This window comes from Anopheles merus, chromosome 2L, assembly GCF_017562075.2.
Source record: "Anopheles merus strain MAF chromosome 2L, AmerM5.1, whole genome shotgun sequence".
NCBI lineage: Eukaryota > Metazoa > Arthropoda > Insecta > Diptera > Culicidae > Anopheles > Anopheles merus.
In genome coordinates, this window is record NC_054083.1 from 2,049,204 (window position 1) to 2,193,382 (window position 144,179).

General features: G+C 41.9%; 1 protein-coding gene and 2 long non-coding RNA genes across 3 annotated transcripts; 2 read left to right on the forward strand and 1 right to left on the reverse strand.

The window, feature by feature from the left end:
* The first annotated feature begins 12,204 nt into the window (after positions 1-12,204).
* Positions 12,205-12,925, forward strand: LOC121593516. Its single transcript, XR_006004790.1, has 3 exons — positions 12,205-12,289; positions 12,356-12,442; positions 12,524-12,925. It is a non-coding gene; the product is annotated as an uncharacterized LOC121593516 (long non-coding RNA).
* A 9,745-nt stretch (positions 12,926-22,670) lies between these two features.
* On the forward strand, positions 22,671-107,242 carry LOC121594890. The gene is made up of 3 exons (XM_041918676.1): positions 22,671-26,841; positions 27,622-28,103; positions 107,177-107,242. Exons 1-3 carry the CDS (start codon positions 22,671-22,673, stop codon positions 107,240-107,242), a joined length of 4,719 nt encoding a protein of 1,572 aa, XP_041774610.1.
* Positions 107,243-108,779: 1,537 nt separating this feature from the next.
* Positions 108,780-109,341, reverse strand: LOC121593515. Its single transcript, XR_006004789.1, has 3 exons — positions 109,186-109,341; positions 108,988-109,078; positions 108,780-108,922 (listed from the first exon to the last, which is right to left on the reverse strand). It is a non-coding gene; the product is annotated as an uncharacterized LOC121593515 (long non-coding RNA).
* Between the last annotated feature and the right edge of the window lie 34,838 nt (positions 109,342-144,179).

A 144,179-nucleotide genomic window follows, 5' to 3' on the forward strand; every position in this document is an offset into this window, starting at 1 on the left:
CGGTTCCTCTGAGAGTTTTCCGAAGCCACCACTTGCTCGTTTTTTTATTTCATAACAACTATTATAGTAGAATTATCTTATAGATACTTCCGTCCTTCTCAAACCTGTGTTGGGGTAAGAGGTGGGACTTATCATCATCATCATCATCAAATGTGGATAATTGGTTTCGGTACGATGACTGGATTTTTGAACAATACTTGGTTCTGTCAATCTAGAAGCCAGCTGTTCCACAATTTTAGTTCCCGATTTGACGCATGGTTTTACGAATCGCATATTGTTCTCAAAATCATATGCGGAAAAATAATATAACGGCCCTAAATCCTCAACATCATCAGCAACATGTTTGAGGTTATGGACGTTGCTTGTTACATTGGATGCACCATAAAAGTGCCTAAACTGTCTGACAAACTTATCAAGCATTCTTTTCGCCACAGGCCAAAGTTGTTTGTATTCTACAGTACTAAGTATAGTTATGCTACAAAAATATAAAAGATAATGATTATATGCCTCACTTCGCATAAAATCTTTGAACACTACAATACTTATATATTTGTTTATTTGTTTATTTGTAAATGTTAAGTGATTGCGATTGTTAAGAGAGTGCCATCATTGGCCTTATTACTGATCTTATAAACTTAACTTATAATAACGTAAAGCATCACGGTACAATGTAACATCAGCACAAAATAAATAACGCAGAGTATCACAACAAGAAAAAATGGTTAACTTAGGGAATTCCAGTCAAAAGAGTCATAATGTGCATTAAATCTGATAGCCATCGCAGTTAAAGGTTCATTATCGCTATATGCACGTCTAGTTTGTTCAACTCTTAGTAGCCTAAAGTTTCTTAAAATACGAGCAGGTACGTGGAAATTAACTCTAGCTAAAAGGTCCGGTGAATCTATCTCTCCTAGGATGATTTTTTTCATGAACAAGATTTGCGCCGTTTCGCGACGAGTAGCGAGAGACTCGAGTCCAAAAATTAAACACCGGGCATGATAACTAGGTCTCGCTGCTACGTTACGCCAGGGTGTGAACCGTAAGACCAAACGGGTGAATTTTTTCTGCACTGACTCAATCTTATTCGACCATAACGACGACGATGGGCACCAAACTACTGAGGAGTATTCTAAGATGGATCTGACTAGTGATTTGTAGAGTGCGACAAGACAATGTGGGTCGGAGAATTCTCTCGACTGCCTGCGTATAAATCCTAGCATTCTGTTCGCTCTATCAATAATTTCGTTATGGTGCACATGAAAGTCAAGTTTACGGTCAAGAGTAACTCCTAAATCTTTTACTGCACTGTGTCGTTGTAATTGTGTACCGGAGATGCAATAGTTAAACACTATTGGACAATTAGAACGGTGAAACGACATGGACAAACATTTCTTCTTCTTCTTCTTTGGCTCAACAACCGATGCCGGTCAAGGCCTGCCAACACACTTGTGGGGTTGGCTTTCAGTGACTTATTGATTTCCCCCCATAGCAGGATAGTCAGTCCTACGTATGGCGGCACGGTCTATTTGGGGTTTGAACCCATGACGGGCATGTTGTTAAGTCGTACGAGTTGACGACTGTACCATGAGACCGGCTTTAAACATTTATCAACAGAAATTTGTAGGTCGTTGTTCAGACACCAGTCGGAAAAAGAGTCGATTGATGCTTGCAGGACAAGACAATCACCAAAACACCTCACAGGAAAAAAAGTCTAAGATCGTCCGCATACAATAAACATTCAGATTCCCTTACTACAGTAGTAACGTCATTGAAAAATAGAGAAAACAGCAAGGGTCCAAGGTTACTACCCTGTGGCACGCCTGAACAACTCACGAATTCCCTAGATGTCATACATTCAACTTTGACGCGATATCGACGATTGGTGAGGTAAGATTCGAACCACTCCACTAAAGGGGTAGAGAATCCAACACGAGCAAGCTTCGCCAACAGTAAGCGATGATTCACCCGATCAAAGGCAGCCTTAAGGTCGGTATAGATGACACCCATCTGGGCTCCCGAAGCGAATGCAGCATGGCAGTGAGATACAAACTCCACCAAATTGGTGGTCACACTGCGGCGAGGGAAGAACCCGTGTTGGCGTGTTGATATCAGCGAACGGCAACAGTTCAAGAGCGAGTTCTGGACGACAACTTCAAAAACCTTAGCACCTGCAGGCAAAGTAGTAATGCCACGGTAGTTTTCCACTAAGCTCTTATCCCCCTTTTTATGCACAGGAAAAATGTAGGACGATTTCCATGCTGCTGGAAACATACGCTGATTGAGCGAGAGTGTGAAGATACGAGCCAGAGGTCCGGCCAAAACTTCGCTGCATTTGGCAAGAACTGCGGTTGGAATACCATCAGGTCCAGGGTTGTAGGATGGTTTGACCTGCTTGAGCGCCTTTAGCACAGAGTCTCTGGAGATGTTTATGTCACGCACATTAACATCGACAGCGTCGGAGGGCACGTTGTTGAGCAGCATCCAATGAGAAGTCAGGAGCTTCAGTGGCAAACGAACTCATGAAACGATCGGCAAATTAATTGCAGGTTTCCTCTTTGGAACCCGAAGTTTTTCCATTAAAGGAAACTATAGCTGGCAGGGAGCTGTTTTTCCGTGTTGTGTCGACACACCTCCAAAATTTTTTCGGTTTTCTTCTTAAGCTGAACTGTATACGGATCAAATAACGAGAGTGAAGTTGTCGATTATAGCTTCGATATACATTGTGTGCAGCGATGAACCGCAATCTCGATTGTTGTGTTCCACTGTTTTGATAAAACCGATAACAGGAAGATTTGTTTCGTTTTAAGCGGCGTAATTGAGCATTACCCCACGGTGGACCCTGTCGTGGACGTTTTATAGGGCAACAGGCAGATAAAGGTTCCGTAAATTTGCGATTGAACATATCGAGTGCATGGTTTACGTCCGGGTTTCCATCAAGGAATGACCAGTCAGAGGATTGCAGTAGATCATTTAGAATCGAAAAGTTAATGCGACTGTAGTCGAGCATGCCTGATTCTTGATGTGATGTTGTATGATGTTCTGTTATGGCTAAGCCGTTCGGAAGGCAAAGCTCTATAGGCGGATGATAGCAATCAATAGCAATTATGGGGAAGGGTGTAATTTCCGGTGGAGAGCATTGTTGTAGGATATCGTCGCATACAAAGATCAAATCGAGGAAGTTAATCGACGCATTATGAATTTTGTTAATCTGGTACAGTCCGTGGCTATTCATACAATCAAGAAGAAGGCGACAGTTGTCCGTGATCCTCGAGCTTTCGTAGTCAACTTGGAGCATAAGTGGATTTGTTTCATCGGGTATCCAATTCAGGTTTGACAAATTGAAGTCCCCAAATAACAAACACATTTCATTAGCTTTACATGCTACGTCGTCAATAGTTGAACAGATTGTATGAATAATCGACGTGTTATTTGCCATGTCAGGAGGAACATACATTGCGCCGATAACATACGTTTTCTTAATGCTGTGAATCTTTAACCAAAGTTGCTCGACAGTATCTGTTGTAGAACATAAGAGTACTCGCAAATGTGAGGCGACAGCTATGAGAACCCCACCACCTTTGGTTTTCCTACTATTTCTGTCATTACGGTCCTTTCTGAAGACGATATAATGGTCTGGAAACAACTGTGACGAGGTAATAGAGGAGTCCAACCATGTTTCAGTCAGGATACAGAGTTTCGAATCATATAAGGGAATAGTTCAATCACTTAGGGGAATGTTGCAAATCGGTAGGGGAATGTTGCAAGCAAGCTGTGGATGTTTGCAATCACTTAGGGGAGTGTTGCAATCGATTTGGGGAATTTTGCAAGCATACTGTGGAGCTGTCGTCAGACGGTGGGTGCCGGTGTAAAAAGCTTCGAATTGATACCGATGATGTTTTCTTAAAAACATCATTTGGAGTTGTTTTCGTGTGGGATTCTGCTGTACACATGATAAACTAAAGAAATCCTGCTACGGAGCCAAAATTAAACATTATAAGTTAGTAAGATCAACGAAAATATTTTGAGGTATTTACAGCGGCACCCATAATTTGATGTCAGCTCCACAGTACGCTTGCAAAATTCCCCTAATCGATTGCAACACTCCCCTTAGTGATTACAAACATCCACAGTTTGCATGCAATATTCTCCTACCGATTTGCAACATTCCCCTAAGTGATTGAACTATTCCCTTATATGATTCGAAACCCTGTAATGACGTCGTAATGAGTAGTAGAAACATAATCGAATACCTCATGACATTTAGTTTTTAGTCCTCTTACATTTTGATATAAAAATAACAAATCGTCAGTATTATTTAATGAGGCAACCCCTGCAGGAATGACATGACCGTCGTGCGTTTGTATGAGTGTAGGATCTGTACTGTAGCAATAGTGCTGCTGATGTTGCGTAGTGTTGGGTTCACGTTCGTTAAGTGGCCTGCACGAGATGCCGTTACTACAGACTGCTTCAGTGGTGGTAAAGTTGTTTGTTGTTGGAGGAACAATCATCAGGTGAGTGCGTAAATTATCAACAAAAGTTGTTTCGGCGTTATTTGGCTCATATGCGGTGTACAGCTGATTAGCGAGCGTGCGAGTGTGCGTGATGTGTGTGAATTGTTTATCGGTGTTGATAATTAGTGGGTTTGCGGTGTGGGTGAAGTGCGTGGAGTGTGTGCTGAAAGTATTGTGTGATCCAACAGCTGTGGTGATCGAATATCCTGCGCTGTAGATAGGGTTGTGGGTGTTGAAAGTCTCATTGGCGGTAGACGAAAATTTGCACCTGGTTGTTGAGCTCGGTAGTCGACAAATTCACGCACCGATAGACCAAGCGGCCAAGTATCGGGGGAAAGAGCCCTTTCACGTTGAGTAAGAGGCACTAACACCTTAAATGATAGAAATGAGAGTGTTGCTGTGTTTGTACCTTGTCGTATAAGGCAATATGCAGTGACATCCTCAATTGACAAAGCTTGCCAGTGATCATGGGTGGTGCTCGATTTTTGCGATACATATCATCGATCGGCTAATTATGTTGGTTCTGGTTGTTATTGTTTTGGGTGTTGATGGGTCTGGCGCCAAATGTAAACAACGTACGGTTGTCAGTAGCGACTTCCGAGAACAAACGTTTTGAACGATTTATGCGACGAATTTTAGCAGGGGGGTGACTATTTCGTGGAGTTTTAAGATCGAGCTGGCTCATCCGTGCAAACCCAGTTTTAATTTCATTAGTCAATGGCTCCATAACGGTCTTGATGCTTTCGGCGACTGTTGTTATAGCCGCCTGGAAGCCAGATTGCATGGCTGCGTCTTTTACGAACTTGGTGCGCGGATTCATAAATACGTTGTTGCAGCCAATACAGCACCAGTGTAATTGTTTATATTCCGCAATGCGCAGGAACAGATCAGCAGGAACCGAAGTGCAGCGCTGGTGAAATGGAGAGTCGCACAGGCAGCAGCTGATAGATGCCTCCACAATTTCCATAGTGCAGGCGTTGCAAATACGGGTCATTATACGGGAGCGGTGCAGGTTTTCGTTGCAGCAATAAGAGCGATGGCGGTTAGAACGCGCGAACTCAGATGCGATCCGAAAAACGAAATTTACGCGAATTTTATTGTCAGCAGAGATAAACGCACTATTGAACGATAATGGAACGGTGTTCTATAATACTGTGATTATACAGAAACCGGAAAATAGTGTGATAAACAGCGCGATTTTCAAGAAAATATACGGAGCGAAACGCGAATGCGACTTTTACGTTACAAGGTTTTCGAGGATTATATAGACATGTTCAGCGAGTTGTAGATTCGTTCAGGCATATAATAGACTCTTTCAGCGAGATATAGAATTGTTCGGAAGTAGGTGTAGACATGTTCGGTTATACTGTAGAGCTGTCACTTTCGTACCCCTTGGACTGCAAGTTGGATCATTCTCATCAGAAGGTAAACAACCGATTTTCGAAAAAATATGCTTTTTTCAACTAATTTATGTATTACGCAGCTTGGAGAATGATTATTAGCTACTTTTAAGACTTTTAAGAAAGAAAAATTGAACCCTGCGGCACAGTGTGTAAACAAAACAAATGACAGCTCTACAGAATCGCTGAACATGTCAACGCCTACTTCCGAACAATTCTATATCTCGCTGAAAGAGTCAATTATATGCCTGAACGAATATACAACTCCAAAGTCCATATAATACAGAGGTCGATGCATAGCTCGAGTTTGGTCCACCATTTTGAAAGCTTATTTTTGACAGCTAGATGAAAAAGCGTGTCCTAGCAACCACGCGTGATTCTATTGAAGAAGTTTTTTTTTTTGCGTACGGCATGGCTTCGAATCGAGGAAAAGTTTCTGTCCGCATTTGGTACTTTACTGCTATATATATGAAGGTAAATAAATGAAATACGAAATTTTAAATCATTAATTTTAGAGTAAAAACAAGAGTTAAGAGAAACTGAACCGCAAAGCTTTTTTATACAACTAATTTACAATTTTTCTAAGTTTTTTTACATGTTTTGAATGAGGGTCTGAATATTTTCGTTTGCTTTTTCGAAGATTTTCGGTTTTCATTTTCATATTTAAAAATCTCATTCGCACAATTACACGCGTTTTGCTAAAACATTAAATAATTTCACTGGGAAGGTCTGGCAATTGATTTTTTATTTCGTGTGAAATGCTAGCTACTATGCCACTTTTCTTGCTCAGGTTTCCTTCTGGATTCAGCTTGAGAAAAAAAATTTCCATCTTGTTTCCTTGTTTTATAAAGTTTTCTGACGGCTCGAATAGACCTCCCAGAGACAAATGTCTTATAAACGACGACGGTTGGCCGTAGGTATGGTCATCAGTGATTTGGTAGGTATGCTTGCCTAAACATAAATTTGGATACTTAGCACTGAATTTATATGCAAGATATCCCATTACGTAATGCAGCCCATCACTTTCTTGTTCTGATATTTCTAAATTGCTGCTACTAACGCAGCCAACAATTTCATTTTCAGCGTTATTACTTCTTGTCAGGTTGTTATCTTCTTCCATCAATGAAATTTCTGGCAGTGTTTGAGGAATATCTACAATGGAAAATACCGTGGCAGACAGATATTCCTCATTGTGATCTCCTTCGTTGTTTGGTGTGTTGCTATTATTTGAATTATTTTTTTCTTCATATGATGTGTGATTTTTCAAAATAGTATTCGTCTTTCCCAAAATCATCATTCGAATTCGGTATAAACAACTTAACGGTGAAGGATGATCGTATACTCCACCTTGTTGACGAATTTGTGAAAAAAAATTCTCAAGAACATCTTGGTTGAGCTGAGAATGAGATGAATAAAATCATTATAAAGGGGATTCATGAGATAATTGAAATCAAATGATGTTAAATAACATTTACCTTATGCGTTGATATGAATGTTATTTTATGTTTTTCTTTCATGTCTTCAAACAGCATTCTTAGTGATGTAATATGCATCAATGTTGATTTTTGAAACAATTGCATATTATTTTTACCAATTGGTATTGCTTTAGCCATGAGATCAAACATATCGTTTAACGCTTGATTTTGATTTTCATTTGCATTAAACGATTTTTTATTGTGGATTTTTGCTACCGGTGAGTACGAATTTGCAATATTGAACCAAAGATCAATTTTATCAATAAAATCGGCTAATTGTTTGGCTTCTGTACGGGTCGGAAAATATATCCTTAAAGCAGTAGCAGTGGTTCGCGATAATAGCTCAGCTGCTTTGTGTACATTTTGCCGCTCTTGTGGGGACATATCTAAGTGATTTTGGGTGAGCTTGAACAATGGAGTTGTCTCGGATTTAGTTCTTTCGAGGACTAACTCACGAAGAATATGAGCACTTATATGATTGTCTTCAAATATAAACCCGGTATCAAGCAACCAATTTCTAATTAATTTTAGTAAGTGAGGTGCATCCGGAAAAACATAAACATTTTTTTTGGTCACCGGATGAGGAAAGTGTGGACTTAGGTAGTTATGTGCACCTAAGTCTTTCCAGCATCCAACATTCGCCTGACAATTATCACTAACTATCGCCACAACATTGATGCCCTTTTCGAAAAGCCTTTCTACAATTTCAAGGATGATTTGTTTCTTCATCTGTTGGTCAAAGCCAATAAAAATTGGTTGCTTCCAATTTCTGAAGAGACTCCGAGCCATTACTACTTGCAAATAGCTATAAGGCCCAACAATTTCATCCGCTGCTGGATCATATTCGAAATTCTTACATACTTTCATCTCGTCAAAGCTCAAAACGCATTCTCGATCACTCTCAGAAAATTCGCAAGCAAGATTTTCGATAAAAATTAATATGTCATTAAGAATTCCTTGCTTAAGATCTAGTTTTCTTGCGTAGCGTTGCAATGTTGATATGGATGGCATCGGTATATTTAAATCAATTATTATATATTTGTAAGATCGTTTACTGAAATACCTAAGTGTAAACGCCTTACTTATTTCAGCTTTTGTCCATCTTACTCGATTTTTTTGTCCAATAATCAAATCAATTTGATTAGATGAAAGTGTTTGTTTTAAGGCATCTTTCATCTTTGCCAAAAATTGGAATGATGGAATGGTTGAAATTTTAAAATCGCTAAATTCTTTTTTTAATTGGTCTGCTTCATTTTTCAAAGCGGCCATCTGCTTTAAAGCGTCTTCTAATTGATTTGCAATGAATCGATTAGCTTCTAGCAAATGTTCGACTTTTTTCATAAGGTTGTCATTGGCCTCAAGCAACTCTTTTACCTCTGATTTATTTTTGATACATTCTCTGCAAATTTTAGTATCATTAGTATGTTCCATTAGTTCATAAAATTTTGGTTGTTTTTGTGTTGGTTCTATTGTTTCTGAATCATCTAGCATGTTTTTTTTTTCACAACAGGTTCAATTAAAATCAATGGTTCTGCTGTCTGCACAGTTTCAGGTTTTTGATGGAAAATATTTGCTTTTATGTTTGGCAATGCTGTAAAAATAATATTTCAAAAAGTGAAAATATTACAACTATGATTTGAATGCGATATGCGACCATGCGATAAAGATAACTTTAGAATATTAATACAATGGATCCCCTCATAACGTGTTCCCTCTTACAACGAGTTTTTCGCATACCCGTCTTAACGACTAAAATCTCGCATAACAAGTTTTTTTGTATAACGAGTGAGTCATTGGAACGGATTAAACTCGTTATGAGGGGTTCCACTGTATATTGTATTAGGTTTTTATATTATATTATATTATATTATATTATATTATATAATATAATATTATATTATATTATATTATATTATATTATTTTAACCCTCTATGCACTAGATAAGGCTAAAAATACGGGAAGAACAAAATCGGTCGATACATAATTTGTTGAAAATACGGTCAAAGCCGTAATAATATGATTTTTTTTTCTTTTGGCTCAGCTCAACAACCGATGTCGGTCAAGGCCTGCCTGTGCCACTTGTGGGGTTGGCTTTCAGTGACTTGATTACCCCCCCATTGCAGGATAGTCAGTCCCACGTATGGCGGCACGGTCTAGTTGGGGCTTGAACCCATGACGGGAACAATGAGACCAGCTAAATTTGAATGTAAATAAATTAATAAAATAAAAATATTATTTTATATCCTATTATATAATATAATATTGAATTATATGGTGTTTGTTTAAAAACTTTAAATGTTAAAAATACATTTTCAACACACCAGTTGGTTTAAGTTTTTTCAACACTCTTCTATCTTCATTTATAGTTGCATGTACCATTTGATAATCTTCTTTAACGAAATGTAATGAACAAATAACGTGGTCTTTTGATGGTGTCCAAGACTCATCCCTTTTGCAAAATTTAATCCATTCACTACGTAACGATGTGTCAACTGGAAACTTGTGGAATACTACATCCATTTGGAGCTTTTTTACTTTATATCGTGTATTTCGACAAAATGAAGCTGAACAAGCATTGCTTGAAGCCATTTCAACAGCTAAAAATGAAAATTAGAAAAATCAGAAAGACACATAACATACACACCGGATAAGGTAATATGCCAAAAAAAGTATTTTTATTTAGGCTACAACTACCTTTGGTAGTGTATACTGGTGTTTATCTACATATCTCAATTTGAATGAAATTTTAACCAGCCTTACCTTATGAGTTTTTTTAAATCGAATGATGTAGATTCGATGATACAATTATTATTTTAATCGCAGATTCAATTCTTCTTTTCACAAATTTGCAACCACATGAAACAAACGACCTAACTCTCGCAGGAATACATTCAACACATTCAAGGCATCCTACGATTGAAAATGGAAGCTTTTTCATCCAGCTGTCAAAACTTTCCCACGCTTTTTAATCAAATGTTCTGGACGACTCGACCTCTGTATTATATAGACTTTGATACAACTCGCTGAACATGTCTATATAATCCTCGAAAACCCTGTAAACGTCAAACGTCAAACGTTATTTGTTTTGTTTACGCCCTGTGCCGCAGCATTCAATTTTTCATTCTTAAATACCATAAAAGTAGCAAATAATCATTCCCCAAGCTGTCTAATACATGAATCATTTGAAAAAAGCATATTTTTTTGAAAACTGTTTGTTTACCTCCTGATGAGGATGATGCAAGTTGCAGTCCAAGGGGTACGAAAGTGACAGCTCTATAGTATAACCGAACATGTCAACGCCTACTTCCGAACAATTCTATATCTCGCTGAAAGAGTCTATTATATGCCTGAACGAATCTACAACTCGCTGAACATGTCTATATAATCCTCGAAAACCCTGTATCTTGAAGAAATGGTGGTTATCCGGACAACAAATGAATTCCGCAACCCCATGTGCATTAAAGCTGTGTACAACTGTATCGTTCGTTCGGTTCTGGAATATTCGTGCGTAGTCTGGAGCCCAACTACCGCTTCTTCAATTGCTCGACTTGAGGCGATTCAACGTAAGCTCACGCGATATGCCCTACGCCTACTTCCCTGGCAGGATCGCAATAATCTTCGTCCGTATGCTGCGCGGAGCCGTCTTCTAGGCCTTGAACCTCTTTCGGTTAGAAGACGCAATGCACAGTGCTCTTTCATCGCTGGATTGCTAAATGGCTCTATCGACTCATTGCCTTTGTTGCATCGAGTCGATATCTATGCACCATCCCGAACACTTAGGTCTAGAGAAACTCTACGGTTCGCTCAACCCCGTTCCAGTGCTGGTCGGTCTGACCCTATGTTCCGCATGTCGGCTGTCTTCAACACTGTCTCGGATTGCTTCGACTTCGACATCTCAACTCAGTGCTTCAAGGAACGTCTCCGGCTTTTGCCGTGGCCGCAGTGAATTGCGATGCAAATCTTATTTTTGCTATGTATTTTGTTTTTCAATTGAAGTGTTTCATCTTAATTAGGCCATACGGCCCGTTGAAGATTAAATAAATAATAATAATAATAATAATAAAATGAGAAAGGAACAGAGTAAATTGGCTGTTTTACTTAATGACACTCATATGGGGATCACAAAACATGTTTGAATTAATTACTCACGTGCATGTACATGCTTACTAGTTAAGTTATCGTTGTACTTAAATGTAATAAAATACATTTTAATCATTATTAAGTTTATAATTATCTTTCTGATTCTTAAAAAACACTGATATTTGTTTTATTTTAAACCGCTTTGATAATAGCAATATATATAATACAATTATAATACAATAGCAATATATATAATACAGCCGGTCTCATGGTACAGTCGTCAACTCGTACGACTTAACAACATGCCCGTCATGGGTTCAAGCCCCGAATAGACCGTGCCGCCATACGTAGGACTGACTATCCTGCTATGGGGGGAAATCAATAAGTCACTGAAAGCCAACCCCACAAGTGGGTTGGCAGGCCTTGACCGTCATCGGTTGTTGAGCCAAAGAAGAAGAAGAAGATAATACAATTAGAACTCGCTAATTGCATTTATATCATATGTCTACAAAAAAAGATAGATTTTGTTTAGTAGAAAGACATTTTGTATGCAACACGACTAATGTCTGCGTATTTTTCATGTTTATTATGTTATACAATGTAGATTGACTGACTTTTTCTCGTATTTATATGAACAACTCGGATTTTTTTGAATTCAATCGAGAAAGCAGACTTGCAATTGGCGAGGTTTGAATGTAATTGACTTCGTCACATGACAACTCGCATATCTGTCAAGTCAGAAACGTAAACAAACACGGACAACCGACGGCAAAGATTGTGTGCAGAATAATCGTGAAGTTTTATGTGAAAACTCGAGAAAAGGTAAGCGTTCTGTGCATATTTCAGTGAATAAACTATCTTTTAATGCTTGAACACATTATTCCACAGGAAAACCATCATTTCATTCCGAAATTTGGCAACATTCGTCCGAATATTGTTGAGCAGCTGTATGTATGCCGACGAAATACGACGCCGGTAAGATGAAATGTTTTATTTTTTAAATCACAATGAATTGTAAAAATAATGCAGATATAATTATGTTGATCTTTGTTACAGTTTCCACAATAATCACCAAAGCCGGCTGTGAACAAAATCGGAACATCCTCAGATGGACCAAACCACCGGTCGTTGTGTATCTTCAAGCAAACCAACGTTGCCACACACCACAAAATAGCAGGGAAAGAAATGTGTTGTACGGTGTATTATGTGTTTTATGTTATTTGTATCGCTTTGAAAGTGATACATTTAGAGCGATTAATCGTTGTGCTACAGCTAACTAAAATACGACCCGAGCGGTAGAAGCGGCAACAATAAATGTGCCTGACGCAGAGACAACAACGCCGTCGGCATCCGTTGATACCATCCATAGTGATTGAAATCAAATTTAAACGTGTAAAACCATTATTGGGGCATGTAAGTATTGATTACTAGTTAAATAAAATATATTTTCTCGTTGTACTGGACCATTTGCATCGATATTAAAAAAAAAAGTGTGTGTGTTTTCGTTTACATCCGAACACAGAACCCATAGCGTTATACTTTTGTTTGAAAACTCGCTAAGTAACGCTTGAGCTTTGAGCTTTCATCGAGCTTACATAGAATGTTACACGTTTACTGCTCACTAAGGACTGCTATCGAGCAGTAACGCCTCCATACAAAAATCGCGAAACGTAATGCTCCAATGCTATTTGGGTCGCTCCTGTGTGCAGCGCTCCGTGAGGTGCGAAACTTCGCTCCTGGGAGCGCATCGCACACTTCAGAGAGCGAGAGCGGTGCGCTCCACTCTTGAAAAAGAGCTACTTGACCCAACACTAGTTATGGGAACATTAATGTTAATTTAGAAAAATATAGCGACACAATGATTGTTCTTCTCTGGAAAATTGAATACACTTCGACAAATAGCAATAACAGATTTTAGTTTTGCAGTTCTTTCAGCACTTCTCAAAACATTCTCGCGGGCCGCATTCATTATCGACGCTGGCCGCCAGTTTGACATACCTGGTGTAGGTGATCGAAGATGCAAGGGGTACAAGTCGTATAAACTTAGAAAAGATGTAAAAAAATAAAGTTGTATTTTTAGAAAAATTGTACAAAACATGAATATTTTCCACGGCATTCTTTCATTTTTAAGTTAGTGTGACTTCATTATCAAAAGATATTAGGGAAAACAATACACAACTCACCCAGGAGACGATAAGTAACACGAGGGTTAAGTTCCAATTTTTAAGAATAAGCTCGATTTTCGTACTCGAAAATGTTATCTGAAATGTTTTTTTCTATGAATCAGCTTTAAATCACTTGTGTGCATGTAGTTCGAAAGAACTAATGTAGCCTCACGGTTAAGGCGCATGCGTTTTAGTACATATTCTAGCCCATACCCAAGTGACAATTGTGGATTTATGTGTGTGATTTATCTTGTAGAAAAAGCCAAGGTTACGTGTGTACAAGTGTGTTCTATCGGTGGACCATGACGTAAGTTTCAGTTTGTATTATTTGAATTATTTTTTTTCCTTCATTACGGTAATTACTGATAGGAGTGAATTTGTAAGGAAATTATTGGTTTTTATTATGATAATAGCTACACGATCAAAACTAAGAGTCGGGAACATGACTAATCGGGCGAAAAAAGTTATAACCAGAAAAATCCACACCACCCTCGATTCTAAACGTCTTGTTCTAAATTTCCCTTAAAACGAGAAATTTTGTGGCAACTTTCAGGCACCTTAATCAGGTTGAAATTTTGATTTCGCATTCGGAAATGTCACCTGGGTTACCAGGACGTGCTATGACGATTTGTTATTATTCTTAGTGAAAAACTTTTAATGAATCTGCGTGATTTGTTTTTGGTGGCCGTGTTTAATATCAGACTATTTTATAGAATAGGCATAGGACTCAAGTAATAACGTTTTTAGTTTGAGTTGATTGAGAATGATATAGAGTGATGTAATTGATAAAATAATTTATTGAGAGCTGATATTTTAGTTATATGTTGATTTAACCATGAGTACTTCTTCAAACATCATTGGATCTACCCAAGGGGAAGGAGAAATATTCTTTTCTACTTATGAACCAACCAATGAAGGTAGGAGCATTTTATATACACGATAGGGATGCTAGCTAAAAAAATTAGGTAGTTTTGAATTGCTTTGTAATTTTTTTCAAATAAAAAATAGCGTATTGTTGTAAATATTCTAAAATGTATTGTTTCTTTATTTCCATATCCTTTCCGATGTCTGTCTCGGTATGGCGTACAAATTAAAATGACAGAAATAATTGAATATGCTGTAAAAATCGGCATAGACCCAGAAAAAGAGTCTAGCATAATATATCTTGCACGTCAAGGATTACTTCATCCACTACCAGATAACTGGAAGCCATGGTATGTAAAAAAAAAACTGTTATTTACTCTATGGTCATAATTTGCTTTCATACGACATAGTGGCTTTATTGTTCGACCAATTTAGAATTCTAGAATCATTAGAAGTTTTTATTTTTTCTGTTGGAGCAATGTAAACTAATGTGATACTGTTATCTGTGTTGAAAGAGTTTAGGACTTTATGAGAAACGGGTCAGTACTAAGATATGTTCGTATGGCTCTACCTTTTGATTCATTTGATTTACTGTTATCGATAAAATAATGTTTATCTAGGGATGAATTACAAAACTGACTTGGTGTAGGTTCCATGCCTGAACTAATGTGTCGCAATTCTTGTGGATCTGCTCCAGCTGTACCCAGTGGCGGGATTAACGGTGGGCGGACTGGGCGGTCACCAGAGGCCCCGGCGATTTAGGGGGCCCCGTGGATTGTAAATTTTCGACTTCTTCTAGATTCTGCTAAAATCCAATGCACAGAACGCAGCGTTACAACAGCCTTAAGCGCATATCATAGGCCACGGGGCCATGGGGTGTCTCAACGCTCATTTTCTCAAGCACACATGAGTGCTTTTGAGAAACCTACGTTCTCAACGTTTGTCGAATCGGCACCAAATCGGTTTGAGAATCTTTAAGAAAGTTGACGATGCAGCGATCGGCTTACTGAAATATAAGCAATTGTACTATTCGTTTTTCGATTATCACTTTGCATGTAACATGTATTCAATGGTTATAATTGAAAAGCTTTAAATACATGCAATCTAAAGATATTTTATATTTAAAGCTCCTGTAGCTTTCAACGGCCTACACCTTTACTTTACTTTTACTTATTTTTATAGAGACTTTGAGGTCTAGCTCATTCGCCTCTTCGGCCTACACCGCTTCGTTTATTGGTAATTTCTGGGGTGTCCTTATCAGGAGCCTACGTGCTTCGTTAGCGATACATACACTTTCTTAATTGATTCTTATTGAGTAGGCACTATTTCAACTGGATTCTTGGGTTTGAATGGGATTTCTATTTAATGCGAAAATACATGTAATGCGTGTTGCCTATGCATGGGCGTTATTACTTCATTGCCTAACTTAAGGGTGTGTTCTGCCTATCTCAAAATCCAACAGCTCCAAATAAAGCTTGAGTGGCTTTATCAGTTTCTCAGAGTGAGAAAAATTGACGACAGCCACGAACTCGCGTCTGAGAAGATCAATCAATGTATGCGCTCTTTGATTTGGTTGAGATAAAAATTTCTGTTCTTGTATGCGGGGCCCCTGCAACCGCCTTGCGATTGTGTGCCAAAAGCAAACAGCTGTTTTTACCCGGAAAATGGTATTCATATTACAGGCCTGGGATAGTGAAGCATGTGTGTCTTTTAACGCAAAAATTTTCACTCGAGGTCCTATTCAACTTTTCTCTTTCAGATCAATTTTGTAGACCGAAAAGAAGGGGTAATGGGAAAGGGAGGGGGGAGGCATGAAAATGCGCAAGGGCCCTATGGACCATTTTAATTTGTGTATGGTTTTTATCGACAATTTAAATTTTTGCGAATACAACAAGACCAAACACCGTTATAGCTGCATCTACATACAGCCATAATACGAAGAAAAATCTCCATTGCCTCGGCGATTTGGGGACCCGTTGATTAGATGACCCCTTCGATTGAGGGGCCCCTGCCATTTGGTGTCATCAACCAAATATACACATTTTATCCCTCAGGGGCCCAAACATTCATTTATATTATACTATCAGAAGCAGAACACATTTGCCGTTTTCACATGAGCAATCCCCCTGTGCAATTTCTTCCGTAATCATTCCCTTTCGCGCATTTTCTCATGCCTTCTTTTTCTCTCCAACGGCAAATTTGTCGAGCAGCGTTTCGAGCTACCCGTCCCTGGCTCTGCCTCATACCCCTCGCCTGAGGGGGCTGTCGAAGGTATAGTTGTGTTGGTGCGTCAGACGGCCAATCGCTGTCAGCCGTCGTCCGTGCTTTTTCCCTCCATAGCGCTATCTCTTTCACGCGTGTGGTCAATGCTCGCGAACTGTTGTGGCGCTTAAAAAAACCGTTAACAAACATTGCGGCGTTGCATTTGATTTTGATTACATGTAATGCGTGTTGCCTATGCATGGGCGTTATTACTTCATTGCCTAACTTAAGGGTGTGTTCTGCCTATCTCAAAATCCAACAGCTCCAAATAAAGCTTGAGTGGCTTTATCAGTTTCTCAGAGTGAGAAAAATTGACGACAGCCACGAACTCGCGTCTGAGAAGATCAATCAATGTATGCGCTCTTTGATTTGGTTGAGATAAAAATTTCTGTTCTTGTATGCGGGGCCCCTGCAACCGCCTTGCGATTGTGTGCCAAAAGCAAACAGCTGTTTTTACCCGGAAAATGGTATTCATATTACAGGCCTGGGATAGTGAAGCATGTGTGTCTTTTAACGCAAAAATTTTCACTCGAGGCCCTATTCAACTTTTCTCTTTCAGATCAATTTTGTAGACCGAAAAGAAGGGGTAATGGGAAAGGGAGGGGGGAGGCATGAAAATGCGCAAGGGCCCTATGGACCATTTTAATTTGTGTATGGTTTTTATCGACAATTTAAATTTTTGCGAATACAACAAGACCAAACACCGTTATAGCTGCATCTACATACAGCCATAATACGAAGAAAAATCTCCATTGCCTCGGCGATTTGGGGACCCGTTGATTAGATGACCCCTTCGATTGAGGGGCCCCTGCCATTTGGTGTCATCAACCAAATATACACATTTTATCCCTCAGGGGCCCAAACATTCATTTATATTATACTATCAGAAGCAGAACACATTTGCCGTTTTCACATGAGCAATCCCCCTGTGCAATTTCTTCCGTAATCATTCCCTTTCGCGCATTTTCTCATGCCTTCTTTTTCTCTCCAACGGCAAATTTGTCGAGCAGCGTTTCGAGCTACCCGTCCCTGGCTCTGCCTCATACCCCTCGCCTGAGGGGGCTGTCGAAGGTATAGTTGTGTTGGTGCGTCAGACGGCCAATCGCTGTCAGCCGTCGTCCGTGCTTTTTCCCTCCATAGCGCTATCTCTTTCACGCGTGTGGTCAATGCTCGCGAACTGTTGTGGCGCTTAAAAAAACCATTAACAAACATTGCGGCGTTGCATTTGATTTTGATTACATGTAATGCGTGTTGCCTATGCATGGGCGTTATTACTTCATTGCCTAACTTAAGGGTGTGTTCTGCCTATCTCAAAATCCAACAGCTCCAAATAAAGCTTGAGTGGCTTTATCAGTTTCTCAGAGTGAGAAAAATTGACGACAGCCACGAACTCGCGTCTGAGAAGATCAATCAATGTATGCGCTCTTTGATTTGGTTGAGATAAAAATTTCTGTTCTTGTATGCGGGGCCCCTGCAACCGCCTTGCGATTGTGTGCCAAAAGCAAACAGCTGTTTTTACCCGGAAAATGGTATTCATATTACAGGCCTGGGATAGTGAAGCATGTGTGTCTTTTAACGCAAAAATTTTCACTCGAGGTCCTATTCATCTTTTCTCTTTCAGATCAATTTTGTAGACCGAAAAGAAGGGGTAATGGGAAAGGGAGGGGGGAGGCATGAAAATGCGCAAGGGCCCTATGGACCATTTTAATTTGTGTATGGTTTTTATCGACAATTTAAATTTTTGCGAATACAACAAGACCAAACACCGTTATAGCTGCATCTACATACAGCCATAATACGAAGAAAAATCTCCATTGCCTCGGCGATTTGGGGACCCGTTGATTAGATGACCCCTTCGATTGAGGGGCCCCTGCCATTTGGTGTCATCAACCAAATATACACATTTTATCCCTCAGGGGCCCAAACATTCATTTATATTATACTATCAGAAGCAGAACACATTTGCCGTTTTCACATGAGCAATCCCCCTGTGCAATTTCTTCCGTAATCATTCCCTTTCGCGCATTTTCTCATGCCTTCTTTTTCTCTCCAACGGCAAATTTGTCGAGCAGCGTTTCGAGCTACCCGTCCCTGGCTCTGCCTCATACCCCTCGCCTGAGGGGGCTGTCGAAGGTATAGTTGTGTTGGTGCGTCAGACGGCCAATCGCTGTCAGCCGTCGTCCGTGCTTTTTCCCTCCATAGCGCTATCTCTTTCACGCGTGTGGTCAATGCTCGCGAACTGTTGTGGCGCTTAAAAAAACCGTTAACAAACATTGCGGCGTTGCATTTGATTTTGATTACATGTAATGCGTGTTGCCTATGCATGGGCGTTATTACTTCATTGCCTAACTTAAGGGTGTGTTCTGCCTATCTCAAAATCCAACAGCTCCAAATAAAGCTTGAGTGGCTTTATCAGTTTCTCAGAGTGAGAAAAATTGACGACAGCCACGAACTCGCGTCTGAGAAGATCAATCAATGTATGCGCTCTTTGATTTGGTTGAGATAAAAATTTCTGTTCTTGTATGCGGGGCCCCTGCAACCGCCTTGCGATTGTGTGCCAAAAGCAAACAGCTGTTTTTACCCGGAAAATGGTGTTCATATTACAGGCCTGGGATAGTGAAGCATGTGTGTCTTTTAACGCAAAAATTTTCACTCGAGGCCCTATTCAACTTTTCTCTTTCAGATCAATTTTGTAGACCGAAAAGAAGGGGTAATGGGAAAGGGAGGGGGGAGGCATGAAAATGCGCAAGGGCCCTATGGACCATTTTAATTTGTGTATGGTTTTTATCGACAATTTAAATTTTTGCGAATACAACAAGACCAAACACCGTTATAGCTGCATCTACATACAGCCATAATACGAAGAAAAATCTCCATTGCCTCGGCGATTTGGGGACCCGTTGATTAGATGACCCCTTCGATTGAGGGGCCCCTGCCATTTGGTGTCATCAACCAAATATACACATTTTATCCCTCAGGGGCCCAAACATTCATTTATATTATACTATCAGAAGCAGAACACATTTGCCGTTTTCACATGAGCAATCCCCCTGTGCAATTTCTTCCGTAATCATTCCCTTTCGCGCATTTTCTCATGCCTTCTTTTTCTCTCCAACGGCAAATTTGTCGAGCAGCGTTTCGAGCTACCCGTCCCTGGCTCTGCCTCATACCCCTCGCCTGAGGGGGCTGTCGAAGGTATAGTTGTGTTGGTGCGTCAGACGGCCAATCGCTGTCAGCCGTCGTCCGTGCTTTTTCCCTCCATAGCGCTATCTCTTTCACGCGTGTGGTCAATGCTCGCGAACTGTTGTGGCGCTTAAAAAACCGTTAACAAACATTGCGGCGTTGCATTTGATTTTTCATAAATCAAACCAAAAAAGCGCAATGAGTTCAATCGCTGCAATGTAAAAATAACTAACGAATCGCTAGCTCACGCTGGAGGGTTTGCTGTGCAACGCGCTGAACCCTAATTCGCATTAACACGTACATCCCGGTGCTAATTTTCATCATTTTCCGTTCCGCCGGCATCTAGAACGCAAGCTGATTGTGAAACCGGTATACTGGAAAGTTCACTGGCAGTCCCTGGGGCCTGCCATCGAACTCAACGTGTTAAGCATTGAGCATAACTTTGTTACCCAAAGCTTTTGCTTTCGTATGGTATAGATTACACAGATATGCTGAGCCGTCTGCGTACCGGTGTGAGCGTGCGTGTGTGTGCAACACTTTTGCCCAATGTGTTTTCTTCCAGAATGCACAATGGGCATTTGCCGGGATGAAATTCAAAAAATCAACTTTGTAATAGCGCAATTTAAAATAATAGGTTTTAATACTAAGGGTTAAACTAAGAAAAACACCAAATATGAGCTCTTTATCTTTTCTGGCTCTCTAGAAAAGACTTTTCAATGTCGAGATTTGTTTAAAAAAACGCAGAAATTTTTTCACTTTTTTGGAAAACTTTGAACCTTTGTAACTTTTTCAAATATAAACCGATTTTGATAAGTTTAGACATTTTAAAAAGGATATTTAGTCAGCTTTAAAAATACATTGAAGATTTTGAGTTAAGTTAATTTTATGCAAAAATAAACGATAATAACTGAAGAAACTTCCTAAAAAATTTCATCATTTTAATTTTTGACATGATGCCATTATTGAAGTGGCGTAGAGTGGCGTTGTCTCATATATGTCACATGATAGTGTAATATATATACTATCAATCTGTGAAGAAATATTTTGCGAAAGTTTGCGAACGCGAATTTTATTGAAGTTTTTCCACATCAACTTTTTTTAAAAACAGACACATGCGCAACTAGGCGGCTCCATAGGAGCCTAGTGTAGCGTATTTAGTGTATTCTACAAAACTATATTCTACGTGATTTTAATTTCCATTACGAAGCTGTGTATCTTAGTTTCAGCTCATGTACTTACCTAATATGTAAATTTCTATTCTAACCTAACTTTATTATTAAATATAATGAAGCAAAATAGAATCAAATAACTTTTGGTCCTACTCCAGACGGATAGACGGATGTAAGGAAAATAATTCTGAAATTATACGCATAACAGGAAAACGTTATGAATGCACCAGCATCTATTGGCGCTTTGGGAGAAGAAACTCCCAAAAGTCATGACAAACTAAATATAAGGATATAGGGGAGTATGCTACAAAGAATATTTTGCAAGAAAGAAAATGCATCCAGAAGGACATTTTGTATAATGAGCTGTATTCCTCTGATTCGTTAACCAATTCAATATCAGTAGCTACACGCACTAAAACAAAGACAGAGTTTAACTTTACTAATGAAGTAAATACTTTGTTGGTAGCTATCGTTGAACTCTGATTTTTTCGGATAGATGTAAAACCAAGAACATACAATGTTTAGTTTTATTACCCCTTCTGAAGGCAGTACAGGACTTGGAAAAGTATAGGATGAATATTCAAAGACTAACAATATGAGCTTCTTTTCATGACGAATTTGGGAACTACTTTATTTCAATGTACCTGCTTTACCGAATTATTAAAATGCCTTTATTCATGTCTCTAGAAATGTGAACAAGACGTCAGAAGCTTGTAATAGTATCCACCTAAGTTGTGTATGTAAAATTTTAATATTTGTACTACCTGTGAGTAAAAGTGATGAAAATTAGCTACAATTGTCCTATACAAAACAGAAAATATTATCTTATTCAAAATTATTATGTTTTGTTCATATATTATAAAACATTACAGTATATTTTAATATGGTTTATACTATTAGAAACAACAAATACAAGAACAAAAAACACACAAAATTAATAAAATTAAGCAAAGGTCCCTTAAAACACTATTTTATGTAGCGCCACCTGGTGGTATGGATGAGAACTACATATAAAATGTTATTTACTATCATAACTCTTTACTACAAACGATAAAAACAAACAATTTCTGCAAAAATAATTTCAAAAGCAAAGAAAACAGTCTGTTACGAAAAGAACTTAGGCGAGCCCTGCAACTATCTACCAAACCGGGCGAAATGTGCAGCGAGAGTAGAAATGATCGGGCGAATCCGATCGTGGCCGGAACGCGATGAACACCCACACGTGTGTGTGGGTGAGTGCTCGAGAGGCCGAAAGGGAAGAGGTTCAGGTTCGGGACATGCCATGGCATTCGGCAAGTGTGCGAGCAGGGAACGAGTAGGCAGAGAGCGATAGGCGAACCTTTTTTGTAGTTTCTTATCTTTTATCCTTTTTCCTTACTTTGGTTGACTGAAGAGATTTGCTTACGTACTTGAACTTCAACATTCGTTAATCTTTGGGTGAGAATAAAGACATTGTGAAAGCTAAAACTCACAAACACCTACTACGCGCCTCCTTGTGCTTACACTCTTTCGCCTACAAAAAAGGGTTCTTCAGTGCGTTAAGTGTAACAGTGAAGAACAATGGGACCGAAGAAAGCACGTGGTTGCAAGGCTTGCGGTAATCAGGTCGACGACACTTTGTACGTGCAGTGCGATGAATGTGATGCGTGGTGGCATTTCTCGTGTGCCGGTATAACGGCATCAGTAGAAGCCGTGGAGAAATGTGCGTGGTTGTGCGAGGAGTGTGCCAGGAAGACGCTGAGAGAGCAATCATCGCCACGCGAGGGCAATAAGGAGCCCAAGGAAGGAACCTCGAAACACGTGGATGGGGATCTCGTTCGTAACCTTAGTTTGGAAGCAGCGACGGATGGCGGGGCACGCCCGGTTACAAACCCACAGAGGCGGCCGCTTTTATCGCTCGATGAGGCCAACGACGAGATAGCGCCAGGAACATCGACCCACGTGGCAGGGGGACCCGTACATGACCTCAACCAGGATGCTGCGACGGAAGGCGGGGTGCGCCCAGTCATGACACCAAAGAGGCGGCCGCTTTCATCGCTCGATGAGACCGACGGAGGTAAAACGTCTGTCTCTTCGAACCTCGTGCACAGGGGATCGTGTCCTAACCTCAACCTGGATGCGGCAAGTGATGACGTGGCACGTCAACTCGCCGTGCTGAAGCGGCGACAGGAGGTGGAGAAACGGCGCATGGAACTTGAATTGCAGCTGAAGTTCGTGCAGGAGGAAGAGGCACTTCTCGGGTTTGGGGAAAATAAGTCTTCTTCAATTTCACCACAACTTAACTCTTTTCAGACTGAAAAGAGAATAGTGAAACGCAGCGAAGAAGAAGAAGAGGAACCAGACCTAACTCTACGACAAGAGGCGGCGCGGCACATGGTTTCTAAAGAGCTCCCAGTTTTCTCCGGTGATCTCGCTGAGTGGCCGATTTTTATATCGCACTACGAGTATACTACCCGGCGATGTGGATACTCGAATTGGGAGAATATGCTGCGCCTGCAAAAGTGCCTGAAAGGACCTGCCCTCGAAGCTGTTCGGAGTCGATTGGTGTTACCGGACGTAGTTCCGCAGGTTATCGAGAAGCTACGTTCCAAATATGGGCGGCCGGTGCACTTAATTAAAACATTAATCGAGAAGGTGCGGAAGATTCCGGCGCCCCAAACTGACAAGCTGGACAGTTTAGTCGAGTATGGGGAAGCAGTGCAGTGTATGGTGGACCATATGGTTGCGGCTGGTGAACGTGCGCATATCACCAACCCGCTCTTGCTGCAAGAGGTGGTCGGCAAGTTACCGACGGATCAACAGTTGCGTTGGTCGCATCACATCCGCGGAATGACATCGGTGGATCTGTCCACATTCAGCGACTACATGGAGGAGTTGGCCGAAGACGCTGCGAGGCTGACGACGATTGACTCTCCTTCAGTGCGCGGTACCAGCAAGGGAAGGCCTACGAAGGGCTACGTCCACGCACACGTGGATCCAGATGGAGCGACAACGTCCAGCGCGGCTGAAAGGCGGTGTGTATCCTGTAACGCCGCGGGGCATGTATTGTCAACATGCACTAATTTTCGAGGACTGCCGGTAAAGGATCGATGGAGGCGAGCGCGTGAGCTATCGGTGTGCTTTAGCTGCCTGGAGAAGCACAATTGGCGATCGTGCAAAAATCGCTCTCGTTGTGGAATCAACGATTGTGCATTCCGACATCAAGCGCTTCTACACGACCCGGATGCATCAATAGAGTCGCCTTCTACTGCAGATCGAGAACGGCGGCACTTCCCGAGAACCAGTGGAAGTCAGACGCACCAGGTAATAAATAATTATCATCAGTCGAATCCGATGTCGGCGCTTTTTAGAATCGTTCCAGTAACAGCGTATGGACCCGGAGTGATGATAAAAACCTTCGCGTTCCTGGACGAAGGTTCGTCAATGACGCTGATGGACGAAGACCTGGCAAAGCAGTTAGGGGTGAAGGGAGATAGACGACCTCTATGTATCAAGTGGACAGGTGATACGACTAGGGTCGAGCCGGCGTCGATGATGATCGATTTACAGATCGGACCTGTGACGTCGACAAAAAGGTTCACCCTGAAAGCTGTGCGGACTGTCACCAGCCTTAGCCTCCCACAGCAAACTTTCACGATGGATGACGAGAGATGGGACCATCTTAAGCAGCTGCCATTACCGGAGTACCGTGATGCTCGCCCACAGTTGTTGATCGGGCTGGACAACCTTCGATTGGCGGTGCCGCTGAAGACGCGTGAAGGCCTTGCAGGGGAACCGGTTGCCGTAAAGACTCGGCTTAGATGGTGCGTGTACGGAAAGACGGCCGGAAGCCAAATCGGAAGGGTGCTGCATATGTGCGAGTGTGGAGCATCGGACGAAAACTCCACCATCCAGGGGGCCTTACGCAAGTTTTATGAGTTGGAACAACTCGGGACAGTCTCCAGTGACGTGCCTGATCCAGATGAACGAAGAGCACTGACGATCCTGGAAACAACGACGGTGCGGATTGGTAATCGGTTTGAAAGCGGTCTGTTGTGGAAGACAGACAACGTGGAGCTTCCTTCGAGCTTGGGTATGGCGCGTCGCAGGCTGGAATGCCTGGAAAGAAGAATGGAACGTGACCCTAAGCTGAAAACCGTGGTGGACCATCACATAGCCGATATGATGGAAAAGGGTTACATCCACAAGGCGACGTCTGCTGAGCTTGCAGAGTGTAATTCGAAGCGAATTTGGTACCTGCCGTTGGGAGTGGTTACCAATCCGAAGAAGCCAGGGAAGGTGCGCATCATCTGGGACGCCGCTGCTAAGGTACAAGGTACGTCCCTAAATGACATGTTGCTGAAGGGGCCGGACGAGTTAATTTCTTTGCCAGGGGTGCTGTTCCGGTTTCGAATGTACGGGATAGCGGTGTGCGCTGATGTCAAGGAAATGTTCCTGCAAATACGCATGCGCGACGAAGACAAGCATGCACAGCGGTTCCTGTGGCGGGAGGATCCTGCTGACGATGTTGCAACGTATTTCGTGGACGTCGTTACCTTTGGGTCAGCCTGCTCCCCAGCCACCGCACAATACGTGAAAAACCGGAACGCCAGGGAACATGCCGAAAAATACCCTCGTGCCGTACGTGGCATCTTGACCAGCACGTATGTCGACGACTATTTGGATAGTTTCGGAACACTCGAAGAAGCCAGTCGAGTATCCAGAGAAGTCAGGGGAATCTTCTCGAACGGCGGGTTCGTACTCCGGAACTGGGTTTCCAACAATCCGGTTGTTTTGGAACGGCTGGGCGGCGAAAGCTCCAGTCCCGGTATGAAGAGTTTGACCTCTACGGCGGATGATGGAGAACGGGTGCTCGGATTGCTGTGGAACCCGAGCTCGGACCAATTGTCCTTTTACACGCAGGCGTGTGTGGGAATGGCGGAGATATTTGAGACGGAGTGTACCCCTACCAAGCGAGAAGTGCTCAAATGCGTGATGTCACTCTTTGATCCGCTTGGACTGTTGGCAAATTTTACCATCCATGGAAGGATCTTGATTCAAGACCTTTGGCGAGCTGGTACCGGTTGGGATGAGGCCATCAGTCCCGGTCAAATGCGAGATTGGCGTAGATGGGTGGATGTTTTTCCTCTGATAGCCCAGCTTAGGATTCCGAGGTGCTACTTCCCGGAGGCACGAGAGAAAGTGTACGAGAATGCGGAGCTACACTTGTTTGTGGATGCCAGCCAGCTAGCGTACGCATGCGTTCTGTATTTACGGGTCGTCGATTCCGAAGGAGAACCGCATTGTACCTTGCTATGCGGAAAGGCAAAGGTTGCCCCTCTGAAGCCTTTGACGATACCAAAGATGGAGTTACAAGCCTGCTTGTTAGGTGCACGGCTTCTGAAGTCCACGGAACAGCATCACCCGATTCCTGTTAAAAAACGGGTGCTCTGGACGGACAGCACGGTGGCGCTATCATGGATACATGCCGACCCTAGGAATTACAGGCCATTTGTCGCGAATAGAGTGGCGGAGATTCAGGAGAACACCAACGTGAATGAGTGGCGATGGGTGCCCACTCAGGACAATCCAGCAGACGAAGCTACCAAATGCAAAGGTCGTGCGAACTTCATCTGGGATGGCGTTTGGTTCCAGGGACCATCATTTCTGCTGCAGGATGAAGAGTCTTGGCCGACGAGAAGACTCGTTTCAACTACTCCGGAGGAAGAAATACGGCGGGTCAACCTTCACCGTGAGAAGTTGAATCCTGGATTTCTCCCTCTAAAAGCTGAACGCTTCAGCCGCCTGGAAAGGATGATCAGGACGTTGGCGTGGATTGTCAGGTACGTGGACAATTTGATGAGAAAGGTGGGAGGAGCCCCTCTACACTTTGGAATCCTCTCTCAAGACGAATTGGAGAGAGCGGAGACGATTGCGTGGAAGCAAGCGCAAGGGGAATATTTTCAGGATGAAGTACGAGTCCTGAGTGTCGGTGAGGGAACAGGAAGGAGTACCGTGCCTAAGGATAGTTCTATATATGGCCTCTTACCCTACGTTGATGAGCGTGGTATTTTGCGCATGCGAGGACGGATTGGAGCAGCTCCGGAACTGCCATATGCTGCCAGGTACCCAATCGTATTACCACGTGACGCATGGATAACCCACCTGCTGGTGGACAAATTTCATCGCCGGTTTCGACACGCCAATAACGAAACCGTGGTGAACGAACTGAGGCAGTATTTCCAGATCCCGAAGATGAGACGGTTGGTTTCCAAAGTGGTTCGGCAATGCGTGTTCTGCCATATTCGACGAACATTGCCACAGATCCCCCCGATGGCTCCATTACCGAAACAGCGGCTCACTGCATTCGTGAGGCCGTTCACATTTGTGGGACTGGACTACTTTGGACCGCTGTTGGTGAGGAGAGGAAGAGCACAGGAGAAACGATGGGTGGCGCTTTTCACATGCCTAACCATAAGAGCAATTCATTTAGAAGTTGTGAGTAGTCTTTCCACAGATTCCTGTATTCTAGCAGTGAGACGCTTTGTGGCCAGGAGAGGCGCTCCCGCCGAGGTGTTCAGCGACAACGGGACGAATTTCGTGGGAGCCAGCCAGCAGCTAAGGAAGGAAATCGACGAGCGCAACGATGCCTTAGCTGCGACCTTTACCAACGCAAACACCCGATGGACATTCAACCCCCCTGGCGCACCCCATATGGGAGGGGTATGGGAACGTATGGTGCGATCGGTGAAGGCTGCTATGAGTACGATGACGGAACTACAGCGTACACCCGATGATGAGACGCTGCTTACGGTGATAGTGGAAGCGGAGGGAATGATCAACACCCGCCCTCTGACGTACATCCCGCTGGAATCGGCGGATCAGGAGTCTCTTACTCCTAACCACTTCTTGCTGGGCAGTTCATCGGGAGTGAAGCAGAGACCGGTGGCACCGACTAGCCTTCAGACGGGGTTACGGAGCAACTGGAAAATGGTGCAACATATCCTGGACGGGGTTTGGAGACGGTGGATAAAAGAGTATCTTCCGGTGTTGGCACGGCAAAGCAAATGGTTTGAGGCTGTGAGAGAGATTGAGGTCGGAGACATTGTTCTGATAGTCGACGGTGGCGCTAGGAATCAGTGGAAGAGAGGGATAGTAGAACGAGTGGTTTCGGGAGCCGACGGGCGGATACGACAAGCTTGGGTGCGAACAAACACAGGGACCCTCAGAAGGCCGGTGGCTAAACTTGCCTTATTAGAGATGAGAAAGGGTGACCAATAGCGTATTGGTCACGAGCTGGGGGATGTTACGAAAAGAACTTAGGCGAGCCCTGCAACTATCTACCAAACCGGGCGAAATGTGCAGCGAGAGTAGAAATGATCGGGCGAACCCGATCGTGGCCGGAACGCGATGAACACCCACACGTGTGTGTGGGTGAGTGCTCGAGAGGCCGAAAGGGAAGAGGTTCGGGTTCGGGACATGCCATGGCATTCGGCAAGTGTGCGAGCAGGGAACGAGTTGGCAGAGAGCGATAGGCGAACCTTTTTTGTAGTTTCTTATCTTATATCCTTTTTCCTTACTTTGGTTGACTGAAGAGATTTGCTTACGTACTTGAACTTCAACATTCGTTAATCTTTGGGTGAGAATAAAGACATTGTGAAAGCTAAAACTCACAAACGCCTACTACGCGCCTCCTTGTGCTTACACAGTCAAAAAATTAAAAATATTGGCGCCCATTCTTCATCCTGTTCCTCGCGCTCCCGAATATAAAATATTTTTTTTAATGTGCCAAAATCTGTCTCGAGTTTTCGGGTCTCGACACACACACGGACATACACACAGCGCGGGGAAAATGACCGTCCACTCTATCATGTCGCGATCCCCCACCCCGCCCGGCGCTTTGGATGAGGATGCGCTACAAGTTATTCCAGCAATTCTACCGATAAGGTAGCGGAAATCGATCGTGCGTGTGCGCGCGTTTGGGGGATGCGTTCTCGCGTGCGCGCGTGCATGCGTGCGTGCGTGTGTGTGTGTGCGTGCGGGAACCCCAAAACTGTTTGATTCTGATGCGTGCATTGTCACCGGCTGCGTCTACACACTCCATGCATTCTCAGAAAACGCACTGTACGCCGCCCGATCGATTACCGCTACCTGCGAGACAATACTATTGTAATGGGTTAGGCGATAGCTACGGTCGCCATATGATGAGCGTACAGCTGTACCTCAAGTACCGTCGCGGTAGGTCAGTTATTACTGACATGAGCCGAGGTGGAATAACACTTTTGCTCGAAGCGGACTTTTTTAACACTTGATCGTCCAGGCGATCATAGAAACCTTTAGGAGGTTTCTCTTACTGGAAACGTTGGAGTTTAGAAGCCTTACCTTGGGTAGGGGGACATATCTAAACTCTTGAAATAAGTTGGAAGGCGAAGTATTAGGAAGCGTAACGTCCTATCTTGGCAGTCCGAACGAATCTGACCTGCCAGGGCCGGAATTGGTTTTATTTATACTCAATGGGTTTCGTACATTTGGTTTTGGAATGTGTTTTTGTCCTAATTAAAGGTTATTGATATGAAGTACAATTAATACATTTTATTGGAGTGAGGTGTCTATCATTATGTACCTATGCTGCGTTTTTAGTGATTTTACGACATTATTACTGACATTATTACTGACATGAGCCGAGGTGGAATAACACTTTTGCTCGAAGCGGACTTTTTTAACACTTGATCGTCCAGGCGATCATAGAAACCTTTAGGAGGTTTCTCTTACTGGAAACGTTGGAGTTTAGAAGCCTTACCTTGGGTAGGGGGACATATCTAAACTCTTGAAATAAGTTGGAAGGCGAAGTATTAGGAAGCGTAACGTCCTATCTTGGCAGTCCGAACGAATCTGACCTGCCAGGGCCGGAATTGGTTTTATTTATACTCAATGGGTTTCGTACATTTGGTTTTGGAATGTGTTTTTGTCCTAATTAAAGGTTATTGATATGAAGTACAATTAATACATTTTATTGGAGTGAGGTGTCTATCATTATGTGCCTATGCTGCGTTTTTAGTGATTTTACGAAGGTTCTGGAAAGTTTCAACTGTTCTAGCCAAAGAACGAGTGCGTTCGTCGATCTTTGCCTACACTGCGCTTTTAGCAATAAGTTGCTATGCGTTCTCTGTTTGTCCACTTTGCCGCAGTAACGCTTGAATTGCTTATGTTGCGCGTCTCGGTTGTTTTCGACAAATGTGTCTCAATTGTGTTTTTTTCTATGAACGGTATGGTCTGGGTGTGTTGCTAAGGTGTGGATTGATTTGCTGATGTGTTATAATGAACGTGTCGCAATGGTGTGATTTGGCTTTCCGAAGTGTGTTACAATGTGTCTATAGCTGATAGTGTGTATTATAATAAGTTCTGTATAGCAGATATGCTACACTATCATTTAATTGGCACCACCATCTTTGCGACCGGCTCTGCTGTTGGGGGTATTAAAAAGACAAACGATCGAAGCAAACGTGCGTGTGTTATGTTGCACATTCCTTTCCAATTCTACTAGCGGATGCAAGTAGAATCAAAACTTGAGTTGAATCCAAACAAAAGAGGATTCTGGATTTGTTTATTACGGTGCGCGTATGCTGCTGCACCTGTCTGTCCAGAATATGGCGGCTTGTTGACTTGGAATCGGTATCATGACGCCGAGCGACCGGCACTGCCTTGGAATGGGTTCGGCTCGTACCGTAGTGGTAGCCCGGCAGCAACAAAATCAAGACAAACTCTTCCGCGGCTGTGGACTGTTATGCTAAGTTCTTCTTCTTATTATTATTACTATTGACGTAATATCCTACGCGATCATGCCGGCCTTTTCAGGTCTTGAGTACCACGTAGCCGGATAGTCAGCTCTTGCTACGGAGAACGGTTCATTCGCGGGTAGAACCCACGACGGGCATGCTGTTAAGATGTGCGGAATGATGGCGGTGCCGCGGGACCGCTCGTATCCAGCGGTCAACTTGCATACTGCCACACTGTCTCCTGCCCGATGCATACGCTGCATGCAGGGGGAAGGATGCACTTTCACATTAAAAAAACACCGTCAACACCGTACAAGTGGACAGAGTATTAACGACAAGGACCCCGGAAAAATGGTCGTTGTGGCCCCGTGGCTGGAGAATCATTTGCCCCCCCCCCTCCCCCCCTTCCCCCTCATGTCGGCAATAATTGTAGGGCCTGTGACCGATGATCGTAGGGGTCCCATGGTCGAAGCTCCCCCACCCCCCGCCATTAATTTAAGTATACTGTTCAATCTCCCAACAGCTGTGTGCCAGTACCCCCTCCTCCCGGTCATCAGTTACCATCTACAGGGGCCTCAACTCAGCTTTCCGCTTAGGGCCCCCGATTCCCCTGATCCGCCTCTGTCATGAACACCTTCCTTTCTTTGACCGATGGATCATAACATTCTGGAAGAAAACACATTGGGCAAAAGTGTTGCACACACCCGCACGCTCACACCGGTACGCAGACGGCTCAGCATATCTGTGTAATCTACACCATACGAAAGCAAAAGCTTAGGGTAACAAAGTTATGCTCAATGCTTAACACGTTGAGTTCGATGGCAGGCCCCAGGGACTGCCAGTGAACTTTCCAGTATACCGGTTTCACAATCAGCTTGCGTTCTAGATGCCGGCGGAACGGAAAATGATGAAAATTAGCACCGGGATGTACGTGTTAATGCGAATTAGGGTTCAGCGCGTTGCACAGCAAACCCTCCAGCGTGCGCTAGCGATTCCTTTGTCATTTTTACTTGGCAGCGTTTGAACTCATTGCGTTTTTTTGGTTTGATTTGTGAAAATTAAACTTCATCGCCGCAATGTTTGTTAACGGCTTTTTTAAGCGCCACAGCAACTGATGAGCATTGACCCAGACACGCGAGAAAGAGATAGCGCTATGGAGGGAAAAAGCACGGACGACGGCTGACAGCGATTGGCCGTCTGACGCACCAACACAACTATACCTTCGACAGCCCCCTCAGGCGAGGGGTATGAGGCAGAGCCAGGGACGGGTAGCTCGAAACGCTGCTCGACAAATTTGCCGTTGGAGAGAAAAAGAAGGCATGAGAAAATGCGCGAAAGGGAATGATTTCTTCCGTCGCTTTGCACAGGGGGGTAGTAAGATACAAACTCCACCAAATTGGTGGTCACACTGCGGCGAGGGAAGAACCCGTGTTGGCGTGTTGATATCAGCGAGCGGCAACAGTTCAAGAGCGAGTTCTGGACGACGACTTCAACAACCTTAGCACCTGCAAGCAAAGTAGTAATACCACGGTAGTTTTCCACTAAGCTCTTATCCCCCTTTTTATGAACAGGAACCATGTAGGACGATTTACGATTTCGCTGCATTTGGCAAGAACTGCGGTTGGAATACCATCAGGTCCAGGGTTGTAGGATGGTTTGACCTGCCTGAGCGCTTTTAACACATAATCTCTGCAGATGTGTATGTCACGCACATCAGCATCAACAACGTCGGAGGGCACGTTGTTGAGAAAAACATCCAATGTGAAACCAGGAACTTCAGTGGCAAACGAACTCATGAAACGATCGGCAAATAAATTGCAGGTTTCCTCTTTGGTACACGAAGTTGTTTCTTTAAAGGAAACTATAGCTGGCAGGGAGTTGTTTTTCCGTTTTGTGTCGACATACCTCCAAAATTTTGTTGGTTTTCTTCTTAAACTGAACTGTATACGAATCAAAAAACGAGAGTGAAGTTGTCTATTATAGCTTCTTTATACATTGTGTGCAGCGATGAACCGCAATCTCGATTGTTGTGTTCCACTGTTTTGGTAAAACCGATAGCAAGAAGATTTGTTTCGTTTAAAACGGCGTAATTGAGCATTCCTCCTTAGTGGACCCTGTTGTGGATAATTTATAGGGCAACAGGCGGATGATGGCAATCAATAGCAGCTATGGGGAAGGGTGTTATTGCCGGTGAACAGCATTGTTGCAGGATATCGTCGCATACAAAGATCAAATCGAGGTAGTTAATCGACGCATTATGAATCTTGTTAATCTGGTACAGTCCGTTGCTGTTAAAAAATCAAGAAGAAGGCGACGGTTGTCCGTGAACCTCGAGGTTTCGTAATCGACTTAGAGCATAAGTGAATTTGTTTCATCGGATATCCAATTCACGTTTCACAAATTGAAGTCCCCAAGTAATAAACACATTTCGTTAGCTTTGAATTTTCTGTTCGTGGTGCAAGCGTAATGGACTGACTATCTGCATCGAGAAATGCTACTGTGTGTCTTTTAGTCGATGCAGGAGCCCAGTGACTGGGACCTACTTCATGGAAGGCACTGCAGTTAATCGACAGAATCATGCCAAAGACCTGGGCGTTCTGCTTGACTCTAGTTTGAACTTTAAACAGCATATCGATGACGTTGTAGCCAGAGGAAATCAATTACTTGGCGTGGTTATCCGGACAACCAATGAATTCCGCAACCCCATGTGCATCAAAGCTGTGTACAACTGCATCGTTCGTTCGGTTCTGGAATATTCGTGCGTAGTCTGGAGCCCAACTACCGCTTCTTCAATTGCTCGACTTGAGGCGATTCAACGTAAGCTCACGCGATATGCCCTACGCCTACTTCCCTGGCAGGATCGCAATAATCTTCGTCCGTATGCTGCGCGGTGCCGTCTTCTAGGCCTTGAACCTCTTTCGGTTAGAAGACGCAATGCACTGTGCTCTTTCATCGCTGGATTGCTAAATGGCTCTATCGACTCATCGCCTTTGTTGCATCGAGTCGATATCTATGCACCATCCCGAACACTTAGGTCTAGAGAAACTCTACGGCTCGCTCAACCCCGTTCCAGTGCTGGTCGGTCTGACCCTATGTTCCGCATGTCGGCTGTCTTCAACACTGTCTCGGATTGCTTCGACTTCGACATCTCAACTCAGTGCTTCAAGGAACGTCTCCGGCTTTTGCCGTGGCCGCAGTGAATGGCGATGCAAATCTTGTTTTTGCTATGTATTTATTTTTAATTGAAGTGTTACATCTTAATTAGGCCATACGGCCCGTTGAAGATTAAATAAATAATAATACTAATAAGAAACGTTTGACGTTTAACGTAAAAGTCGCATTCGCATTTCGCTCTGTATATTTTCTTGAAAATCGCGCTGTTTATCACACTATTTTCCGGTTTCTGTATAATCACAGTATTTTAGAACACCGTTCCATTATCGTTCAATAGTGCGTTTATCTCTGCTGACCAAAAAATTCGCGTAAATTTCGTTTTTCGGATCGCATCTGAGTTCGCGCGTCCTAACCGCCATCGCTCTTGTTGCTGCAACGAAAACCTGCACCGCTCCCGTATAATGGCCCGTATTTGCAACGCCTGCACTATGGAAATTGTGGAGGCATCTATCAGCTGCTGCCTGTGCGACTCTCCATTTCACCAGCGCTGCACTTCGGTTCCTGCTGATCTGTTCCTGCGCATTGCGGAATATAAACAATTACACTGGTGCTGTATTGGCTGCAACAACGTATTTATGAATCCGCGCACCAAGTTCGTAAAAGACGCAGCCATGCAATCTGGCTTCCAGGCGGCAATTACAACAGTAGCCGAAAGCATCAAGACCGTTATGGAGCCATTGACTAACGAAATCAAAACTGGGTTTGCACGGATGAGCCAACTTGATCTAAAAACTCGACGTAGCAGTCATCCTCCCGCAAAAATTCGTCGCATAAATCGGTCAAAACGTTTGTTCTCGGAAGTCGCTACTGACAACCGTACTTTGTTTACATTTGGCGCCAGACCCATCAACACCCAAAACAATAACAACCAGAACCAAAATAATAAGCCGATCGATGATATGTATCGCAAAAATCGAGCTCCACCCATGATCACAGGCACAAACAAAGATACAACTACATTTCCGATCAAAATAGTCCCCGCTCAGTCTACGGTGCAGAAGTGCGCATTGTATATTTCCCGGCTCGCTCCAGATACATCCAGTGACCAAATAGTGCAAATGGTCAAACATGCTTTGTCCATTGAGGATGTCACTGCATATTGCCTTATACGACAAGGCACAAACACAGCAACACTCTCATTTCTATCATTTAAGGTGTTAGTGCCTCTTACTCAACGTGAAAGGGCTCTTTCCCCCGATACTTGGCCGCTTGGTCTATCGGTGCGTGAATTTGTCGACTACCGAGCTCAACAACCAGGTGCAAATTTTCGTCTACCGCCAATGAGACTTTCAACACCCACAACCCTATCTACAGCGCAGGATATTCGATCACCACAGCTGTTGGATCACACAATACTTTCAGCACACACTCCACGCACTTCACCCACACCGCAAACCCACTAATTATCAACACCGATAAACAATTCACACACATCACGCACACTCGCACGCTCGCTAATCAGCTGTACACCGCATATGAGCCAAATAACGCCGAAACAACTTTTGTTGATAATTTACGCACTCACCTGATGATTGTTCCTCCAACAACAAACAACTTTACCACCACTGAAGCAGTCTGTAGTAACGGCATCTCGTGCAGGCTACTTAACGATCGTGAACCCAACACTACGCAACTTCAGCAGCACTATTGCTACAGTACAGATCCTACACTCACACAAACGCACGACGGTCATGTCATTCCTGCAGGGGTTGCCTCATTAAATAATACTGACGATTTGTTATTTTTATATCAAAATGTAAGAGGACTAAAAACTAAATGTCATGAGGTATTCGATTATGTTTCTACTACTCATTACGACGTCATTATCCTGACTGAAACATGGTTGAACTCCTCTATTAACTCGTCACAGTTGTTTCCGGACCATTATATCGTCTTCAGAAAGGACCGTAATGACAGAAATAGTAGGAAAACCAAAGGTGGTGGGGTTCTCATAGCTGTCGCCTCACATTTGCGAGTACTCTTATGTTCTACATCAGACACTGTCGAGCAACTTTGGTTAAAGATTTACAGCATTAAGAAAACGTATGTTATCGGCGCAATGTATGTTCCTCCTGACATGACAAATAACACGTCGGTTATTCACACAATCTGTTCAACTATTGACGACGTAGCGTGTAAAGCTAATGAAATGTGTTTGTTATTCGGGGACTTCAATTTGTCAAACCTGAATTGGATACCCGATGAAACAAATCCACTTATGCTCCAAGTTGACTACGAATGCTCGAGGATCACGGACAACTGTCGCCTTCTTCTTGATTGTATGAATAGCAACGGACTATACCAGATTAACAAAATTCATAATGCGTCGATTAACTACCTCGATTTGATCTTTGTATGCGACGATACCCTGCAACAATGCTCTTCACCGGCAATAACACCCTTCCCCATAGTTGCTATTGATGGCTATCATTCGCCTATAGAGCTATGCTTGCCGAACGGCTTAGCCAAAGCAGAACATCACACAACATCACATCAAGAATCAGGCATGCTCGACTACAGTCGCACAAACTTCTTGATTCTAAATGATCTACTGCAATCCTCTGACTGGTCATTCCTTGATGGAAACCCGGACGTAAACCATGCACTCGATATGTTCAATCGGAAATTTACGGTACATTTATCTGCCTGTTGCCCTATAAAACGCCCACGACAGGGTCCACCGTGGGGTAATGCTCAATTACGCCGCTTAAAACGAAACAAATCTTCCTGCTATCGGTTTTACCAAAACAGTGGAACACAACAATCGAGATTGCGGTTCATCGCAGCACACAATGTATAAAGAAGCTATAATAGACAACTACACTCTCGTTTTTTGATTCGTATACAGTTCAGCTTAAGAAGAAAACCGAAAAAATTTTGGAGGTATGTCGACACAAAACGGAAAAACAGCTCCTTGCCAGCTATAGTTTCCTTTAATGGAACAACTTCGTGTACCAAAGAGGAAACCTGCAATTTATTTGCCGATCGTTTCATGAGTTCGTTTGCCACTGAAGCTCCTGGCTTCTCATTGGATGCTGCTCTCAACAACGTGCCCTCCGACGCTGTCGATGTTAATGTGCGTGACATAAACATCTCCAGAGATTCTGTGCTAAAGGCGATCAAGCAGGTCAAACCATCCTACAACCCTGGACCTGATGGTTTTCCGACCGCAGTTCTTGCCAAATGTAGCGAAGTTTTGGCCGGACCTCTGGCTCGTATCTTCACACTCTCGCTCAATCAGCGTATGTTTCCAGGAGCATGGAAATCGTCCTACATGTTTCCTGTGCATAAAAGGGGGATAAGAGCTTAGTGGAAAACTACCGTGGTATTACTACTTTGCCTGCAGGTGCTAAGGTTTTTGAAGTCGTCGTCCAGAACTCGCTCTTGAACTGTTGCCGCTCGCTGATATCAACACGCCAACACGGGTTCTTCCCTCGCCGCAGTGTGACCACTAATTTGGTGGAGTTTGTATCTCACTGCCATGCTGCATTCGCTTCGGGAGCCCAGATGGATGTCATCTATACCGACCTTAAGGCTGCCTTTGATCGGGTGAATCATCGCTTGCTGTTGGCGAAGCTTGCTCGTCTTGGATTCTCTACCCCTTTAGTTGAGTGGTTCGAATCTTATCTCACCAATCGTCGATATCGCGTGAAAGTTGAATGTATGACATCTAGGGAATTCGTGAGTTGTTCAGGCGTGCCACAGGGTAGTAACCTTGGACCCTTGCTGTTTTCTCTATTTTTCAATGACGTTACTACTGTAGTAAGGGAATCTGAATGTTTATTGTATGCGGACGATCTTAGACTTTTTTTTCCTGTGAGGTGTTTTGGTGATTGTCTTGTCCTGCAAGCATCGATCGACTCTTTTTCTGACTGGTGTCTGAACAACGACCTACAAATTTCTGTTGATAAATGTTTGTCCATGTCGTTTCACCGTTCTAATTGTCCAATAGTGTTTAACTACTGCATCTCCGGTACACAATTACAACGACACAGTGCAGTAAAAGACTTAGGAGTTACCCTTGACCGTAAACTTGACTTTCATGTGCACCATAACGAAATTATTGATAGAGCGAACAGAATGCTAGGATTTATACGCAGGCAGTCGAGAGAATTCTCCGACCCACATTGTCTTGTCGCACTCTACAAATCACTAGTCAGATCCATCTTAGAATACTCCTCAGTAGTTTGGTGCCCATCGTCGTCGTTATGGTCGAATAAGATTGAGTCAGTGCAGAAAAAATTCACCCGTTTGGTCTTACGGTTCACACCCTGGCGTAACGTAGCAGCAAGACCTAGTTATCATGCCCGGTGTTTAATTTTTGGACTCGAGTCTCTCGCTACTCGTCGCGAAACGGCGCAAATCTTGTTCATGAAAAAAATCATCCTAGGAGAGATAGATTCACCGGACCTTTTAGCTAGAGTTAATTTCCACGTACCTGCTCGTATTTTAAGAAACTTTAGGCTACTAAGAGTTGACCAAACTAGACGTGCATATAGCGATAATGAACCTTTGACTGCGATGGCTTTTAGATTTAATGCACATTATGACTCTTTTGACTGGAATTCCCTAAGTTAACCTGTTTTTCTTGCTGTGATACTCTGTGTTATTTATTTTGTGCTGATGTTACATTGTACCGTGATGCTTTATGTTATTATAAGTTTAGTTTATAAGATCAGTGATAAGGCCAATGATGGCCAATCACTTAACATTTACAAATAAACAAATAAACAAATAATAATAATTTAGTTAGTTTACACGCTATGTCGTCAATAGTTGAACAGATTGTGTGAATAGCCGACGTGTTATTTGCCTTTGCGCCAATAACATACGTTTTCTTAATGCTGTAAATGTTTAACCATAGTTGCTCGACAGTGTCCGGTTTAGAACATAGGAGTACTTGCCAATGTGAGACGACAGCCATGAGAACCCCACCACCTTTGGTTTTTCTACTATTTCTGTCATTACGGTCCTTTCTGAAGACGATATAATGGTCCGGAAACAATTGTGACGAGTTCATAAAGGAGTCCAACCATTTTTCAGTGAGGATAATGACGTCGTAATGAGTAGTAGAAACATATTGGAATACCGCATTACATTTAGTTTTTAGTCCTCTTACATTTTGATATAAAAATAACAAATCAGTATTGTTTATGTTTATGTTTATGTTTATATTTATTTGACTATCGATGGACAGTAATGCCCTCTCGAACCATTTTAGCAATGTTTTACAATGAGTGTTTTACAATGGATTACAATAACATAAAACATAAAGATGTGCACTATGGAACCAAATTTAACACAGAAACACGTTCATTAAACTCAGTTGGCGAAATCCTCGGCTCAAAAGCGTCGCTGACGGCGTTGAAATCACGGCCATGAGTAGGAACGGGTCAGAGGAGCCAAATTGCGTTCTACGGTCGTCGAGGGCCAGAGCGGCCTGGCCGGTACGTACAGGTTGATGGCAGCCAGTAGTGACGGAGAGTCGAGAAGTCCCGTGATGAACGACAACCTGGCTTTTCGTATTCGCTCACTTAGGGTGGCTAACCCGAGTAGTAAACACCTAGTCCGGTAATCGAGCCTTTGGTTCCATGAGCGAAGTGCAAATCGTGTAATTTTGCGCTGGATTGATTCCAATCGAGCTAACGGACGCGGTGCAGTTGGCCACCATACGATATTTGCATATTCCATCAGCGACCGGATAAGTGAGCAATTGAGCGCCTTGGTGCAAGGTATATCATTAAGCTCGCGAGTCCTATTGATAACTAGTCCTAGCATTCTATTGCTGCTGGCTACTACGTGATCCATCTGATCCTTAAATGATAGTTTTGTATCGAGCAAAACACCTAGATCCTTAACACATTGTTTTCGCGCCAAGGACTGTCCATCAAGCGCATATTCATACAATGATGGGCAGCGAGAACGACTGAAAGTGATGGCTTCACATTTATCTGTGCATAGGGATAAAGCATTACGGTTGCACCAACACTGAAACTCATGCAAGGAAATTTGCAGTCGGGCGTGGTCTTCTGGTTCACGAATAACACGAAAAATTTTCGCGTCATCTGCGTACAGTAGGTGATTATCAGCCGGAAGGATCAACGTCGCGTCGTTGATGAAAAGAAGGAACAGCAAAGGACCCAGGTTGCTGCCCTGCGGGACTCCAGAAGATGCATGCACTGGACTTGACATGTACGGGCCTAACTACACAGAATATTGACGATCTGTAAGGTACGATCCAAGCCACATTATCATCGGGTTTGGGAGACCAAGTAAGTCGAGTTTCGTAAGCAAGATGGAGTGCGATACACTGTCGAATGCTGCCTTGATATCCGTATAAATAGCATCTAGTTGTAAACCGGTATCGATAGATTTATGGCATTTGCTAACAAATTCTAGTAGGTTAGTCGTTGTAGATCGCCTGGGTACAAAACCATGTTGATTCACACTAATATAGTTGCAGGTCGAGGTCAACAATGGCTCGTAGATTAGCATTTCGAACACCTTTGCACACACGCTGAGTGAGGTTATGCCACGATAGTTTACAGCATCATTCTTACAGCCCTTCTTGTAGATGGGTGTCATCCAGGAAGATTTCCAAGTGGCAGGAAAGGTTCCACATCTCAGGGACTCCTTAAAAATCTTCATCAGCGTGGGAGCAAGCGCAGAAGCACACCACTTTAAGATAACGGCCGGTATACCATCTGGGCCAGGGGTATATGAGGATTTAACACGTTTGATGGCAGAGGTGATCGTATCATCAGTGATGACTGGTAGTATAGGGAGCAGTGCACCAACAGGTGTGTTAGAGAGAGCATCGGTCACATCTTCTGGACCAGTACTTTGCGAAGCGAAGTTGTCCTTGAAGCGCAAGGCAAAGAATTCACACATTTCTGGCAGGGAACAGGCACTGTCACCGTCATAACGTATAATGCTTGGTAGCCCAGTAGATTTTCGTTTTTTGTTCATATAACTCCAAAAGCGCCTAGGGTACTTGCAGAGGGAATGTGCAGTTTGTTTCAAATAACTTCGGTGACAGGATCTATTATATCGGCGATAGAGAGAATGAACTCTGTTGTAGTAAAGACGTGACATGCTGTTTCGTTCTGCTCGTTGATCAGAATAGACGCATATAGAAGATCTCATGAACTCACAAAAAGTTTCTGTGGCATCGTCAATGGTTGAATAGTCCGAACAGTTAAAAGAATTGTCAAAAGATAAAATCAGTCACTCCAATTTTGGAAGCTCAACACGAGCATAATTCAGCCTTTTATCAGCATCAATGGCTGTAGCGATCGTAACTGGAACTACGTTGTCCAAATCAAAGTCAAGCGGAGGGTGGTGTTCGTCGATAGTAGTAAGGGGATATTCACAGACACGTATTGAAGAACATGTAGATGCAGCTGGCCAATTTGCGTAAATTAGGTCAAGTATTCGCCCCGATGAGTTAGTATTGAAGTTAAGCTGGTATAGTCCATTCCGATGCAAACCATCAACGAACTGGACACGGCGCGCAGAGCGTGCATGAGGCTCATAGAAATCAAAGGCAGCTCCATTTTCCTCCAGGATAGCGTAGACTGGTTGAAATCACCAATAAGCATGAATCTATCCCTCGGACCAAGAGTTGTGCAGATATTAGCAACGAAGTCGATCACTTATCGAGTCGAACACTTATTTTCTCCTCATTCATGCTATGGTTAGGAGGCAGGTAGGCAGCGGCAATAAACAAACGGTGGTCGCATAACTGAATACAAACGCAAGTGAGTTCTAGCAGTTGCAGCCTCGTAGGAAGCACAAAAGAGAGAAGAGAAACGTTGCATGCAATTAAGACACCACCCCCACGAGAGTGAGAGCTGTTAGTGGCATCCCGGTCGCATCGGTAAACACGATATCATCTTCTAGCAGGAGAGCGGTGGGAATACAGGGATCGAGCCAAGTTTCAGTGAGTACCAATACATCGTATTCCGTCTCAAGAACCGACAAACGGAACTCATCGGCTTTAGAACGCAGGCCACGCACATTCTGATAGTACACAGTGATACAAGCCGCTCGATCAGTGGGTGCTTGTTGCATAGAAGTGTTAGTAGGCGCTGGGATGTTGCAATTGAGCGAGCTTATCGTAGAAGGTGAGTGTATTGTGTTTGTCGTCGAAGGATTTGCTCGAGCCGTATGCGCAACATATGGCTGCGCTGCTGTAGTGAGGTTACTTCGGAAAAAATTGAACCAGTGTAGTTTGAAGTGTTTTTAAACGTGACGTGGACGGGTGAAGGGAGAGTGCAGTTCATATCGGTTGGTGATTGTTCGGTTTGTGTTGGTGCGGGTTCATGGATAAGTTAGTAGTTTGAAGAGGCAACCCCTGCAGGAATGACATAACCGTCATGCGTTTGTGTGGGTGTAGGATCCGTACTGTAGCGATAGTGCTGCTGATGTTGCGTAGTGTTGGGTTCACGATCGTTAAGTTCACGATAGCGTGCACGAGATGCCGTCACTAAAGACTGCTTGAGTGGAAGTAAAGTTGTTTGTTGTTGGAGAAAAAATCACCAGGTGAGTGCGTAAATTATCAACGAAAGTTGTTTCGGCGTTATTTGGCTCATATGCGATGTTCAGCTGATTAGCGAGCGTGCGAGGGTGCGTGGTGTGTGTGAATTGTTTATCGGTGTTAATAATTAGCGGGTTAGCGGTGTGGTAGAAGTACGTGGAGTGTGTGCTGAAAGAATTGTGTGATCCAACAGCTGTGGTGATCCAATATCCTGCGCTGTAGATAGGGTTGTAGATGTTGAAAGTCTCATTGTCGGTAGACGAAAATTTACACCTGGCTGTTGAGCTCGGTAGTCGACAAATTCACGCACCGATAAACCAAGCGGCCAAGTATCGGAGGAAAGAGCCCTTTCACGTTGAGTAAGAGGCACTATCACCTTAAACGACAGAAATGAGAGTGTTGCTGTGTTTGTACCTTGTCGTATAAGGCAATATGCAGTGACATCCTCAATTGACAAAGCTTGCCAGTGATCATGGGTGGTGCTCGATTTTTGCGATACATATCATACTTCGGCTTATTATTTTGGTTCTGGTTGTTATTGTTTTGGGTGTTGATGGGTTCGGCGCCAAATGTAAACAACGTAAGGTTGTCAGTAGCGACATCCGTGAACAAACGTTTTGACCTATTTTTGCGACGAATTATATCAGGGGAGGGGGGGGCTGCTTCGTGGAGTTTTAAGATCATGCTGGCTCATCCGTGCAAACCCAGTTTCAATTTCGTTAGTCAATGGCTCCATTACGGTCAATGGCTTGATGCTTTCAGCGACTGTTGTTATTGCCGCCTGGAAGCCAGATTGCATTGCTGCGTCCTTTACGAACTTGGTACGCGGATTCATAAATACGTTGTATTGCAGCCAATACAGCACCAGTTTAATTTTTTATATTCAGAAATGCGCAGCAATAAATCAGCAGGGGTTATTAAGGGTAAGTGTACCAATTATGGCTATAATATGTCATCAAGATACCGATTTTACGCTTGTAAAAATAAGTATTGGGTAAAATTTCAAACTTTTTATGTTTTTATGTAGCCTACAATGTGTAGAACACGAGGGTATTTTTTAACTTTCACTCAGTGTTTGTCAAAATATTAGAAAATTTCAATTCAAAATTGCATCTTAAGGTACCAGCAATTCGCCATAGCTGTACCAATTGTGGCTGTCTGCTAGAACTTGTGGATATTTCCACCAAAACAACAGCTCAGTAGGCTACAACCGATGCCACAGCACTCGAACATGAGGCGGCGGTAGAGGGTGGTAGCGGGGTCAATCCATAAAGTGGCGGAAGGTAATACACACGGTGAATCGGAGGCGATGACAACACGGCATGCGGTGCACATGCAGTAACCGAAGTGATGCGCGAAGCTTTTCCTGCATTCCAAGTATGAGCGATGATTAAAGAATAGCCAGCGGCCGTATTCATAATAAATGGCGGTGTCGCATTGCCATGCAAGATGAACAAGATGGCGGCCACACTTAATGCAAGTGCTAGATGGCTGGTGTCTTTGGGGTTGCAGGGATCGAGATCGTTGTGCCTGGTGAATCTGGCGTGATCTGGCCTAGCCATGAGGCAAATCGTTGCCTAAACATCGAATTAGCTGCCTATACCGGCAAGCACACACAGAAGCTTCTCGTTTTCGCGCATCGTGATGGCAGATGGTAGCGTCATCTCACACACAAACAGAAAATTCCTTCGATTCACAATGTTGTACCGTGGTGGTTTCGACAGCAAAGCAGGTGCAGGCAATAAGACGTATCTCACTTCTGAGATGTAAAACCTCGAGTTTTATCAATTTGAATTTAACGAAGTTATAACAAAGGCACAAAATCGCAAGGCAGAAGAATAAACAGAAAGCTGAAGGTGTTGTCAGTGCAACGATCCGCAGACGAATGATCTTTATTTTGACATGTCAGATTATCGCACAGTTGTCATGGTGATGGTCATATTCCGATCCGGCATATTGGGCACTATGGTCAAATCTCCACGATATTACATTTGTGACCTTGTTTAACTGAAATCAAGTAATAATTAGTTCAATGCACCAATATAAGTATGTAATCACCATTTAATACGTAAAATTAACATTTTAAAATATCCGTTTTCTATCACTGGTTGTATTGATATCCACGCTCAATTAATCGTACAATTGATGAGGCTAATCCTAAGAAAATACTTTTGTACACCTTTTGATGACACCGTGCTTGAACACACACCTGACAATCCTTCATATCACGTGGAAGCTATACCGAAGCCAGCTACCGAATCAGCGAGATACGAAGAGGAGCACCAATAAGGGTGGTCTGTTTGAATTTGTTTAAATGAAGAATCGTAGCCATAGTTCAACTATCTTCTGACCAAGATACTTCCAGCCAAGACTAGCTCTAACTATGGATCAGGGAAGAACAAGAGCGCATTTGGCAATAAGGCGACACGAGCGGCTTAAGAATTCGCTTTCTTCGTATGAAAGTCATGCAAGGCTGTATTATTTTGGTGAAACTGATTCGATTTCGTTCTACTGACTATTTCACTGATTACTGATTCGAACACTTTACAAATAAATGATGCTTAAAACACTTATTAACACTTTAGATTGCGAAAATAACAACGAGAAGCCCGATTTGTTCACTTGTAAACTATGTACTACAAGCAAAACGACAGTGTCAACAAAGCATCAATAGTATACTGCGATATTTGGTGCACCAAACGTTAGTTGTACCAATTATGGACTTACGGAAAAATGGCATATTTTCGATGAAAGGAAGGTAAATTTTGATATGAACTCGTCAAATAACTAGTATTTTGCACCAAAATGATAATTTTAACATATAATAATAATGGTTAGGTGCTAGGTTATTACCTACGATTTTTACCAAATTTATCAAACGAATTACACCCTTTGTACATGTTATTAAGGAAAGAGTCAGAGTTTGTATGTGAGGCGAAGAGTCAGAAAGCTGGCGTGGCGTGGAAAAAATCCAGAAATATATCTTTGGTTATCATTTCAAGCTATTAACGGACAGTAGGGTAGTAAAGGAAATGTTTATTCCTTGTCGTGGGACGTCGTCTAGTAGAAGATGGGCATTAAAATTAACTATTTATGATTACGAAATAGAAAATAGACCGGGAAAAATGATGGCCCATGTAGATGCTATATCGAAATTACCCCTTACATCCGAGCATCCAAAAATAGACAGTCTGAGTTTAGGTGTCAATATGATAAAAGATAACCATACATTCGCAACCCTGAATCAAAAACTGATACGTAACGAGCAACAATCGAATGGCATAATATAACAGGATAGACCGAGTGCTGAAAGACCATATTGAAAAGGGATATATTAGAAAATTATCAAATGAAGATCATAAACTTAAGCATCCTAGAAAGTGGTAACTACCAATCTTTCTTGTATTTAACCCAAATAAACCAAATAAGGTTCGAGTAGTACGGGATGCAGCTGCAACAGTGAACGGAATTCCGCTTAATTCCATGTTATTGACTGGACCAGACCTTCTTTCACCACTGCCGACTGTCCTAAGTCAGTTTAGAGAATATTGTGTTGCTATTGCCACTATCATTCAAGAAATGTACCATCAGGTCATGATTAAAGAAGAGGTCTGATCAGATTCCTATGGCGAACTGACCGGTCGCAAGTTGAGTCTGATGAATATGTGATGCTGAGGATGACCTTTGGGTCACCCTGTTCACCAACTTCCGCCCAATATATAAAGAAATAGATCACTATGTTGACGATATGCTTGCCAGTATAAAGAGTGTAACCGAGGCCACGAAGCTAGCACAAGATGTGAAATTTATTCACTCACAAGGAGGATTCAAGCTTCACAATTGGATGTAGAACTATGGCCAAGTACTAGATGGCGTTGGTAGTAGCAACAGTCGGGAGAATGATATGAACCTTGATCGAACAGCTTGTACCCAGAAGGTCTTGGGAATGTGATGGAACTCAAACGAAGATACGTTCCCATTCAAAGTACCGTTAAAGGGTGTAGATGTTCTACAAGGAATCGTTATACCAACCAAACGGCAATTATTGAGCACTCTTATGACAATCTACGACCCGTTAGGCTCGATAGCAGGCTTTCTACTGTTCCTCAAAGTCTTATTGCAACAAATTTGGTGTTCTGGAATCGGGTGTCACGATCAAATACTCAATTTCCTGCAAGACAAATTAAAGGAGTGGTAAACTTGCGTACCTCATCTATTAAAATTCCGCGATTTTAACGCACATCCATCAGCTTAGAGACCTACACGACACAGCTTCATATTTTTGTGGACGCCGGGAAAGACGGAAGAAAGAGGTACATCAATAATTATCGTCTTCCAAAAATATCTCGATATTTTGGACCCCTTACGCACCTCGAGCTATAACAGGCTGAGCAATCGATCGTCAAGGAAGCGCAACGACTAGAGTTTCCAGAAGAATATCAGGTGCTTCTGCATGAAAAATCAGGTACGAACAGATCTAAAATGATTAACAAGAAAAGTTCTCTTTATACACGTAGTGCGTACAAGGACGATGAAGGTATCTTGCGAGTACGAGGAAGAATCGATGCTTGTCGTTACGCAAGCCAAAATGAAGAGGCCAATTATTCTTCCCAATCCTGGCTGAACGATGTGATTGTAACTGGGTACCATTGGAAGTATAAACATCAAAATCGTCAAACCGTAATGAATGAAGTGCAGCAATTCAATATTCCTGGTCTACAAAGCGCGTGCCACAGAGTGCGAAACAATTGCTTTAGATTAGTGATGGGGAAAATGAAGATTTCGTCGGAATCGATTACGGCTAGCTCCGAAATTTTCTGGAATCGATTCCGGATAGTAGGTCCGTAATCAGTTTCGGAATCGGCTCCGGAACTAACTCCGGAGTTGGCTCCGGAGTTGGTTCCGGAATCGGCTCCGAAATTGGTTCCGGAATTTGAAATTGGCTCCGGAATCAAAATCGTTTCCGACATCGAAATTGACTCCGAAATCAGAATTGGCTTCGAAACGGAGTCGGTTTGGGCATCTTCATAGGAATAGGCGTTTGGGTCCAATGATGCTATGCGTTGATAGCGACAAAGAATCAAAATTTATTTGTAAATGATCTATTCACATGGAGATTCGCGGACTCTTTTCACTTCGCACACTTCTTATTTGAATTCAAACCATTCCATTTCTGAAGTCAAGTTCTGATTCCGGAGCCGATTCCGATCCTGGTATCGATTCCGGAGTCGACTTTGGAATCGATTCCGGTGTTAGCTCCGGAATCGGCTCCGGATTCAACTCCGGAATCGGCTCCGAAACCAACTCCGGAATCGGAATCGATTCCAGCATCGGAATCGGCTCGGGAATTGATTCCGAACACGGAATCGGAATCGGGTAGGTCCGATTCCGAGCTCCCACCACTACTTTAGATGCAGCCTTCGTAAAGCTTACCCTAAACCACCAGTGATGAATGAGCTGATGAGTTAGCTCGAGTGTCGCCGTACGCCAGATCGTTCTCCTACACAGGGATACCATGGGAGAGATAAATCCAATCAGTAAAACGCACCCTCTCCGGCATGCAATTTACCAAAACACCAACAGATACCGTTTTCGACAATTGGTTAATTGAATGTGGAAAACATTATCAACTCTCGCCCACTAACACATATATCGGTTTATAGTGATGAAGAAACACGGGCAAAATAGCGAGAGTAGGAATGGTTCATCCCGAGGGAGCTTCGCGTGCAACGGATGAACCTGCGTAAGTTAAGTTAAATGACCGCAATTGGGTTTGCGCGAGGTTTTAAAACCATCGCGCCTAGAGAAGCAAGTTCAGTGATTTTTTTATACAGTTGAAATGAATTAAGAAAACTGAAGTTTCAATCTTTTACTACGCGAAAGAAAAAGCTTTGTTGCTGGACGCAAAAGAAATGGTTACTGATAATAGACCCTCATTTAACTCCGTGGCATTTATAAACTTCCTCAAGATTCAAAGAATCAAAGTATCAAAAACACCCCCGTACCACCAACTATCTAACGGGATGGCAGAGCGTGCAGTTAGAACGGTGAAAGACGTATTAAAAAGTTTAGAGTAGACGGAAAGTAAAACCATTATCGTTGACAAAGAAGATAAGCCTATTTCTTTTGCAATATAGGAATGAACCATGTACCGTTACCAGGACTACACCCTCATGATGCATATTTAAGTTTACTCCAATTATCTTGTCAACGGCCGTAAATCCATTTAAAACTACTTGTGATAATACATTGCAGAATAGAAGAATAAAAAAAATCACAACGAGGAATAAAACACCATCATCGAAATCACCAATAAATATGCACCCTCCTTCTTCATAAAAAAATTGAGATCCCATCTGTTATAGAAACCATTTTGAGGGACTAGTTAGGTGGATTCCGGCCTTGGTAGTAAAACAATTGAGCACATTAAGGTATTTGATGGAATTAGGAGGAAATGTTCGCATGGTACATATCAATCAAATAAGACGAAGGGTACACCCATAGTTTATGAATCACTAGAAAAAAACAGGAGAGCAATCAAACGATAACATTACGATTCAAGTGCCCACATGCAAACGACCTAGAAGCGAAACTACATTACCTCCGGTTAGGCATTCCAATAGGGTAAAAGGACACCCACCTTTTGAGTATCCAAAATGAACGAAAACGAAACTTTAATTATTGCGGGGAAAATGTAGTATACTCATGTATTAGTGTAACCGACTGATCAGGTGTATATAAGGCTCTCCCTTCACCCACTCTTCCGTCCACGTTACGTTCAAAAACACTTCAAACTACACTGGTTCAATTTTTTCCGAAGTAACCTCACTACAGCAGCGCAGCCATATGTTGCGCATACGGCTCGAGCAAATCCTTCGACGACAAACACAATACACTCACCTTCTACGATAAGCTCGCTCAATTGCAACATCCCAGCGCCTACTAACACTTCTATGCAACAAGCACCCACTGATCGAGCGGCTTGTATCACTGTGTACTATCAGAATGTGCGTGGCCTGCGTTCTAAAGCCGATGAGTTCCGTTTGTCGGTTCTTGAGACGGAATACGATGTATTGGTACTCACTGAAACTTGGCTCGATCCCTGTATTCCCACCGCTCTCCTGCTAGAAGATGATATCGTGTTTACCGATGCGACCGGGATGCCACTAACAGCTCTCACTCTCGTGGGGGTGGTGTCTTAATTGCATGCAACGTTTCTCTTCTCTCTTTTGTGCTTCCTACGTGGCTGCAACTGCTAGAACTCACTTGCGTTTGTATTCAGTTATGCGACCACCGTTTGTTTATTGCCGCTGCCTACCTGCCTCCTAACCATAGCATGAATGAGGAGAAAATAAGTGTTCGACTCGATAAGTGATCGACTTCGTTGCTAATATCTGCACAACTCTTGGTCCGAGGGACAGATTCATGCTTATTGGTGATTTCAACCAGTCTACGCTATCCTGGAGGAAAATGGAGCTGCCTTTGATTTCTATGAGCCTCATGCACGCTCTGCGCGCCGTGTCCAGTTCGTTGATGGTTTGCATCGGAATGGACTATACCAGCTTAACTTCAATACTAACTCATCGGGGCGAATACTTGACCTAATTTACGCAAATTGGCCAGCTGCATCTACATGTTCTTCAATACGTGTCTGTGAATATCCCCTTACTACTATCGACGAACACCACCCTCCGCTTGACTTTGATTTGGACAACGTAGTTCCAGTTACGATCGCTACAGCCATTGATGCTGATAAAAGGCTGAATTATGCTCGTGTTGAGCTTCCAAAATTGGAGTGACTGATTTTATCTTTTGACAATTCTTTTAACTGTTCGGACTATTCAACCATTGACGATGCCACAGAAACTTTTTGTGAGTTCATGAGATCTTCTATATGCGTCTATTCTGATCAACGAGCAGAACGAAACAGCATGTCACGTCTTTACTACAACAGAGTTCATTCTCTCTATCGCCGATATAATAGATCCTGTCACCGAAGTTATTTGAAACAAACTGCACGTTCCCTCTGCAAGTACCCTAGGCGCTTTTGGAGTTATATGAACAAAAAACGAAAATCTACTGGGCTACCAAGCATTATACGTTATGACGGTGACAGTGCCTGTTCCCTGCCAGAAATGTGTGAATTCTTTGCCTTGCGCTTCAAGGACAACTTCGCTTCGCAAAGTACTGGTCCAGAAGATGTGACCGATGCTCTCTCTAACACACCTGTTGGTGCACTGCTCCCTATACTACCAGTCATCACTGATGATACGATCACCTCTGCCATCAAACGTGTTAAATCCTCATATACCCCTGGCCCAGATGGTATACCGGCCGTTATCTTAAAGTGGTGTGCTTCTGCGCTTGCTCCCACGCTGATGAAGATTTTTAAGGAGTCCCTGAGATGTGGAACCTTTCCTGCCACTTGGAAATCTTCCTGGATGACACCCATCTACAAGAAGGGCTGTAAGAATGATGCTGTAAACTATCGTGGCATAACCTCACTCAGCGTGTGTGCAAAGGTGTTCGAAATGCTAATCTACGAGCCATTGTTGGCCTCGACCTGCAACTATATTAGTGTGAATCAACATGGTTTTGTACCCAGGCGATCTACAACGACTAACCTACTAGAATTTGTTAGCAAATGCCATAAATCTATCGATACCGGTTTACAACTAGATGCTATTTATACAGATGCTATTCAATATTCTGTGAAGTTAGGCCCGTACATGTCAAGCCCAGTGCATGCATCTTCTGGAGTCCCGCAGGGCAGCAACCTGGTTCCTTTGCTGTTCCTTCTTTTCATCAACGACGTGCGTTGATCCTTCCGGCTGATAATCATCTACTGTACGCAGATGACGCGAAAATTTTTCGTGTTATTCGTGAACCAGAAGACCACGCCCGACTGCAAACTTCCTTGCATGAGTTCCAGTGTTGGTGCAACCGTAATGCTTTATCCCTATGCACAGATAAATGTGAAGCCATCACTTTCAGTCGTTCTCGCTGCCCATCATTGTATGAATATGCGCTTGATGGACAGTCCTTGGCGCGAAAACAATGTGTTAAGGATCTAGGTGTTTTGCTCGATACAAAACTATCATTTAAGGATCAGATGGATCACGTAGTAGCCAGCAGCAATAGAATGCTAGGACTAGTTATCAATAGGACTCGCAAGCTTAATGATATACCTTGCACCAAGGCGCTCAATTGCTCACTTATCCGGTCGCTGATGGAATATGCAAATATCGTATGGTGGCCAACTGCAGCGCGTCCGTTAGCTCGATTGGAATCAATCCAGCGCAAAATTACACGATTTGCACTTCGCTCATGGAACCAAAGGCTCGATTACCGGACTAGGTGTTTACTACTCGAGTTAGCCACCCTAAGTGAGCGAATACGAAAAGCCAGGTTGTCGTTCATCACGGGACTTCTTGACGGCCGTATTGACTTTCCGTCACTACTGGCTGCCATCAACTTGTACGTACCGGCCAGGCCGCCCCTGACTCGGGCAATGTTGGCCCTCGACGACCGTAGAACGCAATTTGGCTCCTCTGACCCGTTCCTACTCATGGCCGTGATTTCAACGCCGTCAGCGACGCTTTTGAGCCGAGGATTTCGCCAACTAAGTTTAATGAACGTGTTTCTGTGTTAAATTTGGTTCCATAGTGCACATTTGTATGTTTTATGTTATTGTAATCCATTGTAAAACACTCATTGTAAAACATTGCTAAAATGGTTCGAGAGGGCATTATTAACATAAACATAAACATAAACATAAACATAAACATAAACATAAACATAAACATAAACATAAACATAAACATAAACATAAACATAAACATAAACATAAACATAAACATAAACATAAACATAAACATAAACATAAACATAAACATAAACATAAACATAAACATAAACATAAACATAAACATAAACATAAACATAAACATAAACATAAACATAAACATAAACATACATAAACATAAACATAAACATAAACATAAACATAAACATAAACATAAACATAAACATAAACATAAACATAAACATAAACATAAACATAAACATAAACATAAACATAAACATAAACATAAACATAAACATAAACATAAACATAAACATAAACATAAACATAAACATAAACATAAACAAACATAAACATAAACATAAATAAACATAAACATAAACATAAACATAAACATAAACATAACATAAACATAAACATAAACATAAACATAAACATAAACATAAACATAAACATAAACATAAACATAAACATAAACATAAACATAAACATAAACATAAACATAAACATAAACATAAACATAAACATAAACATAAACATAAACATAAACATAAACATAACATAAACATAAACATAAACATAAACATAAACATAAACATAAACATAAACATAAACATAAACATAAACATAAACATAAACATAAACATAAACATAAACATAAACATAAACATAAACATAAACATAAACATAAACATAAACATAAACATAAACATAAACATAAACATAAACATAAACATAAACATAAACATAAACATAAACATAAACATAAACATAAACATAAACATAAACATAAACATAAACATAAACATAAACATAAACATAAACATAAACATAAACATAAACATAAACATAAACATAAACATAAACATAAACATAAACATAAACATAAACATAAACATAAACATAAACATAAACATAAACATAAACATAAACATAAACATAAACATAAACATAAACATAAACATAAACATAAACATAAACATAAACATAAACATAAACATAAACATAAACATAAACATAAACATAAACATAAACATAAACATAAACATAAACATAAACATAAACATAAACATAAACATAAACATAAACATAAACATAAACATAAACATAAACATAAACATAAACATAAACATAAACATAAACATAAACATAAACATAAACATAACATAAACATAAACATAAACATAAACATAAACATAAACATAAACATAAACATAAACATAAACATAAACATAAACATAAACATAAACATAAACATAAACATAAACATAAACATAAACATAAACATAAACATAAACATAAACATAAACATAAACATAAACATAAACATAAACATAAACATAAACATAAACATAAACATAAACATAAACATAAACATAAACATAAACATAAACATAAACATAAACATAAACATAAACATAAACATAAACATAAACATAAACATAAACATAAACATAAACATAAACATAAACATAAACATAAACATAAACATAAACATAAACATAAACATAAACATAAACATAAACATAAACATAAACATAAACATAAACATAAACATAAACATAAACATAAACATAAACATAAACATAAACATAAACATAAACATAACATAAACATAAACATAAACATAAACATAAACATAAACATAAACATAAACATAAACATAAACATAAACATAAACATAAACATAAACATAAACATAAACATAAACATAAACATAAACATAAACATAAACATAAACATAAACATAAACATAAACATAAACATAAACATAAACATAAACATAAACATAAACATAAACATAAACATAAACATAAACATAAACATAAACATAAACATAAACATAAACATAAACATAAACATAAACATAAACAAACATAAACATAAACATAAACATAAACATAAACATAAACATAAACATAAACATAAACATAAACATAAACATAAACATAAACATAAACATAAACATAAACATAAACATAAACATAAACATAAACATAAACATAAACATAAACATAAACATAAACATAAACATAAACATAAACATAAACATAAACATAAACATAAACATAACATAAACATAAACATAAACATAAACATAAACATAAACATAAACATAAACATAAACATAAACATAAACATAAACATAAACATAAACATAAACATAAACAAACATAAACATAAACATAAACATAAACATAAACATAAACATAAACATAAACATAAACATAAACATAAACATAAACATAAACATAAACATAAACATAAACATAAACATAAACATAAACATAAACATAAACATAAACATAAACATAAACATAAACATAAACATAAACATAAACATAAACATAAACATAAACATAAACATAAACATAAACATAAACATAAACATAAACATAAACATAAACATAAACATAAACATAAACATAAACATAAACATAAACATAAACATAAACATAAACATAAACATAAACATAAACATAAACATAAACATAAACATAAACATAAACATAAACATAAACATAAACATAAACATAAACATAAACATAAACATAAACATAAACATAAACATAAACATAAACATAAACATAAACATAAACATAAACATAAACATAAACATAAACATAAACATAAACATAAACATAAACATAAACATAAACATAAACATAAACATAAACATAAACATAAACATAAACATAAACATAAACATAAACATAAACATAAACATAAACATAAACATAAACATAAACATAAACATAAACATAAACATAAACATAAACATAAACATAAACATAAACATAAACATAACATAAACATAAACATAAACATAAACATAAACATAAACATAAACATAAACATAAACATAAACATAAACATAAACATAAACATAAACATAAACATAAACATAAACATAAACATAAACATAAACATAAACATAAACATAAACATAAACATAAACATAAACATAAACATAAACATAAACATAAACATAAACATAAACATAAACATAAACATAAACATAAACATAAACATAAACATAAACATAAACATAAACATAAACATAAACATAAACATAAACATAAACATAAACATAAACATAACATAAACATAAACATAAACATAAACATAAACATAAACATAAACATAAACATAAACATAAACATAAACATAAACATAAACATAAACATAAACATAAACATAAACATAAACATAAACATAAACATAAACATAAACATAAACATAAACATAAACATAAACATAAACATAAACATAAACATAAACATAAACATAAACATAAACATAAACATAAACATAAACATAAACATAAACATAAACATAAACATAAACATAAACATAAACATAAACATAAGGGCTAGTGTTAGTAGCAATAGTATTTATTGTGGTCCAATCTGAATAGGCAGTTCTGTCCACCGGGGCGCGCCACTTACCGACAGCAGTCGACGGCTGTCGTATGATGTGTGCGTGAAAGGATGTGCGTGAGTTCCCGGGTCGCTGACCAGAGGAGCGGAAGGGAGAATAAGGGAGCTAAGAGAGAAAGCATTCACATTCGAGCGGTAGAGCTAGGCTCGGATAAACGGGCCCGGATAATTTTTGTGTCGATGCATATAAGTCTTGGTTGTTGTTTGAATTTTTTAAATCCCCGTGCATCCGACACAAAAGTATTAGTAATAGCTTAGCTTAAAGTTAGGATTGAATATGGGTTGAGTGAATAAAGCAGAATAAAATTGGAAGTCAACGGTGTCGTATCTCTATACAATACAGGATTTTCCAAGTTACTTTCGAATCGAAACATTATTTTCCAGCGCGTGTAAGAAGTTATTCCATTTCGCACTGATATTTAATTTACATCATAATAATTTTTAATTTCTTCAGTATGATTTTCTTCACTTCTCCTGTCAATGGGTGGTGAGATCCGGCTTCAAACCCAGGCAAAAAACAATGGCAGCAGCCCATTAAAGTGTCGAAAATCAAAATGAAAAAATGAATGGAAAAATATTATTGATGTTAATGTTAATTACTATTAACGACCGATTCGCTCGGAAGGTGTTGTTCCCAGTAATTATCGATAGAGGGCGACACGGCCCGCGTTTAGTGTGGTCAACTTCCAACACTGATCGGGCCGAGTATTCCCGAAGGCTCACGATCGGGGCTACGGGAGAGAAGAAAGTTCACTCTTTCGCCTTAGCCCGAGACAAGTGACGGATTTTTTAGCGTCTCATAATAAAATTATAACTCAAAGGCAGCTTAAAAAACGCTTGTTTTAATTGATAATAATTTACTGCGGGCGAAAGAAAGAGTGCTGTTGATAACGTCTCAACAGTTAATGTTTATTAAAGACAAAAATCATCTCCGCCATGCTGGTTAACAAGTGTCTGTAGTATAATGTTACAAATTATAAATTAGCAACTGCTGGAGTCGAGCAGTTTGGAGCGGAGCGGAACAAATCCGTTCATTTTTTGAACTTGTTTACGCTGACATCACTAGCGGTTTAGATTTAATAAATAGATGGCGAAAAGGATTTTTCGTCCTCTTCTTCTCTGGCACATCGTCGTTACAAGATTGGTAATTATTGGTAGCTTAGAAAACAGAAAGAAACGCGCAAGACTTTATCCGAAATTCTCCTCCGAGTTAACAGTTAGTAAAATGAGGCATAATATACAAAAGAACCTTAATTAACGAATCTAAAACCTTATCTAAATATATTAACACTAGTATTTAAATCAAAATGGACGAAAAGGTTATATGGTTTTCCTAGCCAGTTTCTAACGTAAACATTGTTATTTACCACATGCAAAATTTCATTTTGAAACAAATAAACCATTTGACAGCTGTTGGAAAACATCTTGGATGCGGTGAATAACAATGTTTACATTCGAAACTGTCTTGGAAAACTCTGTATAAAATACGCGAGACATTTCAGTTATGGGGTCGATTGATGCATACTATGTAAAGCTAAATTCCAGCCCTAAAAATGCCTGTTCCAAAAAGTTTGTATGTGTAAGCTAAAATAAAGTTTTTCCAGTATCTGGGGTGCATCTATTTTGCTGCAGATCACGCCAGAAATGAAGAGTGCTTGAGCATTTCTCCGCCTAATTTTGAGACGTAAATGAGATGAAGGCAGTGCATCATGGTCCCTCCATGGAAGACAACGTATTGCGTAACGTGTAAATTTCCTTTGTATTTGCTCAATCCGCTGCATCCATGTTGCAACATATTGTGGTAGGTTCGGCCGCGCTTCTCAAACCGTTTCGGTGAGTCAACGCGCGGAGCGCAGTGAAAGGAGTGTGGAACGAGGAAGGGGATCGTACGGAACGCGACACCAAAATGTATATACATTCGTCGCGTATCAGTTACGTCAACCCGTTCACACTTACGCTAAGTTCGAAAGAAGCACTTGCTAAGTCGGCGGAATCGCGGACTGGATCGACCTTGCGTGTCGAGTTGATGACCGAGGCGGAATCGGACACCGTGGGAGAAGTTGGGAGGAACTAGTGCAAACATCCACTTTACTTTCGATGAGGGTAAGGCTGATCAGTCAACTGACTGAACAGCTGATAACCAAAAGTGGTTATCAAATTGGGCAGAGCCTTCGGTGGAATCTGCAAATTGGTGAGATGCACCAGAACACGAGTGATCTACGTGTCTGTGGAAGGTGTCTGACTTCGCCATCAATTCGAGCTTTATTTATAAGAAAGATGGTGTGAAAGTTGTGACACATTTGGCAACCAGATGTTTGTCAAATGTGAGCTTTCGTTTGGTTTTCCGGGTTTGGGTTTTTTTTACAGGTGTTTCTTAAATTATACCTAGTGTGCTTGTGTGCTATCAACTATCCGTGCATTGTGGATGTAGCGAACGTTTTCCTGTTTATGCCTGGGTTTTACAGAAGTTTAATTGCTTATCTGTGGCGCGTTTTCCTTATTTATGTTCTGGGGTAAAACACTAGACCGATAACGCTTCTGGTGTTTAATGTTTCTTTACCTGGCTGCTGGCTATGCGCTTGCGCTTCTGGTGGTTAACGTCTTTTTACCTGGCTTTTGGCAATGCTATGTTAGATGTGACCTACTGTTAGCAGTAAATCTGCTACAATATGGACAAAACACGATTACTCTAAAAATGGTCTAACTAGACTAAAATATTGCGATTTGAGGCAGTTAGGATCATCAAAGTCCCTAGCAACTTTTAATCTAAGCCCAAGTGTTCTATATACTCGTCGAATAGTCTCCTCGTGGTATACTGTAAAGTTGAGCCTACTACCTAGAATCACGCCTAAGTCGCGTGCCTCTGTATTCCGTAGCAAAATTTGGTTGTATAATTTGTTAAACTAGGAAGACGCGCACGAGTGAAGGACATAACAAAACAATTTTCGACATAATCATAGTTTGTTACGATCACAGTGTATCTCAAGACCGCGGGACCCCTTCCCGAATCCGCCTTAACACGTTGTCTGCCACGTCAGCCACTATGTGGCTGACGGGTTTTTTTCCGATCGGGCCACGTCAGCCACATAGTGGCTGACACATTACACATTGTAAAAGACGTGCTACAAGAGATAAACTTGAACGTATTTGATCGGTTCTTTCACAATGCTTTTCTTTCACGGTTATTATTTCTTAAAAAAATGATTAAAATATCAAAATGAGTTTCTATTATGTTTTCATAAATAAATGAGAATGAGAATGAACAATAATTATAAGATCTTGGAGTTTATTTATTCATCCTTTACTTTTGATGCACAATCTTAAAACACTTATCACAAAGTTGAGGTTGATCGGGACAGCTTGGACGATACGTAAACGATCTCTTCACAGTTTCATGTGCCTTTGATCGGCCCATGTCTTGCCTGTCATTGTTGCAGCATCGTTTGCATGCGCGTCGCATTTTTTTCCCATTGGAATCTTGACGGATGGCTAAAACATGATTTTCTTGTTGCGGACTGAATTTGGTTGTGTTTTTGACGGGTGCTTCTCTTATTCCGATGTTTCTCTTTGTTGCAGTTTTAAAAACCACTAAGGCGTTTACTACACAGGTTCCCAATAAAAGTTCGATTCCTAGCTTGCGGTTCCATTTGACGCCTTTCCTCATTGTTGTGGCATATAAGACCATTTGGTCCGAATAATCAATTCCACATTTTCCTTTGTTATAGTCTACTACAGCTAGTGGTTTTAGTTTTGTAGCAGGCTGATTCGAGTAAATTTTTTTTGTAGTTTGTACCATGTATGGAGCATGCTTCGTTGATAACATTCTTACGTCGCGAGAGTCTTTCCATTTCAGAACCACAATTCCGTTTTCGTCCTCTTTTGCAATCATTTCACCTTTTTTTTTATCTACAGTCCAAAACATCTCTTGGCATGGATTTTTTGTTATGCCGTAAGGTTCCTACAAGATGAGTTTTCCGATCTAAGCATGTTAAAGCTAGCTCATAGCTTGTGTAGAAATTGTCAACATATAATGTTCGTCCTTTTTCGAAAAGTTTTTCAGCAAGTTTTATACAAACATTATGAGCCAATCCAGTTTCTCTGATACCCTCCGAAGACTTTCCAGAGTAAATTTTAGAAGCCCATGTGAATCCTTCGCTTGAACATAACTTAAACATTTTAATTCCGTATTTGTGCGCTTTACTTGGAATGTATTGTCTAAAGATGAGTCTGCCACGCCATGGAATCAATGTTTCGTCAATAACGATGTTTTCTCCTGGTGTGTACACTTTCTGATACTTTTCTTGTAGTTTATCCATCAAATTTATTATTTTTCCTTGCCGATCTTTAGGGGATATGGATGTGTTATCGGTGAAATGGAGATTACTGAGTAATATCTCGAACATGTTCCGCGACATAACGGTAGATGGAAGCTTAAAATTGTATAATGTATTTTTGGACCAATAATTTGCCGCTGGGTTTACTTTTACCAATCCCATCCATAGCAATAATCCAAGGAACTTTTTCATTTCTACCAAATTAGTTGATTTCCATTTGCTCATTCGTGCTCCTTGTGATAATGTAGCATTATCCAACTTTTGTAAAGCATATTTGTTTGTTTGGGTTACAATCATTTCAATGATTTCCTCGTCGACGAATAATTGAAACACGATATAAGGTGTCATATCCAAAGGCGGCAATCTTAACTGATTTTTTCCACAAAAGCAAATGATTTTTGTCGACCGGTAAATTCACTCCATGCAGTTGATTGGATTGTGCTTTTTTGTTGCGGTGAGCCCTCCAATTCTCTAAAAACATCTGGAAGTGCAGATTCGTCACAACCACTACCATCGTAATTATCAGACTCAGAATCAGAGGATACTATTCTGTTTCTAGTATTCTTTTTTGGTATTCTGATGTCTTCCTCATCGCTGCTCTGTGCTTCGATTAACTTTGGCATGTTTGCTTCAAACATTTCTTGGGGTGATCAGTGAACCTTGCGCTTAAAAATCCGAAGTGCAACGAAGTGGTGATGATTTTTTTCGCTGGGTCGAGCACCTGCTGTTTTGATCACTTTAAACAGCAGGTGTTCAACCCAGCGAAAAAAATCATCACCTCGTAGGAAAGCGCACAGTTGAACAATTGATTATAGGTAAAAAGGAGGAATTCATAGAAGTGATTTTGTCAGAATCTGATACATCCGATTCCCTTGCAAGCAGTAGTTGGAGTCGGAATGTCACCGACTTTTGCGAGAGGTAAAGAAAGGGAAGGGAAGGGAGGGGAGGGGGGGGGGTTCGAAGAATGAAATTCCATGGAATTATCCCAACAAACGACATTGAGGAGCGACTGAGACAACAAAGAGAATTGGTGAATTTGATTTAAAAGAGAATAAATGCAAAAGCAAATGCAATCGTTTCAAAGAGTGATTCCGTGGCCTGACGGGGCAGTTCAGTGGGCATGTATGGTGGCAGACAACGTGTTAACCAATGCCAAGACTGCGGTATGATGCTTGAAAACGTTGATGATACCTGAATTCATCGGATGCAATGCTGAATCTGCGGCACATTTCTCGAACACACTGTTCCGCGCCAGATTCGGGAAGGGGTCCCGCGGTCTTGAGATAAAGTGTAAAACCCTGTAATTGGTATTCGTAGCAGTCACAGCTTCAACAGAATACCCCTCCCTACACCCGAGATAATCCAATACGTCGCGATCCAGGCAAAGCTAGGGGATCTTGACGTTTCTATTGCCTCAAAATATATTCCACCGAGAGCCAATATGGATCCAAAATAAGATCATCAAGTATCTTGAGACGTAGTAACGGTACTACCAAAACCATTTTTTATCCTGGGCGACTATAACGCCCATTTATCGATTGGGGTTGCACGCATGACGATAATTGTGCACCAATCATTAGGGATATCTGCGACACACACAGTTTGACAATTCTAAACTCTGGTGAAGCAACTAGGGTGTCCTCATCTATGGCACGATCCAGCGCAATAGACCTATCTCTTTGTACGTCGTCTTGAGGGCTAGATTCTATGTGGAAGGTAATCCAAGCCCCGCTTGGCAGCGATCATCTGCCAATAAAGATCTCGATTATCAAGAGGAGTCGTATAGTCGATTAAGCTCCTGTTAACTGTGACTTAACGAGAAACATAGACTGGACGAAATACGGCAACCAAACGACTGCTTTACTTAGTCGCGTAGAACCTGTCTTGTAGTTCGCGTAGTCCTGCAGTTCCATTTTAAGTGTAGATACCTCATTGAAGGAGGAAATTGAAGGTATCTCCGACAACCTTCGCCGGATGACAATTCCCAGCAAATTTGTGGAGAAACATGGCCATGCTAATAGTAACCATTTTTATACTGACGGATCCTCCACAGAGCAGGGCATTGGATGTGGTGTATGCTACACGTGCTCCGAAGCATTCTTTAAATTACGTCCACCATGCTCAGTATATGTAGCGGAGCTCACCGCAATCTTTTATGCCTTATTATTGATAAGTGCATGCCCTGCGGATCAATATGTAATTTTTTCAGACATTCTAAGCGCTATTGAAGCATTAAAATCCGTGAAGGCTGTTAAGAGCTCAGACCATTTTGTGAAAGAAATTGTAAAGGTTTTAAGCTCACTGTTAGAAAAGTCGTTTCGCATATCTCTGGTATGGTTTCCTGCTCATTGTGGTATACCAGGAAATGAACAGGCAGACCATTGGCCAAAAGAGGGAACGTAAACGTGAAAAAGGGTCCTTCTTTGATAGGCCTATCCTTCCTCATGAGTTATTGCAGGCCTCACAGGCGTTTTGCATAGCACGTTGGCTGTGGGACTCGGATGAACTCGGTTTCTATATTCAATCACTCTTCGTGTATGCTAGAAGCCCTGGTTCCATAACATCCCTGGCGATAGTGCGTTCATTCGAATGGTGTCTATACTTAGGTCTAATCATTTCACATTGGGTGCACATCTCCAGCGTATAGGACTGGTCGACTCCAAGGTATGTGGCTGCGGGTTTGGATTCCACGACATGGATCATCTTTTGTGGTCCTGCGTGGAATACGAGTCTGCTCGACGCGGTCGAAAGACTGGGAAAATGTACTGATTTTCCGATTCGAGATTCATTAGCGGCATCGGACTGGGATTTCCTGAAGGCCATATTAATTTTTTGTAGGGAAACGGCTTAACTGTGTGTCTTTCCTTAAGCAAAATGTCTGTGAACCAACCAACATTCGTCCAACCAAAAGGTCGTTAGTAGTAAAAATGCTACTGTTGTTTGCAAGGTTTGGGATATTTTTTCCTTATGATGTATATCTTGGTAAAACATGAATAACTGTGTACTTTCAATGTTTAAACCAGATGCTATAATGCATGCTACAGTTGTATCTAGCTTACTATCACTTACTAATTAATGCATAATAATTCCTGTTTCTTTCTCTTCATTTCTTCTCTTCTTATACAGTTACAGCAAGCAGGTTAAAGCATATTATTACTATGATCGGATTACAAAAAAATCACAGTGGGAACATCCTATTGATGTATTATATCGTGCAAAGGTGATCGATGCTAGAAAAGGACTGGTTTGCGATCAATCTGATTCCACATCATTTGGCGATTCGGGATTTCGAAGTTTGAAATCGAATAACAATCATGAAACCTTAAATCAACTTTGTGTAAAAGATCCTCCAGGTAATGTTACAGACTACAAATCAAAAGAAGTAAAGAATGTGAAGAGTGCAAATGGTGATCTTGTGTTGAAAACTGTGCATTCAAATTTTGATATGATGATTACGACACATATACACGAAGAAAGTGTTTCCAATAAAGAAAATAATAGTCAATATAAGAAGGTAGATGTTGTTAAAAACAACAACGGTTTTGAGTCAGACATGGATTTTTCGAAAAAGATATCATTTAATCTAGGACATGATACGAAAAATGAACCTCATGAACCTGTTGAAAATGTAAATGACAGTAAGACAGTTGCTCATCATTCTTTTACGATTACTGGAACTGGGACACAATTTTTAAAATCAAACAAAAAGCTTGACATTGAAACTCAAGATTCAGTGCGGAAGCGTGAGTCAGAAATGAAGGGTATACTACGTGACACTAGTTTAACCTATGTGCGTTCGAAAGGATCTGCTAATGATGATTCTGGAAATGAGGAAAGAAAAAGTGTTCGCTTTCATATTGATACTAATGAAGCAAAATCAATAAACGAACCGAGCATTTATAAAGATGCGATCGGTGTTATTGAGTTAGCATTCGACTCGAAAAATGCTGCTCGAACTGATGATGATAATGATGATAATGATAAAAGTGATAATGATGAAGATGATGATCACAATGATAAAAATGATAGTAAAGTTGAAATCGTCGATTGGCATGGTCATGTTGAAGAGCGTTTCAAACATCAGGAACTTCCCGTGCCCGATCAAGACTTGATTGCTATTAGAGTAACCCCATCATCTTCCTCAGAAACATCTGAACAAAATTCCGAAATCTTAACAGGAGTTGGTTTGACCAACAATAATAGAGAAGTAAAACTATGTTCAGCGGTAGTTTCCATCACTATTCCGGAAAGTAATGATTTACTTGCCGAATGTGACTTAGATTCACTGCAAAGTCTCAATCAAGTAATTAATCAAGAGCGCGAGCGTTATTCAGCTAAATTAGAGGAGGAGTTACGATCCCTGGCCGAACGAGAAGAAATTAAAATGCAAAACGAACTACTAAAAACCTGTAATCGCTACAATACATTACTTATCAAAGAGAAACAACGCCTGAAAGATCTGCACCAGCAAAATATCAATGAAATAAAAGAATTTTACCAAGTGAAATTGAACGAAATGAAATCTGATTATGAGGCGGAAAATACCAAAGAATACGCTGTGTTCCAAGAGACATTGCAGGAAGAGTTTGATCGGCTCGTTAAAGAGGTAACCGATAGACACAGAACAACGATGGCAACATTACAAAAAAATCATGATGAAATTGTTGAAGAGCTAGAACGTGATTTGAAAATGGAAGAAGACTTACTTAAAAAGGAGCACAGCACCAAACTATCAGAGATTAAAATTAAATTAGGCTATGAGCTGGAGATGGAACGACAGCGTATGCGGGAGACGGGAGAGAATAGATTGTACGAGAAAGTGCGCTGTGAAAAACGATTACTTGAGGACAAGTATAAATGCTTAAAAGAAAAGTATACGCGTTTGAAGACAGATGTACGCATTTCACTAGACCGACGTAAAAAAAGACGCGAACAACAACAACAACAACAACAACAAAAACAACAACAACATCAACATAGTTTGCTAAGCAACAGCTACGAAACAGACGATCGTACAAACTCGAAACCGTTATCATCGCACTCCTATGAAATAGAGAAAAGAGAATCGGGATCGTCATCGAATGCACTAGTAAAATCAGAAAAATTGACACCTAGCAATTTGCATTATCCGATTGCGGCACAAAAACGATGTTTTGCTTTAGATGAAAATTGTACAACAAATTCTAAGCACAGTATGCCAAACATAAGTGATAATGGATCGGTCGATACCATTAAATCACCTTGTGTACTGTATCATTTCAGTAATTACAACAATAATAGAAACAACAACAATAATAATAATGATAATCATAAACTTCATATGAAAGGTTTGAAATTGAGCAAGACAAAGTATCTTCAGCACAACTTCCTAGTAAATAATATATTTACCAGTATCCAGCACGAGGACAATTTTAGTTCAGATTCTGAATTCCATCCGGTGAATTGCGATAGTAAAGAAGTAGATAATTCATGTAGTAGTACCCAGGCTGGCGCTGCACTAAGCCGTCCTAAACGTAAATTTTTTACCAAAACCAAATCATCATCTACGTCTAAGCTGAACTCAACTAAGCACGAGCGTGGAATAACTGCTAGACCTTGCACACCGGTAGAAAATCTTCGCATACAGCTCAAAAAGTTGGAGGAGCTGGAAGACCAAATTCCTGATTGTAATATCGATGCAACTTACCATTTAAGATATCCGTTCATCAATAACATTAATAATGGTGAAAACAGTGACACTAATGCTTGCATTCATGGTGAAATAAGCCGAAAAGCTACTGGCACAGACACAGACAGAAGTGAACTAGAGTTCTTTAAACACCGTATCTTACTTGAACGAGATTCTGTCATGAGAGCAAAGGAATCTCTACGTACACAAAAAAAAATATTCAAATCTAAACAACACGATGTTGCAGTAAAGCATGCAATGCAAAATAAGCAAACGATGGATCAAATATGTCAAGTAAGTTTAAAATATTTGTTTTGCAATGCATCGAAGAACCATCATATGTTTTTCATTTTCAGGAAGAGAAGGAATTAACCGAAATGGAAGTATCACTTCACCGTACTAGAGCATTACTCGGCGAGAAAGTAATTAGATTGAAGCATCTTGAGAATTCATTAAACAAACTGTCCGAGAAAGATCATCCCATGCGACATTCTCCAAGAGATATTAATTCAAAGCCTAAAGCAACTCTTAGTGATTTATCGTCATATTCGAGTTCTGGTTTTAGCAGCACTGATGTACCAACTACTGAACACCATTACGGACACTTGCAAGTGAAAAAGACATCATCAAATGTTGACGCGACAGATACACTATTATATCTAAAGCATCTACATACAGAGATACGGGAAATCTGGAGTTTATTGAGTAAGTTATAAGATAAAAATCTGTTCTCCATTTTGTTAGTTTTTTTCAGTAAATCGTGAATAGGGTAAACGTACCTATAGTGGTGCTAGTACCAATAGTGGTGGTTTTGCACTAAAATGCGTCTCATACGATAAATTAACAATAGTTAAGTTATCTACGATAGTGTGAAATGTTTTCTAGCCTTTTACAAAGGATTTAAAAATGAAATGGGGCCATTCCGTTTCTTAGTGACCTAAAATCCATTATTTTGTAAAAGGTATCAACATTTTTCCAAAATCCTTAGGATTTCATAACGATGCTCATATTTTTGTTAACGTTCTAAATGAGCACATAACCACGCAATTATTAGTTTTTTAACAAAATTGTTATCAAATGATTTTGTTTTATTTTAATTCATTGACTTTTGACCATATTTACGAATTGTTGAGTGTTTTTTTACGATAGTGACATTATAGGTACACCAAACAGGCATGTTCTTAAAGTGGTCCTAGTTCTAAAATTAATAAAAACAGGTAATGGAGTCCTTTCCGTTTTAAGTTCGTAGGCTAAAATTTCAGTCTGTCAGCTGTTTGCATTGTATAGCAGTTTTCGAGAAGCTATCTAAGTAGGTATAATATACCGGAGGGCTTATCCCACGGAGTATGAATGTAGAAAGCAGATTTTTATCGCTTCTGTTTCTGAATGAAGATCTTAAGAGTGTTTTGAGTATTCGTCAAGCCTTCAGAAAGCTAGTTTGAACAAAAGTTTTCACCCAGCCTGTCAAAAAGAGATATATAACATGTTTATAAATTTGGTTATAAAAACATGTTATGAGACCACCTGGACTACATACACTTTGATTCTAGATTCCACCACATGATCTCTTTAATGCACCTTGGGGTAAATGTAAAAACCACCTTGTTTTACCATTTTTCGAGCAGGTACTCGAATCTAATTCTTGCTTTGAGGCTAGAATAATCTAGACTGAAAATTGTAGGCTAGTTTTGTGTGAGGTTTTGTATGGAGTTACATGATTTCAGCCTCCAACTGTCAAACTCCATACAAAAAACTAACTAGAATCGTGAAGGCCCCCATTTCTGACTTTTAAGCGGTTTCAATTTGTTAGCAAAAATGCAATGTTTACCGAACTTGAAGCAAATTGTACTGATTTGACATGTGATCTGGTAAATTTACAAAACCGCGTATCTCCGAATCCGCGTAAGTCGAGAACCGCGTAACTCGGGAACAGACTGTACATGATTTCAGACTCCAACTGTCAAACTCCATACAAAAAACTGTCCAGAATCGTGAAGGAATAATTAGATTTATTGAATATCGAACCTACATAGAATACAAAAAACACAACAATAATCACTGCACTTAATTCTTAATTAACGCACATAATTTAAAAAAAAAACACTGACACAGTGAAAACAAAACAAATTCAGCACAGCACTTTGTGCTCCTGATCGCTGTTGCTCCTGGTTTTTCTCGCTGCACTATACGGGCCATCTGCACTACGACACAGCCGCAGATTTTGTTGTCTCCGTTCGCCGTGAAACACACATGAAATGGAAGAAAAATTATATATATATTACGAGGGGAGATGTTGGATGATAATTTTAATCACTTTTACTTACCTCAAATTAGAATCATATTACTTTAAATTAAAATCACATTAATTTATTTAACTTATCAAATTAATTAATCCACCTCAAATTAGAAACACCACACAAGCACCAACCTCAATGGACTGAAAATGAAGCCCCCAAGCCCCCGGTTTTCGCTGGTCTTTTGGTGATTAATTCGTTAACGAATTATCCCCGAATACATCAACGAAATACAGACCATTTTCGAGGATAGTGAACACACGTGAAGGATGAGCCCATGCAAAAAAGAGCTAAAAATAGAAATGTACATTCAGATTCACTTCTTCCCCTCATGTTCCAATTCATGCTCATGTTTCAGCCTCCATGCTACCAATCACATCGCTAGTTCTAATTCGAATCACTTTGCAAGTTGCGACACTATATTATTATTCATGATCATGCTATTTCCTGGTTTTGTTGTATGCAGGGGTACTGATAGTAAACTAATTTAAACTAATATATAAAACTAAAAAAAAAACAGATTGACTATAACACACGCATTTCTAACAATGAGTAAAGGGGTCTCTAGTTAGTGGAGCAGGATGTTTTAAAAATAAAAGAAAACTTTAAATCATCAATGAAAACAATAAAAATGGAATTAAACTCATGTTCACCGTGATGCAAATATTACACCATTACCATTTGACCATAACTAGTTCATGAAAATGAATCGTTATCTATCAGTTTTAATTTCTTCAAATATAGCACAATGAGCAAAGAGATGTGTAAAAGTTCATCGATGCATGTGAGAGAGTAGGGCTGATGAATAGAAAGTGATGGCATGAGTTTGTGTTCATTATCCCCGAAAAATTTCGTCTGAGCCTACTGCGTGAATGTGTGTGTAGGGAAAGTGGGGTAAAATGGGCATGTGGGGCATTTTGGCACCCTCTATTTAGGCATTATTTCACTACAAAGATACTTTCCAATGCTAAAAGTGTATTCATCAGAGTGTTCTATGAACATCATGTAAGTTTCATAACCCTTACATAACAAATAACCAAGAAAAATACAAGATTTCGTAGCATATTGATGTAATTTTTGCCACTTCGAAAATAAGCTTAAACCAGTGTCACAGGGATGCGTTAAAGTTTTACATTATATGTTTTTACAGGGTTTAAAAATCCGAACGAATCTGACCTGTCAAGATCGGAGTTGGTTTTATTTATACTCAAAAGAAATTAAGGGTTTCTCACTTTTGGTTCCGGGTTGTATGTTGGAAAGTTATTGTTTTCATTCAGCTAGTTACGTTTGTCCTTTGTTGACAAAACCAATGATTTTTGTCACTTAGTTCCTGTTTTGGGTTTAATCACTTTTTTTTAATCACTGCTCCTGCTTTGGGTTATAATGTATAAACTGTTCCTGCTTATGTTGTACGTTTCGCTTGGTCCGAAAAGTGTGTCACAATTGTTTTTATATGAACGGTGTGGCCTGAATTCTTTTGGTTGCGTTGTTATGGTATGATCTGATTTGCTAAGTGTGTTATAATGAATGTGTTGCAATGGTGTGATTTGGATTTACAATGTGTCTATAGCTGATAGTGTGTATTATAATAAGTTCTGTATAGCAGATATGCTACAGCATACTCTAAGTAATATTCAGTAAACTGCTTAATATGCCCATTTTACCCCGCTTTCCCCTATTAGAAGAAGTAATAAAAAATAGTATAGTTCAACTCATTGATTTTGCTGTAGTAAATAATAACAATTATCAAAATTGGTACACCGCGCATTTACAGTGTAAAAATCAGCGCCTGGACAAAAGCTACTTCATATTTTTTTAAACCAATTCAGAGTTAGAGATAGGTTATCTTTTAAAATCAGTAGAAATTGCTACCTACGTGAGCTCCGAATGATGAAAAGAAATTATTTTGAGCGAAAAATAAATGAATCGAAAAATGATAGCACACAATTTTGGAAGTTGTAAAAAACTTGGTTGCAAACAGTTTCCAATGAAACAGGTAGGGTGCAATTTAATGACAAGATAATCGAAGATGAATCAGAAATTGCTCGGTTGTTTAATGTACACTTTGTGAATAGTGTTATGGACATACATAAAAGCATTCTTCAATGCAATTAACCAGAGCAAATAAAAATATGGAGCAAACAAGAAAAAGATTTCACTTTCTGCCGATTGATATTCAAACACTCCAAAGAATCTGTTTCAAATTGAAAGGGGCTTCTGGACCTGATTATATAAATGGTAAAGTGATACGAGATTGTCTCAGTGTCACAGGGGACGCGTTACTTAACATTATTAACGATTTTTTGGTAACGGGACAATTTTAAAATATTTGGAAGGAATCAATAGTGATTCCCATCTTTAGAATAATGGTAAAATCATTGCAGAAGAGTTCAGACCGATAAATATGCTAAACATCCTAGAAAAATTTTTAGAACTAGTGGTGAAGGAGCAACTGGTTCAATACTTAAAGCAAAATACATTATTAGTGCCAGAACAATCAGGATAAAGAGAATCTCATTCCTGTGAAACAGCTCTGAATCTTGTACTTGAGAAGTAGAAAACCAATTTAAACAAAAGACGTATAATATTAGCTGTCTTTTTAGATTTGAAAAGAGCCTTTGAACCAATATCGAGACCTTTCTTAATTAATGCATTAGAAAACTTCAGTATTGTAAGATTAACATAATTTACAAGGAAGAATTCGCTTTAAAACCTCAACATTGGAATCTCTTGAAAACTCATTGGGAGTCCCCCAAGGAAGTGTGCTTGGTCCTATTTTGTTTATTATGTATATACATGACATGAAAAATGTATTAAAATTTTGTGATATTAATCTCTGCTGACGACACGGTGGTCTTTCTCTCGCGTAGCTCTGTAAAAGAAGCAACAACGAAGCTAAATGAGGATCTGGCCTCGCTAAATCAATGGTTGAAGTACAAAAAATTGCAAAAAAACTAAAATGTTAGTGCTGTCCCGTACCAAGACTCACTTTGACTTACAGATCAATATCGATGATGAGGCCATGGAGAGAGTTAAGTAAATAAAATACATTGGAGTCATAATAGATGGAGACATGAAATTTAAAAACCACATTAATAATATCGTTAAGAAAATGGATTATTTGTCGACTAAAAAAAGACTTAAGTGTTTTTGAAAAGATACAGCTTTACAAGTCTCTTATGGCTCCACATCTGGATTTTTGTCCGTCAATTCTTTGTATAGCTAATGCAGGACAAATGACAAGAATGCAAAAACTGCAAAACAGAGCAATGCGAGCTATTCTAGTATGTGGATACGTCGTCATTGATTATGCTGGATACCCTAAAATGGATGTCGGTGAAACAGTGGGTAATCTACCAAACAATGATTTTTGTTTATAAACTCCTGAACAGTCACTTGCCTCAATATCTATGTGATCGGGTTGTTCGAGGATCAAATGTGCATGACTACAACACAAGAAGAGCAGCAGACCCGAGAGTTCCTAAGGTTGAGACAGCATCAGCAATGGACTCTTTGTTTTTCAAAGGCATACAAACTTTTAATATGGTGCTCAGAACGGTTTGTAATGCAAAGACTAAACCTCAATTTAAGAGACTGTGTGCAACTTACATCAATGCCACTATCGTATGAAGTATGACGGTTGTGACAATTGTAAGTAATTATATTAATTTAGAAAAGACAAAATCCGCGAAAGCGTGAATGAAACATACATTGAAACAAAAATGTTTTAGTCACTTGTTGTGTAAACTAGACATGGGCTAGAAGAGCGGAATTCATAAGGTTCGCTCGCTCCCATTATTGAGCGGGCGCTCGCCGCTTTTCATTCCAGAAAAATAAGATTCGCCCACTCGCATAAATTAAAAGTTCGTTTGAAACTAGTTGAAACTGCTAAAAAAAAATCAGAATCTATAATACTGCCGGGCTTATACGGAATGTAAATAGCTGCATGTAAAAATAGCAATAATTTTTACTATGGTTAAGTAAAACTAAAACTCAAATTAACGTCTTTAAAAAAACATCACAAGCTAATGTCGTCGACCCACATTGCCTATCCGAAACACACGTCAAAAACATCATGAAGTGCGAGCGCATCGTATGTGCAAAACACACAGAGAAAAAGAGCCTGGCTTGCAAGCGCACTGCTTGTCCAAAATACGCGAGCGACCTGTTGGTCCAAAAATCCATTCATAGAAAAAAACAGCCTAGCTCGCGAGCGCCAACATGCATAGTGAGAAGAATAACCTAGCTCGCGAGCACGCTGCCCATCCAAAATACGTACCGAGAAGAACAAGGTAACTCGCGAGCACCCCTTTTATTCTCAATACGTATTTTGTCCAGGCAGCGCGCTCGCAAGCTAGCTTGATCCTCTCTCTATTACAGGGTTTTCCAATTAAGTTTAGACTAGCAGCATACTTTTTTTGAATAGTCGCAATAGATTCTTGACTAGCATCCTCTATTTTTAATTACGAGCAATGGATTCCATACGGACAAAGAGCGGGTAATTTTTATCATGGTGTGCATAAAAACCTAGAGTTAAGCCGATGGAAGATTTCCTAGGCTGAAAAAAGGTGGCGGGAACGGGTACCACGGTTCTCTCCCGCTCTCATATAAAATACACGGTGCGCTCTCTCAATGCTCGCGCTCATGCGCGAGCATCCTTTCGGGTGCTTGTATTTGCTTCTTTCGCATTGCGCTGTGTGCGTTTCTTTCGTTCAGCGATCGCTCACACTCGCTGCGTAATTTTTGTTATCTAAAGCAAAATAAAAACACAAACACGCGTAGATTTTTTTTTCATCACTTTATTGAAACATTTACATTTTAACTTTACACGATTTCACACATTTACGTAAGTTGATACACAATATTTGACTAAAATAAAATTGATCGCTTCATCGATGCAAACGTTGAAATGGCCGAATATCTGCGTAGATCCTTTTGTACACGTTGATTACTGTAAAAAAGGTACGAAATGAAGCTGCGCAATGTACATAACATGCATTACGAATCATTCGCACAGATTCATTTCAATTCGCACAACACTTGAACACTTGAACACTTTACAAAATCATAACACAAATCGTCCAGGACTTAGGCTGACGCACATGCGGCTGCTCGCTGCCGATCCTTGAGCTGTACTGACGATTTCGTGTGGTAGCAAGAACGAGATCACACAGAGGAACTTTCGGTGCAGCAGTGCAAGCGAGACACCGATATCAGCACAGCGCTGCGAGCAGATCAAACTGAGCGAGCTGGCCGAAAATGAACGCACACATTTCCACATGTGTAACTGTGTTAGTGCCAAAACTGTATCGAAACCAAAACGCGCTCTCGCCTCCGTGTATTTCTCACCGATTCTCCGCTTAACTCTAGGTTTTTACACACACCATAATAAAATATCCCGCTCGTTGTTTGTAGGGTAATTGACTAGGAGCAATTGATTTCAGCAGGCCGGTTGCTGGCGCGGAGTGACCAGATTGTTTTTAGAGGTTATCGGTAGGAACTCTAAAGCAAATACGGTATTTTTCTATAAGAACAACTTTTTATTCACTCATAAAATTCATTGAATTCCAATTTTGTGGTTGAATGGTCAATACTTATAAATTTTTTTGATTTTGAGTTAGAAAAATTTGAGTTTGAGTGGGCTCAATTGTAAATCGATATTCGGTCAAAATTTGATAGAACTACATATGGTCACTCTGAAAAACTTGCTCAATCTAGCTTATGGTAAGGTTATGCCTGTCGGTCTACTACTGCATATTTCAATTCAGCCGTTAAATGCTTTTGTGTTATATTGTGCATTCATAAAATACAAACAATAGTACCGAAAACCTATCAGATAAAATATCTGTTATTTTATATTGTTTAATTGTTTAATTGTTAATTGTTTAATTGTTTATTACTCGTTCAATGGATAACAAAGGATCCGTGTGAATGTTCTTAAGTCTAATATTAGTTTATGATAAGTAGAAAGATCATCTTAACAATTCGTTTCTAAGGCTGTTTTTAAAGGATTGCTTTGAGGTTCCAAAATCAAACAAATGACGAACTTTATTAAATACCCTAATCATGGAGTTGAGGGGGTCTCTAGATCCATATCCAAATCCAAATTTTGTTGATGATACATAGCAGTAAAACAAATGCTTTAAACTAGTGGACGGATGAAATTAAATATTATCCACTGATTATTAATCAAGTCGATCTGTCACACCGGGTTTAATAAACGCGACGCTCTTAGACTGTGTTATGTTTGACTACTTTTACTTTTATTAAAACACTTATAGCGTACATAATAAATAAAAGCCACAATTAATAATCACAACGAACACTTTAAAATGATATGTGCGGTGGCCGCGCACCAGCCGCACCGAGCGCCCCTGCCGAGAGTTCCTGCTCGATCGGCTCGCAAACGCACTCTGCTCGGCGCTCGGCACACACTAAGCCTTGCGCGAGTTAAAGTTTCGGACGTGGAATAACGATGTGAACTATTGCCAAATGCCAATTGCTGAATGATTTAATTTATTGTTTCATCGACAAGTGTTAGGTAGATGGTGGGGAAGGGAATGAATGGGGGGAAGTTTATCAGATTGCACCGTCGTCCGAATTGTCTCATGGTGTAAATTTTGTTCACTTGCGATTTTGTTGCTAACCGGTTTATTGCTAACGGTGCGTATCGATGGTAGCTAAGCGATCTTGACCATCGATGTTGTTGCCACGATCATCGATACTGCTGACTCTTAACTTGCCCCTTTTAAGCATTGAGGCTCCGTACGAAAAATGTCTTGGATTGTGGGTGGATTAAAGTTGTGGTTTTGTACGATGTTTTCAGAGGGGGTTGGGTTGAGTTCTGTTGGGTTGTTGACTCGAATTTCGATGGGTGTGGAATTCTTTCTCAGCTGTAGAATGATGAGGTAGACGAAGAAAATGATGAATGGTGATCCAATGAGGAAGTGGAGTGACCACTTCTATGTCCATGTAAAACTGTTTGACTCCAGTTTGATGTAGTTCATTTCCTTACGAAGTTCTGTATGCAAAGAATGAAGATGTTCGAGGCTCAAATTTATTCTTTTGCTGTGTTGTTCCACTGCAAGTCCATAAATGGGAAGATGTATTGGTGTTCCGGAGACATCTAGTTTAGCGTTAGGTACCAGTCTATTATCGATAAAGACATCACATGACGAATATTCAATTAAAACAGATCCAGTTATCACTCTCGGCTTTGTTTCGCATGTAGATTCTAGTGTGAAGTTGCCTGTCGAAGTGATGAGTATGTGATTCATGTCCAGGTTGTATATCTCCTCGGCTGCTGGATTGGTGAGATAGTCGCATTTCGCTAGTTTTTCACGGATGAGCTTTGCTATACATTCATCATCAGCTAATTGTAGATCGAGGATGTGGTAGAAATGCTTTTCCAAAGAGGTGACGGAGTAGGTTTGGGATTTATGGGAGAGGTAGGAAGGATTTGGAACATAGATTTTCTTATCTCTATTTATAATTGAGTAGACGTGTATCTTCCTAAATATTTCCCTTTTCAGAATTGGGGATGATATGAGTAGTAATAATTCGTCGTTTTTAACTGTTGCTTTTGTTTTAGTCAGAGATAATGCTTCTATGGGTGTATGTATGGTAATATTATTCTCCTTCAGGTCAACTATAATCAAATCGATTTCCTTTTGACTTAATAATCGTACATTTGTTGTTCCTAGATTCGCAAGGGTGATACTTTCTATAATTATTGATAATTTTTCTGATAGGTATTTGACGTTCATAAAAATATTAATGGAATACAGCTCCATGGAAGAAGAGTTAAAAATTGTAATCGCTTCCTTTTCTTTTGCTAAACTGTTATTTAAATTTTTTGATAAATCATCATTGATCGTGATTTGGGCATTGTTATATGATATCAATTGGTTTATAGACGAATTGATTAATTTGAGATCGTTTTCACGAAGGCTAGTGCAGTGTCAGTTATTTCGTTTTCTACTTTATGTTTGTTGAAGAAGTGCAAATCTTTTTCCTGTTTCAGATGCAAGTTTGTTTGTACTTGTATGATAATTTCAGAACTTTTGTCTGAAGGACAAACTATTTCAAAGTGAGTAAATTTTGTTACCGAATGAATTGAATTATTATATTTATGAATGGTAAGATCAACGAGATCAAATTGATCCTTTAATGGATGGTCTGATTTTGTTATACGATACATTTCCAGAAATGTGGAATGAAACCTTTCTACGATTCCGTTAACTTCGCTGCGGCCAGTAGGAGTAATATAGGGGGTGATATTATACGTGTTAAAGAAATTCATTATTTCCCCTGAGCTAAATGATTTTTCTCCGTCCATGACGATGCAGTCGGGAGGCTTATGTTTGAGCAACATTTCCTTCAATACAGGTAACACATCAACTGTTGCCCTTGATTCAATTTTCTTAAACTGGGCAAATTTGGAGAATTTATCGACGCAGGTCAAGAAATAGTTTTTTTCTAGGAATAAGATGTCAATATGAACAATTTGAAACGGCCGTGTTGGTAAGGGCGTTTCTTTCATTGGTTTTTTTTTATCGGTTTCATGTTGTATTTGCATTCGTTGCATATTAAGCATGTTTTAATAAAGTTCCTAATCATAGCAGTCATCTTCGGAAAATAATATTTCCGGATGATTTGCTGCTTATTTTCCTCGACACCTCTGTGTGCCCTATTATGTTCTTGACACACTACATCCATTCGTTCTGAATGCGATTCAACGTCTTCTAATTTTTTCTGGGTAAAACGGATTTTTAAGATATTTTGTATACCAAAGTTATTTCTATAGACTTCCTGAATTTTACCCATAATAGATTCAGTAGTGTATAATCCATTCAGTTTTGATGAATCGAAATGATTTTTAAGTATTTTAAGAAGATTCTCTTCACTAGTATCATCCATTGTGATACTTATCCTTTTAAAGTTATTAAAAATAATTGTTTCCTCTATTTTATTTTTCCCTTCTTGTATTATTACTTGATGGCGGAAGGTATTTAGGGGTCCTTCAGCGGAGGGTATAAAAAGCAAATTACAGTCGGGAGCTGAGTGTTGGGTTGCTGTCATAGAGCAGCAAATTCGACTTAAAACGTCGGCTACCACATTTGTTTTCCCTAGTTTGTATACGATATTGTAATCATGTTGTTCTAGGTATGCTTTCCATCTTTTAAGTTTTGCATTTGTATTCTTATCTGATAATGTAAACGTAAGAGGTTGATGGTCAGTAAGAACAGTGAATCTTGCACCGTATAAATAATTTCTAAATGTTTTAAGGGCCCATACAATAGCTAGCATTTCTTTCTCTGGAACCGAATAAGATTCTTCAGTTCTTGACAGAGAACGAGAAGCAAAATGGATTGGCTTATCTTTCCTTATTTCGCCTTGGGACAGAACTGCTCCAATTGCATAGTTGGACGCATCTGGTGTTAAAATGAAGGACTTATTGTAATCTGGGTATATTAATAAATCTGAAGAAGATAAAATGGCTTTTAACTTATCAAAGCATTCAACTTGTTCAACTGACAAAGTTATCTTTTTGTTCGACGTGGGATTATTTTCACCACGTAGAGCATTAGTCAGAGGTTTTGCAATTTTTGCAAAATCTTTAATGAATCTTCGATAATAATTCATTAAACCTAAAAATGATCGTAGGGTTTTTACTGTTGTTGGAGCGGGGAACCTCTTAATGGCTTCTATTTTTTGGGGGTTTGGTTTGATTCCACTACTCGCTATTATATGTCCTAAAAATTCAACTTCTTCGTGAAGGAATTCTGACTTTTCCAATTGTACCTTTAAATTAGCAGCATTTAATGCTTTGAGAATGACATTCAAATTTTCCAAATGCTCTTCAATTTTTCCCCAAATACTATTACATCGTCCATGTAAATGTAGCACATCTTTCGAATGAACTCTCTTAAAATGTCTCGATCTCGATCTTAAAATGTCTATAGCTCTTTGAAAGATGGCCGGTGCGTTTTTTTAACCCAAACGGCATTCGTGTAAATTCATATTTTCCATTATTGGGGCCTTTCACGATTCTAATCAGTTTTTTGTATGGAGTTTGACAGTTGGAGGCTGAAATCATGTAAACAATCCATACAAAACCACACAAAAAACTAGCCTGCAATTTTCAGGCTAGATTAGTCTAGTCTCAAAGCTAGAATTAGATTCGAGTACATGCTCGAAAACACGGTGTTGTTTACATTTACCCCAAAGTGCATTAAAGAGATCAGGTGGTAAAATCTAGAATCAAAGTGTATGTAGTCCAGGTGGTCTCATAGGATGTTTTTAAAACCAAATTTGAATATCTCTTTTTAAAAGGATGGGTGACAACTTTTGTTCAAACAAGCTTTCTTGTAGCTTGACGAATACTTAAAACACTCTTAAAATCTTTATCCAGAAGCAGAAGCGATAAAAATCAGCCTTCTAAATTCATACACCTTGGGATAAGCCCACCTGATAGCTCGAAAATTGCTATACAATGCAAACAGCTGACAGGCTGAAATTTCAGCCTACGAACTTACAACGGAAAGGGCCCCATTAATGGAAAATGCCGTTTTTTCAATGTCGGACGGTTTCATCTTGATTTGATGAAATCCAGAAGCTAAATCAAGAGTAAAAGATTTTTTGTCCTCTTAATTGATCCAATACATATGCTATCTCAGGCATGGGATACCTTTCGCTTACTGTCTTTTCATTTAATTTCCTGTAGTCTACTACCATACGGAACTTCTTTTTTCCTGATGCGTCATCTTTTTTCGGTACGATCCAAACCGGGGATGTCCAGGCGGATCGAGACGGTCTAATGATTACGTTGTTGAGAAGGATTTTAATTTGATCTGCCACTTCTTCTTTATATGCAGCGGAGTATGGGTATACCTTTTGATGAACAGGTATGTCGTCCGATGTGTTAATTGCTCATTCTACATTTGTAGCACAGGTTAACTTGACATTAGGTTCATGGAAAGTAGCTCGATTTTCATTCAAAATTTTAATCAGCTTGCATTGATTTTCAGTATTGAAATGATCGGTACGGAATTCTACTAAAGCACTGTTCTCTTTGGATGAATATCTCTGGTATGGTATTGTGAATATAGCACCATTATCTGCTGTAAGCTGGAGTGTAGATTTTTTAAATGATAGATCGGCTTCGAGTGTGTCCAAAATTGTTGTTCCAGTTATTCCAGCAAAAAAAAGGGTGGAAATCATGTACTATGAATTGAAATGATTTCATTGTTTTTGGTGCGAAAAATTGTATGTCTATTGCAGAAGATGTATTAAACATTCCGCTCGTCGACGTTATACTATTTGCTGAAAAGGTGTATGGTTTACTCAATTTGTACGAGTTGGGTAATTTGGATGAAATTAAATTTATATTTGATCCAGTATCTATTAAGAATGGAAATTCTCCCATAGCGGTACGCAGATTGATAAAGAGGAGAAAAGGCTTAAACAATTCGCGTTCCACTCTAAAAAAATAGTTTCCCCGTGAGAATCAAGTTGCTCAGGTACGGAGGGTTTTATTTGATAACGATCTTGTTCAGGTGTATTAAATGTAGTTTTTACTTCACGACTTATGTCATTCAATTGTCTTGAACCATAAATATAATCTAGAGAGGATCCCACAGAACTGCTTGATGGCATTTCGTTGTTTCCTGCATGGAAAGCATCGATTCCATAAGCTTGTCTATGATTTGATGACGAAGGTCGGTGTCGTTTTGCATTGCCGTCGGCTCGGTTGACCATGTTACTTTGCTCATAACGATCAACTTCCATAGGTACTGAAGTGTTGTATCTTATAGGTCTATTGTGAGGTTGAAAACGGTTAACTTTTCGGTACATATTTGCTGCATGAATTGGATTTGTTTGCTGCTGCGGATATCCTTGGTTTGTAAAATGCCTATTATTTGTGGAGGTTTGAGGGTGAGCGTTATTCATCGGTGTCGTCCTCCTTTGATAAGAGTGATTCTGGTATGGATTATGGCTCTCTAAGCCAATTGGTTTTGGAATCTTTATGTTTCTATTGTCGTTAAATGGTGCAGACCGCATATCCATATTATACTATTCTAAACAATATTGGAAAGCACTGCTTAAAGAATTTGTATTATAATTTTTCAGAAGTAAGCTTAATGTTTTATCAAAGCCTCGGATTAAACAATCTAACGCTTTTTCCTTAAAGAAGTGTATATGAACAGTGTTGTTAGCTGCATATTTGGGGTCGGATTGGATTTGTGTCACAATAGCAGTTTGCAGGTCATTAACCTTGCTAAAGTAGCTACTGATGGATTCAGATGGCCTTTTTTGTATCATCGTCAGTTCATGATCGAGTGTTTTAAGATCTCTCTTGTCCTTATAATAAAGTAGGAGAGTCCGTTTGATCGTATTCCAACCTGCAGCAAGGCAGTTGGAATTTAAAACGTCAGCAGCTTCTCCTTGGACCTTCCTCCGAATATTACCTTCAATTATGTGGTACTCAGAGGAGTCTTTAGGAAGCCGTTGATACAAACTCAGGGCGTTTTCCACTTCCATTATCCAACTAGGTAAAGTAGAAGGCTTTCCCGAAAACACGGGTAAATCCCTAACGTACTGGGGTACCTTTCCTATGTTAACGTACTCCTCGCGGCTCATACTATTAGCGATGACGGTTTGGTCTAACATTCTGAGTCTGATGCATTTTGTAACGTTGAAATTTACGAAAAATTTTGAACAAGGCACTTCTTCAATTATAAAGTATTTTAAATAAAATTGCGTTCGTGGTGTATCGCGTTTTGTTAAAAATCAGAAAAAAAGTTTTTATTTCACTTTTCCTACACTTTTTTAAGATTTTTTAGCTAGTTTTATTTTTTTTGTTATGCACTGTAATTCACTTGATTTATATTAAATATTTATATTTAAAGCTAGTCACTTAACTTACAGATTCAGAATCAGCATAGAGTTTGTCAACGTCATCATCCTGTCCAGATGAACTCCGATCGCGTGGTGTGCAGCAATTCCTCTTCGGGGCGGAAACGTCCAATCGTCAGGTGATCCTTTTTGGGCGGTGCCTTACTGGGGGCCTTCAGGTTGATTCGAGAGAAATCTCACGAACTCGTTCCAGTACACAGATGTAGGGTTGATATTCTACACTCTTTGAAGTTTTCCACGACACTAATAACTGCTTTTTGCTACCGAGCGTTGTGCAGGTTTTATATATTTTGTGATGCGTCACTTTTATCGGGTCCCTATTCGGGCGCCAGTTAAAGTTTCGGACGTGGAATAACGATGTGAACTATTCAAATGCCAATTGCTGAATGATTTAATTTATTGTTTCATCGACAAGTGTTGGGTAGATGGTGGGGAAGGGAAGGTGTGCGGGTAAGTTTATCAGATTGCACCGTCGTCCGAATTGTCTCATGGTGTAAATTTTGTCCACTTGCGATTTTGTTGCTAGCCGGTTTATTGCTAACGGTGCGTATCGATAGTAGCTAAGCGATCGGGACCATCGATGTTGTTGCCACGATCATCGATACTGCTGATTCTTAACTCGCGCTTAGTGTGTGCGACAGTGTGCGTGTACACGATGTCGTCCCCCTGGACGTTGACCGGTGGTAGCGCAACTGCCACGGCAAGTCCAGGGGTCGGCACGGTTGCCCACAACATCTCCCCCTTTTAGTACCGAAGGGCTCGAACCGACGCGGGGGTATTCCACCAAGGGAATACCGGCGTGGTGAACCCTTCCGGCCGATGCTGCCAAGATGTGGGGACCCCGATGTTGCCGCGCTGAGCAGCGCTTGCTGCTGCTCTCGGCCCACACCGCGATGGCGATAACGCGGCGGTAATGCTGCTGCTGTGCCGTTCCCTGGGAAAGCGGCGATGGTGTGACGGCGATGATGATGACGATGATGATAACGATGATGATGATGATGCCGCGATGATGAATTGCTGCCTCGCCGATGATGTGCTGAGCTCGAGCCGGGGCGGTATTGCTCGTCGCCGATGGATCCTTGCCGTGCTGCTGCTGCAGCTGGGCGGAATGCGTCCTCGCCCGATAAAACTGGGGGCTGCAGCATGGGTGTATGTGACGCCCATCCGAAGATCCAGCAGCAAGGCGGAAAGCTGCCTCGCCTGTGGTGCTGCTGACGTTGCTGGGGCTGCAGCCAGACGACCTTTCTTGTCGCCGAGAGTGTGTGTTCGGCTGCCCCTGTGGTCGCCAATGATGGGACGTTAGCCGGGGGCCTCGGTGTTGGCGGCGGTGGCGACCCAAGCCGTTCGCGGTGTCCCGCAAGCACGGGTCCGCGGGTTCTTGTTGGGATCCCCCTTACGCAGGAGGATCCCATCCTCGTCGCCACTGTTATGTTTGACTACTTTTACTTTTATTAAAACACTTATAACGTACATAATAAATAAAAGACACATTTAATAATCAAAATGAACACTTTAAAATGAAATGTGCGGTGGCCGCGCACCAGCCGCACCGAGCGCCCCTGCCGAGAGCTCCTGTTCAATAGGATCACAAACACACTCTGCTCGGCGCTCGGCACACACTAAGCCTTGTGCGCTTAGTGTGTGCGGCAGTGTGCGTTTACACGATGTCGTCCCTCTGGACGTTGACCGGTGGCAGCGCAACTGCCACGGCAAGTCCAGGGGTCGGCACGGCTGCCCACAATAGACTGTCATGCAGGGACCTGCTGAAATCAATTGCTCCTAGTCAATTATCCATTGCTCGTAATCAAAAATAGAGGATGCTAGTCAAGAATCTATTGCGACTATTCAAAAAAAGTATGCTGCTAGTCTAAACTTAATTGGAAAACCCTGTAATAGAGAGAGGATCAAGCTAGCTCGCGAGCGCGCTGCCTGGACAAAATACGTATTGAGAATAAAAGGGGTGCTCGCGAGCTACCTTGTTCTTCTCGGTACGTATTTTGGATGGGCAGCGTGCTCGCGAGCTAGGTTATTCTTCTCACTATGCATGTTGGCGCTCGCGAGCTAGGCTGTTTTTTCTATGAATGGATTTTTGGACCAACAGGTCGCTCGCGTATTTTGGACAAGCAGTGCGCTTGCAAGCCAGGCTCTTTTTCTCTGTGTGTTTTGCACATACGATGCGCTCGCACTTCATGATGTTTTTGACGTGTGTTTCAGATAGGCAATGTGGGTCGACGACATTAGCTTGTGATGTTTTTTTAAAGACGTTAATTTGAGTTTTAGTTTTACTTAACCATAGTAAAAATATTTGCTGTTTTTACATGCAGCTATTTACATTCCGTATAAGCCCGGCAGTATTATAGATTCTGATTTTTTTTAGCAGTTTCAACTAGTTTCAAACGAACTTTTAATTTATGCGAGTGGGCGAATCTTATTTTTCTGGAATGAAAAGCGGCGAGCGCCCGCTCAATAATGGGAGCGAGCGAACCTTATGAATTCCGCTCTTCTAGCCCATGTCTAGTTTACACAACAAGTGACTAAAACATTTTTGTTTCAATGTATGTTTCATTCACGCTTTCGCGGATTTTGTCTTTTCTAAATTAATATAATTACTTACAATTGTCACAACCGTCATACTTCATACGATAGTGGCATTGATGTAAGTTGCACACAGTCTCTTAAATTGAGGTTTAGTCTTTGCATTACAAACCGTTCTGAGCACCATATTAAAAGTTTGTATGCCTTTGAAAAACAAAGAGTCCATTGCTGATGCTGTCTCAACCTTAGGAACTCTCGGGTCTGCTGCTCTTCTTGTGTTGTAGTCATGCACATTTGATCCTCGAACAACCCGATCACATAGATATTGAGGCAAGTGACTGTTCAGGAGTTTATAAACAAAAATCATTGTTTGGTAGATTACCCACTGTTTCACCGACATCCATTTTAGGGTATCCAGCATAATCAATGACGACGTATCCACATACTAGAATAGCTCGCATTGCTCTGTTTTGCAGTTTTTGCATTCTTGTCATTTGTCCTGCATTAGCCATACAAAGAATTGACGGACAAAAATCCAGATGTGGAGCCATAAGAGACTTGTAAAGCTGTATCTTTTCAAAAACACTTAAGTCTTTTTTTAGTCGACAAATAATCCATTTTCTTAATGATATTATCAATGTGGTTTTTAAATTTCATGTCTCCATCTATTATGACTCCAATGTATTTTATTTAATTAACTCTCTCCATGGCCTCATCATCGATATTGATCTGTAAGTCAAAGTGGGTCTTGGTACGGGACAGCACTAACATTTTAGTTTTTTTGCAATTTTTTGTACTTCAACCATTGATTTAGCGAGGCCAGATCCTCATTTAGCTTCGTTGTTGCTTCTTTTACAGAGCTACGCGAGAGAAAGACCACCGTGTCGTCAGCAGAGATTAATATCACAAAATTTTAATACATTTTTCATGTCATGTATATACATAATAAACAAAATAGGACCAAGCACACTTCCTTGGGGGACTCCCAATGAGTTTTCAAGAGATTTCGATATTGAGGTTTTAAAGCGAATTCAAACTAGTGGACGGATGAAATTAAATATTATCCACAGATTATTAATCAAGTCGATCTGTCACAGAAGGTTTTATAAACGCGACGCTCTTAGACTGTCATGCAGAGACCTGCTGAAATCAATTGCTCCTAGTCAATTATCCATTGCTCGTAATAAAAAATAGAGGATGCTAGTCAAGAATCTATTGCGACTATTCAAAAAAAGTATGCTGCTAGTCTAAACTCAATTGGAAGACCCTGTAATAGTGAGAGGATCAAGCTAGCTCGCGAGCGCGCTGCCTGGACAAAATATGTAATGAGAATAAAAGGGGTGCTCGCGAGCTACCTTGTTCTTCTCGGTACGTATTTTAGATGGGCAGCGTGCTTGCGATTCTTCTCACTATGCTTGTCGGCGCTCGCGAGCTAGGCTGTTTTTTCTATAAATGGATTTTGGACCAATAGGTCGCTCGCGAGCTACCCTCGCTACCCTGATCTTCTCGCTACGTATTTATTATCATTAGGGCCCTTTCCGTTTGAAATTCGTAGGCTGAAATTTCAGCCTGTCAGCTCCCGCTGCGCAAAGCGACGGAAGGCGTTATGGCGTTCTGAGAATTTTATCATGCCTTCCTTTTCAAATGGTTCTCCCGCCACAGGGCCCCAACGACCATCTTTCCGCGGGCCCTTGTCGCTAATACTCTGTACACTTGTAAACATACGCCATACTACATACTAGAGATCTTCGGCGACCGCCTAGTCCGTCTACCGTTAGATCCGCCGCTGGTTCATGACGGGTTTTTTTTTTAATGTGGATGTGCATCCTTCCCCCTACCTGCTGCGTATGCACCGGGCAGGAGACAGTGTGGCAGTATGCAGGTTGCCCGCGGCACCGCCATCATTCCGCACATCTTAACAGCATGCCAGTCGTGAGTTCTAACCGCGTATGAACCGTCCGCCGTAGCAAAGGGTGACTATCCGGCTACGTGGTACTCAAGTCCTGAAAAGGCCGGCATGATCGCGTAGGCCGTAATGACAATAATAATAATAAGAAGCAGAGGAATAACATACCATAACAGCCCACACCCGGAGAAAAGATTGGCTTATCTTTGTTGCTGCCGTGCTACCGCTGTGACGCGACAAATGCACGGATTGCACTCGACCAAAACATGAACCTACCGATCCGAACCCATTCCAAGGCAGTGCCGGTCGCACGGCGTCATGATACCGACTCAAAACCAACAAGCCACCAGATTCTGGACGGACAGATGCAGTATCATACGCGCACCGTAATAAACCAAACCAGAATTCTCTTTTGTATGGATTCAATTCAAAATGTTGTTTCCACTGCGGCCGCTAGCTGAATTGGAAAGAAATGTGCTACATATCACACGCACGTTTGCTTCGATCGTTTGTCTTTTTAATACCCCCAACAGCAGAGCCGGTCGTAAAGATGGTGGTGCCAATCAAATGGTTGTTTTATCTCCTAGGTAGCGGTAATCGATCGGGCGGCGTACAGTGCGTTTTCTGAGAATGCATGGAGTGTGTAGACGCAGCCGGTGACAATGCACGCATCAGAATCAAACAGTTTTGGGGTAGCTAGCTAGCCCGCTGCGCAAATTCGAGTAGTTTTCTGCGTAGTTTTTTGCGTCGTTTTGCGTCAAAAAATACGCAAAAAAATACGCTAGACTTCAGCCAAAACTACGATAGCCAGCGTATTTATTGCAGTTTTTAGGAGCGGAACGAGCGCCATCTGTTGAAAAAATGGATGAACTATTTCAAACGGTGGAGCAAAAAAACGGTCAAAAAATTAAAAAATCTTGGCGCCCATTCTTCCTCCTCTTCCTCTCGCTCCCGCTTCCCTTCCTGCCTTGCCTTACTTGCGCTTTAGCCCGTGCCTTTCGCCGTCAGCTGATTGTGTATATCCGTTGGTATATATGTACATTGCGGTTGTGTATTGTAATTGGTGGGTGTAAGCATTTATTTTAATTTGTATGTGACCTTGAGACGGTGCGGGAGAAGCTGGATTGGGATTCAAAGTGTTATCGGTGTATTGATGGTTTATTTTATTTCGTGCCATTGCTGATGAGACCATTCGATGCCCGTGCTATTCGGGAGTGAAGAAGCCTATTTGAAACAAGCGTGGGACAACGTCTAACACTGATCTAATATTTTTTTTAATTTGAACATGTTTGATGCTTCAACGACCTTCTAAGCATTATGTAGCACGGTGTATAGTGGCAATGAAAAATATTTTGCCGCAGTGGAAACAACATTTTGAATTGAATCCATACAAAAGAGAATTCTGGTTTGGTTTATTACGGTGCGCGTATGATACTGCATCTGTCCGTCCAGAATCTGGTGGCTTGTTGGTTTTGAGTCGGTATCATGACGTCGTGCGACCGGCACTGCCTTGGAATGGGTTCGGATCGGTAGGTTCATGTTTTGGTCGAGTGCATTCCGTGCCGGAATTTGTCTCGAGTTTTCGGGTCTCGACACACACACGGACACACACACAATGCGGGAAAGTGACCGTTCACTCTATCATGCCGCGATCCCCCTCCCCTCCCGATGCTTTGGATGAGGATGCGCTACAAGTTAAGCCAGCAATTCTACCGATAGGGTAGCGGAAATCGATCGAGCGTGTTCGCGCGTTCGGGAGTGCGTTCTCGCGTACGCGCGTGCATGCGTGCGTGCATGCGTGCGTGCGCGTGTGTGTGTGCGTGCGGGAACCCCAAAACTGTTTGATTCTGATGCGTGCATTGTCACCGGCTGCGTCTACACACTCCATGCATTCTCAGAAAACGCACTGTACGCCGCCCGATCGATTACCGCTACCTGCGAGACAATACTATCATTTAATTGGCACCACCATCTTTGCGACCGGCTCTGCTGTTGGGGGTATTAAAAAGACAAACGATCGAAGCAAACGTGCTTGTGTTATGTTGCACATTCCTTTCCAATTCTTCTAGCGGATGCAAGTAGAATCAAAACTTGAATAGAATCCAAACAAAAGAGGATTCTGGATTTGTTTATTACGGTGCGCGTATGCTGCTGCACCTGTCTGTCCAGAATATGGCGGCTTGTTGACTTGGAGTCGGTATCATGACGCCGAGCGACCGGCACTGCCTTGGAATGGGTTCGGCTCGCGCCGTAGTGGTAGCCCGGCAGCAACAAAGTCAAGACAAACTCTTCCGCGGCTGTGGACTGTTATGCAAAGTTCTTCTTCTTATTAATATTATTATTGACGTAATATCCTACGCGATCATGCCGGCCTTTTCAGGTCTTGAGTACCACGTAGCCGGATAGTCAGCTCTTGCTACGGAGAACGGTTCATTCGCGGTTAGAACCCACGGCGGGCATGCTGTTAAGATGTGCGGAATGATGGCGGTGCTGCGGGACCGCTCGTATCCAGCAGTCAACTTGCATACTGCCACACTGTCTCCTGCCCGATGCATACGCTGCATGCAGGGGGAAGGATGCACTTTCACATTAAAAAAACACCGTCAACACCGTACAAGTGGACAGAGTATTAGCGACAAGGACACCGGAAAAATGGTCGTTGTGGCCCCGTGGCTGGAGAATCATTTGCCCCCCCCCTCCCCCCCTTCCCCCTCATGCCGGCAATAATTGTAGGGCCTGTGACCGATGATCGTAGGGGTCCCATGGTCGAAGCCCCCCCACCCCCCGCCATTAATTTAAGTATACTGTTCAATCTCCCAACAGCTGTGTGCCAGTACCCCCTCCTCCCGGTCATCAGTTACCATCTACAGGAGCCTCAACTCAGCTTTCCGCTTAGGGCCCCCGATTCCCCTAATCCGCCTCTGTCATGAACACCTTCCTTTCTTTGACCGATGGATCATAACATTCTGGAAGAAAACACATTGGGCAAAAGTGTTGCACACACACGCACGCTCACACCGGTACGCAGACGGCTCAGCATATCTGTGTAATCTACACCATACGAAAGCAAAAGCTTAGGGTAACAAAGTTATGCTCAATGCTTAACACGTTGAGTTCGATGGCAGGCCCCAGGGACTGCCAGTGAACTTTCCAGTATACCGGTTTCACAATCAGCTTGCGTTCTAGATGCCGGCGGAACGGAAAATGATGAAAATCAGCACCGGGATGTACGTGTTAATGCGAATTAGGGTTGAGCGCGTTGCACAGCAAACCTTCCAGCGTGCGCTAGCGATTCCTTTGTCATTTTTACTTGGCAGCGTTGACACGCGAGAAAGAGATAGCGCCATGGAGGGAAAAAGCACGGACGACGGCTGACAGCGATTGGAAGAGCCAGGGACGGGTAACTCGAAACGCTGCTCGACAAATTTGCCGTTGGAGAGAAAAAGAAGGCATGAGAAAATGCGCGAAAGGGAATGATTTCTTCCGTCGCTTTGCACAGGGGGTTTTAGGCTAAAATTTTCTAGACTGAAAATCGCAGTCAAGTTTTTTGTGTGGTTTTGTATGGCGTGTTTACATGATTTCAGCCTCCAACTGTCAAACTCTAACAAAAAACTAACTAGAATCGTGAAGGCCCCCATTATTTATAATTATTTATTTAATCTTCAACGGGCCGTATGGCCTAATTAAGATGTAACAGTTCAATTAAAAATAAAAACAATACAAAAACAAGATTTGCATCGCAATTCACTGCGGCCACGGCAAAAGCCGGAGACGTTCCTTGAAGCACTGAGTTGAGATGTCGAAGTCGAAGCAATCCGAGACAGTGTTGAAGACAGCCGACATGCGGAACATAGGGTCAGACCGACCAGCACTGGAACGGGGTTGAGCGAGCCGTAGAGTTTCTCTAGACCTAAGTGTTCGGGATGGTGCATAGATATCGACTCGATGCAACAAAGGCGATGAGTCGATAGAGCCATTTAGCAATCCAGCGATGAAAGAGCACAGTGCATTGCGTCTTCTAACCGAAAGAGGTTCAAGGCCTAGAAGACGGCACCGCGCAGCATACGGACGAAGATTATTGCGATCCTGCCAGGGAAGTAGGCGTAGGGCATATCTCGTGAGCTTACGTTGAATCGCCTCAAGTCGAGCAATTGAAGAAGCGGTAGTTGGGCTCCAGACTACGCACGAATATTCCAGAACTGAACGAACGATACAGTTGTAGACAGCTTTGATGCACATGGGGTTGCGGAATTCATTAGTTGTCCGGATAACCACGCCAAGTAATTGATTTCCTCTGGCTACAACATCATCGACATGCTGTTTAAAGTTCAAACTAGAGTCAAGCAGAACGCCCAGGTCTTTGGCATGATTCTGTCGATTAACTGCAGTGCCGTCCATGAAGTAGGTCCCAGTCACTGGGCTCCTGCATCGACTAAAAGACACACAGTAGCATTTCTCGATGCAGATAGTCAGTCCATTACGCTTGCACCACGAACAGAAAATTTCGATGCAGTCTTGCAGGAATATACAATCACCTGTGTTGTGAACAGGCGCAAAAATTTTTGCGTCGTCGGCAAACAGACTGATACTGTCGGGAGGTAAAGCGAGGGTAACATCGTTGATAAACAATATGAAGAGAAACGGGCCAATATTGCTTCCTTGTGGCACACCCGAGCTGTTGACTATTTCTTTGGACATGTGCTTATCAATTTTCACGATGTATGTGCGATTAATTAGGTAAGACTTAAGCCACTGTACGAGCGAGCTAAGAACTCCTAGCTTATCGAGTTTAGCGAGAAGAATTGCGTGCGGAAGAGAGTCGAATGCTGTTTTCAGATCTGTATAAATTGCATCGACTTGAGCTCCGGCATCAATTTGACTAGTGCAATAGGTTACAAATTCAACCAGGTTCGTGGTAGTCGACTTTTTTGGCACGAATCCATGTTGATACGGGCTTAGGTAGCTGCGGCATGCATGTAGCAGATTTTTGTATATCACTAGTTCGAACACCTTGGCAATGGCACACAAAGATGTAATACCCCGGTAGTTGATGGCATCTGTCCTGTCGCCCTTTTTGTAAATAGGAACCATGTTTTGGGAAAGTAGCCATTGGCTAGCGATGCATTGAACAATTTTGCAAGGATAGGTGCTACTGTCGTTTGACAGCGTTTCAGCACGGTAGAAGGAATTCCGTCGGGTCCAGGAGCGAAGGAAGGCTTTAGTTGCGCTAGGGCAGATAAAACGATCTCACTGTCGATGAAAGGAGTGCTCATGTTAATTGCGCCAGCTGGAGTGTTGACGAGAGCAGCATCAATGGTATCGGTATCATTCATGACCGGTGAAAAGCAATCTGCGAAGCGATCCGCGAAGAGATTGTACATTTCATTAGTGTTGGCACTTGTTGCTCCTTTGTACGTAATGGATTTCGGTGTATGCGTGGATTTTGTTTTGCTGTGGTAGAAGCGCCAAAACGAGTCAGGCCACCTGCAGAGGTTACGTTGGATTTTACTCAAATATCTGCGATATCGAAACCTGTTATAGCTGCAGTATAAAGAGTGCGTGTCAAAGTAGATCGAGCGAGATCTTTGGCAGCGGCGCGTTTGGTAGTGACGATAAGCAGCTCTTTTTACACGTTTGAGTCGTTTGAGTGTGCGGTCCACCCAGGGGGGGTTAGGTTTAGGACGCTGAACTGGGACGCATACAACAAAGGCTTGCAGCATGAAGGACGAGAATGAACATACTGCTTCGTCAAGTGAAACAAAATTGGAACAATGAAAGCTATTGTTAAACATTGAAATCATGTCGTTCAGTTTCACATAGTCAGCTTTAGCAAAGTTATAACGATAAAATGCGGTTGTCGTCGAGTTTTGTTGAGTCGTAGAATTGTGTCGGGTCGACGAGTTAATACGTATATTGAAGTCAAACGCCGGGTGATAGGAGTCAAGAGGTACAAGCGGAACAACACTTGGAAAGACAGGTGAACACAATTTAGCTGCAGCATTGTTAGCGTAGAGCAGGTCAAGCATGCGTCCGTGCGAATTATTGATTTGATTAAGCTGCACGAATCCGCTAAATTTAAATCCATCCACAAAGGTGTTGTTGGCCAGTGAGCGCGCAGTTGGTTCATAGTGCGTGATTGATGCTGACGAGGACGAAGGATCAGCTGTGGACCAGCTTATGCTAGGCTGATTGAAATCGCCAATAACAAACAGCAGATCCGAAGGCTTCAGTGTGAGAGTGAAGCCGCTGATACAATCATGTAGAGAGCGAAGAGTCGATATCTCGGAGCTAAGCTGCGGTGGAATGTATACTACCATGACGTACAGATGTGCGTTATTGCAGGTGACGCGCAAACAAATATACTCGAGAGAACGATCACGGGAAGGTAATTCTATCGACTCGTATGCGTTAGAAACGGCTAGCAAAACACCACCACCGCGAGAGCTAGAGCCGCTGAGAGAGCGATCACAGCGGTAAACAGTAAACAGCGGTAAGTTGTTGTTGAAGAGAAGAGCAGATGGAATGTTGTCAACAAGCCAAGTTTCCGTGAGGGCGATGAGGTCGAAGTCAGCCTCCGATACAGCTAGGTGAAATTCTTTTGTTTTAGTACGCAAACCTCTAACGTTTTGATAATAGCAGCTTAAATACTCAGCGGTAGCGTTGTCATTGTGGCGGTTGGATGAACCGGGTATACGGTAAGTCAATTGAGCTGCGTTGTCAGAGCATGAGGCTTGGCGTGTTTGTTGCGTGCAATGAGCGGAACTTCATCTAGTTGAGAAAAAAGCGATCGATTGTAGACTGGTGCAGGTGCGGAGATGAAGGGCGGTGGTTTTGGGGCGGTCCAGAAACAAGTGTTGAGTTGGGTGCTTCCAAGGTATCATTCACCGGGGGATGACACTGTTGTGATGATGTTGTTTCAGGACCAGGTGGAGTAGACGTGAGTGCGGCTAAACGGTGAGTCGTTGTTGGTGTGCGTGTGGTGTAGCGTTGATCAGTACTAGTAGCTGGTGTGCGTGTTGTAAAGCGGTTTCGGGTGGCTATAGGAGATGAGGTTTGGTGGTCGTGTTGACGGGATGGAAAAAACTCACGTACACCGATACCGACGGGCCAAGTGGATGGTGTGAGTGCCACACCTCGAAGGATAGCCGGGACTCTCACTTTGAATGAAAACCAATTCATGCTGTCCACACTAACCCCTCTTCTCAGCAGGCAATACGCTATAACGTCATCGGTGGCTAAGCGACGCTTTACAGAAGCGACCACTTGTTCCACAGTGACGGCCGTTGATAAGCGGGATAGGCGGATCCAGATCCTATCTGTGAATGGCTCACGAGCTGTAGCTTGAAGCGGTGATGATAACGGATCGGTTCCCACCAGTTCATGCGGTTGTGTAGGTGTCGGCTGGACGGCAATCGTGGTATTGGTGTATGCATTTGGCGATGACGCGGCACAAAGGATGTTACCGCGACTGTTTACAATTCTGTTTACACCTGGAGATGCCGAATCCTCGATTACGCGCCTCCGCTTTCTACCAGTAGCCAGTCGAGGATCAGGATTCCGAATGTGAGGCGTGGATGCAGTTTGAAGGAGGGTAAAACCACTGCGAACTTCGGCGACAATAGGCTCAACGAGCTTGCCGATAGCTGCTACAGCTGAGGTGAGGGCGGCTTGGAAACCGAGCTGAGCGCCTATTTCTTTTACCGAACGGCAGCGCGGATTTTTAAGAATGTTAGTGCAGCCAATGGGGCCGGTCTGGTGGTACAGTCGTCTACTCGTATGACGTAACAACATGCCCGTCATGGGTTCAAGTCCCGAATAGACCGTACCCCCATACGTAGGACTGACTATCCTGCTATGGTAACAATAAGTCACTGAAAGCCAAGCTCACTTCATTAGTGGGTACTGGCAGGTCTTGACCGACATCGGATGTTGTGCCAAAGAAGAAGAAGTGCAGCCAATGCAGCTCCAGTGCAGGTCGACATTGGACAATACTGCGTCAATCAGCTCGGGGGGCAATTTGCAACAGCCGCGGTGGAACGTAGCGTCACAATATGCGCAACAGATGATGCAGCTGGTGGCCTCTAGCGGTTCAGCACACGAGAAGCAAATAGCCGCAATCGCGAAATCACGCGTAATCACAGCACAACACTGCTAAGCCGAGCAGGAAAAAACAGCAGGAAACCACAGTTGCGGTGCAACTAAACAATTCGCCAACACGCAACGATGATGTGAAGCAGTTTAATAGTCCGTAGAATAGGCAACAATGCGATGCACCGCAGAAAACACAAGAAAATTACTGAAATATCACGGAGCGCGACGAAAGTGCGGCCGAACAGTTAAACGTCAAAAACCGTAACGTAATTTAAAGGAATAAACATTAATCTGAGTAAAATTTCAAAAGTCATTTACAGCGAAAAACTTATTCCAAATGTGTTTTGAAATTCTGAAACCATCTTGTAAAGGCGGTTTTTTCATACAATGCGTACTTTTTAAGGTATTTGAAAAGTACGGTTCATAGGGTACGCGGATAATATACTAGCTATTACGATAAAATACTATTCCGCTCTATCAAATTTCCGTCTGAGCAATTTTGTCCGTTTACGTTAGAACCACTCCATTGGTATTGCGCCTTTTACGTACTCACGTGCGAATTAACAAACAGTTAACGTGTTAGACCCGCTTGTTTTTAACAGTAGTTGATCCACCAACTAACATGTTTCAACTCTCTGATTAAATCTCACGTAATAAATAAATCGAATATCTCTCCTTCCAATTTCAATTAAACACATAACCACTGCACATAAGTTAGGAAGATAGATGAGAAGAGGAGGAGGAAGACTAAACACGTACGTAAATAAAATAGGGCAGGGCGAGCGTGTGAGCGAACGCGGCAGCAAATGAGAGAATCTTTCACTTAGCATTTCGGCTAACCACCCGAGCTTAACTTCGGTAGGAGCTGCCTATCAAAGTTGATACACCTTCGGTAGAGAACTTGTATCAAAGCTATATCGAAGCAAATTTACATCGAAAGAACACGGTTTGGTTGGTTGGGCGGTTTCTAGATTGAGGTGATCGCGCACCACGCCAATGTACAATTTGATACGTTCGTTACGGAATTACCCAGCTCTCAAAAGCCGAAGATTTTATATTGACCTTTCGCTTTTTCTATCTGTCTCTTGCTCTAATTTTATCGATTCTCCCTTCGTGAGTATCCACGGGCCCCCTCGTGTGGTTGTTGGAAGTTGAAACCGAAATCCTTTCGCGCACTGCCAAATTCAGCCAAGAACGAAATCGAGTGGCTCAAGCGAAAGAACGAAAAAAATGATGAACAAGCTGTGACAATAACACACACGCACGCACAAGACGACAAACGGAATCTGGTGCCATACCGGTTTTCAGTGGAGCAAGTACACACATGCACACATTTGGCCACTAGACATGGGCTAGAAGAGCGGGAATCGTAAGGTTCGTTCGCTCCCATTAGTGTCTTTAACGTTATTAGACGATTTAAAAAAAAACTTCCCAAGCTACTGTTGTTGACCCACACTTCCTATTCGAAACACACGTCTAAAACATCTTAAAGGGCGAGCGCATCTTATGTGCAGAACAAACAGAGAAAAAGAGCCTGGCTTGCAAGCGCACTGCTTGTCCAAAATACGTTTTTGTTTTGACGTTTGACGTTTAACTGTTCGGCCGCACTTTCATCGCGCTCCGTGATATTTCAGTAATTTTCTTGTGTTTTCTGCGTCGCATCGCATTGTTGCCTATTCTACGGACTATTAAACTGCTTCACATCATCGTTGCGTGTTGGCGAATTGTTTAGTTGCACCGCAACTGTGGTTTCCTGCTGTTTTTTCCTGCTCGGCTTAGCAGTGTTGTGCTGTGATTACGCGTGATTTCGCGATTGCGGCTATTTGCTTCTCGTGTGCTGAACCGCTAGAGGCCACCAGCTGCATCATCTGTTGCGCATATTGTGACGCTACGTTCCACCGCGGCTGTTGCAAATTGCCCCCCGAGCTGATTGACGCAGTATTGTCCAATGTCGACCTGCACTGGAGCTGCATTGGCTGCACTTCTTCTTCTTTGGCACAACATCCGATGTCGGTCAAGACCTGCCAGTACCCACTAATGAAGTGAGCTTGGCTTTCAGTGACTTATTGTTACCATAGCAGGATAGTCAGTCCTACGTATGGGGGTACGGTCTATTCGGGACTTGAACCCATGACGGGCATGTTGTTACGTCATACGAGTAGACGACTGTACCACCAGACCGGCCCCATTGGCTGCACTAACATTCTTAAAAATCCGCGCTGCCGTTCGGTAAAAGAAATAGGCGCTCAGCTCGGTTTCCAAGCCGCCCTCACCTCAGCTGTAGCAGCTATCGGCAAGCTCGTTGAGCCTATTGTCGCCGAAGTTCGCAGTGGTTTTACCCTCCTTCAAACTGCATCCACGCCTCACATTCGGAATCCTGATCCTCGACTGGCTACTGGTAGAAAGCGGAGGCGCGTAATCGAGGATTCGGCATCTCCAGGTGTAAACAGAATTGTAAACAGTCGCGGTAACATCCTTTGTGCCGCGTCATTGCCAAATGCATACACCAATACCACGATTGCCGTCCAGCCGACACCTACACAACCGCATGAACTGGTGGGAACCGATCCGTTATCATCACCGCTTCAAGCTACAGCTCGTGAGCCATTCACAGATAGGATCTGGATCCGCCTATCCCGCTTATCAACGGCCGTCACTGTGGAACAAGTGGTCGCTTCTGTAAAGCGTCGCTTAGCCACCGATGACGTTATAGCGTATTGCCTGCTGAGAAGAGGGGTTAGTGTGGACAACATGAATTGGTTTTCATTCAAAGTGAGAGTCCCGGCTATCCTTCGAGGTGTGGCACTCACACCATCCACTTGGCCCGTCGGTATCGGTGTTCGTGAGTTTTTTCCATCCCGTCAACACGACCACCAAACCTCATCTCCTATAGCCACCCGAAACCGCTTTACAACACGCACACCAGCTACTAGTACTGATCAACGCTACACCACACGCACACCAACAACGACTCACCGTTTAGCCGCACTCACGTCTACTCCACCTGGTCCTGAAACAACATCATCACAACAGTGTCATCCCCCGGTGAATGATACCTTGGAAGCACCCAACTCAACACTTGTTTCTGGACCGCCCCAAAACCACCGCCCTTCATCTCCGCACCTGCACCAGTCTACAATCGATCGCTTTTTTCTCAACTAGACGAAGTTCCGCTCATTGCACGCAACAAACACGCCAAGCCTCATGCTCTGACAACGCAGCTCAATTGACTTACCGTATACCCGCTTTATCCAACCACCACAATGACAACGCTACCGCTGAGTATTTAAGCTGCTATTATCAAAACGTTAGAGGTTTGCGCACTAAACCAAAGGATTTCACCTAGCTGTATCGGAGGCTGACTTCGACCTTATCGCCCTCACGGAAACTTGGCTTGTTGACAACATTCCATCTGCTCTTCTCTTCAACAACAACTTACCGCTGTTTACTGTTTACCGCTGTGATCGCTCTCTCAGCGGCTCTAGCTCTCGCGGTGGTGGTGTTTTGCTAGCCGTTTCTAACGCATACGAGTCGATAGAATTACCTTCCCGTGATCGTTCTCTCGAGTATATTTGTTTGCGCGTCACCTGCAATAACGCACATCTGTACGTCATGGTAGTATACATTCCACCGCAGCTTAGCTCCGAGATATCGACTCTTCGCTCTCTACATGATTGTATCAGCGACTTCACTCTCACACTGAAGCCTTCGGATCTGCTGTTTGTTATTGGCGATTTCAATCAGCCTAGCATAAGCTGGTCCACAGCTGATCCTTCGTCCTCGTCAGCATCAATCACGCACTATGAACCAACTGCGCGCTCACTGGCCAACAACACCTTTGTGGATGGATTTAAATTTAGCGGATTCGTGCAACTTAATCAAATCAATAATTCGCACGGACGCATGCTTGACCTGCTCTACGCTAACAATGCTGCAGCTAAATTGTGCTCACCTGTCTTTCCAAGTGTTGTTCCGCTTGTACCTCTTGACTCCTATCACCCGGCGTTTGACTTCAATATACGTATTAACTCGTCGACCCGACACAATTCTACGACTCAACAAAACTCGACGACAACCGCATTTTATCGTTATAACTTTGCTAAAGCTGACTATGTGAAACTGAACGACATGATTTCAATGTTTAACAATAGCTTTCATTGTTCCAATTTTGTTTCACTTGACGAAGCAGTATGTTCATTCTCGTCCTTCATGCTGCAAGCCTTTGTTGTATGCGTCCCAGTTCAGCGTCCTAAACCTAACCCCCCCTGGGTGGACCGCACACTCAAACGACTCAAACGTGTAAAAAGAGCTGCTTATCGTCACTACCAAACGCGCCGCTGCCAAAGATCTCGCTCGATCTACTTTGACACGCACTCTTTATACTGCAGCTATAACAGGTTTCGATATCGCAGATATTTGAGTAAAATCCAACGTAACCTCTGCAGGTGGCCTGACTCGTTTTGGCGCTTCTACCACAGCAAAACAAAATCCACGCATACACCGAAATCCATTACGTACAAAGGAGCAACAAGTGCCAACACTAATGAAATGTACAATCTCTTCGCGGATCGCTTCGCAGATTGCTTTTCACCGGCCATGAATGATACCGATACCATTGATGCTGCTCTCGTCAACACTCCAGCTGGCGCAATTAACATGAGCACTCCTTTCATCGACAGTGAGATCGTTTTATCTGCCCTAGCGCAACTAAAGCCTTCCTTCGCTCCTGGACCCGACGGAATTCCTTCTACCGTGCTGAAACGCTGTCAAACGACAGTAGCACCTATCCTTGCAAAATTGTTCAATGCATCGCTAGCCAATGGCTACTTTCCCAAAACATGGTTCCTATTTACAAAAAGGGCGACAGGACAGATGCCATCAACTACCGGGGTATTACATCTTTGTGTGCCATTGCCAAGGTGTTCGAACTAGTGATATACAAAAATCTGCTACATGCATGCCGCAGCTACCTAAGCCCGTATCAACATGGATTCGTGCCAAAAAAGTCGACTACCACGAACCTGGTTGAATTTGTAACCTATTGCACTAGTCAAATTGATGCCGGAGCTCAAGTCGATGCAATTTATACAGATCTGAAAACAGCATTCGACTCTCTTCCGCACGCAATTCTTCTCGCTAAACTCGATAAGCTAGGAGTTCTTAGCTCGCTCGTACAGTGGCTTAAGTCTTACCTAATTAATCGCACATACATCGTGAAAATTGATAAGCACATGTCCAAAGAAATAGTCAACAGCTCGGGTGTGCCACAAGGAAGCAATATTGGCCCGTTTCTCTTCATATTGTTTATCAACGATGTTACCCTCGCTTTACCTCCCGACAGTATCAGTCTGTTTGCCGACGACGCAAAAATTTTTGCGCCTGTTCACAACACAGGTGATTGTATATTCCTGCAAGACTGCATCGAAATTTTCTGTTCGTGGTGCAAGCGTAATGGACTGACTATCTGCATCGAGAAATGCTACTGTGTGTCTTTTAGTCGATGCAGGAGCCCAGTGACTGGGACCTACTTCATGGACGGCACTGCAGTTAATCGACAGAATCATGCCAAAGACCTGGGCGTTCTGCTTGACTCTAGTTTGAACTTTAAACAGCATGTCGATGATGTTGTAGCCAGAGGAAATCAATTACTTGGCGTGGTTATCCGGACAACTAATGAATTCCGCAACCCCATGTGCATCAAAGCTGTCTACAACTGTATCGTTCGTTCAGTTCTGGAATATTCGTGCGTAGTCTGGAGCCCAACTACCGCTTCTTCAATTGCTCGACTTGAGGCGATTCAACGTAAGCTCACGAGATATGCCCTACGCCTACTTCCCTGGCAGGATCGCAATAATCTTCGTCCGTATGCTGCGCGGTGCCGTCTTCTAGGCCTTGAACCTCTTTCGGTTAGAAGACGCAATGCACTGTGCTCTTTCATCGCTGGATTGCTAAATGGCTCTATCGACTCATCGCCTTTGTTGCATCGAGTCGATATCTATGCACCATCCCGAACACTTAGGTCTAGAGAAACTCTACGGCTCGCTCAACCCCGTTCCAGTGCTGGTCGGTCTGACCCTATGTTCCGCATGTCGGCTGTCTTCAACACTGTCTCGGATTGCTTCGACTTCGACATCTCAACTCAGTGCTTCAAGGAACGTCTCCGGCTTTTGCCGTGGCCGCAGTGAATTGCGATGCAAATCTTGTTTTTGCTATGTATTTTTTTTAATGAACTGTTACATCATGGCCAAACGGCCCGTTGAAGATTAAATAAATAAATAATAATAATAATAATAGGGCAAGGGAATAGTTTTTACTAATACTAACAGACCAAGTCTATATTGCCTGAAATATTTAGGGCCCCTGTCACACTGGAAAATAACCTCCGAGTGACTGTTGTGATCGAAAGGGTGTAGGGTTAACACTGACGCTTTATTACCATAAAATTTACCTATTTATACCTAAATGGTTACAAGCTAATTGTTCTTACTTGCTAAAATGCTGCATTGACAACATGCCGATCGACCACCGATCGTGCGCGTGCTCGCAGCATTGTTTATCATTATTTTATTTATTTATTTTAAAGCTCACACAGCCAAACCGTCTTCGATCGGTTGATCGACCGGATGGCTATCGCGACCTAGTAAACTAATTATTTTAACCGCCAGCGACAGCCCCAAAGTACTAGATCCTCTTAGCCAAGCGTTTGAGTTCAACTGATTCTTCGCAAAATGTGAGGAGAGCGTTCGGCCCCCCTTCAGATGCTCCGACAGAGTGAAGCTCCTCCCCTTCCTCCATTCTTCATCCATCAGTTTTCTTCGCGTACTCACACATCTAGAAGCGTAGCTGTTCGCTGTTGCCATATGTGAGAGGCGTAACATGCCTTCTCGCTCATCACAAAGGGTTTGCTTCGAAAGAGCTCGGCTTGGTTGGTTGGCTGTGTGTAAAAGCGGAATAAATATCCGACACCAATACTAACATACGACACTCACGCGTGCTACACTTATGTACTATTTATCCTTGGAAAGGATACACTAAAACCCTATAATTGTATGGGCTTCCGGGGGTATAAAAAGGATCGAACTTTCAATAAACATTTTTAATATTGCATATTCGGATCACGAAAGAAATCTCTCTTCGCTTTTCACGCCTTTCTGCGGCATAGGCTCTTCAAATTACTCGAGACAGCAATTAGCGGGAAGGTTGATTATTGGTGTCGAACGGTTGAGAAGACCGCTGTTACCCGAGCGGGTTGGACTTACAAGGCCACCTCCTTCGCGTGGCCCACAGATCGATTCACCGTCGTAACATTGATTGATGTTATAAAAAAGTAGCATTTTGCAGTTCATATAACACGTCTTAAATATATTGTATTGTCTTTTTCCGAAACCAATTCAGATCCAACCAATGCCATAGCGAGAATGGAATTCGACGAGATAGATTTTCTTAACAACGACGCAACTGCAGTTCACTCCAAACAATTAGGTGACGCGATTCTACTCTCAAACTCCACGGCTTCAACTTGTAAGTCAACCACCATGCATGCGATAGGACAGCATTCAAATACATCTAAAATTGATAATCAACATCACTACACGCTTACTCTTCTCGAAAAAACGCGCGATCTTAAAAATTGGTTACGTCAAGCAAAAACTGAACATGACTTGTTAAAGAAACAATCTTTTAGGTTTTCTGAAACGAATACTCAAGTTTAAGTCTAGAACAAAGCACCAAACGAAGAAAAAATAGCTGCATAATGTCAAAGATGATTTTCAAACCATACATATATTGCATGAAAGTGTTTGCAAAACGGTTATATTCTTGCAAGAAGTTGTTTAATAAACTACACTATTTTTCAAATCTCTTGCTTCAGTAAATTGTCAAGTTTTTTCAATTTTTGTTATCCAATACATATGGTGACGAGGCTATTGTTTTTTATTCAAAGAGCTTAGTACAATTATCGTAATATAACTAAAACATTCGAGGCTGAATCGACCAGAATACAAACATGTTAAGCAATATTTGTCATGGCAAGAAAATGATAAGAAAATTATGCTTTTTTACAATTCCTGGCTAGATTTGTTTATCATATAAAACTTGTTCTAAATATTCTTTAAAAAATCAAAACATTTTAGCCAATAAAACTTGTTCAAAAATCTTCATAGCTGCTCAAATCAGAAAATACAAGAAAACTGAAAATAATCATTACCACAGCTGGTTTTGGACATTTAAACAATAGTGTAGTCGCTGACCGTACAAAAATAAATTTAAAATACATGCAAATTAATTTAATAAATAAAGTTACTTAAAGAAATACATTGCTCTATAGATATCGTGATTTGAGAAACAACAGTCCATGATGACATCTACAAAACCAATAAGCCAGTTATAACTTTAAACTAGTGCACTGTTTGCAGCGTTACGTTACGGCACGTAATTTTTTGTATAAATAAGTAAAAAAAACAATATATATTCATTTTTTTTTCTTTGGCACAACAACCTGTGGTGAATATATAAAGATATGAACGCTCAACTTGACGACATAAACAGGTCTCTGAGCCGACCACACAATCTCCCCACGATTATACGAATAAACGCTCTATTCTATTTCACCAACCTAAGAGAACGGACGTGAGTAAAACCGCTACAAACTCATCATCCGAAACCCTACTTGGAAAACCCCCAAAAACCGCTGTCGGCCAAGGTCTGCTTGTACCACCTAGTAAAGTGAGCTTGGCTTTCAGTGACGTATTGTTACCATTGGTAACATACCATAGCAGGATAGTCAGTCCTACGTATGGCGGCACAGTCTATTCGGGGCTTGAAATATATTTAAATTTACAGGGTGTTCGAGATAAATTTGACAGTTTCTGAGGGAATAGGAAAGAAATTTTTATCAAATTCAAGTTAAATATTAAAAAAAATATTTTTCTACAAAGTTTAGCTTACCATGTTTGCCGCATTTTTTATTCGAAGTACCCCCCCTCCGCGTCGATGGCCGCCTGCACTTCCGGAACCCCGCGCAAGCCCGGACAACCATGTCTCTGGGGATGGCCGCAAACACGGCCTTTATTCTGGCCACCAGCTCCGCTTTGGTATTGCAGGACGCCCTGTTGGTGTCCCGCTCAACTGTGCCCCACACAAAATAATCCATAGGATTAAGGTCAGGGGAGTTGGGTGGCCAAACGTCGGTGCTGGTGTACCGGTCGATATTGGCATTGAGCCATCGGCGTGTTTTTACGGCCGTATGGCATGGTGCAGAATCCTGCTGCCAAACGTACGGCCGCCCATTGGCCACCGTATTGTTTTTACGGTGTTCAGCGAACACATCGCCGCCTTCCGAATGTCGGCATTCGTATGGCCGGCACGAACCATCATAACACACGTTACGCGCGTGTACAGTTCGGACGGGTTCCACATATTTACGGAGCTAGACATTTTTTTCACTTGTTCGCACAACTTTTAGCAATCGAATGGTATATCAATCATTTCGATACGTCAACTCAACCCTGAGATATAAACCCAAAGGCCAGATGTCAAATTTATCTCGAACACTCTGTATATACGTAATGGTAAGTTTCTTTAATCTATCATATGAATTATTCATGCAGTCGTATGTGTGCGTAAAAGGATAGGATAGAATAAGTGTATTAGTGTTATCTCTTAATAAGCTAGCAGTAGAAAGTAATAAGTGTATTAGTTTAAGCTTTAGATAGACCCACGGAAAAAGAACGATTGGAAGCTCATGGAACACATGGAACTACAAAACCCTCTTATCGGATGTGAAGACTCGAATTGCGCTTGATGAGGTCTGGGCCCGCAGCTTTGAAATAGTAGTACTTCAGGAGGCGTGACGGTGCGCCAGTACCGTAGCAACTGCACGATCTACCACAGCGGTGGAGAGACGCGCGAGCTCGGTACAATGTTCACGGTGCTGGGTGCGATGCAGCAGAGAGTGATCGGGTGGTGGCCGATGTGCAGATGTGTAGGAAGAGGTTTCGTGGCAGATTCTTCAACCTGAGCATTATAAATATGCATAGTCCGCACATTGGGAGCACCGAGGACGAGAAGGAGGCAGCTGGAGAGGGAGTACGACCGCTGCCCAAAACATGACGTGAAGGTCGTCATCGGAGATATTAATGCTCAGGTCGGACAGGAGGAGGCATAAAACCAACAATCGGAAGTTTCAGCGTCCACCAGCTGACAAACGATAACGGCCTCACGCTCATAAACTTTGCCTCCTCCAAGCACATGAGCATCTGCAGCACCTTCTTCCAGCATGCATGCCGCCTTAGTTACTCCTGGAGACACCCAAGGGCTGATTCAAATTCAAAATCGACCACGTTCTTATTGACGTCCATTTCCTGGTCATGGTGAAGCTGCGCCAGAAACTCTCCGTGGTTCCCCAAGGCTCAACCTATACCAGCTGAAGTGTGCTGATGTGCTGGAGGGGTACGCGACAGCGCTCGGGGAAGCGCTTCCGGCCGAAAACAACATCGCCGCGATGCCCCTCACAGACAACCGGCGTATGGTGGAACAAGCCATCAGCACTGCAGTCAAACACAAGATCGACCGCTTACCACGAAGAGAGAAAAAAGAATGGTTCGACAAATAATGCAGACGAGCACTATCCGAGAAGAATGCAGCGTGCGCCCGCATGCTACGGCATGAAACCCGTCAGAACGTGGAGATCTACAGACGACTGAGGAAACAGCAGACCCTGCTCTTATAGGCCAAGCAGCGCCGTTTTGAAGACTCAGACAAACAGCTGCTGGAGCAGCTTTCTCAGTCGGGGGACACCCGCTTGTTCTACAGGAGATGATGATGATGATGATGATGATAAGTCCTCCACCTTTTACCCCAACACAGGTTTGAGAAGGACGGAAGTATCTATAAGATAATTTTACTATAATAGTTGTTATGAAATAAAAAAACGAGCAAGTGGTGGCTTCGGAAAACTCTCAGAGGAACCGTCCGAGTCATACACACCCAAGATGACCAACATAGTTTCATCAAGAAAAAAACGGGTCATAATCCATCGAATACAATGGTATTCCCTAGCATCCATAACGTAGTCCGCCAAGAACCAATAAATGGATCCGGCGCACCACTTATCAGGACACAACTGCGACATGCATATGGTCAGTTCCACTAGTGGCAACCGCTGACTCCAGGATCTCTGGCATCAATGGCTGGCTCCAGGGCACTACCTTCCGAAGCAGGAGAATTTAATGTATCCCTTACGTAGCTCGCCAAGAACCAACTAGTGGATCCGGAGCACTACTTATCGGAACACAACTGCAACATGCATATGGCCAGTTCCACTAGTGCCAATTGTTGGCTCTAGGGTACTACCTTCCGAAGCAGGTGAACCTAATGTATCTGGAATTGGCCACTTACAATCATCAATGAGTGGATCCTGTTGTGACCTCCCAGACCGTGTGCAAACCGTAAATTCTCCCAAATAGATCCCGAATGTCCACTTCAACGCGCGCGTGTCTCAAACCTATGTTGTCTCAATCTTATATATTTTTTTCTAATTAAAATTTTCATATATAAAGAAAAAATCTTATCATCATCATCAAGATCGTGATGACAACTGTAGTTACACATTACATAGTGACATAGGACATCTACACATATTTCACGTTACACAGTTTGCTTAACATAAATGACGCACTTACGTTTGAAAACAAATAAGTTTCTCGCATTCTTAATTTCTCCGGGTAATCTGTTGTTCCGTTGAATCCCTTTGAAGAACAAAGAGTTTCTGGCACTTTGTGACTGCAAGTTGGGTACCCTAGGCTGATTAGCCCTGCGTGTGCAGTGCCGGTGGACGACGTACCCCCGAATTATGCTCTCCCCCAGACACCCAGGCAACAGGCCTTTTAACATTTTAAAAATAAAGATCATGGTCTGGTATACAATCCTCTGCTCTACCGACATCCATTGAAGGATATCTAGCATAACAGTGGTCGGCGTACGTCGACCACACCCTAGTACTAACTTCATGATGTGATTTTGCAACCTTTGAAGCCTTTTAATTTGCCCCTTGTTGCCAAGAAATAGAATGGACGAGCAAAAGTCAAAGTGCGGCGATACCAAAGATTTGTAGAGGTGAACTTTCCCAAAGAAGTCGATATCCTTCGCCAATCTACTTATTACTCCACACTTCTTAGCCACTTTAGCGATGACCCAGTCAATGTGAGCGTGGAACTTTAACCTGTCATCTAGGATTACCCCTAAGTATTTAGCCTGTCTAACTCTTTCGATTCGTTCCGAATTTAGATGGAGGTTCGTCCAATACACCCGTTACATCACCATGTAACAAGTCTTGTTAATGTTTAATGCCAGCTTTTTGTGCTTCAGCCATCCATCCAGAGCGTTTAATTCGATATTAATCAGAGACTCTGCTTGCTTGATATCTTTGTGCGAGCTGAACAGAACAGTATCGTCGGCAAAAAGATAGATCTCACACGCCTTCAAAACCTGTTTCATTGATATACATGATAAACAAAATTGGTCCAAGAACACTACCTTGTGGAACACCAAGGGTGTTTTCTATAGGCTCTGATACAGAGTTACCAAATAAAGTTCTCTGAGTTCTGTCTTTTAAATAACTTTCGAACCAACTGAGCTCCCTCCTCACAATACCAAAATGCCTTAAGGTAGAAAGCAACAATGGCCTAGATATTGTTTCAAATGCCCGTTTTAGATCCAAGAAAACAGCAACTATCGATTCCCTCCGATCCATCAACACCCTCCACCTCGCCAGTACAAGATTCAGAGCAGTCTCACAAGAGTGTCCTTGCCGATATCCTGATTGCTCTCGGATCAACAGCTCGCTTCCATTCAGAAACTGAACGAATTGCTCCTTAATTACTGTCTCCAGCACCTTTTCGAGCACATGCAACATGTTGATAGGACGAAAATCATCCGCATTGGCAGCTCCGTTCACCTTAGGAATAGGTATTATCAATGATTCCTTCCATGTTTTTGGGAAAATTCCACCCTCTAGCGATTCATTTATCACCATCAAAAGGTCATCTCCTATCACATGAAAGCAATCCTGTATGGTTGTTGAACTCACGTTCCCTATACCTGTGGTTTTTCTCAGGTTGAAACAAATAATCTTTAGCTGACTAAGATTAATTTTTTGGAATCTGAAATGGTTTCATGGAGTTTCTCTATGGGAAAAATAATAAGGCTCATTAACATCATCAATGTTTTGATTTATATCCAAAACACTGCTGACAAAAAACGAGTTAAACTTGTTACAGATGATGGAGTCTTCTGATTCGATCAAACCGGGAAATTTAACAATAGAAACATGTGCTTCATCTGGCCTTAACATGCTTTTTAGCACTTTCCACAATTATTTGCTATCTCCCTTGTGCTTATTTATCTCACTGCTATAGTAATTTTTGCGTGAGTTTTTAAGATTTCTACTATATAAATTTCTGAGTGTAGTATACTCAGGCCAATCATAATCTGTGTTAGTTCTAATAAATTGTTTGTACGCTTTGTCTCTTTTCCGTTTAATACGTGCAAGATCCACAGTATACCACCTACTAGTTTCTCTTGAAACAATTGTCTTTTCTTCCACCAAGGTGTTCATTGCATTTTTCAACGTGTTCCATAACTGCTTCATCCAGGTTGGACGCGACATACTGTAAGCCTTGTGACACATTGTTGCAAAGAGCAAGTTTCGAGTACCTATTCCAGCATTTAACTTTACGTTGAACCGTTTTACAACGCCCATCGTTTATGGTCAAAACAAGTGTTTCATGATCCGATATTTTCAATAGCGGATCAGTAGTGACTTTGATTGAGTCAATACTACTGTAAACCTGATCAATCAATGTCCTGCTCTGCCTAGCAATTCGTGTGAATTCGTTGACTTTTTGGATCATATTTACTGAATCCATTAAGCTTTTCAGCTTCGCAGATTTTTCAACATTCACCCAGTCAATATTGAAATCACCGACGACAATGTTCATTTTGCTAAAATCCAGAAACCTTTCTAACCACTCTTCCAAAATGTCTACGAACCTTGAATCACTTGCACTAGGTGAGTGATACAATATGCTATAATTTCCTTTCGTCATACCCCGAGAAACCGCTAAACCGAGAAACCAATTGCCTTCTAATGATTCGTTTAAGACCACTTTTAGGACAATATCACTTCTGGCATAAGCTGCAACACCTCCTGTGTGACGTGAATGTGATAAACACGACACTACCCTATAACTTTTTACATAATATTGCTCAAATGCTTCCTCCTCGGTCACGTGAGTTTCCGAGATCAAGACCAACAAAGGTAGAACTTTTTCTACAGTCTCACGAAACATAGCATAGCTAGATGAAAGATCGGCAACATTGAAATATAAAATCTCTCTGAACCGCCCTAATTCCACCCCTCCCTGCTATTGAGAAAGTTGCATTCGTCTCGTCGAGTCCAATTACTTTCACCTGTTTCCAGGGAATTAACTCATTTTGAGATTTCAAAAGATCTACTAAGTCGGACTCAGAATATTTTTCACTCATTCCAATAATTTTTACTCGTGCCATTGGTAAGGAAGTCAAATACCCGTCTCCTAAAATGCCTTCTACTTCATTTCTAACATTATCTAAATTCGCCTGAGCAGAACATTGAACATAAACTTCACCATTCCTGCCATTACGGAATTCCGATATTTGCTGTCGCCTCGGATCCAATTTCGCGCGTAGATCAGCTCTTGTCGTATCGCAAGACTGAACCACCTTAGGAACAATAACCAGTGTTTTATTCTTATTTTTGCTTTTATTTTTTCCCATGGACTCCTTCATATCGTCATTTTTCCTCATTTTGGGAGTAACTTTATTGTTTCCCTCGTCAAATCTATTAATAATAGTTTGAACATTACTGTCCCCGCTATTTGTCCTCTTCCTTTTTTTAGTGACCGTCACCCATGATTCTAAATTTACTTCTTGCACTGTTCCGCTGCCCGCTTGGCGAAATGTCGCGCGACATGCATGCTTGAAATCGATGCTTGTTAACATTTTATTTCAAGCATCCTGAGTGACCCAGCGTGAGCGCTGAGCGCATCTCCCCTCATTCTCAATGCCGCGTTTTTGGTTAACCTCACTCCCACCCTTTCTTTCCTTCTCCTCAACGGACACACCATTCCCGCGAGCGTAGCCCGACCAAAAAATTCCAGGAAATTCCGACAGTAAGTGTGCAGTTTTTTATTCACAAAGCTATTTGAAAATATTTCAATACTTGATGGTGCGTGCTGGGCGAACAAAACGTTAGCTGCTTGCTCCACCGATGGTGCGTGCTGTTGAAAAAAAAACATGCTGTTTGATGTGTTTGCCTGAGGAATGAAAGATAAATCGAGCATTAGAATGGTGAACAAAACTACTACTATTTAAAACTTACCGATCACGAAGATATTCTAAGTTAAACGGCGACTCTGTATGCCCGATCCATCTGCTTTGATCTATTATCAGGAGCTTTGGTAATGAAATAGCTAGGTGTGATGGAAAATAATAGAAGAATAAACAAACATTAAAAGCAATACGATTGATAGAACACAAACATCATTAGGATGATTCTTCTTCTTATGCATGCACTTACCCGTAGATCATGTAACAAAACAAACTCCATTTACGCCTGCGTTGACATCTTTCACGATTTACTTAATCACTTTTCTATTAACATTTCATAATTTTCACTGCATCTTCCGGCACCGATCCTTCCAAAATGAAATTTGCATTCGTTCTGGCAATGAGTTTCGAACGATCGCAACACAGCGCGAGAGTGAAGAACACAAAGTAAATGGCACTATGTACAAGTGTTGATCATATGGTCAAAATAGAGTATAATGGAATTTATTTTACTTCAAATGAATTGATTTTATTCTGATTTACATTTCAAATATTAAAAATAAAAAAAATAATAAAAATAAATAAACAATTAAAATGGTTTACAACAATAACCTAGGAAATAAAAATGATATTGATGATAAGTCCCACCTCTTACCCCAACACAGGTTTGAGAAGGACGAAAGTAGCTATAAAATAATTAAACTGTAATAGTTGTAATGAAATAAATAAAACGAGTAAGTGATGATATCGGAAACTTTTAGAGGAACTGTCCGAGTCATACACACACCCAAGACGACCAACATAGTTCCATAAAGGAAAAACGGGTCTAAAATATTGAATATTGTATAGATCATTTTCATAATATGTTAAATATGTTTAATATGTTTAATATGTATATTGATTTATCCATCGGGATCTTGAAGATCCTACATGAATGTACTTAAATAAGTGCTTATAGACTATATAACGTACATAAATCGATAAGGGATAACTGGTACACAAGAATAGGCAATGTATTTTTTAAATAAAATTATTACCTAAGTTGTGTCCTGAGTCCTTGAAATCAAATAAATCAAAGTTATTTATGAAAGTTCGACACATAGCTGACATAGGATCAGACTGGCCAAAACGAGTTCTATAACGAGGGACGGATATGAATTGACGTGTACGTAGATTCCTAGATGGCGCCTTAAATTCTATCGTAGCTAATAGAGTAGGAGCATCAATATGGTGGTTAAGTAGTCCTGATATAAAAAGGCATTTAGCTATCTCACGGCGCTTTTTCAACGACTGAATCCCTAAAAGCAGACACCGGGAATGGTATGACGATAACACATCGCCCTGTCGCTATGGTAAGAGTCTTACAGCATATCTAGTCGCTTTTCTTTGGATGGCCTCGATTTGCTTACTCCATTGTTCGGTACAGTCGCTAACAACACTGCCATATTCTAACACTGATCGAACGTAGGCACAGTAGATGGTTTTTATGGTCATAGGATTACGGAAACCTTACGTTGATCGAATAATCCAACCCAGTAGTTGGTTCCCTCTGGACACTATATTTTCTAGGTGATCGTTAAATGTTAAACGTGTGTCGAGAATGATCCCAAGGTCGAGGAATGTATCGGTGCGTTCAACGGATATGTTATCGATCTGGTAGTTAAATCGTGTGCAGGACCGAGAAAGGTAAAAAGACAAGACACGATATTTTTCGATACATAACACCATTGCATTATCACGGCACCATATGCTAAACAGGTTGATGGCGCGTTGAAGATTGATGCAGTCATTGGTATCGTTGATAGGAGCGAACAGCTTAACGTCATCGGCAAACAGAAGAAAACGGTGTTCCGGTAGCAATTGCCCTACATAAAACGCCCTACGCCCCTACGCCCCTTATATAAACAATGAAGAGCAGCGGAATGAACAAATTGCTGCCTTGAGGCACTCCTGAGGTGCCAAGCACCTCTCTAGATGTGTGATCGTTTACCTTGATCTTGTATGAGCGTTCTGTGAGGTAGGAATGCAACCACTTAACGATTTGTTCCGAAAACCCTAACTTCTGCAATTTGGCGATCAAAATGTCGTGTGAGATGAGGTCGAAAGCAGCTTTGAGATCGGTGTAAATAGCATCCACTTGACCTCCGGAGTCGAGATTCCGTTTGCAGAAACTAACGAATTCAGTGAGGTTCGTTATTGTTGAACGTTTGGGTACGAACCCGTGTTGGTTATCCATAATGTAATTCGATGTAGCGGAGAGCATAGGGCCATAAAGCAGAAGCTCAAAAGCTTTTGATACCGCACAAAGTGTATCACATCACTATACAGCGATAGTTTGAAGCACATGAGCGATCCCCTTTTTTAAATACTGGTACCATCCACGAGGACTTCCATAAGCGTGGGAAAATACCGGAACTCAGTGACGTGTTGTATATGTTTGTTAATACAGGTGCTAGGGACTGATAGCATTTACTTATAATGAAATTCGGGATGCCATCGGGACTAGAAGCTGTAGAGGGTTTAGGGCTTTTGGTGTGTGTGTGTGTGTGTGTGTGTGTGTGTGTGTGTGTGTGTGTGTGTGTGTGTGTGTGTGTGTGTGTGTGTGTGTGTGTGTGTGTGTGTGTGTGTGTGTGTGTGTGTGTGTGTGTGTGTGTGTGTGTATGTGTATGTTTGAGTTTGTATTTGTGTGTGTGTTCGTGTCAAAAGTATGTCGTTTCGGATCGATTTGTAAGTAGTTTTTTTTTGTATGTTTTGGGTTAGGTTTTTGTTGTTATTAGCAGGACCACCGCCCTCGCGATAAGTGTTTCTTGGATGCATTAACAATCTTACGCTCTTCCTCCCCCGTGGTCCTCCTAGGACGTCCGGGTGACTTGCGCGATTTGGTTGTCCGAAGCGCGTTTGCCACAAAAGTGCGCGATCGTTCCATCACGTATTCGATCGTTTTGCGCTTAATGCCAGCAGCCGCATTTCGCTTTATGATATGGCGCTGATAATCGGTACAATGTTTACCTTGACCCATTGTTACAAAAACTGCTTGCTTGGACCGTCAAGAACGCATTGGTTAAAAACTTGAACACTGATTTGACTGATGCCGTGCACTGCCTGCGTTCTGCTTTCATACGCGATGAATCACATCATTGTCCAGCAGCGAAAACAGCGTATGGATAAAAACTATCAATGGGTAGCGTGAGCGAGTGAGCGTCTACCCAATCATGTCGAGAACGGAATGCTGCCGCGCTCATGAAACAAAACGCGCATTGAAAATAACACCAGCGCGCTTGCTCAATGCACGCACAAAGTTTCCCATGCGCACACAACGTTTAACGCAGAGAAGCGCGCAGGCCTTTCAATGGCGTGCACTGGCGAAACACCTGTGAGGGAATGCCGAGTTCATTGCTGTTGTGCGCATTTCAATTTCGCACCGCTGTCGCACTCACCTTCATGAAACAGCACACCTGCGTTTTCGTCCGAGGAACAAGTGCTGCTGTCGATGCAAACTTTAGCTTTTATCCAAGTGTGAACGCATGCTGTTTCACATGATAACACACATTATCAGAATACTTTCGACGCAAAATGACATCATGTCAAGCTACGTTTCTTCAGACACAAACCTTCGCACACACACACACACACACACACACACACACACACACACACACGCACACACACACACACACACACACACACACACACACACACACACACACACACACACACACACACACACACACACACACACACACACACACACACACACACACACACACACACACACACACACACACACACACACACACACACAAATATTGCCCAGTCGAACTTTGACCCATAAATGTTCCATAGTTCGATCCGTCGGTTTTATTTCGCTAGATGAAAGAGAGCGAGAGCAGGCTATTAGAACGCCACCACCGATGGAGAAAGTGCTGTTGGTGGTGGTTCTATCACATCGGTAAATAGAATAGCGATCGTCGTTGAATAACTATTGTTTATGTTATTGTTCAACCAGGTTTCAGTAAATATTACGATTTTGTATTCAGTTTCGGAGAGTACTAGTCTTAGATCATTCAGTTTTTTACGCAAGCCTCGAACATTTTGGTAATACATCGGTAGGTATGTTGTTGTTGTGTTGTGAGACCATTTCATGAAGTTTTTGCATTTGTCGCAGATGTGCATTTTATAAAATTATTATAATGGGTGTGATGTAACGGTTTTTATTCAAATCAAAACTCCTTTATATTTTTTATGGCTCATAGAAAAATTCTGAAAAATGTATAAAAGACGTGCAGCATACAGTTTTCTTAACTACTAGAGCAATTTTGCTGTGAAAATTTTGTAAAAAACTGAAAAACCATTTTTTACATTTTGAATCTTTTTTTGAAAAAAAAAAATCCTGTCTACTTTGAAAAGCTATATCTAAAAAACGGTAGTGAGTTGTACCAATCTATGCACAGTTATAGAAACTGCATTATTTTGTTTAATTTTCTTCAGAATATTGCATCGATATTGGATTGCGCATTCAAAAGTTATAAGCTTCCAAAGTCGCTGGCTACCCGGGTAGCCCGGTTGCATAGAATATGATATTTTTTTTGGTTGCCAGTGACAGGGTTCAGACGCCAACCTTTACCTGCTGGGCAAAGCAACGAAAGAACTAATTGCCTTTCGCGCATTTTCTCCTGCCTTCTTTTTTCCTCCTACGGCAAATTTGTCAAGCATCTTGTCGAGCTACTCGTCCCTTGATCCGCCTCTCTCTCTCTCTCTCTCTCTCTCTCTCTCTCTCTCTCTCTCTCGCGTGTGGTCAATACAGGCGGTTCCCGAGATACACGGTACCTCTTATACGCGGATTCGGAGATACGCGGTTTTCTGAATTTGACAATTCTTTGAGCAAATTGTACTGATTTGACCCATCAATTGTAAATTGCCAAATAATTTCCGTTTTGATCGAATGTTAAAAACAATTTCAAATTGTTTAAAACTGTTATATTCAGTCAGAACCATATCAAACAATTCATAAAGTGACTAAAACCGCCTCCTACTTGCAAAATTGCACGAAAATTAGTGATATTTTAGCTGGAAATCACGAGATTCGACTTACGCGGAAATTCGAGATACGCGGTAATTTGCGGCCGTTTTCGGTCCCCATTAACCGTGTATCTCGGGGACCGCCTGTACTCGCGAGCTGTTGTGGTGCTTAAAAACTGTTAACAAACATTAGCCGGCATCGCGTATAAATGAACTCTTTTTAACAGTCGTTTAAAGTTCATTTTGGTTTAACTGAGTGAATTTGTTGTTCATTCCTGTTAAAATAAACGATTGTCAAAACAGTTAACGACTGCTCGATATCGTATATGGGCAAACACGGGGAAAAATTCGAGCAGTATAATTAAACGACTGTTAATTTGTATCGCATACGCTCTTGAAAGTCGTTTGTTTAACGACGGCATTGGACCAGGGTGCTTAGGTCGTCTACCCCTTACACCCACACCAGTGTCGACTTATTGCCAGCATTGCCAAACTTAAAGCGAGCCTCCGTAGTGAGCTGGCAAAACAAATCACTGCCGTTATTAAATGCGATCTCCTCGATGTGCTGAAGGATGAAATGCGTTCCTGTTTGCTTTCATCACACACCTCTACCGATTTACCCGCTCAACAACCCATTCATCGCAATCCAGCAACATCACACCCCGAATTGTTTAACTCAGTAGTTTACAATATTCCCGATACTATTGCACCAACACAAAAACAGTTCCCATCTTTGGCGGCCTCACTTAGTGTAAGTGCAATCAAACCGTCATCCTACATCAACATAACACCACTTAACAACCCGCAAACAGCACTACTAAGAGGATCGGGATCGCCGCTTGCTTCAGATACACTGGATATCATTCCACACACTGATACGCGAAAGTGGCTTTTTTTACACGTTTCGCCCCATCAGTTACCACGGAGCAAATTTCTCATATGGTGCAAGTACGTTTAGCGCTTGACAAGCGGGATGTGTTTGTTCACCGCATGACGAAATTCGGCGCTAACACTAGAACACCCTCATTCATCCCATTCAAAGTGGGCATACCGGCCACTTTACGCAGTAAGGCTCTATCACCTGAGACATGGCCCTCCGCTCTAACATACCGAGAGTTTTGTGACTACCGGAACAACAACAATAATAATCCCAATACACGCGCCGTCATCGATACTTGTTAGAATAGTAACCATCGAATTGGAGTAGCCTTTGGTTATGTGGTAATAAATGTTCATTCTGTGTTATACCTCCAAACCTTGCAGACGTAATATTCAATAGGTTATGAGCCCAGGCTACGAATCTGTTTTTTGAAGAAATACTCAAGATACGGTTCTAATAATAACAAAAATTATAGAAAGCATTTTTTTGTGAAGCATGACGAATCCGAGACAAGCAGGAGCATCATTTTCTCTGCCTTTTGCGGGAAATACTTCGAGGATCGGAAAACTACAGCTCTTCGTATTTCGCCACCAAGATGGTCCTGATTAAGGAGAAGACCTGGTGCGCAGTGAAGGAGTTATCTGAAGGTGAACCGGCAGTGAGCGAAGAAATATCCCAGCAAGCATTGGCTACAATATGTCTGAGCATTGATTCAAGCATATACGGACTGGTGCGGGATGCTAAAAATGCGAAAGAGGTGTGGGACAATCTTCGGAACACGTACGAGCATAGTGGATCAACCAGATTGGTCTACTGCGACGGCTCACAGGTATTCGTTTGGTTGGAGCTGAACGAGATGAAGACATCATTTGTCAGACGACTCAGCAGTATGTGAATGAGTTGTTCACGACAAGTCATCAGTTGGCAGAAGTTGGATTTAAGGTGGATGACGCTTGGTTGGCCAGTTTGCTAAAGAAAGGCTTGCCAAAGCAATACGATCCTATGATCCTTGGCCTGGAGTCATCCGGAATCAAGCTGACGGCGGATATAGTGAAAGCGAAAATCTTGCAAGATGTGAAAGTTTCGAGCGAAAAGCAGGCTGTGGAAGCATTCCTGAGCAACTCGAAATCGATGATGAAGAAGCGTAAATCAAAATCTAGTATACAGTGCTACCGATGCAAGAAAATGGGCCACTATGCATCTCAGTGTTCGAGTCAATCATCTGACAAGAAGAAAGCAGAGAAGCAAAGCAGCAGTGGTCATGCTGCATTTTTCGCAGCTTTTAATGCATGTCAGTCGCCTGCAGCAGCGGAGGAAGAATGGATTTTTGATTCTGGTGCGACGTCTCATTTGTGTCGAAATGGCAACTAGTTGGTTGATGCAGAGAATGTTTCGTCAAGCATCAACGTAGCCAACAACATTGCTGTTCCAGTGGTTGCTAAAGGTTTGGTGAACGTATCGGTAGATGTTGGAAGATCAACGTGTGAAATTTCGATGAACGATGTCCTGTTTGTACCGGAATTGGCAGTGAATCTTTTATCCGTTAGCAAGATGTGTAAGAAGGGCTACACAGTGACGTTCCGAAAACAGACGTGTAAGGTGGTCAGTCCAACTAACGAAGTGGTTGCGATTGGTCAAGAATCTGGCGGTTTGTACAGATTGAAAAGAGCAACCGGATCATCGGTGAACATGGTCAGCCGGATGGATGACAGCTTTCAACTTTGGCATCGTAGGCTGTGTCACATGTCTGTTGGATGCATGAAACGGCTTGGTAACATGGCAAGCGGTGTTGAATTCAACATGACGGATGGAATACAGTGTGTACCATGTATACAAGAAGCATTTCAACATTTTAAGAGCTTTGCCGAGAATCAGACGGGTGAGAAAATTTAGCGTCTCAGATCCCACAATGGGAAGGAATATATGAATCGTGAAATGAAGCAATTCCTTTGTCGGTCCGATATTCATCACGAGACATCCGCTCCATACACTCCGGAGCATAATGGATTAGCGAAACGTATGAATAGGACAATTGTAGAAAAGGCGAGGAGTATGCTGTGTGATGCCAATCTGCCGAAGCGTTTTTGGGCTGAAGCAGTTGCGACGGCATCGTATGTGATCAACCGATCGTCAACTATCGGCCTGCAAATGACACCCGAAGAAGCCTTTACTGGAAAAAGACCAAATTTGGCGCATCTTCGTTTATTTGGAGCAAAGGTGATGTGTCATATTCCGAAAGAGAAGAGACAGAAATGGGATGCCAAATCCGAGTATGGCATTTTCATGGGATACAGCAGCAGTTCCAAGGCGTATCGAGTTTACAACTCGAAGACGAAGAAAATCATCGTCAGTCGGGATGTCATATTCCTGGACGAGTGTGCAACGAATTAAGCTCCTGAGGTGGGAGAATCATCGTCTGGAGTAGATATTGGAGAATTGTATGTACAGCCTGTCATACAGCATCAAGAAGAAGAACGTTTGGAAGCAATTGAAGACCAAAATGATATTGACGACGATGACGGCGATTCAGAGTAAGATAATGCTAATGGCGATGAAGCAGCAGCTGTTCAACATCATCAACCGATCGAGCAGCTTGCCGCGCTCCCTCCACAATCAGAGGACCTACATAAGTTGGTACGGCGCAGTGAGAGGGAGCGCATTAACCCAGGCAAGTACCGGGATTTCGTAATGAATTGCAGTGCCGCGGTTAAAAGTTCTTCACAGTTTTCAGATAGGATGCGAGATTTTGGTGAATCCTGTACCGTAGTTCCGGTTATTGCTGATGAACCTAGTACGTATCGAGAAGCTGTTTCCAGTGAAGATAGCAACCGTTGGAAAGAAGCTATGAAATCCGAAATTGATGCCTTGCAAGAAAATCGAACATGGGACCTGACGAGTCTGCCTGCTGGTCGTAAAGCCTTACGATCGAAGTGGGTGTATATGGTGAAACCCAATGCAGATGGCTCGGTGGAGAGATTCAAAGCCAGGTTAGTTATAAAGGGCTTCTCTCAAGTCAAAGGTGTCGTTTACAACGAGACATATGCACCTGTTGTTCGATTGGCTACCGTGCGATATTTAATGTCCTTGGCTGTCAAAATGGACCTGAAGATACTGCAGATGGATGCAGTGACAGCGTTCCTCCAAGGAGATCTGGAGGAAGAGGAAATATACATGGAACAGCCAGAAGGGTTCGTGAGTAAAGAAGCACCACACAAGGTCTGTAAACTGAACAAAGCGCTATATGGACTGAAGCAAGCTAGTAGAGTATGGAACTTGAAGCTAGATGCTGAGCTAAAACGCATTGGGTTGAAGCAATCCATTTACGATACTTGCGTGTACTATAAGATTAATGATAGAAGCGTTCTTATAGTAGCAGTTTACGTAGATGATTTGTTGATCTTCTCGAACAATGATAGCTGGGAGAAGAATTTAAAGAAACAGCTGACGAAGCGATTTAAAATGAAGGACTTGGGTCTCGCTAACAAAGTTCTTGGAATACGTGTGACCAGAGCGGATGGCGTAGTAATGTTGGACCAAGAACAGTACATAAATGCACTTTTGAATTGTTATGGTGTAGCAGATTGCAACACTGTGCGTACGCCAGCGGATCCAGGACAGAAACTGTCCAAGCAGATGAGTCCACAGACAGAAGAAGAGCGCAAGCAGATGGAAAATGTACCATACCGGGAACTAATAGGATGCTTGCAGTACTTGGCTCAAGGAACTAGACCAGATATAAGTTTTGCTGTGAATGCTGTGAGTCACTACTGCAATGATCCTGGAAAAGCCCACTGGATTGCAGCGAAAAGAATTCTTCGTTATTTAAAAGGGACGAAAACCATAAAGCTTATGTACAACAGTACAAGCGATGGAAATTTCGAAGGTTTTTGTGATGCAGATTGGGGCAATGACACAGATAACCGTCATTCTATCACTGGTTATGTGATGAAGCAGTCTGGAGGTCCAGTTGCCTGGAATTGCCGTAAACAATCAACAGTAGCACTTTCAACGACGGAAGCCGAATACATGGCAGTTTCAGCAGTTACTCAGGAAGCTGTTTGGTGGAAAGGGTTTCGACAAGAACTGTTGGGATGTGTAGAACCAGTGACGATTTATTGTGATAATCAGAGTGCTATCCATCTGGCAGAGAAGCAAATTGGTTACTCATCCAGAAGTAAACATATCGATATAAGACACCATTTCGTCAGGCAGAGCATTGCAAGAAATTTAATACAGCTGAAACATGTTTGCTCGGAAAATCAAGTAGCAGACTTGCTAACTAAGGTACTTCCTATAAACAAGTTTGAAACTGGTCGAGAGGCTCTTGGAATTAAGCCAATTCTCGATTAAGGGGGAATGTTAGAATAGTAACCATGGAATTGGAGTAGCCTTTGGTTATGTGGTAATAAATGTTCATTCTGTGTTACACCTCCAAACCTTGCAGACGTAATATTCAATAATACTAACTCGATACATCAACTCACACACGGTCACCCTGCCAGTCTCGCTGCAGACAGCTATCACAATCAACTCTCACGGTCTGAAATAAGCGCTCCGATATTAACCACCACTACAGATATGCTCTCGCAGCCTGTTCCGATTTCCTCTCCTGCTATGACCACTACAGATGCAGGTTTGTTTACAACTGAACCACAGCAGGATCTCAACGAGCGAATGCTTGTCACCACTACACCTACCAGATCTCCTCCTGAATGCTTAGCCGCTCCTAAAAAAAGACCGCGATGAGGTAACACTAAACGGACCGATGATTCTGCGGAAGCCGGTCCGTCAGATGAATAGCAATTGAATTTCAACAACACAACAACAACATACCTACCGATGTATTACCAAAATGTTCGAGGCTTGCGTAAAAAACTGAATGATCTAAGACTAGTACTCTCCGAAACTGAATACAAAATCGTAATATTTACTGAAACCTGGTTGAACAATAACATAAACAATAGTTATTCAACGACGATCGCTATTCTATTTACCGATGTGATAGAACCACCACCAACAGCACTTTCTCCATCGGTGGTGGCGTTCTAATAGCCTGCTCTCGCTCTCTTTCATCTAGCGAAATAAAACCGACGGATCGAACTATGGAACAGTTATGGGTCAAAGTTCGACTGGGCAATATGTGTGTGTGTGTGTGTGTGTGTGTGTGTGTGTGTGTGTGTGTGTGTGTGTGTGTGTGTGTGTGTGTGTGTGTGTGTGTGTGTGTGTGTGTGTGTGTGTGTGTGTGTGTGTGTGTGTGTGTGTGTGTGCGAAGGTTTGTGTCTGAAGAAACGTAGCTTGACATGATGTCATTTTGCGTCGAAAGTATTCTGATAATGTGTGTTATCATGTGAAACAGCGTGCGTTCACACTTGGATAAAAGCTAAAGTTTGCATCGACAGCAGCACTTGTTCCTCGGACGAAAACGCAGGTGTGCTGTTTCATGAAGGTGAGTGCGACAGCGGTGCGAAATTGAAATGCGCACAACAGCAATGAACTCGGCATTCCCTCACAGGTGTTTCGCCAGTGCACGCCATTGAAAGGCCTGCGCGCTTCTCTGCGTTAAACGTTGTGTGCGCATGGGAAACTTTGTGCGTGCATTGAGCAAGCGCGCTGGTGTTATTTTCAATGCGCGTTTTGTTTCATGAGCGCGGCAGCATTCCGTTCTCGACATGATTGGGTAGACGCTCACTCGCTCACGCTACCCATTGATAGTTTTTATCCATACGCTGTTTTCGCTGCTGGACAATGATGTGATTCATCGCGTATGAAAGCAGAACGCAGGCAGTGCACGGCATCAGTCAAATCAGTGTTCAAGTTTTTAACCAATGCGTTCTTGACGGTCCAAGCAAGCAGTTTTTGTAACAATGGGTCAAGGTAAACATTGTACCGATTATCAGCGCCATATCATAAAGCGAAATGCGGCTGCTGGCATTAAGCGCAAAACGATCGAATACGTGATGGAACGATCGCGCACTTTTGTGGCAAACGCGCTTCGGACAACCAAATCGCGCAAGTCACCCGGACGTCCTAGGAGGACCACGGGGGAGGAAGAGCGTAAGATTGTTAATGCATCCAAGAAACACTTATTGCGAGGGCGGTGGTCCTGCTAATAACAACAAAAACCTAACCCAAAACATACAAAAAAAACTACTTACAAATCGATCCGAAACGACATACTTTTGACACGAACACACACACAAATACACACTCAAACATACACACACACACACACACATAGGAACATACAAACAAACACACACACACACACACACACACACACACACACACACACACACACACACACACACACACACACACACACACACACACACACACACACACACACACACACACACCACACACACACACACACACACAAACACACACACATGCACATACACACACACACACACACACACACACACACACACACACACACACACACACACACACAAACAAACACAAACCACTCATAAACCTGTCCCAACGGGTGCATGGTGCGAAGAAAAAAAAGCCCTATCTTATTGTCCGATACTGTACCTTCTCCGACATCCCCGAAAATTTTGGCGCTTCATCGACAGCAGACGACGCTCAAACGTAGTTCCAAGCACAATCAAATATAATGATTCCGTGGGCACGTCACCCGAAGATATTTGCAACATTTTCGCTGAACGATTTTCCGATGCCTTCTCCACCCCAATTGTAGATCAAACGGTGATTCTAAGGGCCACATCTTACACACCTCTAAACATGATTGATTACACCATTCCTACCTTTGATAAATGCACAGTAGAAAAGTGCCTCAAAAGCCTTAAACCCTCTACAGCTCCTAGTCCCGATGGCATCCCGAATTTCATTATAAGTAAATGCTATCAGTCCCTAGCACCTGTATTAACAAACATATACAACACGTCACTGAGTTCCGGTATTTTCCCACGCTTATGGAAGTCCTCGTGGATGGTACCAGTATTTAAAAAAGGGGATCGCTCATGTGCTTCAAACTATCGCTGTATAGTGATGTGATACACTTTGTGCGGTATCAAAAGCTTTTGAGCTTCTGCTTTATGGCCCTATGCTCTCCGCTACATCGAATTACATTATGGATAACCAACACGGGTTCGTACCCAAACGTTCAACAATAACGAACCTCACTGAATTTGTTAGTTTCTGCAAACGGAATCTCGACTCCGGAGGTCAAGTGGATGCTATTTACACCGATCTCAAAGCTGCTTTCGACCTCATCTCACACGACATTTTGATCGCCAAATTGCAGAAGTTAGGGTTTTCGGAACAAATCGTTAAGTGGTTGCATTCCTACCTCACAGAACGCTCATACAAGATCAAGGTAAACGATCACACATCTAGAGAGGTGCTTGGCACCTCAGGAGTGCCTCAAGGCAGCAATTTGTTCATTCCGCTGCTCTTCATTGTTTATATAAGGGGCGTAGGGGCGTAGGGCGTTTTATGTAGGGCAATTGCTACCGGAACACCGTTTTCTTCTGTTTGCCGATGACGTTAAGCTGTTCGCTCCTATCAACGATACCAATGACTGCATCAATCTTCAACGCGCCATCAACCTGTTTAGCATATGGTGCCGTGATAATGCAATGGTGTTATGTATCGAAAAATGTCGTGTCTTGTCTTTTTACCTTTCTCGGTCCTGCACACGATTTAACTACCAGATCGATAACATATCCGTTGAACGCACCGATACATTCCTCGACCTTGGGATCATTCTCGACACACGTTTAACATTTAACGATCACCTAGAAAATATAGTGTCCAGAGGGAACCAACTACTGGGTTGGATTATTCGATCAACGTAAGGTTTCCGTAATCCTATGACCATAAAAACCATCTACTGTGCCTACGTTCGATCAGTGTTAGAATATGGCAGTGTTGTTAGCGACTGTACCGAACAATGGAGTAAGCAAATCGAGGCCATCCAAAGAAAAGCGACTAGATATGCTGTAAGACTCTTACCATAGCGACAGGGCGATGTGTTATCGTCATACCATTCCCGGTGTCTGCTTTTAGGGATTCAGTCGTTGAAAAAGCGCCGTGAGATAGCTAAATGCCTTTTTATATCAGGACTACTTAACCACCATATTGATGCTCCTACTCTATTAGCTACGATAGAATTTAAGGCGCCATCTAGGAATCTACGTACACGTCAATTCATATCCGTCCCTCGTTATAGAACTCGTTTTGGCCAGTCTGATCCTATGTCAGCTATGTGTCGAACTTTCATAAATAACTTTGATTTATTTGATTTCAAGGACTCAGGACACAACTTAGGTAATAATTTTATTTAAAAAATACATTGCCTATTCTTGTGTACCAGTTATCCCTTATCGATTTATGTACGTTATATAGTCTATAAGCACTTATTTAAGTACATTCATGTAGGATCTTCAAGATCCCGATGGATAAATCAATATACATATTAAACATATTAAACATATTTAACATATTATGAAAATGATCTATACAATATTCAATATTTTAGACCCGTTTTTCCTTTATGGAACTATGTTGGTCGTCTTGGGTGTGTGTATGACTCGGACAGTTCCTCTAAAAGTTTCCGATATCATCACTTACTCGTTTTATTTATTTCATTACAACTATTACAGTTTAATTATCTTATAGCTACTTTCGTCCTTCTCAAACCTGTGTTGGGGTAAGAGGTGGGACTTATCATCAATATCATTTTTATTTCCTAGGTTATTGTTGTAAACCATTTTTCTTTTTTATTTATTTTTCATGTAAAAATCATTAAGATTCTGCTGAATAAAAGTGAAATATATTAAAATAAGTACTCCAAAATTCTATCGCTTAGAAAATAATAGGTTCATTGATTTGAAGGATGTAGACACCTAATACACGTGAAAGATAATAACGACAATCGGCCGTATCGCTCATGAGTGGACAGGGTAGTACCACTAGATTGGGCAGAACAAAACCTAGACGGTTTTCTAATTTTTGATTGCGGCGAACGTTCCCGGGAACGAACGACCTCCCCGATACGGCCGAAGGTTTTCAGAAGGAACGAAATAAAATAAAGTATTGTTAAGATGGATGATACGGCCCATTAAAATAAAAGTTTCTGAACCCGTTATCTAAATAAAAGAAAATACAAAAAAAATCTCTCCATCTCCCCCCCCCCTCTCTCTCTCTCTCTCCCTCTCTCTCTCTCTCTCTCTCTCTCTCTTTCTCTCTCTCTCACAGACACCCGATCTCCGTCAGGTCTCGCTTCACCTGGTCCAGCCATCGAGTTCGCTGTGCTCCCCTGAGCCTTATGCCGAACTGGGGATCGCTGTCGAACACCTTCTTGGTGGGGCATGAGTCCGGCATCCTCATGACGTGCCCCAGCCATCGTATCCTGCCAGCCTTCGCCACCGTCAGGATGCTTGGTTCGCCGTACAGCTCAGCAAACTCGTGGTTCATCCTTCTCCTCCACGTTCCATGCTCGAACACACCGCCAAAGATGGTCCGGAGGATGCGTCGCTCAAATAGAGCCAGAGCGTTTGCATCCTGCGCTCGGATGGTCCAGGATTCGTGTCCGTAGAGGACCACCGGGCGAATCAATGTGCGATATATCTCACATTTCGTGCGAGCTCGAAGTCTTCTGGATCTCAGCAGTCGGTGAAGCCCTTAGTATGCACTATTCCTCTGCACAATGCGTCTCCGGATTTTGCTGCTGATGTCGTTGTCCGAAGTAATGACCGTCCCGAGACAACAAAACTCCTTTACCACCTCGAGACTGTCGCCGTCAACTAATACACTGCTTCCCAGATGGTCTGAGGCACTGGCAAGTAAGTATTTCGTCTTCGTGGCATTGATTCTCAATCCAATTCTTGCTGCTTCACGTTTGAGTCGTGTGTACGTCTCACACACCTTTGTGGTTGTCCTGCCGATGATGTCGATGTCATCCGCGAAGCCAAGAAATTGGAGAGACCGGTAGAGGATCGTGCCACGGATGTCGTTGTCCAGCCCCGCGCCTCGAATGACACCTTCCAAGGGCAATGTTTAAGAGCAGACTGGAGAGTCCGTCAATTTGCCTTCGATCCCTGTGAGATTCGAACGATTACAACGTCATGTTCGATACTCTCACCTTGCACTGCACCCCGTGCATGGTGGCTTCTAATAGCCCGATAAACTTGCAAGGAAAGTGGTACCGCTGCATAATGTTCCCTAGCTCCTTCCGGTCTATGGTGTCATAGGCCGCCTTGAAGTCGATGAACAGGTGATGTCGCTGACGACAATTTAGGCTCAAAAACGAAGCGTTGTTAGGTCAATAAATGCTAACTATCTACGTTATGAAACGCGCCATCGATGCGTGCTGGTTTAGCGATTAAATGGAAAAATAGGCTAAGAATAATAGACTAAGTAGAATATGCTGATCGACGACGGTCAGCAATTTTAGAGTATAAAATCAATTGAATAAATTAATGAAGCAATTATTTGCCAAGAGCCAGTTGGTGTGTTTATTATTGTGCTTAAGTCGGCGTGTACTGTGCCTGTCTTAAGCTGCTGCTCCGAAAGACACTTTCGTGTGCGCGACAGGTGGTGCGTTGGGATCTGGCGCTCTCGGCACTTCTGGAGGATCTGCCGTAGAGTGAGAATTTGGTCGGTGGTGGATTTGCCTCCAACAAACCCAGCTTGGTAGCTGCCTACAAAATTTGTAGCAAGGGGCGCAAATCTGTAGAACAGAATCTGGGACAGGATCTTGTAGGCGGCATTAAGGACCGTGATGGCTCGAAAGTTCGAACAATTCAGCCTGTTGCCATTTTGTAGACTGGGTGAATAACTCCCAGCTTCCATTCCTCCGGTAGTTCCTTCTGTTCCCAGACTTTCACGATCAGCCGATGCATTTCAACGGTAAGCCTCTCCGGACCCATCTTGAAGAGCTCGGCCGCCAGACCATCGCTGCCGGCAGACTTATTGCTCGTAAGCTGCTTGATGGCGCTAGCAATCTCATCCAGAGATGGCGGGGGCACCTCGTCATCTGCACCGATGCTGTCACTGTTGTTACTGCTGTGCTGCTGCTGTGGTGGTTGCCTTGTTCTGCCACTTGCGCCAGCCTCTCCTGCCTTTGCTTCATTCAGATGTTCTTCGTAGTAGCACTTCCACCTTTCGATCACAGGAGATTTCCTTTCCTCATCCCGGCACATTGCGGTTTTAGGAGCAAATTCGCTCCGTGCCTCCATCATCATCCACTTGTGACTGGTGACTGGTGACAAGTGTAGTTGTGTTACTGTTTAGCTCTTTGTGTTTTCCTGTAAAACGTGTGAAATAAAGAGCTGAGTGCTTAAAAAAATTTCACAGGTGCAAGTGCTTTCGGTGTCACTGTTGATATTGTGTACGTTGTTTATTGTGCAAAACTACGGGTGGATTGTGCGGTCAACTGCGTTGTACGTTGAGACAACGATCGATCCTTCCCGTAGTAGATATATGTTTGTGTTTGTACCGTAGCGTGTGTAACTTACGTTTACGTGTAAACTACGGTACGTTTGTGTTGTGTGTGTGACACCGGAGAGTGTGTGTTTTTTTTTTGCTTGAAGAAGCCTGCGTAGATATCAATGTAAGTATAAATAGTTGATAATAGTTTCGCCCGTGATTTGTTTTACGGCATGGAGTGTTTAAAATGCTCTACCGTGATCGTAAACGGCGATGACCCGATCGTTTGTGCCGGGAGTTATGGGTTTAGTTTTCACCGTCGGTGTATTACACCCACACTCAATAAGCCCGCGGTTAAACTTTTAAGTGAGAACCGCAATGTTGTATATATTTGTGACATCTGTTTGGATCAACAAGCGGGCTTGGTTGATATGGAGATTGATGCAGCTAAATCGAATGATTTGCTTGCACAAACATTGAGGGATTTAGTGGTCAATGTGAGCGTGTGGATATCTAACGCTTTAGAAAGAGGAATCGAGACTCTCAAAACTGAGCTTTGCGCGCAAGTGGAGCGTAAGTTGGAGACAACATTGCGTGAAACGTTAAGTGCTATAGAAGTAGTGATGGGAAAAATGTAGTTTTTGTCGGAATCGATTCCGGCTACCTCCGCAGTTTTCTGGAATCGATTCCTGTTAGTAGGTCCGGAATCAGTTTCCGGAATCGATTCCGGAATCGGCTCCGGAATCGGAATCGGTTCCAGAATTGATTCCGGAATCGGCTCCGGAATCGGAATCGGCTCCGGAATCGGAATCGGCTCCGGAATCGGAATCGCTTCCGGAATCGGAATCGCTTCCGGAATCGGCTCCAGAATTGATTCCGGAATCGGTTCCGGAATCGGATTTGGATTTGGTTTTGGAAGTCGGCTCTCGAGTCGAAAATGGCTCATAAATTAGAATCGGCTACCAAACGGAGTCAGTTTCGGCATCGCCATAAAAATAGGCGTTTGGGTCCAATCATACTACGTATTGATAACCGCAAAAATCCAAATTTACTTGTAAAAGATCCATTTTCATGGAGATTCCCGAACTGATTTCGCTCCGGAGTCCGCTCGGCTCCGAAGCCAACTCCGGAATCACCTCCGGAATCGGCTCCCAAATCAGCTCCGGAATCGGCTCCGGAATTGGCTTTGGAATCGGCTTTGGAATCGGCTCTGGAATCGGCTCCGGAATCGGCTCCGGAATCGGCTCCGGAATCGGCTCCGGAATCGGCTCCGGAATCGGCTCCGGAATCGGAATCGATTCCAGCATCGGAATCGGCTCCGGAATTGATTCCGAACACGGAATCGGAATCGGGTAGGTCCGATTCCGAGCTCCCACCACTATATAGAGCCTCAAAAATGTCTAAGGTGGACTTGCGTGCAACTTCTGACACTATGAAAACCAGCGAAACAGTGCAAGAAGTAAATTTAGAATCATGGGCGACGGTCACTAAAAAAAGGAAGAGGACAAATAGCGGGGACAGTAATGTTCAAACTATTATTAATAGATTTGACGAGGGAAACAATAAAGTTACTCCCAAAATGAGGAAAAATGACGATATGAAGGAGTCCATGGGAAAAAATAAAAGCAAAAATAAGAATAAAACACTGGTTATTGTTCCTAAGGTGGTTCAGTCTTGCGATACGACAAGAGCTGATCTACGAGCGAAATTGGATCCGAGGCGACAGCAAATATCGGAATTCCGTAATGGCAGGAATGGTGAAGTTTATGTTCAATGTTCTGCTCAGGCGAATTTAGATAATGTTAGAAATGAAGTAGAAGGCATTTTAGGAGACGGGTATTTGACTTCCTTACCAATGGCACGAGTAAAAATTATTGGAATGAGTGAAAAATATTCTGAGTCCGACTTAGTAGATCTTTTGAAATCTCAAAATGAGTTAATTCCCTGGAAACAGGTGAAAGTAATTGGAATGTTTGAGAGTAAGATCTACAAGTACCAGCAACACAACGCGGTATTGGAAATCGACAATGAGACTGATAAATGTTTGGAAAAAAATCGATAAAATCAATATTGGATATATCAAATTGGGTAAAATTTCTATGAGCATACATGTTATGCGTTGTTTTAAATGTGGTCAGTTTAACCATAAGAGCACTGAATGCCAAAATAAGGAAGCTTGCTCAAAGTGCAGTGGCGAGCACCGAACGTCGGATTGCACCTCGTCCATCCTAAAATGTGTGAATTTTGTTTTGGCTAACACATCTAGGAACCAGAAACTAGAGGTACAACATTCGGCCAATAGCTATGATTGCCCGCTGTTTAAAAAACTGGTAGAGAGACGAATGCAACTTTCTCAATAGCAGGGAGGGGTGGAATTAGGGCGGTTCCGAGAGATTTTATATTTCAATGTTGCCGATCTTTCATCTAGCTATGCTATGTTTCGTGAGACAGTAGAAAAAGTTCTACCTTTGTTGGTCTTGATCTCGGAAACTCACGTGACCGAGGAGGAAGCATTTGAGCAATATTATGTAAAAAGTTATATGGTAGTGTCGTGTTTATCACATTCACGTCACACAGGAGGTGTTGCAGCTTATGCCAGAAGTGATATTGTCCTAAAAGTGGTCTTAAACGAGTCATTAGAAGGCAATTGGTTTCTCGGTTTAGCGGTTTCTCGGGGTATGACGAAAGGAAATTATAGCATATTGTATCACTCACCTAGTGCAAGTGATTCAAGGTTCGTAGACATTTTGGAAGAGTGGTTAGAAAGGTTTCTGGATTTTAGCAAAATGAACATTGTCGTCGGTAATTTCAATATTGACTGGGTGAATGTTGAAAAATCTGCGAAGCTGAAAAGCTTAATGGATTCAGTAAATATGATCCAAAAAGTCAACGAATTCACACGAATTGCTAGGCAGAGCAGGACATTGATTGATCAGGTTTACAGTAGTATTGACTCAATCAAAGTCACTACTGATCCGCTATTGAAAATATCGGATCATGAAACACTTGTTTTGACCATAAACGATGGGCGTTGTAAAACGGTTCAACGTAAAGTTAAATGCTGGAATAGGTACTCGAAACTTGCTCTTTGCAACAATGTGTCACAAGGCTTACAGTATGTCGCGTCCAACCTGGATGAAGCAGTTATGGAACACGTTGAAAAATGCAATGAACACCTTGGTGGAAGAAAAGACAATTGTTTCAAGAGAAACTAGTAGGTGGTATACTGTGGATCTTGCACGTATTAAACGGAAAAGAGACAAAGCGTACAAACAATTTATTAGAACTAACACAGATTATGATTGGCCTGAGTATACTACACTCAGAAATTTATATAGTAGAAATCTTAAAAACTCACGCAAAAATTACTATAGCAGTGAGATAAATAAGCACAAGGGAGATAGCAAATAATTGTGGAAAGTGCTAAAAAGCATGTTAAGGCCAGATGAAGCACATGTTTCTATTGTTAAATTTCCCGGTTTGATCGAATCAGAAGACTCCATCATCTGTAACAAGTTTAACTCGTTTTTTGTCAGCAGTGTTTTGGATATAAATCAAAACATTGATGATGTTAATGAGCCTTATTATTTTTCCCATAGAGAAACTCCATGAAACCATTTCAGATTCCAAAAAATTAATCTTAGTCAGCTAAAGATTATTTGTTTCAACCTGAGAAAAACCACAGGTATAGGGAACGTGAGTTCAACAACCATACAGGATTGCTTTCATGTGATAGGAGATGACCTTTTGATGGTGATAAATGAATCGCTAGAGGGTGGAATTTTCCCAAAAACATGGAAGGAATCATTGATAATACCTATTCCTAAGGTGAACGGAGCTGCCAATGCGGATGATTTTCGTCCTATCAACATGTTGCATGTGCTCGAAAAGGTGCTGGAGACAGTAATTAAGGAGCAATTCGTTCAGTTTCTGAATGGAAGCGAGCTGTTGATCCGAGAGCAATCAGGATATCGGCAAGGACACTCTAGTGAGACTGCTCTGAATCTTGTACTGGCGAGGTGGAGGGTGTTGATGGATCGGAGGGAATCGATAGTTGCTGTTTTCTTGGATCTAAAACGGGCATTTGAAACAATATCTAGGCCATTGTTGCTTTCTACCTTAAGGCATTTTGGTATTGTGAGGAGGGAGCTCAGTTGGTTCGAAAGTTATTTAAAAGACAGAACTCAGAGAACTTTATTTGGTAACTCTGTATCAGAGCCTATAGAAAACACCCTTGGTGTTCCACAAGGTAGTGTTCTTGGACCAATTTTGTTTATCATGTATATCAATGAAACAGGTTTTGAAGGCGTGTGAGATCTATCTTTTTGCCGACGATACTGTTCTGTTCAGCTCGCACAAAGATATCAAGCAAGCAGAGTCTCTGATTAATATCGAATTAAACGCTCTGGATGGATGGCTGAAGCACAAAAAGCTGGCATTAAACATTAACAAGACTTGTTACATGGTGATGTAACGGGTGTATTGGACGAACCTCCATCTAAATTCGGAACGAATCGAAAGAGTTAGACAGGCTAAATACTTAGGGGTAATCCTAGATGACAGGTTAAAGTTCCACGCTCACATTGACTGGGTCATCGCTAAAGTGGCTAAGAAGTGTGGAGTAATAAGTAGATTGGCGAAGGATATCGACTTCTTTGGGAAAGTTCACCTCTACAAATCTTTGGTATCGCCGCACTTTGACTTTTGCTCGTCCATTCTATTTCTTGGCAACAAGGGGCAAATTAAAAGGCTTCAAAGGTTGCAAAATCACATCATGAAGTTAGTACTAGGGTGTGGTCGACGTACGCCGACCACTGTTATGCTAGATATCCTTCAATGGATGTCGGTAGAGCAGAGGATTGTATACCAGACCATGATCTTTATTTTTAAAATGTTAAAAGGCCTGTTGCCTGGGTGTCTGGGGGAGAGCATAATTCGGGGGTACGTCGTCCACCGGCACTGCACACGCAGGGCTAATCAGCCTAGGGTACCCAACTTGCAGTCACAAAGTGCCAGAAACTCTTTGTTCTTCAAAGGGATTCAACGGAACAACAGATTACCCGGAGAAATTAAGAATGCGAGAAACTTATTTGTTTTCAAACGTAAGTGCGTCATTTATGTTAAGCAAACTGTGTAACGTGAAATATGTGTAGATGTCCTATGTCACTATGTAATGTGTAACTACAGTTGTCATCACGATCTTGATGATGATGATAAGATTTTTTCTTTATATATGAAAATTTTAATTAGAAAAAAATATATAAGAAAGAGACAACATAGGTTTGAGACACGCGCGCGTTGAAGTGGACATTCGGGATCTATTTGGGAGAATTTACGGTTTGCACACGGTCTGGGAAGTCACAACAGGATTCACTCATTGATGATTGTATTCCAGATACATTAGGTTCACCTGCTTCGGAAGGTAGTACCCTAGAGCCAACCATTGGCACTAGTGGAACTGGCCATATGCATGTTGCAGTTGTGTTCCGATAAGTAGTGCTCCGGATCCACTAGTTGGTTCTTGGCGAGCTACGTAAGGGATACATTAAATTCTCCTGCTTCGGAAGATAGTGCCCTGGAGCCAGCCATTGATGCCAGAGATCCTGGAGTCAGCGGTTGCCACTAGTGGAACTGACCATATGCATGTCGCAGTTGTGTCCTGATAAGTGGTGCGCCGGATCCATTTATTGGTTCTTGGCGGACTACGTAAAGGATGCTAGAGAATACCATTGTATTCGATGGATTATGACCCGTTTTTTTTCTTGATGAAACTATGTTGGTCATCTTGGGTGTGTGTATGACTCGGACGGTTCCTCTGAGAGTTTTCCGAAGCCACCACTTGCTCGTTTTTTTATTTCATAACAACTATTATAGTAAAATTATCTTATAGATACTTCCGTCCTTCTCAAACCTGTGTTGGGGTAAAAGGTGGAGGACTTATCATCATCATCATCATCATCATCTCCTGTAGAACAAGCGGGTGTCCCCCGACTGAGAAAGCTGCTCCAGCAGCTGTTTGTCTGAGTCTTCAAAACGGCGCTGCTTGGCCTATAAGAGCAGGGTCTGCTGTTTCCTCAGTCGTCTGTAGATCTCCACGTTCTGACGGGTTTCATGCCGTAGCATGCGGGCGCACGCTGCATTCTTCTCGGATAGTGCTCGTCTGCATTATTTGTCGAACGATTCTTTTTTCTCTCTTCGTGGTAAGCGGTCGATCTTGTGTTTGACTGCAGTGCTGATGGCCAGTGGCGCGTTAAACAGTGGGCGGACTGGGCGGCCGCCAGGGCCCCGGCGATCTATGAAGCCCCGTTATAGTGGATGTTCGACTTCGTCTCAATTCTGCACCCCCCCCCCGCCTCTTATTTAAGAATCATTTTCAATGAATTAAGTTTTCCCATCGCTTCCCTCACTGTATTTTTTCTAGGGCCCCGAGCTGTAGAAAACCGGGGCCACATACTACTCAAAGTAGCACACTAAATGTTCTAAGAAATCTGCCAATACTTTTACCAAAGCCGCAAGCGAAGAACGCTGCGACACGCGCGAACAGCTCAAATCAATACCATTTCATCATCGTAGGCGAAAAGCATTGGACAGAGCGAGAAACCGTCATTTTTAGCTGGTGTGGATGCCGGTGCACGAGACACCCAAACCATGCAGAGACACTTGCTGCTAAAATCGAATCCACAGAACGCTGCACTTAACCACCACCGAAAACCCGTTAAACAACAACAAGTATACAAAACACCCAGACAAAAATTTAAAGGCCCCTACACCAAATATCAATACACCGGCTCGTAGCCGGAGAAATTAGCAGGAAAAATTGACTTACACCGAGCAAGCAATGGTGCTCCAGTGGGTAGAGGTTTCATTCGAGAAAAGATTCCATCGATATAGATGTGTGCGCTTTTCAATTTAGCTTGGATGAAACGTGCCTGTGCTTGTCTGGGTGCCCCTATGCTTGTTTTGCAGATGTGTTCCGAAAACAGACACCTGTTTTCACACGAAAAAGGGTATTCAAATCCCAAGCCTGGGATCGTGGAGCGTGCCTGCTTTTAACGCAAAAACTTAAATCTTCATTCGGAGCCCGTAGTTGGGTGTTTTGTGGTCAACTGACAACCACCAGATAAAACCCGTTACAACAGCCACTAGCACACATCATACACAGACAAACATTAAAATGCCCCTACACAAAATTTCAATACACCGGTTCGTAGCCGGAGAAATTGGCAGGAAAAATTGACACCAAGCAGGCGTCGCTTTAAAAAGCCTAAGAAGGTCGTTTGGTCAACGGTGCTTCAGTGGGTTGAGGTTTCATTCTAGAAACGATTAAATCGATGTCATTGTGTGCGCTCTTGGCTGGAAGACCCGTCCTGGTTTTTTTCGACTATTCCAATTTTTTAAAATACAACAAGATCAAAAACCGTTACAGCTGCATCTACATACAGCCCTATACAGCCATAATACCAGTGCACATTGGGCAAACGCCTGTATAAAAATCGAAAAACCAACTTCGCAGGTTAACACCATAAACATTTTCTTAAAATAGATACTTAAACTTAGTTGAAACCAATTTTTTTACGTTTTTATTTTAAACTTACTGAGTTATAGGCCATCAAACCACAAACTTTGTGTTTTTTGTCCCAAATTTGAGCTATTTTTCGATTGAACAAAAACCATAATATTTTAGTACATGATTGTTAGATTTTGATAATTAATGTGTTGTTGGAAAGGTTTTTTGTCATACTTTGATGTTATGTATGAATATTTGGCAAAAACTTGTTTTTGAAGTTCATAAATGATTGAAAACCAAACATCTTTGCTGAATTTTTGGATATTTTTATTTCGGAGAGTGATTTTTTATGATTCGACTCGATTTCACTCGCGAGCCGTATATCATAAGAAAGATCAACATTCTTCCTACGTTTTGTCGTTAAAACTAGCTGCGACCATCTGCGACCCCGAAAATTATTAAACTTTATCTTGAAAATAGCGCGAGCGATTTTGACGTGTTGTTGTATGAGCCATACACCACCAGTATCCAACTACCTGTCATAAACGGGTATTTGAAACAAACAGGCAAAAAATAAAGCTGAAGAGAGGAAAAACAGTTCAAAATAGGTCGCAAGATAGGAATTAGTTTTTTTTTCAAACCCAACCATGAAAAACACAACTTTTCTAGTACCTAATACTTTAAAAATTCATTTTCAGTAAGAAACTTATTCCGCCTTCGTTTGAATTCCTAACAATTGTTGTTAATGCTGTTGACTACTACGCATTAGTACAATGTTGTGAGCGATAATTATTATTCTTATTCGCTGTCTTGACGATTTTAGTATACGACTGCCCTGTATAGTAATAGCAATTGTATAGAATGACGAAAAAATGCAATAGCACGAGGAATTGATTTTCATCCCAGCGTTTGTATGGCCGTTGCCCACTGTGCAGTGGCAGATTAAGGGTATCGGGGCCCTAGGCGGAAAGACGAGTTGAGGCCCCCTGTAAATGGTAAATGTTGTTGGGGCGAGGAGGGGGGAGGGGTTAGCGGCACTAAACTTGGTGTTGGGATATTGAACAGCAAACTTGAAATGCCGTCGGGGGCCCCTTCGATCATCAGTCACAGGTTCTAAAATTTTTGTTGACGGGGGGGGGGGGGGCCAACGTCCATCCTTCCGGATTCGCCAGCCTCGAGGCCCCAACGGCGATCCTTCCGGGGTCCCTTGTCGCTAATACTCTGTCCATACGGCATACTATAGAATGGCGATCTACAGGGCCCCTAAATCGGTGGGGCCCCAGGCGACCGCCTAGTCCGCCTACCATTAGATCCGCCACTGCATAATACGAAGAACAATCTTCATTGCCTCGGCCAGTTGGGGCCCGGTTGATGATTCCGTCGATAGAGGGACCCCTTCCATTTGATGTCGTCAACCCAATGAATATGGTCAAATTTGAGGATAAATTTGAAAAGAAACGAATATTTCTCAAAAAAAACATTTTTGATTTTACGAGAACAATGGTTACACACTACTGCTTTTTAAAAGCAGAACGATCTTCTAGGATTGTACGTTTGTCTCGATATTTTTTCAGCTGTGAAGGTATTTGTACCATCTTCAGAATATCCTGAAAACAATTTGCAACATGGAAGGAAGGGTACGTTAAGAAGCGATATTGCGATTTTTCTTTGTTGTTTAGAACTTTTAATGAGTTTTGCACACTTTGATGCTGACTCTTAACTGAAGAATCTTTACAATCAATTTTAATAATTGTAATTTTATAAAATGAATTCGTTACTTGCTTGAATGATACAATAATTTAAGAAAAACAACAATATAACCAATTGTTTTGTTTTATATCATTAACCAGTTATTTTGTTTATTAACTGAAATAATGAAACAATGTATGTGTAAAAGAAAAAAATGCATTCTCCTGGCCAGCAACGCTCGATCATTTAGGAAGCAGCTGGTCTATAGCAGTGGTGTCTCCAACCTGTGGTCCGCGAACCACTTGAGATAAACATACTGCAATACAGGGTGTTTCCAGTTACTTTCGAATGAAAATATTGTTTTTCACGAGCTATTGACCGATACACGTAAAATAAATAATAAATAAATAAACCAAATAAATAAATAAATGAGCATGGGCGATCTGAAATGATCACGATGTCGCCCGATTGTAATTAAGGACAAAGTATATTTAGCGTTTAATTCAATTTTCTTTATTTTTACTTTTCCAAATCGGTCTGCTCTCAAAATGGGCGCCAAACAGAATGGTCGTTCACGCCACGGAATTCTGACAGCTCTTGATGACAGCTCGTACTCTGCGTACGAGCCACGCGAACTGCACAGTGGGCTGCTACAGTACTCCCCTTCGAGACTAGGATACGTACTGTTGGTGATGGGTAGGAAACACCACTCTTCGGCCTGAACGAGTGGTCCTAGTCGGTGGTAACTCAGAAGAACTGGTAGGTGGAGCAGGAACACTTGCAGAAGATTCTTGTAGGATGTGGGCTGGTTTGAGGCGGTCTATTGATATAAATACTGTACGACCTTTCACGTTGACCTTGAAGATTTTTTCTGTTCGATCCATAACCTCATAAGGCCCTTCGTACGGTGGTGAAAGTGTTGGTCGTATGGAATCATTGCGAATAAAGACGAATTTACATGATTTTAGTTCGGTGGGAATAAAAATATTCCGAGAACCATGCCATGAGGTTTGTCTGGGGCGTAATGATCGCATGGCATTTCGTAAATTAGCTACAAACTCAGCTTCATTTGTTGTTTCGCCAATATCGTTGAAAAATTCAGAGGGGATACGAAGTGTGGTGCCATAAACCATCTCAGCTGGTGATGCTTTAATATCTTCTTTGTATGTTGTTCTTAAGCCAAGTAGTATCACTGCGAGATTTTCACACCAGTGTTCATTATCGTGGCAGAGAAGAGCTGCTTTAAATGTTCTATGGAATCTTTCGATGATTCCATTGCTTTGAGGATGGTATGCAGTTGTACGCAGGTGAGTTGAACCTAACAGGCGGTTTAATTCCAAGAAGAGTGATGACTCAAATTGTGTACCTTGATCAGAAGTAATATATTTGGGTACGCCAAAACTCGCAATCCATCCCGAAACTAGAGCATCAGCTATTGTAGAAGCAGTCATGTCCGGAATAGGTAAAGCCTCTGGCCATCGAGTAAATCTATCAATTATAGTCAAGCAGTACCTATTTCCTCTGCTGATTGGAAAAGGACCGACTATGTCGATGTTAATATGGGAAAATCGATCGTCTGGAGAAGGGTATTGGGATAATGGTGATTGAGTATGCCTTGATATTTTTGAACGTTGGCATTGTATACAACTTCTCGCAAAGGCAATGCTATCTTTTCGAATATTTGGCCAAACGAATCTTTCGGTCATCAATTTGGCTGTGCTTCGTGTCCCAGGATGCGATAAATTATGTACCGCTCGCAGCGCAATATTTCCAAATGATGGTGTGACATACGGCCGAATACGATTAGTAGAGCAATCACAGTATAATTGTGTGTTGCTGCCTGGAATCTCAATTAATTTTAATTGCAGCGACGATTCAGTTGTAGCTTGCAATATCTTGCGGAGTTCCTCGTCATTTTTTTGATCATTTGCCAGCGCAACAAAATCCATCGAAGGCAATGTGTGTATAGCTGATATGCGAGACAGCAGATCGGCGACGATATTTTCTGTACCATTTATGTGGCGTATGTCAGTAGTTATTTGGCCTATGAAATCTAGTTGACGGGCTTGCCGATCAGAAGCTTTGTCGAGTTTTTGGCGAAATGCATATATAATGGGTTTATGATCAGTGTAAATATGACAGCTGCGCCCTTCCAGCATATACTTAAAGTGACGCACTGCCAAATATATTGCTGATAATTCTCGATCGTAAGTACTATACCGCAGCTGCGCTTTATCAAATTTTTTGGAAAAGAATCCCAGGGGTTGAACGTTTCCCTCCACAATTTGATGTAATACAGCACCAGCGGCAATGTCTGAGGCATCAACCCAAAGAGAAAGCTCAGCAGATTTAGCAGGATGAGATAATAAGGTGGCTTGTGCGAGTTGTTGTTTACATTGATCGAAAGCTGCAAGAGTGTTGTCAGTCCAGGACAAAGGAGAGTAGTCGTTTCGTTTATTTCCTGGGATCATGTTCAATAATGGAATTTGAGCTTCAATGGCATGAGGAATGAACCTTCGATAAAAATTGATTATTGCCAGGAATCGTTCAAGTTCCTTTACTGTCGACGGAAGGTTAAAGTTTTGGATGGCTAGTACACGATCAGGTAATGGGCGAATTCCTTCAGCAGATACAGCGTGACCCAAAAAATTGAGCTTATCGCGACCAAATTCACATTTAGCTACATTAATGGTCAGATTGTGTTCATTTAGTCTCTCAAACAACTGTCTCAGATGTTGTTTATGTTCATCGGGAGAATTGGACGCTACAAAAAGGTCGTCGACATAAGGGAACACAAACTCTAAGCCACGCACAACTTCATGTATCAATCGCTGAAAGGTTTGAGCCGCGTTGCGCAAACCGAACGTCATGAATAAAAATTCGTACATTCCGAACGGCGTCGTAATAGCTGTTTTCGGAATATCATCCGGATGTATAGGAACTTGATGAAATGCTTTTTGTAGATCAATTTTAGAAAATATGCATTTACCTTGTAACATTGATGTAAAATCCTGAAGATACGGCAACGGATATCGGTCCGGAACAGTTTGAGCATTAATAGCACGATAGTCTCCACATGGTCGCCATGTTTCATCTGCTTTCTTGACCAAGTGGAGAGGGCTAGCCCAATTGCTGCTTGATGGACGACATATTCCCAATTTCATCAAAAGTTCGAATTCGTTACGGGCTGCTTCGAATTTTTCTGGTGAAAGTCTTCGAGGTCTAGCATATACAGGCTGGCCAGTCGTTTCAATTCTATGCATAACAGAAGACTTAGTTGTTGTACCCATAGGGGCGAGGTGTGTTATTTGTGAAAATTCAGTTAGTAAATCTACAAATGGCGACGCCGCGGAAAAAGTTTTCACCGAAATGTCAATATCTCTGGTACGAAAACCACGTGACTCTAAATTGGTAGTGTTGTCTATGAGGCAGCCACGTTTTAAGTCAATAAGAAGATCAAACTTCCGTAAAAAATCTGCTCCGATGACACCCGTTGAGACATCAGCAATGAGAAACGACCACACAAATTCACGACGGAGGCCGAGGTTTACTTTCAGTACCACTTCACCGTATACTTCAATAGCAGTTCCATTAGCGGCGAACAATTGGATGGACGAAGGCTTTACTCTGGCTCATTTTAATCCTTTTGGAACGACGGAAACATCCACTCCAGTATCGATAAGAAATTGAATATTAGTAGAACAATCTGCAATTTTCAGTCGACAGATTGTGGCTGCCGAGGAAAGTTCGCCATTTTCCTCCACAGCATCAGCAGAGTGGCGTCATTGCTGGCTGGAAGAAGGCCAATTACCTACAGAGCAAGGTGCGCGACATACTCTAGCATTACTTCCGTAAGTACGATGATACCAGCATGGCCCATTTGATGTGTCTCTAGCGCGATCAGCATCGGTACTACGTGCGCGAGAACGGGATCGACCTTGGGGGTTATTAGGATGGATCTTGTCGAATCGTTTCAATAATGCGTCGATTGCCAATTTAAGATCCTGAATCTGTTGGTCACTCGATGTTACATTGAGAGCAGTTGTAGTTGTTTCCTGACCGATAGAGCTAATATTTCGCAAGCTCATAGATTCGACATTAGCATCAGCTATAGTCGTCTTGTCAGCGGCATCACCACGCGAAGCGATTACTGCTGCTTGGGCGTGAGCAGGAAGTCGAGCTGCCGATAAGTCTAGCAGCAAGGTGTCCCCTAGAGAATCGCCGGCAAGTCGCCTCATCTCGTTAAAAAGATGGCTAGGCTTTAAATCTACAAGGGGCATTTCAGACAACACACGATGCAAACGCCGCTGCTGGCTGTCAGCGAAATGTTCCGTCAGCTTTGATTTGATATATGCGTATTTTCCACTAGTTGGAGTATTCTCGACAATTGTGCGAAGTTCACCAAGTTTCTGCGGGGGAACCAGAGCCATGACGATATCGTACCGTTGAGAGTCATGTTGGGCAGTGATTCCAGATGCAGCAAACCAAAACTCGAGGGACATAAAATATGCGTCAATGTTGGTGTCGGCCATAACTGGTGGGTTAAGACGCGGGGTAGCAATTGCTGCAACAGCCGCGGATGATGATGATGATGATGCTACACTTTCACCAGCATAAACATGCTGAGCACACGGTACAGCTGCGTTCTCGTTCTCCATTGTTTGTATTCGTTCGTAATTGTGAAAAATATTGACGGATCACGTCGGGGTCACCACTTTAGCGTTTAATTCAATTTTCTTTATTTTTACTTTTCCAAATCGGTCTGCTCTCAAAATGGGCGCCAAACAGAATGGTCGTTCACGCCACGGAATTCTGACAGCTCTTGATGACAGCTCGTACTCTGCGTACGAGCCACGCGAACTGCACAGTGGGCTGCTACATATAATATGTATTAAGCCGCGTAGCTGCGCGCCTGATTTTTTTTCCAATGCATATGATTGAGTGTCCGGTGCAATAAAAAAAATTACAAAGATACTTTTTGTACGAACAGTTTCTGCATATACAATTTGTACAATTTCTGCAAATAATAACTGTTAGACATAGTTGTTATTCGCTTGTATAATCTTTGAAACAAATCGTTCGTCCGGGGTCCTAAACTCGCTTAAGAACAGAACGTTTTTATGTGTTTTCCTACGGTCGGAGTGTTTATTTAGCACAAGGTTTAACATATGGTGTTGAAATAATGGAATTACAAAAATGCTATCGCAAGAATAATTTGATGACTGACAGAATTCTGTCAGTCATCAAATTATTCTTGCGATAGCATTTTTGTAATTCCATTATTTCAACACCATATGTTAAACCTTGTGCTAAATAAACACTCCGACCGTAGGAAAACACATAAAAACGTTCTGTTCTTAAGCGAGTTTAGGACCCCGGACGAACGATTTGTTTCAAAGATTATACAAGCGAATAACAACTATGTCTAACAGTTATTATTTGCAGAAATTGTACAAATTGTATCTGCAGAAACTGTTCGTACAAAAAGTATCTTTGTAATTTTTTTTATTGCACCGGACACTCAATCATATGCATTGGAAAAAAAATCAGGCGCGCAGCTACGCGGCTTAATACATATTATATGTAGCAGCCCACTGTGCAGTTCGCGTGGCTCGTACGCAGAGTACGAGCTGTCATCAAGAGCTGTCAGAATTCCGTGGCGTGAACGACCATTCTGTTTGGCGCCCATTTTGAGAGCAGACCGATTTGGAAAAGTAAAAATAAAGAAAATTGAATTAAACGCTAAAGTGGTGACCCCGACGTGATCCGTCAATATTTTTCACAATTACGAACGAATACAAACAATGGAGAACGAGAACGCAGCTGTACCGTGTGCTCAGCATGTTTATGCTGGTGAAAGTGTAGCATCATCATCATCATCATCCGCGGCTGTTGCAGCAATTGCTACCCCGCGTCTTAACCCACCAGTTATGGCCGACACCAACATTGACGCATATTTTATGTCCCTCGAGTTTTGGTTTGCTGCATCTGGAATCACTGCCCAACATGACTCTCAACGGTACGATATCGTCATGGCTCTGGTTCCCCCGCAGAAACTTGGTGAACTTCGCACAATTGTCGAGAATACTCCAACTAGTGGAAAATACGCATATATCAAATCAAAGCTGACGGAACATTTCGCTGACAGCCAGCAGCGGCGTTTGCATCGTGTGTTGTCTGAAATGCCCCTTGTAGATTTAAAGCCTAGCCATCTTTTTAACGAGATGAGGCGACTTGCCGGCGATTCTCTAGGGGACACCTTGCTGCTAGACTTATCGGCAGCTCGACTTCCTGCTCACGCCCAAGCAGCAGTAATCGCTTCGCGTGGTGATGCCGCTGACAAGACGACTATAGCTGATGCTAATGTCGAATCTATGAGCTTGCGAAATATTAGCTCTATCGGTCAGGAAACAACTACAACTGCTCTCAATGTAACATCGAGTGACCAACAGATTCAGGATCTTAAATTGGCAATCGACGCATTATCGAAACGATTCGACAAGATCCATCCTAATAACCCCCAAGGTCGATCCCGTTCTCGCGCACGTAGTACCGATGCTGATCGCGCTAGAGACACATCAAATGGGCCATGCTGGTATCATCGTACTTACGGAAGTAATGCTAGAGTATGTCGCGCACCTTGCTCTGTAGGTAATTGGCCTTCTTCCAGCCAGCAATGACGCCACTCTGCTGATGCTGTGGAGGAAAATGGCGAACTTTCCTCGGCAGCCACAATCTGTCGACTGAAAATTGCAGATTGTTCTACTAATATGCAATTTCTTATCGATACTGGAGTGGATGTTTCCGTCGTTCCAAAAGGATTAAAATGAGCCAGAGTAAAGCCTTCGTCCATCCAATTGTTCGCCGCTAATGGAACTGCTATTGAAGTATACGGTGAAGTGGTACTGAAAGTAAACCTCGGCCTCCGTCGTGAATTTGTGTGGTCGTTTCTCATTGCTGATGTCTCAACGGGTGTCATCGGAGCAGATTTTTTACGGAAGTTTGATCTTCTTATTGACTTAAAACGTGGCTGCCTCATAGACAACACTACCAATTTAGAGTCACGTGGTTTTCGTACCAGAGATATTGACATTTCGGTGAAAACTTTTTCCGCGGCGTCGCCATTTGTAGATTTACTAACTGAATTTTCACAAATAACACACCTCGCCCCTATGGGTACAACAACTAAGTCTTCTGTTATGCATAGAATTGAAACGACTGGCCAGCCTGTATATGCTAGACCTCGAAGACTTTCACCAGAAAAATTCGAAGCAGCCCGTAACGAATTCGAACTTTTGATGAAATTGGGAATATGTCGTCCATCAAGCAGCAATTGGGCTAGCCCTCTCCACTTGGTCAAGAAAGCAGATGAAACATGGCGACCATGTGGAGACTATCGTGCTATTAATGCTCAAACTGTTCCGGACCGATATCCGTTGCCGTATCTTCAGGATTTTACATCAATGTTACAAGGTAAATGCATATTTTCTAAAATTGATCTACAAAAAGCATTTCATCAAGTTCCTATACATCCGGATGATATTCCGAAAACAGCTATTACGACGCCGTTCGGAATGTACGAATTTTTATTCATGACGTTCGGTTTGCGCAACGCGGCTCAAACCTTTCAGCGATTGATACATGAAGTTGTGCGTGGCTTAGAGTTTGTGTTCCCTTATGTCGACGACCTTTTTGTAGCGTCCAATTCTCCCGATGAACATAAACAACATCTGAGACAGTTGTTTGAGAGACTAAATGAACACAATCTGACCATTAATGTAGCTAAATGTGAATTTGGTCGCGATAAGCTCAATTTTTTGGGTCACGCTGTATCTGCTGAAGGAATTCGCCCATTACCTGATCGTGTACTAGCCATCCAAAACTTTAACCTTCCGTCGACAGTAAAGGAACTTGAACGATTCCTGGCAATAATCAATTTTTATCGAAGGTTCATTCCTCATGCCATTGAAGCTCAAATTCCATTATTGAACATGATCCCAGGAAATAAACGAAACGACTACTCTCCTTTGTCCTGGACTGACAACACTCTTGCAGCTTTCGATCAATGTAAACAACAACTCGCACAAGCCACCTTATTATCTCATCCTGCTAAATCTGCTGAGCTTTCTCTTTGGGTTGATGCCTCAGACATTGCCGCTGGTGCTGTATTACATCAAATTGTGGAGGGAAACGTTCAACCCCTGGGATTCTTTTCCAAAAAATTTGATAAAGCGCAGCTGCGGTATAGTACTTACGATCGAGAATTATCAGCAATATATTTGGCAGTGCGTCACTTTAAGTATATGCTGGAAGGGCGCAGCTGTCATATTTACACTGATCATAAACCCATTATATATGCATTTCGCCAAAAACTCGACAAAGCTTCTGATCGGCAAGCCCGTCAACTAGATTTCATAGGCCAAATAACTACTGACATACGCCACATAAATGGTACAGAAAATATCGTCGCCGATCTGCTGTCTCGCATATCAGCTATACACACATTGCCTTCGATGGATTTTGTTGCGCTGGCAAATGATCAAAAAAATGACGAGGAACTCCGCAAGATATTGCAAGCTACAACTGAATCGTCGCTGCAATTAAAATTAATTGAGATTCCAGGCAGCAACACACAATTATACTGTGATTGCTCTACTAATCGTATTCGGCCGTATGTCACACCATCATTTGGAAATATTGCGCTGCGAGCGGTACATAATTTATCGCATCCTGGGACACGAAGCACAGC

Excerpts from the sequence above, each read along its gene's own strand:
- LOC121594890 (XM_041918676.1), top strand. The coding sequence starts at position 22,671 with ATGGGACCGAAGAAAGCACGTGGTTGCAAGGCTTGCGGTAATCAGGTC. Across the intron at positions 26,842-27,621 it reads ACGGCGGGTCAACCTTCACC|CAGTGAGACGCTTTGTGGCC; the intron begins GTGAGAAGTTGA and ends CCTGTATTCTAG. Across the intron at positions 28,104-107,176 it reads TGCAACATATCCTGGACGGG|GTGTTCATTGCATTTTTCAA; the intron begins GTTTGGAGACGG and ends TCTTCCACCAAG.